The sequence below is a fragment of the Oncorhynchus clarkii genome, chromosome 16 (assembly GCF_045791955.1).
Source record: "Oncorhynchus clarkii lewisi isolate Uvic-CL-2024 chromosome 16, UVic_Ocla_1.0, whole genome shotgun sequence".
Classification (NCBI taxonomy): domain Eukaryota; kingdom Metazoa; phylum Chordata; class Actinopteri; order Salmoniformes; family Salmonidae; genus Oncorhynchus; species Oncorhynchus clarkii.
In genome coordinates this window covers 38,326,989-38,471,167 of record NC_092162.1, presented here as the reverse complement: position 1 = coordinate 38,471,167, position 144,179 = coordinate 38,326,989, and the positions used below count along the sequence as shown (strand labels likewise).

Genomic DNA, 144,179 nt, shown 5'->3' with positions numbered 1-144,179 from the left:
GAGGAGTGTGGGATAGGAGGAGGGAGAAGAGAGGGAGAAGGAGGAGGGGGAGAGGGGTGCGTCGCCCCCTACTGCCAACCTGCTGTCGCTGCGTGCGAGGCATTGCTCACTGTCCCATCAAAGTCCCACCTGCTCAACACACACAAAACGCACAGAGGGCAATCTGGACACACTCCTGCCGAGCGAGCGTGTGTATCAGCCTCTCTCTCTCTCTATCTCTCTGTCTCTCTCTCTCTCTGTTGTCACGCCCACTCTTCCTTTTCTTCTACCTGGTTTCCTTTTGCTTTCAGCCTCGCTCTCTTTTCTTTCTCTCTCTCTCTCTCGCTCAGGTCCACGCCCTCCTGCTGTCTTCGTCTGAAAGATAAAAGAAGAAGGGGGGAGCAGGGAGGGAGGAGAGGAGAGGAGAGGAGAGGGAGGGGCATGTGTCAGAATGAGAGACAAATTACCCTGCACCATGTGGTCAAAGACTAGAGAGAGCCAGGCAGAGAGCTAACACACACACACACACACACACACACACACACAATAAATAAATAGATGAGCGAGACCAAGCATATTCATTTCTATAAAGAGAACTAGCAGTAAAGAAGAAAAAAAAGCAAGCAAATTTGGGTAATTCCATTGGTTCTTCCATAAGGGACAGTGGTCAGCCAGAGAAACAGATGGAGTCGAACTACGAGGGCGAACTAACAGACAGTCCAAGAGACCATATGGAGCAGAGACAACAGAGGTAGATAGATGAAGCATCGCATCAGACAATAGACAGAAGACGGTTAGCGACCCGAAAAGGCATCTGCAAGTAGACAACGTTCGGGAGATCTCCTTCAAAAATGTGAAGAACTCAAGTGCCTAGGCCTCGTCTGTAGCTGTGCGGCCCACAAGCGTGTGGTACACAAGAAAACAGAAAACAGAACAGAACGACATGGCTAATTGACAACGATTTAGATTGAGTGGTTGAGCTCTATTGAAAGACTCAAGACTGCCCTCCCTGATTGTGATGGTGATAAGTAGCTGCTAAAGATGCGATCATCAGTCATGTTGTGGAGGCAAGGAGGCCACACAGTCTCTCCATCTGTACCCTCCTCAGCCCAGTAGGCCCACACGGAGCCACTAAGCGTGGCCTACTTTCCACTGGCACCACAGTCCACTGACTGATTGTTGAACCAGGCTCAATTGGAAGTACAATAGATGGTTGGATTGTTATTTGCTATAGTACAACAGTACATCATGACAACGGAAAGGCACTGAGAGACAGGAAGCAAAAGCTAGAGAATTATAGGGAGACATTGGCCTTGTTACCAAGCCAGGCAAAATCAATGGTGATAAGAGCAGCTGCCAATATTGAAGATGAGTTTTGGCTCTACACACAACAGTGTGTGTGTATGTGTGTGTGTGTGTGAGTTTTGGCACCTACACCCCACTGTTAGCTGGCAAAGCCAAACTAGAGTGATGGGCGACCTTGGGGAGATGTGGGGAAGGTTGGAGGGTGGTACAGAGAGAGGGGGCGAGAGGAAGTGAAGAAAGAGAGGAGACAGGGGGGAAGAGAGAAAGAGAGAGGGCAACCCTGCACGAGGGAGAGGAGAGAGGAGAGGGGGAAGATGGTGGGGGAAGGAAGAGAAACAAGGGATGCGAAGGAATAGTGATTAGTATTCTATTTTATCTTCTCCGGCAATGGCTGCTGGTCAGTCAGTCACATTGACGCAGACGACGGGCTCATTGTAACAGTGGTATTATTGGAACGGTATCAATCCAACACACAGAAACCATGTGTTTGATTCCGTTCCAGTCGTTACAATAAGCACCATTCTCAATGGACACCATTCAACAATATCTGGCAAAATAAGGAAAAAGACTAGGTAAAACATTTCCGGGGATTCCAAGCACTAAGAAAATAACAGAGAAAGAATGGACTCAACAATATCTGGAAAAGGTGGTAGGAGGAGTGAAAAGCATTTTAGCGATTCCAACTCCAAACTCTGAGAGAACACATCTAAATCAACTGAGAAAGACTACGTTTAAAATAAGAGAACAACCAATAGAAGTGAAACACACCCAATGAGCCAGTTTAAAACACACCCAATGAGCCAGGGGTAAATGGTCCATTAGAGAGTCACTTCACCTATCAGTCCTACAACGGCTAGGGAATGACAGAGTGGGTGGAGGAGAGGAGGGACAACCGGGGATGGGAGGAATGGAGGGGTCTGTTTGGGGAGGGAGTGATGGAAGGTGTGTGTGGTGGGGAGGGGTGCAGTGTGTGTGTGTGTGTGTGTGTGTGTGTGTGTGTGTGTGTGTGTGTGTATGTGTGAGAGTATTGGCTCTACACACCACTGTTAACTGGCAACGCCAAACTAGATAGATGGGTGACCTTGGGGAGAGTGGGGAGGTTGGAGGGTGGTACAGAGAGGGGGAGGAAGAGAGGCTAGAGAGAGAGGAGAGTGGGGAGTGCAGAGGTTGAAGGGTGGGAGGAAGAGAGGCTAGAGAGAGAGGAGAGTGGGGAGTGCAGAGGTTGAAGGGTGGGAGGAAGAGAGGCTAGAGAGAGAGGAGAGTGGGGAGTGCAGAGGTTGAAGGGTGGGAGGAAGAGAGGCTAGAGAGAGAGGAGAGTGGGGAGTGCAGAGGTTGAAGGGTGGGAGGAAGAGAGGCTAGAGAGAGAGGAGAGTGGGGAGTGCAGAGGTTGAAGGGTGGGAGGAAGAGAGGCTAGAGAGAGAGGAGAGTGGGGAGTGCAGAGGTTGAAGGGTGGGAGGAAGAGAGGCTAGAGAGAGAGGAATCGAAGGAAGAGAGGAGGAGAAGAGAGTAGAGAATGAGAGAGAGGGAAGGTTGTAGAGTGGTAAAGAGAAGGGGGAGAGGAAGAGAGAGGAAGAGAGGAGAAAGAGGAGAGGAGAGAGGGAAGGTTGTAGAGTGGTAAAGAGAAGCGGGAGAGGAAGAGAGAGGAAGAGAGGAGAAAGAGGAGAGGGAAGGTTGTAGAGTGGTAAAGAGAAGGGGGAGAGGAAGAGAGAGGAAGAGAGAGGAAGAGAGGAGAGAGGGCAACCCTGTTCATGAGGGAGAGGAGAAGGGGAAGATTATAGGGTGGTAAAAGAGGGGGTGAAGGAAGGGGGTGTGATGGAAGGTGACAGCTGTGACGGTAACCCCCCCCCCCCCCCCTCCACAAAATCACACACCAGGTCTCCCAATCAATGTGTGAACTCTCTCTGCTGTCATGCACACACACACACACACACACACACACACACCTCTCCTCTGTCAGGCTGTGTGATATTAGTACTGGCTGATCAGAGTGCCTCTCATAGGGGGGTTCGGGGGCCCAATTACCAGACGGGCTAGTCTGGGCTGGCCTTTAACAAATTCCATTAGCACAGGATGAATGGAACAGAGCAGAGCTGGAACTGCTGTGGGTATTAGTACAGACACACAGCCTCAGAGACACACAGTTAACGTGATAAGGTGTCGCTGAGAGGGTGCTGAGTGGAGCGCCCAACGATGAATGCCACCGACGAACTGCACGCGGCTGAGCCAGGGCACTTCATTGCCAAGTAAACCCTAACACACACACACACACACACACACATCTCTAAACCGAGAAAGACACACACACACACACACACACACACGGCTGACAACACAGATAAAGAGGCATGCTCCAGTGGGTCCCAGTCAGAAGGCAGGGCCCTAACAGTAGCGAGTACATAAAGGCAGTAAAGGGGAACACTATAATGGGTTAGGTGGGCAATTGGAGGGGGGCAGAGGGGAGGACAGGAGAGAAATAAGGGAGGCGTGTCATCTTCCCAAGTAATGAGACTGAACACTGGGAACTCCACCCAAACACCCTGCGATTCCACACAAAAGCACTCTCCTTCTCTTTGTCTCTCTCTCACTAGCGAGCGCACACACACACACACACACACACACACACACACACACACACACACACACACACACACACACACACACACACACACACACACACACACACACACACACACACACACACACACACACACACACACCCTGTCTAGGCTGTACGGTCACTTCCCTTATCACAGGGGTGATTGATTCTGAGTCAACAGACAGACGGCTGATTTCACCACCTCTGTCAATCCCAGTGTCTCTCAGTCCGACTTTCTGCAGCTGCAGCTGATCCAATCTCAGCCCTGTTACCTGCCTCGTTGGCTCAGGGCAGAGGTCAGCAGGCACAATAGAGACGACAGCTGGGAGGTCTGGGTAACCTTAGCCGTGTAAGGGCTGTTTGGAAATCTGTTATCGGGTCGGGTGTCATCCAACTTCATTTAATCTACAGTTGAAGGGAGGTGTCATGATATAAGGCTTGATGGTCAGCGGGGACAATATTATTCTCATTGTGCCATTCAGCCGATGCTTTTATACAAAACGACTTGCAGTCACGCGTGCATACATTTTACGTTTGGGTGGTACCGGGAATCGATCCCACAACCCTGGCGGGGCAAGCACCATGTTGTACCGACTGAGCCACACAGGACCACAATAGACAATAGAGCAACCACAGTCGGCTCGTGTTCCATGTAAGGGCTGTATGAAGAACTATTAACGCCATAGGAGTCTACAGACACGTCCAATGGTGTCATCATCGATCCAACTGTCATTCAATCTCTGAAAGGAGACGTCATGCTGTGATAGTCTTTCAGAAGAGAGACACAGAGAGAGAGAGAGACAGAGAGAGACAGAGAGAGAGACAGAGAGAGAGAGAGACAGAGAGAAAGAAAGATACAGAGAGAGAGAGAGACAGAGAGAAAGAGAGACAGAGAGAAAGAGAGAGAGAGAGAGAGAGAGAGAGAGAGAAAGAGAGACAGAGCGAGAGAGAGGCAGACGGGCGGACGGACAGACGGAGAGACGGACAGACAAACCAGACGATGAAGATGTACTATGTGAGGGAGTGGCGCAGCAACAGTCTTCTAGAGGCAAACTGGCCACAAGCTAGCTGTGAATCAAATAATGAGGCAACAATCCAGATCAACATAAATCAATTTAGTGTGACTTGCTAGCCTGATACATAATTGATGTGGCGCATTGAGGCATTTTGCTAGACGGGAGGGGACGACAATACAAAATCAAAATGCCAGAGCAAGGGAGAATGTAAAGGCTATGTGATATCTACATTTAGGTCATTTAGCAGACGCTAAAGAGTGACTTACAGCCAGCACATTCAACTAAGGTAGGCAAAGACAACCACATCACAGTCATTCAACTAAGGTAGGGCAAAGACAACAACACATCACAGTCATTGGAATCCTTGTTCAAAATAGTTGCTATCTGCAAAATATCTAAGACATTTATGGCCTGCCCTCCCACAAAAAAAGCAACACATAATGCATGCCAAAACAAGTGGCAATGTATTGGCCTATACGTATTATTTGATACAATACAATAATAATATATTGTACGCCTGTTTATTTGTAGCCCTGTCTCCGACTGCATCAAGCTCTTGTCTGTGTGTTCACTCTGTCATACATTATATCTGAAATGGCGCCTCTCTGCTGTAAAAGCCCGTGATTAACATTAGTAAGTAGCTGGCAGCTACAATCAGTGGAAGCCTGTTGGCCCTGCCAGCCTGTCAATGGGCTCTCTGGGTATTGAAGCAGTATTGACAGGACTGAAGCACGTTCAACCGCCCTCTTATCAAAGACAGGATGGATAGAGGAGGGAGAAAAGAGGGAGGGAGGGGCAGATTGGCATTTATTGGCATGAATCTTGCCCTGGAGGCAGAACTGAGCAATTTCAACTAGACGGGCCAGCTGCTATATCGTAAAAATTAATGAAAACAAAAATGTCCCTTTTGGTCTTAATTTTACGGTTATGGTCAGGCATGAGGGTTAGTAGTTTGGTTAAGGTTAGGGTTAGGTTTCAAATCTGACTTTGTGGCTGTGCCAGCTAGTGGCCACTCTGCAGAGCTGCCTCCAGGGCAAGATTCATGGCAATAAATGCCAATCTGCCCCTCCCTCCCTCTTTTCTCCCTCCTCTATCCATCCTGTCTTTGATAAGAGGGCGGGAGGGGAACACAGGATGGAGCCATTTGAGTCCATTCTGTGTATTACAGCAATAACACATAGTCTACAATACAACAGCTCAGCCCCCCCCCCCCCCAAAAAAAAAAAAACCATCACTGAGTGTTTAATAGTTAGGATAACATTTGTGTTAGCTCCACAATATTAATCTATTCATGCAAAAGTTATTCCCTGGTTTATTTGTTACACCCGAAAGCTGTTGCTGTGGTAATACAGTGCCAGATATCATGAATAAAGTCATTCTTAACTTCTTAAAATGTGAACGCCCTTAATACAGCTGACTCCCGTACCTGACTGTACTTTGTTATAGTATTCCACTTCTGTGTATGTGATGTGTGTGCCCCTGTGTCTACACATTTGGGTTGTGTGTCTGTGTGTATATGTGTGTGTGTGTATATGTGTGTGTGTTCGCAGGTCCTGTGTCCTGTCATGGCTTCTCTTTAAATATTTAACACCTCAAGCTGTGTGAAGATGTGTAGGGGGGAGGAAGGGAGGAGGGGGAACGAAAGAGGGGATGAAATAAATGAATACCTGCCCCCCTTTACCCCTCCTTGCCTCAGGGTCTGTCTGTCTGGAAAAATCAAGAGAGCGAAAGAGACAGAGAGAAGGTACAAAGTGTGAAGAAGGGATTTAGAATCAGAGAGAAATGGAGTGAGAGGATTAGACGATGGAGAGAAAGACGGACAGTGAACAGGTTTCACTCACCAGGCAGTGAGAGCAAAGAGAGACGGAGCGATTAGGGGGGTCAACCGACAGGACAAAATAGGAGAGGTGGGTTACGGACACGGAAAATGTTGTGGATTGGGTAGAGGAAGAGAGGAGAGAAGGAGGAGAGGAGGGGGGGGGGGGGGGGGGACACGGGACCACATGGGATGGGGGCAACAGTAATTCAGGGACCCCCTGTAGAGTAAATTATTTATCACCTTCTCCTTCCTGTCGCGTCAATTTGCCCCAAATTCACCCAAATTCATAATTCATACTCACCAGCGGGGGCGTTCGGTTCTCCATGTATTTGGTTTGGTCCCCAGACCCGGACCTGCACTGTACCTGCCTCCCGCTCTCTCCCAGTCTGTCTGGCAGGGGTACATTTGCCCCAAATTCATCCACATAAATAGTTCATATTCACCATATATTTGGTTTAGTGCTAGACCGATCGCCTGTACTGTACTTGCCACTCTCCTATCTGTTTCTCTCCCCCTCTCTCCCCCTCTCTCTCCCTCTCTCTCCCTCTCTCCCCCTCTCTCCCTCTCTCCCCCCCTCTCTCCCCCTCTCTCCGGCAGGGTCATGTTTAATACATGAGACGGTTGCAGTGAGGCTACTCTCAGAGCTCTCCGCCTGGTGAAATAATACTTGTATCACCTCTCTACCCGTTTCTACTCCTTCTGTGGCATGGCAGAAATGATGGTTACTACTCCTCTGTCATGTCTTACTGTGTGTGTGTGTCACAGGAGGCTGCTGAGGGGAGGACGGCTCATAATAATGGCCGGAATGGAGCGAATGGAATGGCATCAAAACACATGGAAACCACGGAAACCATGCGTCCGATGTATTTGATTCTATTCCCCGTATTCCACTCCAGCCTTTACCACGAGCCTGTCCTCCCCAATTAAGGTGCCACCAACCTCCTGTGGTGTGTGTGTGTGTATGGCACTAAAGAAAGATAACATTAAATGGATCAGATCTACTCCAAGGTTTTTGTATGAGGATTGTGGACCCAAATGGCACCCGATACCCTTAACAGTGCACTACTTTTGGCCAAGGCCCATGTGGCTCCGGTCAAAAGTAGTGCACTATGTGCTCGGGAATAGGGTGCCATTTGGGACAAACCCGATCTGTTCTTCGGGTCGAGCACTATAGTAGAGCCCGTCAAAGAGAGAGGAGTGCCGATTTCCTTGTCACCTTTTTTTTATCAACCTTCCTCTCCTCTTCCTCTTCTACCACTATCAACCCTCCAGATACACAACACCAGGCTTGAAAGCTTTTTATTTCCACCCCCCCCCCCCCCCCTTTGCTTTCACAATACAATTCTCACCCATCCACCCATCTCTCCATCCTCTGTCTACATTCAACTCTCTACTCTGACCCTTCCATCTCTCCATCTCTCCAATACACTCCTCTGACCAAATTGCCTTGGACAAAACGGATTCCTTCAATATCATCCAACTTTATTGGAAAGGGGGTTTCTTTACAACATGAAGGACCGACTCCAAAATCTCTTTAATATGCCTGTGCTTTCCTCTGCATTTAAAGGGCAATATATAACACATGGCTGAAGAAACTGCAGGGGTGACAGTTAAATGTAAATGAAAGGTCACAAGAAAAAAAGACCACACTCTAAACGACACATAGAGAAGCTTATCTACCTATAGAGCGACCAACAGTTGTGTAGATAAATAACACGGTTAGAAGCTCAACACACATTCAGTTGGCATTCCAGTTCCTGCTGTTGGATGTCATACAGTGTGATTATATACACACTCTCTCTCCTCTAACTATCTCCCTCCCCCCTCACTCATTTTCCCAATCCCTCTCTCCCCTCTAAAAGCCTGTCCCCCCCCCCCCCCCCCCCCCTCCCCGGCTTGTCAGGGTTAAGGGCTAATACAGGAGTGACAAAAAAGCTGGAGAAAATAAAGGTTGTCAGGTGGGACCCACTTCAGCCCACTCCACCCACTCCTTCCATGTTGTCATGACAACGGGGTCTGTCTCCACATAGCAACAGCATCCCCACCCCCCTCCTGACTACACATAGAAATTCAGTTATTCATACACACGTACGGACAACCAACGTGCTCCCTCCCGGTTAGCAGTTATCACTCATAGTCACATGTAAATGCAAGCAGACAAAGTCTCAGACACACACACACACACACACACACACACACTCTTTCAGTCTATTTTACCTCTCCCCAACTCGCTCCCAGACTTTTTATTTTGTTCTCTCTCTCGCTGTCTCTCACCCTCCATCCTATAGTCTATATACTGTCTGTCTTTACTGCAGAACAGGGGGAGCTACTGCCGGCTGGTTTGTTTACTTATTGATGCCCCCCCTCAAGACAATATAAGGGGAGCAGAGGAATGGAGAGAATAAAAGAAGGGATGAATAATTAAAGTGAAGGAGTGGACTCATTAAGAGAACAGTGGGCTTCAGAGAGGAGGAGAGGAGAGGAGGATGAAAGGAGGGTGGAGGAGAGAGGAAAGGAGAAGGGTAGAGGAGAGTGGGGCTGTACATGGGGATGGGGTGGACGAGGAGAGGAGGAGGAGAGGGGATACATGTTGAGCACGGCCTGATGGGAGAGAAGAAGAAAGGAAAGGAACAAGGGAAGAAAGAAAATAGAAAGAAATCATTTTAAAAAAAAAACATCTTGAAACAAGTCAATTAATCAAACAACCAAGAAATGTTGAAATAAAATAAAGAAAAATCCTAAATAAATCAAGTTTAAAAAGTCATCAGATTGCATAAAAGACCTGGGTGTCGGTCATGTTCCCTACATGCATATTTATGTACTAGCAAGTGTATCATGTCTCTCTGTGTCTTCATCATGTCTTCGTGTGTCTCTCTTCATCAGTGTCCTAAATATTGAGTCACACTCCCCCTTTGTTCTCAACTAGCCTACCTGGTTAAATAAAGGTGAAATACATGTTTTATTTTTTATTTAATCGTTGCAGCATGGACTCTACAAGGTGTCGAAAGCGTTCCACAGGGATGCTGGCCCATGTTGACTTCCCACAGTTGTGTCAAGTTGTCTGCTAGATGGTGGACCATTCTTGATACACACAGAAAACCCCAGCAGCATTGCAGTTGTTGACACTTCAAACAGGTGAGCCTGGCACCTGCTACCATACCAGGATCAAAGGCACTTCAATATTTTGTCTTGTCCATTCCCCCTCTGAATGGCACACATACACAATCCATGTCTCAAGGCTCCAAAATCCATCTTTAAACTATCCCCCTGTGACATCAATAAGGGATCATAGCTTTCCCCTGTATTCACCTGGCCAGTCGGTGTCGTGGATGTTTTGTACACTCGATGTATGTGTTATACTGTGTCGCGTGACTCCATGTAATATCGTGCATCTTAATCCCGAGACGTGTCTCTGTGTAGGCCTGGTGCGTATCAGAAGATCAGCTATCAACGTGTCAGTCAGCCAGTCACCAGGTCAGACGGTCCTCTGGTCAGATACTGGAGAGTCCTATAGATGGACACCGGCATCCTCTGATCTCTGGTAGCCCTGTTAGTCGTGCACTTTGGCTCAAATGGACTGGAATGTATTAGTAAGATGACCGGTCTGGGCTCTAGAGGGAGAGTTGATCACGCGACAGGCCAAAAGATGACATTTTGGCGGTAGTCGGAAGGATGAGGCGGTTAGAATAAGATCTTCAGTGATCTCCGAGGTTGCTATAACGTAGATCCGGAAACAGATTCAGTCACTAAGAAGGACTGTGTGTGTGTGTGTGGGAGGGGGGGGGGGGGGGCACGACACAGACAAATTGTTGTGCTTATAAAAACTGGGGAAGAGCTTAATAAACATGCATGGAAATACTGTGATTAAAATGCATGGGATGTGGAGGCAAAATGAAAAGCTGTCAAGGCATGGAACAAACCAGCCATTTCCAGCCGGTGGGTCTCGTTAGTGTCATCATCAGAGAGACACTCTGCCTGCGTCGCAAATGGCACCATATCCCCTAAATAGTGCACTTTTTTTTGACTAGCGCCCTACGGGCCCGGGTTAAGGGTGGCACCCCTGTGTAGGAAATAGGGTGCCATTTGGGATGTACACGCTGCCGTAGGACACGCTCCCTAATTGCAGACTGACACACCCTAGCTGCCATGGAGATGAGGCACAACACACACACGCGCGCACACACACACACACTCACACTCGCAGGTGCGCGCACACACTCTGCAAAACATGAATCCAGCAAGCACATCCAGACTAAATGGCTGATCACATGATGGCTGATCGTACCGGGAAACTAATCTACATGACCTGCACAACGAATGGGATAAATACAACGAGCCAAGTAGACTAGTACAGGACATACACAGTATTAAATAGAGAATATGTCAAGCTCCATACAACAGAGATAGTATGGCCCATAATAAGGTGTAGAGATGCATTATGTACTGTGGAGGCCATACGGAAACCCATAACGAGCAGTGGAGACAGGCCATTAATATGTACAGTCATAGGCCAGGAGGTACAGTACAGAGAGGTGGTGGCATACAGAACATCCAACCCATCCAGTAGCCAATAACAAGCCGTAATGAGACCTACAGATAGGCCAGGACCGAGGTGGGTGGCACACTGAACAAAACAGGCCTCATCCTAATGCCTGGGCCTTTGTCAACATTAGCCTGGGTAAATAGGAGCAATCATGACATTATGAAATTAAGCAGAAAACCCATTACCAGTGACCTTCTCTCTCTCTCTCTCTCATATCCATCCATCCCTCTCTCTCATCTCATCCATCCTCTACTCTCTTTCTGCCTCTCCATACCTCCCCCTCTCTTCCTCCCCGGGTCGGAGCAAACAACCTAGTTGTTTGTCTGGTTCAGATGGTAACTATGACCTTCAATTCTGTTCTTGATTCCGTTCTTTAAAAAAAGACACACACACACCCATTGTATGCTGACACACAGGGTTGGGGGGGGGGGGGGCGGGGGGTTGATCCCTGTGTGTCTCTGTCCAATCCCTCAGTCTCTCAGAGTGAGAGAACATGAAGAGATTGGAGGACTCACGAGAGGAGAGAAAAGGCTATGGGAGGAGAAGAACGAGGGAGGAGAGGATAGACGAGAAGAGCTAGGGAGGAGAGGACAGAGGAGAAGAGCGAGGGAGGAGAGGACAGAAAGAGAAAAGCGAGGGAGGAGAGGACAGAAAGAGAAGAGCGAGGGAGGAGAGGACAGAAGGAGAAGAGTGAAGGAGGAGAGGAGGAGAAGAGGGAGGGTTGAGAGGACAGAGGTAGAAGAGGGAGGGCTGAGAAGACGGAAGGAGAAGAGGGAGGGAGGAGAGGAGGAGAAGAGGGAGGGTTGAGAGGAGAGAGGTAGAAGAGGGAGGGCTGGGAGGAGAGAGGTAGAAGAGGGAGGGCTAAAGGTAGACTCAGTAGACAGAGTGTCTGTCAGAGTAGGCCAGGGAGAATAGCTGACATCGGCTTCACCGTATCTCACAGTGTTAGTACTAACATCAGCCGGACAGACAGCACAACAGTGGGAGAGAAGGAACAACACTAAAAACCTACCAACCAGACACCGAAACCATAAATAACACTGTCATTTACACCCCCATAACAACAGCCAAATGAAACAACAGCACTCAAGGTAACGTGGCTTGGCCTATTGGCATATTCACTAACACCGGTACGGCAGAAGCACATTGAAGAACAGCCATAAGGATAACACTATGTCATTGTAATGATGCATCTATTAAGACACCTAAAGCTGAGCTCTTGCATAGCATGACATGAATGCGTTATAGACATGCTATGGATATATTTCATTATCCTTTAATAATGTGGTTTGGACCTGGGATGATACGGTCATGAAATGCTTATAGGTGTGTAATGAATAGATGCGTCGCGGATATATAGTCAAGGTAAATTGTTACCGCACTCACACAGAATGCCATGGAAAACCTTAAAGACCCGAAGAACAGGAGCTGGAAGAGCAGTATAACTAACATTACCACGAGATGAAGGACCCGTTACCTATATTGAACTCATTTAGCTGAAAATTGGGGCTACAGCAATGAGCAGTGAGAACAGGCCGTGAGAACAACCGGCATTGTATGGTGTGAGTGTGTGTATGTGTAGGTTGCATGGTGTGTGTGTGTGTCCCCAGGGTTAGGTGATAAGTGGCCCGTGGCGTGGAACGGAACACACAGCTGCCACCGCCACCACCTGGTGTGACACGCAAGGCGCACGCACACACACACACACACACACACACACACACTTGTTTCCACAGGGACCACCGTCAAGCCAGACACGCCTTGAGGAGAGGACTAGGCAGTGTGACGGATGATGTCACCCCTTAAGACTGTGACCTGTAGCCTTTAACCCCTACACACAACAGGCCAGCCATCTGAGACTCTCTGAGGCACCAAGGTCACGTAAGGCCGCCCAGCGGCCCCGTAATCACATCACTCATATAGAGGCAGGCCAACTATCAGCAGAAACACTGGGGTGATGGGAGGGGGTTTTGTTTTCTCGAGGAATATCTGCAGGATTCTCTTGCAAATGATACCTAATCCCAGTGGGACTAAACCTTATAGTATAAAGGTTAAATAGAAAAATAATTGGATGTAATCATGCATTTTGATCTTTTTTTTCCTTTACCTTTAGAGAGTAAGACATTTTGGGGGGAGAATTTATTCCGTGTGAATGTTTGTTGTTGTTGTTGCTCTACTTCACACAGCTCATTGTCAAGCATACGCTTCCCCTCCAGCTTAACTCTTGGGCGTTCGTACGCTGGTAACATTTGCAAGGTCTAGCTAGATTAGACTTAATCGCAGTCAATTCCCCCTCAACCACCACATGGAAATTAGCTGTAGGCAGGACAAGGTCAGGAGGAGGAGAGCTTTTCTACAACATTTGCATGGAGGCTCAGTGGCCAAACTACCAGGAAAATGACATGCACGGACAGGCACGCACGGACACGCATGCTGTGCGGCGCATGGGCATGTGTCACGCCCTGACCTGAGAGAGCCTTTTTATGTCTCTATTTTGGTTTGGTCAGGGTGTGATTTGGGTGGGCATTCTATGTCTTGTTTTCTATGTTTCTTTATTTCTATATTTTGGCCGGGTATGGTTCTCAATCAGGGACAGCTGTCTATCGTTGTCTCTGATTGGAAATCATACTTAGGTAGCCCTTTTCCCCCTCCTTCAGTGTGGGTAGTTATCTTTGTTAGTGGCACTATAGCCTTGTTAAGCTTCAGGGTCGTGCCTTTGTTTTGTTGGCGACATTTTATGTCAATAAAAGAAAATGTACGCTCACAACGCTGCACCTTGGTCCACTTCTTTCGACGGCCATGACAGCATGCCTGTCTATCTGACACACATACGCATACTCGCGCGCACGGACGAATGCAGGCACACAGGAGACGATGCAACATAAATGATTGCACGATCACATGATTGCAATCCCTGTTTAAATACCTTGATAAATTGAGACACAAAATGGAAGGGATACTTATCAGGGCAGATTCATAGGACCAGAAAATCCCCCGCCCTTCCTTAAACTACAATTGAAAATGACACGTATTACAGTAGTTCCAGAAAAACTATTACCCTACATAATATGACCATTTCAAAGAACAAATCCCCATCCTGTCTTTAATCATCTCTAGAATGACATTAGCTAAAGTAATCCCAGAAAATGTACAACCACATCACATTAAGCCAATAAACCCTTTCCCATCATCCTACCTTTCAAAGGGTCTAGAATCGCATTTTTTTTTGTAGTTGCAGTCAGAAACCCTACAACCATATTCCATATGTACAAGTATATTTCCAGAAATCACATTAGACCAATAAACCCAATAGGAGGATATCTAGAAAAGCTGCTCTGGCTTGACTTTCATCATCACCACATAGCGATGAACCAGATCAGACAGACAGTACTTGTCCTCTGCTAGCCCCACTGACTTTGTTCAAAGTTGCACGAGCAGCACTTAGTGCCTCTGATCTAATCACACAGACACGCCTGGTGGGAATAGAGAGGAATGGAGGAGAGGGAATTGAGGGAGAGGAGATATCCCTACATTTACAGGTGTAGAAATCCGGATCAAATTAAGATCCTACGGCAGGGAATTTAATCCTGCGGCAAGAGGAAATATTCATTATTATGTGGATTATAATTCATTACGAGTTTTGTTTTGTAGGGTTTGATCTTTTTTTTTCTGAAGGGAAATTAAGTCTGAAATTTCAAAGTGGAAACGTCAAACTTCAGGTACAACTACACGACACGTTTGACATTTCCTGCAACAGGGCAATCAAATTTGGATCCTACATCTGTTCAGGCAGTCTACTGAGAGAAAGGCAGAGGGACGATGGGAGGGAGGGAGAGAGATGGGTGGAAAGTACAATGTGTGCGAGGGTATGCGTGCTTGTGTGTGTGTGACAGCTCAGAGGAGAACGCCCCACTAGAACTATTGCCTCTGCTCTCATTCATCTTCATCTGCACCACAGAATATTACACTAAAGCCTCCCGAGTGGCGCAGTGGTCTAAGGCACTGCATCACAGTGCTAGCTGTGCCACTAGAGATTCTGGGTTTCGAGTCCAGGCTCTGCCGGCCGCAACCGATAGACCCATGGGATGGCGCACAATTGGCCCAGCATCGTCCGGGTTAGGGGAGGGTTTGGCCGGCAGGGATGTCCCTGTCCCATCGCACACTAGTGACTACTGTGGCGGGCCGGGCGCTGTGCACGCTGACACGGTCGCCAGGTGTACGGTGTTTCCTCTGACACATTGGTGCGGCTGGCTTCCAGGTTAGGTGGGCATTGTGTCAAGTAGCAGTGCGGGCTTGGTTGGGTTGTGTTTCAGAGGACCCACGTCTCTCGACCTTTGCCTCTCCTGAGTCCGTACGGGAGTTGCAGCGATGAGACAAGACTGTAACTACCAATTGGATACGACAAAATTGGGGAGAAAACAGGGGTAAAAAAATATATATATATATATATATATATATATATATACAGTGCCTTGCGAAAGTATTCGGCCCCCTTGAACTTTGCAATCTTTTGCCACATTTCAGGCTTCAAACATAAAGATATAAAACTATATTTTTTTGTGAAGAATCAACAACAAGTGGGACACAATCATGAAGTGGAACGACATTTATTGGATATTTCAAACTTTTTTAACAAATCAAAAACTGGAAAATTGGGCGTGCAAAATTATTCAGCCCCCTTAAGTTAATACTTTGTAGCGCCACCTTTTGCTGCGATTACAGCTGTAAGTCGCTTGGGGTATGTCTCTATCAGTTTTGCACATCGAGAGACTGAAATTTTTTCCCATTCCTCCTTGCAAAACAGCTCGAGCTCAGTGAGGTTGGATGGAGAGCATTTGTGAACAGCAGTTTTCAGTTCTTTCCACAGATTCTCGATTGGATTCAGGTCTGGACTTTGACTTGGCCATTCTAACACCTGGATATGTTTATTTTTGAACCATTCCATTGTAGATTTTGCTTTATGTTTTGGATCATTGTCTTGTTGGAAGACAAATCTCCGTCCCAGTCTCAGGTCTTTTGCAGACTCCATCAGGTTTTCTTCCAGAATGGTCCTGTATTTGGCTCCATCCATCTTCCCATCAATTTTAACCATCTTCCCTGTCCCTGCTGAAGAAAAGCAGGCCCAAACCATGATGCTGCCACCACCATGTTTGACAGTGGAGATGGTGTGTTCAGGGTGATGAGCTGTGTTGCTTTTACGCCAAACATAACGTTTTGCATTGTTGCCAAAAAGTTCAATTTTGGTTTCATCTGACCAGAGCACCTTCTTCCACATGTTTGGTGTGTCTCCCAGGTGGCTTGTGGCAAACTTTAAACAACACTTTTTATGGATATCTTTAAGAAATGGCTTTCTTCTTGCCACTCTTCCATAAAGCCCAGATTTGTGCAATATACGACTGATTGTTGTCCTATGGACAGAGTCTCCCACCTCAGCTGTAGATCTCTGCAGTTCATCCAGAGTGATCATGGGCCTCTTGGCTGCATCTCTGATCAGTCTTCTCCTTGTATGAGCTGAAAGTTTAGAGGGACGGCCAGGTCTTGGTAGATTTGCAGTGGTCTGATACTCCTTCCATTTCAATATTATCGCTTGCACAGTGCTCCTTGGGATGTTTAAAGCTTGGGAAATCTTTTTGTATCCAAATCCGGCTTTAAACTTCTTCACAACAGTATCTCGGACCTGCCTGGTGTGTTCCTTGTTCTTCATGATGCTCTCTGCGCTTTTAACGGACCTCTGAGACTATCACAGTGCAGGTGCATATATACGGAGACTTGATTACACACAGGTGGATTGTATTTATCATTATTAGTCATTTAGGTCAACATTGGATCATTCAGAGATCCTCACTGAACTTCTGGAGAGAGTTTGCTGCACTGAAAGTAAAGGGGCTGAATAATTTTGCACGCCCAATTTTTCAGTTTTTGATTTGTTAAAAAAAGTTTGAAATATCCAATAAATGTCGTTCCACTTCATGATTGTGTCCCACTTGTTGTTGATTCTTCACAAAAAAATACAGTTTTATATCTTTATGTTTGAAGCCTGAAATGTGGCAAAAGGTCGCAAAGTTCAAGGAGGCTGAATACTTTCGCAAGGCACTGTATATATATATATATATATATATAGTTGAATTCTGAAGTTTACGTACACCTTAGCCAAATACATTTAAACTCAGTTTTTCACAATTCTTGACATTCAATCCCAGTACAAATTCCCTGTTTTAGGTCAGTTAGAATCACCACTTTATTTTAAGAATGTGAAATGTCAGAATAATAGTAAAGATAATTATTTATTTCAGCTTTTATTTCTTTCATCACATTCCCAGTGGGTCAGAAGTTTACATACACTCAATTAGTATTTGGTAGCATTGCCTTTAAATTGTTTAACTTGGGTCAAATGTTTCGGGTAGCCTTCCACAAGCTTCCCACAATAAGTTGGGTGAATTTTGGCCCATTCCTCCTGACAGAGCTGATGTAACTGAATCAGGTTTGTATGCCTCCTTGCTCGCACACATTTTTCAGTTCTGCCCACAAATTTTCTAATGGGATTGAGGTCAGGGCTTTGTGATGGCCACTCCAATTCCTTGACTTTGTTGTCCTTAAGCCATTTTGCCACAACTTTGGAAGTACGCTTGGGGTCATTGTCCATTTGGAAGACCCATTTGGAACCAAGCTTTAACTTCCTGACTGATGTCTTGAGATGTTGCTTCAATATATCCACATAATTGTCCTTCCTCATGATGCCATATATTTTGTGAAGTGCACCAGTCCCTCCTGCAGCAAAGTACCCCCACAACATGATGCTGCCACCCCCATGCTTCACGTTTGGGATTATGTTCTTTGGCTTGCAAGCCTCCCCCTTTTTTCCTGCAAACATCACGATGGCCATTATGGCCAAACAATTCCATTTTTCTTTCATCAGACCAGAGGACATTTCTCCAAAAAGTACGATCTTCACCGCCATGTGCAGTTGCAAACCGTAGTCTGGCTTTTTTTATGGCGGTTTTGGAGCAGTGGCTTCTTCCTTGCTGAGCGGCCTTTCAGGTTATGTCGATAAGGGACTTGTTTTACTGTGGATATAGATACTTTTGTACCCATTTCCTCCAGCATCTTCACAAGGTCCTTTGCTGTTCTGGGATTGATTTGCACTTTTCGCACCAAAGTGCGTTCATTTCTAGGAGACAGAATGCGTCTCCATCCTGAGCAGTTTGACGGGTGCGTGGTCCCATGGTGTTTATACTTGCAAACTATTGTTTGTACAGATGAACGTGGTACATTCCGTCATTTGGAAATTGCTCCCAAGGATGAACCAGACTTGTGGAGGTCTACAAAAAAAAATTCTGAGGTCTTGGCTGACTTCTTTTGATTTTCCCATGATGTCAAGCAAAGAGGCACTGAGTTTGAAGGTAGGCCTTGAAATACATCCACAGAGACACCTCCAATTGACTCAAATGATGTCAATTAGCCTATCAGAAGCTTCTAAAGCCATGACATCATTTTCAAGCTGTTTAAAGGCAAAGTCATAGTGTATGTAAACTTCTGACCCAGTGGAATTGTGATGCAAAAAGTGAAATAATCTGTCTGTAAACAATTGTTGGAAAAATGACTTGTGTCATGCCCATAGTTTGTTAACAAGAAATTTGTGGAGTGGTTGAAAAACGAGTTTTAATGACTCCAACCTAAGTGTACTGTATGTAAACTTCCGACATCAGCTGTATATATATATATATATATATATATATATATATATATATATATATATATATAACAATATCAGATTGCCTATGTTTTTTTCCCAGCACAAAATACAACCCCCCACATGCGCGCAAACACACACGCCACTAAACCGACATTAGATCATATGGTTTGAGATATTGTCTGACAACTGAAGTTGGTTTAAGGGGATTTGCCTGTCATTCAAATGCTTTTCAGAGAGAATAAAAGAGGAGGCAGGTAGTTTGCATGGCGGTGAACTGAACGAGCTAGGCTGCAGGGCTAGGATCAGGATGATGCTGTTAACTGGTTGGTAAGCATGGGAGTGTGTGTTGACTTAAAGGGCTGGTGGAGATCTGTAGCGCACCATCGCATGACTCATTCTGTTTGTTTTAGTGTGTGTGTGTGTGTGTGTGTGTGAGTGTGTGTGAGTGAGTGTGTGTGAAACTGTCAGTGTTCATTTCTGCACGATGTACCAATGCAAGGAATCAATACCGCCCTCCCCTTTTCCCACCCTGTCATCACCATGGCAACCCATTGACTCAAGCCACAGCATGCAGCAATATTTCACCCTTCCCCCCGATCCATCCCCCACTCCGAATCTCTCTCCGTTAACTCCCTCTCGCTCTACTTCTTCTTTCTACCTTCATCTCTCATCGCCTCCATCTCCCTCACTCTTCCTCTCCATCTCCTCCCGCTCCTCTCTAATATCGGTCTTCATGTTATCTGGAGTTGAGAGATCTTTTTCTCATATCAGACATTTTCCCCATCTGCTGTATATCTCCCATTTGCTCTCTGTCGCTCTCTCAGCATAATTTCCCCCTCTCACTCACTCCCTCCCTCACTGCAAAGCTCGCTTACTCCTTGCTTCAGCTCCTTACAGCGAGTCACTCCCTCTCTCCTTCTCTACGCCCCTCCCCCTATCTCTCTCCCCCTTCCTCCATCTCTTCTTGTCTATCGGGCCCGTGGAACAGCATGTGGTATTCTACGGTACATTACATCTTCATTAAAGACCAGAGAACAGCCGATTCAGAGCTTTAATCACAGGTAACATCATATTAACCCCAACCATCCACCCCTATCAAGCTTTTCTCACACCATCCATCCAGGCAATTACAGACAATTCATTTCCACAGCACACAGCAAATTTGTGATCGGAATTTTAACAACCACATGGTTAAATCTAACACTTTCTTTGAAATTATATGTGACCATTTCAAATAGTGTTAAACTAGAATTTTTCAGTGTTGATAAACTAACACCCCCAGAGTGTTGGGTCCCTAACACCGTGGGTGTTGCAAATTCCGACATAAATTAACACTTTATTAGAGCTGATGCTGTAACACTTTCTCAGCGTTAGGGAATAACATATGTAGTGTTAGCATAAAACCTTATTTGCATATTTCCCAGGGTGCCTTTCGAGTGAATGTTAGAGTAGCCCGTCCATGACTGTGTTTGTAAGTGACAGAGACGGGGGCTGCGTTTCAGACACACCCTCCTCCTCTTACCCTCGCCTTATGCCCTTAGGGGAAACCCCGCAACCATCTTTGTCGTTGGTCCAAATGATTAACCAAGCAAGGGAACGTGGCAACGTGAGACCCTCAGCCCCTCGTTTTTTGATTGGGTTTGCGAGTGTACAGTTATGTTCACTCCGGTCAGCTAAAACTTTGAACCAACATTAATATGGGGAAGTCAACATACAAGTGTAAGTACAAACTGATGTAAATCATTTAGAAATTGTGCTACTAATTACGTTTTGTTTGGTTAGCTTTTGGAATCATAACTTTCCCTGACACTTATACATTGTAATTTTCGATTTACCTGATATAAGTAGGATGGCTAACATTCGGTGTCTGCGGATGCGTTGTCTTCTAGCCAAGATATGAAATACAATCATAATTGACTGCGTATAAAGGCACGCGCAACAGTTCCACGATGACTGAAAGCACAACTGTGGTATGAACGAACGACACATTTCCGGGCAAGAGCGGGTACATTTAAAATGAAATCATTCTTCCCTCGCCCCCTCGCCCTGCAAGTGTCAACTCGTCAGGCGTCATGATACGTCATCAGAAGTGTCCACTTAATTTGAGGGGAGAGGGTGTGCCTTTTAAGTGTTTGGAATGCAGCCATGGCTGTTGCATTCATAAATGTTCAGTCCTGAAGCCTTCACCAATTGACTGCCGAAGTGAATGTGTTTGAATTAAAAAGCACAACCTTTATGACGTGCATTCTACATTTCATGAGGCCTTTAGTTATGATCTAGTCTTCCCCCAACATTGTGGTCTGAAAATCCTGGCTCGTGGGCCATATCAGACCAGCAAGTCACAATATGCTGGCTTGTGAAGTAATATTTACTATTGGAATCCGGCCATAACTTTTTATCACCCCACAATCTGCATCCAGAATAACTGCTATGGTGAAGAACTCATCAGACATCAAACCTCAACCATATCAACTGGAACAGCCATTTCAGTATTGGGTGCAATAATCAATCAATCGAATGTATTTATAAAGCCCTTTTTACATCAGCAGATGTCACAAAGTGCTGTACAGAAACCCAGCCTAAAACCCCAAACAGCAAGCGATGTAGAGGTTAGAAGCACAGATGAGTTTAGAATTGAATTAGTTTAGAATTTTGTATTTTATTTATCTTCGATCAAATAAATCAATGCATGCAGAAACATAGATATTAAAACAAACGGTTCAACAAAAAAAACAAAGCATGCTGGGAAATATAATAATGAGGACCCTCCCACGGAAATAAACTCAACACAGTTGAGTAACAACACCACCAAGCGGTGTTGATTCCACTGTGATTCAAATGACTCTTCATCGACTCACTGCAGGCGGCGTCAATTTCAATCCCACTGGTGTTGACCCCACTAGAATCAACACTCGGATATAACACAACACTTTTCACCTCAACACCGAAATGTTGGTGTGCATCAACAGCATAGCAGAGCATTCGATTGCTTCGTAGGTGGCCTCATGCATGCATGCGCGCGCGTACGTGTGTATATCTATGCATGCGCGCGTCTGTGTGTCGACACAACCTCCGCTCCAGCCTATATAACTCCCATAATATCTGTTATCGTTATCATCATCAACAACAGTACATGATGAGCGCAGCAGCAAATTCAATCATTACCAATAGAGACCGCTGAGGGGAATCTATCTGAGGCGAAGCAGTCTTGTCCTTTCCACAGTGTCCGACCGAGTCCCGAGTGGCCCCCTATTCCCTTCATAGTGATGGGCTCTGGTCAAAAGTAGTGAATAAGGGGGCCATTTGGAACGCAGGCTTAGATCGGGCCCCTCAAAGACACTGTTATCTTCACACAGCAGCACTGCCTTGGTCCAGGGAGGGCGGCGGGCAAATCCCTGTCCGCGTGTGTTCAAATCCCCCCTCTGTTCACCTCCATCACAACATTAGCTACAGCTCACATCACTGTTGTTGTGAGGATCAAGGACGTGACATTTCGCTTCTCTCACACCTATTTCAATAAAAGCCAGTCGGTAGAGCAGCGAGTGAAAGGCGGAAAACGGAATCAACAGACAAAACCTGTTCCACCATGTCCATCTGTCTGCAATTCTAGTTGTCCTGTGTGTGCGCTTGTGTGTGTGTGTCTTTTTTTAACTTTAGACAGACAGTGAAGGGATCTGGAGGGTATCTTTAGCCTGTCCCATGTGCATACAGTGAATGAGCAGAGTAGGGATTTCAGGCTCACTCTTTCAGCTGCTCTTATCATTTTCAGTGTGCGGTGTGTGGCTGCCTGGGCTAGTCTCTCTCTCTCTCTCTCTCTCTCTCTCTCTCTCTCTCTCTCTCTCTCTCTCTCTCTCTCTCTCTCTCTCTCTCTCTCTCTCTCTCTCTCTCTCTCTCTCTCTCTCTCTCTCTCTCTCTCTCTCTCTCTCTCTCTCTCTCTCTCTCTCTCTCTCTCTCTCTCTCTCTCTCTCTCTCTCTCTCTCTCTCTCTCTCTCTCTCTCTCTCTCTCTCTCTCTCTCTCTCTCTCTCTCTCAGAATCACGAGAGAGCAGACAGAATCACGAGAGAGAGAAGGCAGAGAGAAAGCGAGAGGAGAGAGTTTCCTGAGAGAGAGAGGACCGAGCGAGAGAACAGAGAGAAAGAGGGGGAGAAGAAAGAGAAAGAACGACAGAGAAAGACGGAGCGAAAATGAGAGAGAATCTGTGCTGACCTTTCACTGAGGCTAGAAGACTAGTTGATGAGCCTGAGATCATTAGTTCTGCCGACAAGGTCTGACACTGTTCACACACATACACACACACACACACACAGCAGGGTGAAGGGGCAGATGGGTAGAAAGCGTACCCCACCATAAAAGCTCTCTGTAATGGCTGCTAACTCAATTTAATATGTCCTGATTAGCTGAAATGTAGCTCTAACCATGTTAACCATGCTGGTTAGGAGGAGTGGAGTACAGGAGAAGGGGTCAGCAAGCACTACCAGGAAACAGCTATCACATGTCCAGTCATCACAATGTCAATAACAAGGGGCAGTGGTATAGGGCCAGGATTTGTTCCTGATCACGACTAGGGGCTTAGTTATACCCAATGACTCAGAGATATTTCCTGTTCAGGTTTAGAGTAAAGAAAAAGCTGACAAACTGTCTCCAGGCGTTACGACAATGGAGTACTTCTCCACCATGAAAGGAGAACTCCACCCTGTGCTCATCTGCTTGGTACTCGTTTCGTTAGTCCACTGTTGGTATAGTCCCAAAAATGTACTGCATGTCAGAAATCAAGTTTTGCATCATCTGATGCTGCGTTTTGCATCATACGGGCCAGATGTCTGTATTTTGAAAGTAGCATATCTTGAAAACTTGATTGCTGACATGGCAAAAATAAACTGGGGCCATATCAGCAATGGACTAATGAAACAAATGCAAAATATCGTTTTTGGATGGAGTCTTTTTTGCAGGTCGACAGATTTTTCACCTAGTCAGCTTGGGATTTGAACTAGTGACCCTTTGGTTACTGTACCAACGCTCTTAACTGCTAGGCTGCCTGCCGCCTGTTGTCTAGTGTACCGCAGGCTGATCAAAAACACCATTCACACTGTCCGTAAATAAAACACACAGTCACACTCTCTCTTAGCTAGGGAGGGAGGGAGGGAGGGAGGGAGGGAGGACAGACATGCAAAGAAAATCTAAATATTGATGTATCATTAGTTGAGTCACTACATTATGTTGTCTGTGTTTCTGCTGCTCAGTAATTAGTGTCAGAGTGTAATTGTGTATCCAGCCAGAACGGAAAGCAGGTGAGCTGAGAAGCATTAGGAGCTGTGTCTGTGTGTTTAGTTGCCAGGTGTGTCTCTGCCTTCCGCTCTGCCTCTCTGTGCTCTGTGACATTTCCATCGCTGCAGGCATCTCTCTCCCTCGACTCCCACCTGTCTGCTTTGTGTTCTCCCCCCCCCCCCCCCTTCTTTTCTCTGCATATCCCGCCACATCGACTCCCCATCTCTTCCCCCGCTCACCCTCCCACTCTGTATCCCACCAGCCACCACATTGTCTCCCCATCTCCAGCCCACGCACTTTTCTCTCTCTCTCTCTCTCTGTTTTGTCAGGCCCTGAGCGGATCACTTCCTAATAACACAGTCCACATTGCTAAAAGGTTACTGGGTAATGGAGTTTCCGTTCTTTAGTTCCTCTCCTCCACCCTCCTCTCCTCTCCCACTCCTTGCCCCACCCCAGCCATGGCTGAGTTAATTAACACAGCGACTCCTCTCCCCCTGTCTCCCCCTCCTCACCCCCACCGCCTGTAAACCCACCCCCAGCCCTGTAGTTAACACTCCAACCCCCTGTCTCCCCTCTCCATAACCCCGGCAGTCCTGTAGCCTGGGGGTCACCCGGTTACTTAACTCTGTAATTACCTCATTAGGCTCGTTAGTATTGGCCGGGGCCTCTGTCTATTCTCTCCTCCTCTGATGGCTTTGTCTACCCCTCCTCTCCCTCCTTTCCCTCATCATCTCCCATCTGCTCCCAAATTTTAGTCTCGTTGGCTTCCTCTCCCCTGCTCTCCCTGCTTTCCTCCACTGTCCTCTCCTCTGAAATGAAAATGTTCCCAGACCCCCTACAGTTTCCCCAGTTCCCTATATCCATGCCTTTCAATGTCATCCTACAGTTCTTGTTCCCAACATCTCCCTCTCCTCTCCCTCTCACTGCATTCCCTCCAGTATACAGTTAATTTTTCACCTTGCTACAGTTCAGGAGTGAGTGAGTGGACTACAAATCTAGACTCTGTCGCGCCACTTAAGTGAGACGGCATCATCCAGGCGTTACCCCAGCTCCTTGCTTCCTCGTAACGTTTTGTCAAACAAGAGTTACTTGTTAGCCAAAATGTTTGCACACAAATATGAAGTCCAGTTATCGTTCCTTCCCGCTGCATGATGAAGTTTGATGTTGATATAAACAGACAGTTTAATAGGTGACTACAAACACAGCAGTGGTGGCAAGGGTACAGGACCCCCCCCCCCCCCCCCCTCACACACACAGCTTCATAGGAGGATACACACTGCCTCATTATTTCAGCTTCTGCACTGTTCCTTACTTCTACATGCCCAATTGAACTCGCTCACATCCTTTAGTCTGAAGGCTCTGCAATGCACACACACACACAACCCCGCTAACCCCAGGTAGCAGTGCAGCCTGAGCTACTCTATAGTAGCTATCTGACCTCACTCTGTACAGTAAATTAAGCAGGAGAAGACGAGAGAGAAGCAATATAAACGACCCCTGTTAGAGTGGATTACATCAATTCAAATAGTGCACTTGCCTGGCATGTTATAGACGTAATGCACAGTGCTCATAGTGCTCAGTCGGCATGCTATAATTAACTGGATAATGCATGTCTATATCGCGGTGAACATGGCATGTTGGAGTGTCTTACATAAACTGTGCTTGGGATGCTGTGGACCTAATGCACAGTGGAAGAAGATTTCCAAAGATGGGTTGGTGACCCTTACGAAGAGGAGGAGGTTTAATAAGAGGGCTGTAGAGGAAGGTGGCGGTAGGATGGAGTTACACACACACACAGTGGTTGTAAAGGGAAGTGGAGGTAGGATAGTTGTTCATAGTTAAGGTGGGTGGTCCGACACGGCACACCGTTCACCGGCAGCCACTACCTATAGCATTAGAAATGAACCACTGTACCATGCATGTCAAACTATAATGGATTCAAAATATATTCAGCTGTCTCGGTCTCCGTCTCCAGAATGACAGCTGAAGATGCAGACTGACTAACTTACTGCAAGCTATCCATCTCCATCTCCACCTCTCCTCCCCCTCGCTCTTCCTCTCCTCTCCTCTCCTCTCCTCTCCTCTCCTCTCCTCTCCTCTCCTCTCCTCTCCTCTCCTCTCCTCTCTCAACTCAAGACAGCAGGCCAAGCACCAGAATGCACGAGCAGCCTTTCAGTCACAAAACAAAGAGAAACTGTACGACCTGTTGTATCAACGTCAAATAGAACAGACATGACGGTTGTCATTCTCTCCCCCTCTGCTCCCCTCTCTTTCGTCTCGTCATGCGCTACCCCCCCTGTGCGCTACCCCCCGTGCAGTATTTGGGGGGTGGGTGGGATAGATGTAAGAGCGTTTTTATCAACATGGGATTTTTAACAGTACTGTCAAATAGAATAGACGCCGAGGTTGCCATTCTCTGTCTCGCTCGCTCTTTCATCATTATCTCATATATATATATATATATATATCCCCTCGTCCTGTGTTGCCCCCCCCCTGCCGCCCTCTGTCTCCTCCTGGGTGGCTGGTATAATGGGACTGGCACAGTAGGTGGGATTAAATTAGCACCCGTGTATAGGGATTATGCACACTATACAACTGATCCCCTCCTCCGCCACCTAATCCAAGCCTAATGAATATATCATGGCTGACAAGTACACAGACAGACACTTGGAAGGAACATATCATGGCTCTCACACACACACACACTGACAGGAGCAAAGTGGCCCTCTTACCCTCCTCCTGTAGTCATAGGATACAGACAGAGGAAGAGCGAGAGACACTAGGATGTAGTGTGCATACTACAATCACAAGACTGGACGTTACTCGCTTATTTATGGAGTTAGATTTTTCTAATTCAATGAGAATGTGAGCTATATCCATTCCACTTGTTCCTACTTTTAGGTTCAATGGAATGTGAGACGAGAAAGTCTGGCAACGTGAGACTACAGTAGGTTCAATAAAACAAGAGACGACAAGCTACTTAACTTAAATTGAAATTCGTGATGATTCGACACCGTGGCGAACGAGAATAATTTGTGCCAGTCATTTCATAGGTCAGTCATTCAATGATTCTTTGAACGAGAATCATTTGTGCCAGTCATTTCATAGGTCAGTCATTCAATGATTCTTTGAACGAGAATCATTTGTGCCAGTCATTTCATAGGTCAGTCATTCAATGATTCTTTGAACGAGAATCATTTGTGCCAGTCATTTCATAGGTCAGTCATTCAATGCCAAGCAGTCATGTTCCATACATTACACTGTTCCCATCTCCCAGTGAGCTCCAGACAGCCAAGTCCCCTAGCTTGTCTCTCAGAGCCTCAGCACAACCCACAGATCTGGGATCAGTTTAGTATTTTACATTATAGTGAATACGAGGGGGTACCTGATCCTAGAACAGCTCTGCCACTGAAACTTTTACAACCCACTAGTGTACAATCAAACACATGTATTGATACAGCCCTATTTTACATCCGCAGAAGTCACAAAATGCTTATACGCTTCCCTTCTTCGTGCCACTTGAATCATCGACATGACAATAGGGACGTCCTTCGTCTCTGCCTGCCAGCAGTAATATATTCTGATAGTCAGTATTATGCATAGTACAGTATACTTGTGTAGAGTACAAGATGTGTAGGCGTCAGACAGACACAGTGAAGGATTGAGGAGTTGTGTAAATACCAATAAGACGGAAGTCATTTGTTACGTGCTGGCATGTAATGTAGTCATGAGACACACACACACACACACTTCTAAAACGTCTTTACTTTGACGATGTGACACACACACCCACTCTCTCTCACACGCATGCACAAACACAGACACACACTTCCTCTACAGTTAACAGACCTCGTCATCCACCCACAGTGCAGACTGTCCGGGACAGAGGGGCGATTTAGGCTAATTTTAGTCAGAGATGTGCCCATAAAGCCTCTTTGATTGGAGTGGTGTGTGGTGAAAGGGATAGGAGGAAGAGGGGAATTCTTACGATGACTCACAGACAAAGACATACTTTTCTCGGAGTGACAGAGCCAGAGAGAGAGGGATGAAGGGTCAGGGTCTCAGAAAGACAGAGAGAAGGGCAGACGGGGGAAGACAGTTTCTCTTCAGGTCTCCCCTCGTTTTATCGTTCTCGTCTCCACTTCTCTTCTGCCATCTGATCTCTTATCTCTGTGGTTCTCTCTCTCCGTTACGCATTCTGTCTGTTTCTTGTTTTCCTCTTTTTTTTTGTTCTGAAACCATTTCCTTTTCTAAGGCTACAGGATCTCTGTTTATGCGGAGACTCCAATTCTAATCTTGTTTTGGGTTGGTTTGAGCGTGTGTGTGTGTGTGTGTGTGTGTACAGTGCCTTCAGAAAGAATCCACACGCCTTGACTTTTTCCACATTTAGCTGTGTTTCAACATGAATCTAAAACGGATTACATTGAGATTGTGTCACTGGCCTATATATACACACACACACACACACACACCGTCAAAGTGGAATTATGTTTCATCTCTGTACCTCACACATACAATGATCTGTACGATCCCTCAGTCGAGCAGTGAATTTCAAGCGCAGATTCAACCACAAAGACCAGGGAGGTTTTCCAACGCCTTGCTAAAAAAAAAAAGCAGACATTGAATATCCCTTTGAGCCGCTCAGGGATTTCACCATGAGGCCAATGATGACTTAAAAACAGTTACAGAGTTGAATGGCTGTGATAGGAGAAAACTGAGGATGGATCAACAACATTGTAGTTACTCTACAGTACTAACCTAATTGACAGAGTGAATAGAGGAAAGCCTGTACAGAATACAAATATTGAAAACACATGCATCCTGTTTGCAATAAGGCACTAAAGTAAAACGTCAAAAAATGTGTTAAAGAAGTGAACTTTGTCCTGAATACAGTGTTAAGTTTGGGGCAAATCCAACACGACACATCACTGAGTACCACTCTTCATATTTTCAAGCATTTTGGTGGCTGCATCATGTTCTGGGTATGCTTGTCATCAGCAAGGACTGGGGAGTTTTTTTTTTAGATTCAAAATAAATGGAATAGAGCTAAGCCTAGGCAAAATCCTAGAGGAAAATCTGGCTCAGTCTGCTTTCCAACAGACACCGGGAAACAAATGAACCTTTCAGCAAGACAATAACCTAAAATACAAGGCCAAATATACACTGGAGTTGCTTACCAAGATGACATTGAAATGTTCCTGAGTGGCCTAGTTACAGATTTGAATAAAATAGGAATGAAGATTTATGCAAAGACAATGAAAATGTCTGTCTAGCAATGAGCAATAACCAACTTACCCTGATTAAGACAGCTTGTTTTGTCGAAACGATGGTTATTAGGTTATTAAATGATTGCCTCGGAGCTCCTAGAGTGTGCTGCTCTCCTGTTCCTTTTCAAGTGTTCTTCTCCGCTAGCCAGCACCTTTGCCTAAACAGGCGTGCATTTCTTTCGCCTCTAGATCAATAACCAACTCGACGTGGCTTGAAGAATTTTTAAAAGAATGTGCTAACATTGTACAATCCCAGTTGTGCAAAGCTCTTAGAGACTTACCCAGAAAGCTTCACGGCTGTAAATCACTGCCAAAAGGTGATTCTAACAATGAGATGTGACATTTACATGTTTTGACTTTGTCATTATGGGGTATTGTGTGCAGATGGGTCAGGAAAACAATCAACGGGATCAATTTTGAATTCAGGCTGTAACACAACAAAATGTGGAACAAGTCGAGGGGAATTGAATACTTTTTGAAGGTGCTGTATATGCAAATGACAATTACAGACGGAGACTCTGACTTCTGGTATGATCCTAGAAGGGTTGGATGGGAGCCATCTCTGTCTGGAGTTAGAACGTGTTCTGCAGAATAGGATAGAATTTCTCTGGGTCAGGGTTTAGGCACAGTCCAACAGTCTCGTTTCTGTGGGAAGCGAGAAGGTTGTCTTTGACGTCAAAGTTGGGGAGCGGAGTGAGAATAACAGAATGAGGTAGGTAGAACAGAGCCAGACAGCCCCTCATTTGCTCCATGCGCTGTGTATAAAGAACTGTGTAACTGTATCACAATGCTATTCAGCTGAAGCATCCAGTTGGGTGAATACATCTGGTTTGTGCTTTCCCTGTCTCCGCCTGGGTCTGCAGCTGAGAAGAACCTAACGATATAATTTGGTAGAATAAATACAGGATTCGTGCATTTCCCGGCTTCAATCGAACGCGAGGCTCTCTCATTGACACCCACTGTGCTCTGTAAATGACTTGATTGTTTGAAGTAAGGCATACTAGGCATTATTTTCTCTTATGACTTCAATTTAGTAGTCATAACGCTTGATGAGGTTCCTGTTGAATGGTTAAACGGGTCTTTCCTGTGTTTTTCAAGGGTTGTTACCCTCTTTCGCACACACACACACACGCACGCACTGACACATGCGAGCGAAAGGGGTGCCACTGACAGAGATTTAATAAAGTAATCCACTCAAATGAATGACATAAAATCTCCATATTTGCCAGCAGTGTTAATCTTGAACCCTATCTCTAAAATCAGTTTTCCAGATGGCACCCTATTCCCAATTTAGTGCACTACCTTTGAGCAAGGTCCTACCCTATGGACCCTGGTCAAAAGTAGTGCACTAAACAGGGAATAGGGTGCCATTTGGGACCTAGCCTACGGTTCAATTGTATAATTGGGTTCATTTTATTGGCCTTTGTGTCAGCGTTTCTGTAATGTCCAATAATAATCTCAAGTAGACATTATTCTGATTAAGGCCTGGAGTGGAAGGCTTTGGGTTGGTTGCTACCCGACTATGCATGAATACAGACATGACATGTGAAACCACACTTGGCGCAGAAACGAAGGGAGAAAGAGATGGAAGGAGGGAGGTGAGAAAATCCGGTAAGAGGGGAATGGATTCCAAATGTGTCAGGTCTCCTCTAGATGTGTCAGGTCTCCTCTAGATGTGTAAGGATATAGAACAGGGTTGGTAAGTGATGACTGGCGTTTGGTGGTGTTGTAGTAGAGGTGGTAGAGGCAGTAGTGGTAGAGGCAGTAGTGGTAGTGGTAGAGGTAGTAGTGACAGTAGTAGTGACAGTAGTTGTAGTAGAGGTAGTAGTGACAGTAGTAGTAGTTGTAGTAGTGACAGTAGTAGTTGTAGTAGTGACAGTAGTAGTTGTAGTAGTGACAGTAGTAGTAGTAGTCGTAGTAGTAGTGCTTCATAGAGTACGGGTCTAAACACAGACCTACAATCTCCACTGTCTTGTTTCATCACTGGGAACTGAACTGATGTTGACAACAGCCCCAGATCTCTCCCCTTCTTAAAACCACCTTTTTTTGTCCTTTATTATATATTCATGCATTATTATTTACATTTCTAAATAAAGTATCTATCGTGTGCTATTCTATTTCATTATAAAATGCCCCACTTCTCTCTATAGATTCAGGCGCCCTTTTCCCTTCCTTCTCCTCTCCTCTTCTCACTCCCTTCCACCTTCCCCTTCCCTCCCAGTAGGTTTCATAATCATGTCCCCTGCCTTTCAATCACTCCTTGTCTGACCCTTCACTCTTTAAATCATAGTAACATATTCTAGACTCCACCCCGACACATCTGCCTGATCCCCCACTTGACACACACCATGTCACTTAGTCTAGCTCCATCTGCAGAATCTAAATCACACAGGCTTCCTTCATCACACAGACACACACACCGCAGGGCAACCAGGGAGAAACCATCAACCCTTACGGCAGCCTCTCTTTAGCTCAGCAGTGTGCTAAAACGACAAACACAGAGGACCAGAGTCACTAAAAGTGAACCTGTCTGTGCATAGTTTACACCTGTAAGTCCCAGTGGGGAATACACTAAAAGACTAAGAAAAAAGCTGTACAATTAACAGAGAAGCTAAAATATGAAACAGAAATGGCTTCGTCACAAATGGCCCACTTTTCCTCATGGACACTGGTCAAAAGTGTGTTGTAGTGTGTTTAGTGTGTTGCAGTAAATAGGAATAGGGTAGCATTTGGGAGGCAGCCTTTATTTACACCTTACCTTGATCACTTTCCATCTCTTAACCCGTGTTGTATCTTTAATGTTGTATTCCCTTTGAAAATAGCAGGTAAAGACTTTGAGCAATGGTGACCCGTCATTCATTCAAGGCAGGTGGAGCTGACGGGTGTAGTCGTGTATTTGGACAGCTGGTGTGTGTAGTCGTGTATTTGGACAGCTGGTGTGTGTAGTCGTGTATTTGGGCCAGTTGATTTGTGTAGTTGTGTATTTGGGCCAGCTGATGTGTGTAGTCGTGTATTGGGGCAGCTGATGTGTGTAGTTGTGTATTGGGGCAGCTGATGTGTGTAGTTGTGTATTGGAGCAGCTGATGTGTGTAGTCGTGTATTGGGGCAGCTGATGTGTGTAGTCGTGTATTTGGGGCAGCTGATGTGTGTAGTCGTGTATTGGGGCAGCTGATGTGTGTAGTCGTGTATTGGGGCAGCTGATGTGTGTAGTCGTGTATTGGGGCAGCTGATGTGTGTAGTCGTGTATTTGGGGCAGCTGATGTGTGTAGTCGTGTATTTGGGGCAGCTGATGTGTGTAGTCGTGTATTTGGGGCAGCTGATGTGTGTAGTCGTGTATTTGGGGCAGCTGATGTGTGTAGTCGTGTATTTGGGGCAGCTGATGTGTGTAGTCGTGTATTTGGGGCAGCTGATGTGTGTAGTCGTGTATTTGGGGCAGCTGATGTGTGTAGTCGTGTATTTGGGGCAGCTGATGTGTGTAGTCGTGTATTTGGGGCAGCTGATGTGTGTAGTCGTGTATTTGGGGCAGCTGATGTGTGTAGTCGTGTATTTGGGGCAGCTGATGTGTGTAGTCGTGTATTTGGGGCAGCTGATGTGTGTAGTCGTGTATTTGGGGCAGCTGATGTGTGTAGTCGTGTATTTGGGGCAGCTGATGTGTGTAGTCGTGTATTTGGGGCAGCTGATGTGTGTAGTCGTGTATTTGGGGCAGCTGATGTGTGTAGTCGTGTATTTGGGGCAGCTGATGTGTGTAGCCGTGTATTTGGGGCAGCTGATGTGTGTAGTCGTGTATTTGGGTGGCTGCAGTGGCTGGCAGTAGGGCCTGAGGCAAAATAACAGGTGGCTTTGGAGCATCTAGCTAGGGTAAAACTGTAGAGCATTTAGCTAGCGTAAAAACACCAGTGTGGAGAATCTAAATTAGCTAGGATAACACTAACGCTGCACAACACTGCACTTCAATAGCTAGCATAAATAACACTGCTCTCCCCAGTGAGCTCTCCTGCTTGGCAGATTGTGAGCACACAGCCCACCTTCCCTAACACAATGACATCTCTCCGGTTTAACAAGAGAAGAGCATAGTTCAGTATCATGAATATGGCCAACACCATTGTCATTACAAAAAAACTGAATAGTGCACAGAAATATATGTAAACAAGACAAGAACGTGAACAAACGATGCTCCCGAGACTCGCCTCTCTAGTTCTCTAACATATTGATCTATACGTCATTGTGCATATCATCTGTTTTTCTATCCCTTTTTTTCCTATTTTTTCCTTGCTGCCATCTTTACAGCCAATCTTCCCTGTGACCTTGTTTCTCTCTCCTGTTGATCCCTCCTTCTCGCTCTCTTTTCTCTCTCTCGTCAAACAATCCCTCCCTCCCTCCCTCGCTCCATCCATCACCACCTCTCTCTTTCTCTTGCTCTCCCCCCTTCCCCCCCTCTATTTCTCCCTGCCCTCTCTTAAATCACTCTATCCATCCATCCCTCTGTTAGAACAGCTCAATTAAATGCTGGCTGGCATCAGAGAGAAGGAGATTACATTCTGCTCCGGTATAGCTAGCCCAGGGTAATCATACACTGTACTATACAGCTGTTTGTGTGTGTGTGTGTGTGTGTGTGACGGCTACGTGTGTGTGTTTGTGTTACTATATGAAAGAAAGTAAGTAAGAGCAACTCTGTTTCTCTCTGGCTGTTACAGCAGCTCGGTCTAGGATTGCCAAACAGCCGGCAGTAGCAATACACTGATTATTGCATTAAACAGTTTGAAAATACAACCAGTAGCTGCAGGAGCATGGAGCAGTCTCCTGAGCATTTCGCCTCAGAGAGCGCGCGCATACACACACACACACACACACACACACGCAAGCAATGACACACACACACACACGCAAGCAATGACACACACACCTCCCTGCCTATATCTTGATCCATATTGTGCGCTGTCCCGATGGTAACAAGTCATTGTCAGCCGCCGAGCAGTGTCCCCAGTACTGTCCTCATCTCATCTGGGACAGGCTGGAGGTTATTGAGGCATGGCGAGAGGGAGGGGGGTGGAGAGAGAGAGGGGTGAACGAAAGAGAGGGAAGAAGGGGAGAGGGAAGAGAGATGGAGGGGGGAGAGGAGGACAGGGGGAAGAGAGTGGAGGCAGAGATAGGGAGTGTTTCCTCACGACTCGACATGACAGCGCTCACACCCAGGAGACTAAAGAAGAGACAGCATTTAGTATAGACTGCCTGTTATGTGTTCTATGGCCTCTCATCTGCCTAATGGAGATGTGAGAGCTGGTTGCCATGTTTGGCACATCGCCAGATGTTTGCATCCGTTCACAGGCACACCTGTACAGTCTGTTGTATTGGGAGAGATGCCCGACTGCCACACCCATATTTTCCATTCCAATGTCTCTCTCTTTCTCTCTTCTCTCCTTCCCCTCCCTCTCTCTCTGTCCCATCAGACAGTACTGTAGTTCGTTAAAGGTAGCAAAAGGGAAGGATACAGGGGCTCCCCATAGGAGCACCAACCCAGATAACATCCTATTCCCAGAGAAAGAGAGTGAGGGAGAGGAGAGAGAGAGAGAGAGAGTCTCTGCAGTAGGACAGCCAGGACAGGAGAACCTGTATTCACAAGGCAGGCGTGCTGATTGACCAGGTCCTTCCTGTCCATATGATATTATTTATGGAAGTGCAAAACGGATCCTAGATCAGGAGAGCTACCTGCCACAGATTAGACCTCCATCCTCCCGACCACTAGCCTGGTCCCAGATCTATTTGTTCTGAATACCAACTCGTATGGTCATTGTCATGCCATGAACTAGACTGGTCCCAGATGTGTTAGTGCTGCATAGCCAACTCCCATAGGAACACACACAGATCTGGGACCAGCATGCTACCAGACGAGTGAAAATACCATTACAGCACAACGCAATCACAGCCATGCTTAACAACATCAAACCAGTGAGATATAGGAGAGGCTGGGGGAGGGGAGGACAACAGCGGGGGGATAGTGGGAAAATATGGCCAAAGTAGCAAGGTAGAGAAAGATCTAAGTCAAAAACAGAAAAAATAATAGGCTAAAAATACTAATTAATTAGAACAAATGTGTAGAGGTATGCACTGTCAAAAGTGCAGGACACAAGTGAAAATAACTGCTAAAATGGCTCACATAGCAAATACTGAGCAAAATAACCCACACTTATTTTCAATGTAAAAAAAAAAGAAAACGTGCAATCACTTATTTTTAATTTGTATCGTATCACACAATCCTCCAGATGTCAAATAAAATCTATATTTACGCAGGTTATCGAAGCATCCGACGACAATATGATTTCCTCCGAGGCTCTACAACAGCATTGCATTGAATTTGAATAGCTGAGCCAGACCCTGTTGCATGCTACATGCTATCTGAGTGTGTACCCAGCAAAATGTACTAATGACATGCAATAATACTCTTTCCCTATAACATCCATTCAAACTATTCAACGAGATGTCTTCTTCAATGCACTTTCATTTCGAATTCATTAAAAGTCAACCACAAAAAGGAGATGCTTCGGTACAAAACCTACAGCCACCTCTACTACAACATCGAGAGAAATTATGAGAAGCACATTTGCTCATTTTAACAATAATCTCAACAGAAATCTTGAAATATTCATAGTTTGATCGTTTTATCCAATGACATCACCACTAATATTGCCCTCCAGACACTACTAATATAGTCACAGCGACACATGACATGACTCTTCTAGAAATGTGACTCAAATTCATCTCTCCACCTCAGCCCCTTCAGACAGGCTAGTAAAGACTACCATCTTGTAAAATGTGGGATTGTAATTGCAGATGTGACCCAGGTGTGATGAAGACATCATCCGGCCACCTCTCCTCCACCCAGCCAGCGTTCTAATTAACCCCGCTCTCATCTTGTATTTTTGAACGGCTGTGTTCTTCTCTTACCTCCACAGGTTTAAACGACGGCCTGGGGAGTGTTGATCCTTCTTTTCCTCTGGCAACTCCTTGTCCTCCCTTTTTTCTTCCTAGTTCTTCCTTTTCTTCTTCTTCTATCAAATTGATTGTGCCCTCTCCTCTCGCTGTTCTGATGCTGCAGTGATTCAAAAACACACCCTCTCTCCCTCTCTCTCAGCCGCTCTCTCTGCCTCCCTCGCTCTCATTGGCTGCCTGCTAGAGGTGAGGTGACATCACCCTTCTTCTCCTCTGCCTCTCCCCTCATCCCTCCCTCTTCTTCTCCTGCCTCGCTCTATTCGCTCACTCTTGTTGGATTCTGACCATTTCTTTATTGTCTTCTTCCCCCCCATCGTTCCCTCCCTCCCTCTCTCCATTCCCTCCGTGCACCCCTCCTCCTCCCTACATCCATCCTCTCCTCCTTTCTCTTCTCCGCTGCTGGCCGTATGCATGCAGTCTTTCCAGCTGGATTAGTCTTGCCAGGTTCCAGCAGCCAGCCAATCTGCTCTGCTGCCAGATAGCAGCTCTCTCTCCTTTTCCTATACGCAGCCATGCAGATCAGCTCTAGCAGGCATAACAATACACTTATTAGCATAGTGGTATAGCCTATGGCCCTACCCACTCTGCTCTACATCTCATTCCTTGCTCATGTCCAGAATGGTACACTATTTCCTACATAGTGCCCTACTTTTGGCCATAGCCCATACGGAATAGGGTACCATTTGAGACGCATACTGTGCCTGTAGGATACGCTCCCTAATTGCAGACGGACACACCCATATGGCCCTGGTCAATAGTAGTCCACTACATAGGGAATAGTGTGTCATTTTGGACGCATCCTGCGTCTCTCTCTCTCTCTCTCTCTCTCTGTCTCGCTTCCTCACCATGCTCTGTCTAATAGCCCTATACATGTGCTTTAAAGGAACAGCCAAATGACCCTTGATATTAATAACGTCTAATGGATTCTGGCTTCTGTCGCTACTAAAAAGGCATCTATTGCAAACTCCTGGTTCAGGAGAATCATTCTACAGCGTGTAGGAAGTCTAGCTCAGACAGATCAATATGGATAATGTCTCTCTTATCTCTGCTCATTTCACTGATAAACAGAGTACTCTCTTCTTCCTACTGGACGTATGGCTGTAGATGTAATCAGGAAAGACCCCTCTCCGTCTCTCTTCCTCACCATGCTCTGTCTAATAGCCCTATGCAGGTGCTTTAATGGGACAGCCAAATGACCCTTTATGTTAATAACGTCTACCATGGTCAACTGAGCCCATGTTTCCCTTACAATTAACGGATTCTGAGACACCTACTGCTGCTAAGACACCTACTGCACACTATCTATTGGGTTTTCAATTGATAAAGCGATCAAAAGGAAACGGAGTCAGTGTCAGACAACGTTGTTGTGTTATGAAACGTAATTCTATGTGGAGAAAAATGTGTTGTCTGTGATCTGTGACTAGGAGGTGTGGCTGAGGGGCGGAGCTGGGAAATGCCATGTTTTTTTATTTATTTTTATTATCATTTATTTATTTATTACCTTTATTTAACTAGGCAAGTCAGTTAAGAACAAATTCTTATTTTCAATGATGGCCTAAGAACAGAATGTTGATTGGGGGATAATAACTCTGAGAACTGCTGATTGGGGGATAATGAGGAAGTGGCTCAGGAAGCCTATCTGTGTCGTGACATGATAACAGACAGGCAGAGGGGTGATAACAGTAATACAACCCCGGGGGAATATGGTACTCAATGTCTTAGGGTGGTCTGGTATGACTGTACATAACTGATCCTAATTCTCCATGATCCTGAAAACTGTGAAGGGAGAGAGCGAGTTGGCTGTATTCTCTGATAAGGGGTCTTTGTGACCAAAATCTAAGTTTATCTAAGTGGGCAAAGACGCATTTCTGTAGTTTCTTTGTGCAGCCGTCAGGAGATACCAGTGATACAACACCGGGAGACTTAAAGAGTGACTCTTGATACTTGCTGTGATCTGGAGTCTGGGCTGATCAGGACTGGGCAGAACAAACTGGCTTTCACTGATCCTCACACTTATCTTTTCTGATGGTCTTGTGAATTGTGTCTGCAACCTGAACTTTCTTTGAAGCACTGTCTACTCCTCTCCTTCATATTGGTCCTGAGAACTGTGGAGAGAGGTGGAGACAGAGAGCAAGAGAGAGAGAGAGACTGAGTGACAGAGACAGAGACGGAAAGAGATAATGCCATCAGTGTGCAATATTCATGTAACCACACAGAGATTTGAGGATGACGATATTGTCCAGTCCCATTGAGCTCCATGTTATTCCACTGTGGCACTGATGCCAGTCCAGTCTGAGTGCCAGGCTTCCCATCTGCCAATATACCCAGTCCCATAGGAAGTGGCAGACAAAGGAGGAAGAAGACAACGGACCCAGCGGAGGAGCATGGCAGAGGTGATTGATTACAGTGAGAACACAGATCATGTACGACAGAACCCCAGAGGTTACACAGCCATATTTAGAGATCTGAGGGGAGGCCGGGCTTATGAAAGCCTGGAGACACAGTAGGCCTGAGGCAAGACATGAGGATGGGACAAGGGCTAAGGCTGAAACCTTTGTAGAATTACAGAATACAAAATGCATTATCCGTCAATGGTTTCTGTTTTTTATTTCTAAAACCCCGGCAGATAGCTAGCTGCAGAGCAGGGGTGGAATTAAGTTTGTGATAGATTAGGCACTAAGGATATTGAGGGAAATGACCTAGCACTATTTGTTGGCACAAATGTGAAACTTCAAGTCAGCAGCGAGAGTTGCGATAAGAGTTTTTTTTTGTACAGTTCATTTACACAGACGTTTAATCTGAACATTCTCTGTTAAGACCCTGTTGTGAAAATACACAAATATGTAATAATGGAACGTTGGTAATGTTTAGAGAGGCAGCCCAGCGGTTCATTCAGTGGTTCAGGAGAATCATTCCACAGCGTGTAGGAAGTCTAGCTGAGACAGATCAATATGGATAATGTCTCTCTGCTCATTTCATTGATAAACAGAATACTTCTCTTCTTCCTCCTGGACGTATGGCTCTAGATTTAATCAGGAAAGACCCTTTGAGGTCCATTTCCAGCACAACTCGACCGATAGAGGGAGAGAGCTAATCGAGAAAACACCAAGAGTAATACCTTTTCGTTATCAGATTTTTACTTTGCCTTTTATCAAACTGTAGCCTACTTTCACAAGTTCTTATCTACACTGAACAAAAATATTGTAAAGTGTTGATCCCGTGTTTCATGAGCAGAAATAAATGATCCCAGAAATGTTCCATACGCACAAAAAACGTATCTCTCAAATGTTGTGCACAAATTTGTTTACATCCCTGTTAGTGAGCATTTCTCCTTTGCCAAGATAATCCATCATCCTGACAGGTGTGGCATATCAAGTGGCTGATTAAACAGCATGATCAATACACATGTGCACCTTGTGCTGGGGAAAATAAAAGGCCACTAAAATGTGCAGTTTTGTGACACAACAAAATGCCACAGATGTCTCAAGTTTTGAGGGAACGTGCAATTGGTGTGCTGACTGCTGGAATGTCCACCAGAGCTGTTGCCAGAGAATTTAATGCTCAGTTCTCTACCATAAGCCACCTCCAATGTCGTTTTAGAGAATTTGGCAGTACGTCCAACCAGCCTCACAACAGAAAGACCACTAACGATTTTCGTTGGTGGAAGGAGAGGACCAAAGTGCAGCGAATACACGAACAAAACAACAAAACGATAAACGAACAGTTCTGACAGGTGCAACAAACACTAACCAGAAAATAGTCACCCACCACTCAAAATGGGAAAACAGGCTACCTAAATATGGCTCTCAATCAGAGACACCAAAAAACAGCTGCCTCTGATTGAGAACCATACCAGGCCAAACACATAGAAAAAGAAAACCTAGACCTACAACATAGAATACCCACCCACATCACACCCTGACCAAACTAAAAATAGAAACCGTCAAAGCAATCTACCGTCAGGGCGTGACAACCACGCGTAACAATACCAGCCCAGGACCTTCAAATCCGGTTTCTTCACCTGCAGGATTGTCTGAGACCAGCCACTGCAACTGTGGGTTTGAACAACCGAAGGATTCCTGCTCAAACTGTCAGGAACCGTCTCATCTGCGCGCTCATTATCCACACCAGGGTCTTGACCTGACTGCAGTTCGGAGTCGTAACCGACTTCAGTAGGCAAATACTCACCTTCAATGTCCACTGACACGCTGGAGAAGTCTGCTCTTCACGGGTGAATGCCGGTTTCAACTGTACCTGTAGATGGCAGATGGCGTTGTGGGTCAAGCGGTTTGCTGATGTCAACGTTGTGAACAGAGTGCCCCATGGTGGTGGTGGCGTTATGGTATGGGCAGATAAGCTACGGACAATGAATACAATTGCATTTTATCAATGGCAATTTGAATGCACAGCAATACTGTGACGAGATCCTGAGGCCCATTGTCATGCCATTCATCCACAGCAATCACCTCATATTTCAGCATGATAATGCACGGTCCCATGTTGCAAGGATCCGTAGACAATTCCTGGAAGCTGAAAATGTCCCAGTTCTTCCGTGACCTACATACTCATGTCCCCCATTGAGCATGTTTGGGAAGCTCTGGATCGACATGTACGATAGCATGTTCCAGTTTCCGCTGATATCCAGCAACTTCGCACAGCCATTTGAAGAGGAGTAGGACAACATTCCACAGGCCACAATCAACAGCCTGATCAACTTTATGCGAAGGAGATGTGTCGAGCTACATGAGACAATTGGTCACACCAGATATTGACTGGTTTTCTGATCCACGCCCCTACCTTTTTTTTTAAAGGTATCTGTGACCGACAGAAGCACATCTGTATTCCCAGTCATTTGAAATCCTTAGATTAGGGCCTAATGAATTTATTTCAATTGACTGATTTCCTTATATGAATTGTAACCCAGTAAAACCGTTGAAATTGTTGCATGTGGTGTTAATATTTGTGTTCAGTGTACATAGCGCCTGTTATTCCACCTGGCTGTCACACAATGCCTCTCATGCTATTATGGTGAGCTAATTTTCTTCTGTTTTAATCCATTTATCTGATTATCTTCACCTGACCTCATTTACACCCCTTCTTTCCTACTCTCTTTCTTACCCTCCGTCTCTCTTCCTCCTGGAGAGTAAGGATGAGTCAGCTAGCAGAAGAAGGGAAATGTTGATGAAGGAAAGAGGAGAAGGGAGGAACGTAGGGAGAGAGGGAGAGAAGGAAAGAGGGAGTGGGGAAGCAGGATGAATGAACAACTTTCAGTCGAGGGTTGCATGAAAAAGGGACGCTGTCAGCAGAATAAGGAGAGAGAGAAAGAAAGCGAATTCCATCAGCTTAAAGAGCAAATGAGACCAACAAAGGTATTGACTAAAACAGAAAGGATACGTTGGCATTGAGAGACAGGAAGAGACAGTAAGAGACAGACAGGGAGTTTGATCGACAAAGTGATGGAGAAAAGGAGTAGAGGGAGAGTATTATGGAAAGTGTGATGGAGGGAGGGAGTGTGTGTGTGTGTGTGGTTTTAGAGAGACAGCAAGACTAGCCTAAATCGCAACTTTAGATGTTTGTACTTAACTCAATTCTAACTTCAGGTGTTGATGCTTAACTCTGACTTCCGTCGATCATGCACTGAGATCAATCAGAGATTTGAATGAAAAGCAGTTCAGCAAGTTAGGATTCCAGCCAGAGAAAAATAGAAAGAGTGTAAGAGTGCCATGAGGGAGAGAGGGGGGGTGAGAGAGAGGGAGTTGAGAGAGAGAGAGAAAGACAGTGTGTGCGTGTTATACTGATTTCACATAGGATTTACAGTATTTTGCCTGCAAATAGTACTGAGTAAAGGGTCTGAATACTTATGTAAATATGATTCTTTTTTTTTTTTTACACACATTTGCAAACATTTCTAAAAACCTGTTTTTGCTTTGTCATTATGGGGTATTGTTTGTAAATTGATGAGGGAAAAACCATTTGAATCCATTTTAGAATAAGGCTGTAACGTAACAAAATGTGTTAAAGGTCAAGGGGTCTGTATACTGTATACCAATAAACTGGTCTGCACCGCACCACCCCTAGTGATTCAGGGCTAATCTCTATCCCCATCCAGCTAATTACAAGCGACTGGCTAAACGAAAAGACAAAAGCTTTTACCTCTGAGATGTTAGTCCATTTCCCGGTGCTTGACATATAGGCTCAGTCAAGATAGCATGAAGTAAAAAGACTGCACCGTTTTCCAACCCGAATCTCCTCATTGCCCCCAGAAATATTAGGCTATTGTTTATATGTGTATTACACTCTATGTTGAGGTACAAATTGGAGTATAATGCTGTATGGATGTCAACCCCAATACATGTCCATGCCATAATTACCAATCAGCTGCATTACAGTTAAAAACTACTTTCCCTACCACCATCAATTTCTATATGCTAGCTATGCTACCAGCTTAAAAAAGACTGAATCTGACATCTGCAGTGGCCCTACGGCATTTACTGTGATCCGGCCTCGGTAGAACTCAGGACATGATTTCTTCTTGCACTTCGTGGAGCAGAGCAGAGCTGTTGTGAAGGAAGTGTGTTTATACAGGACCTCCCGTCCCCACCTATCGTCAACCAATCATGTCAATGCAGAGCATTACAGAGCCATCCGCATTGTTACACAATTTGGGAGGCACACGGCTGTCTGGTATGGTTGGGTATGGAGCTCCATTTAGCCTCTGCAAACCTTCGGACAGCATTGAAATCCCTACACAAGGTATCATAAATATATTATTTTTATTTGTGAACTTTCTCTGATAGACTTTCATCAAAATTCCCCATGTTTGTTATCAAGGAAGTGAGTTTGTGTCTATACAGGATGTACCGCCCCAACATACTGTCAACCAATTATGTCAATACGGAGCTATACTGAGCCCTCCGCATTGTTACAAAATTTGGGAGGTGCACGGCGATGTGGTACAGAGCTTGATTTGGCCTTCGCAAGCCTCTGGAGGCTCCGCAATTGCATCACACCCTCTGTATGGAGCCTCCGGAGCGCATTACCAAATCAAGCATAAATTGGCTTTAACAATGCAGAGGGCTCTGCATAGCTCTGCATTGACATGATTGGTTGCCCGGTGCAGACAAATGTATTGGATGCGTATGACAACTCCCTGAAGCACCAGAAGTATGAATGCTCTGACTTCTGCCGAGGCCGCATCACAGTCAATTCTGTACAGCCACTGCAGACATCGGATTGACCATGCAGAGCCTTTTAAAGCCATTGGCATCACTTTACTGAAATGATTGCCATGAGGAAGAAAAGGTATTTTGGCAGAAATATAAGATACCTCTGTAACGGCTTTCCTCCTCCTCTTCTGAGGAGGAGTAGCGAGAAGGATCGGAGGACCAAATCGGAGGACGTTCATTTACAGACATAAACTGAACACTACAAAACAATAAACGTGAAACGAACAAAACCGAAACAGTACCGTGTGGCAACAAACACACACGGAAAACAAACACCCACAACTCAAAAGTGAAACCCAGGCTACCTAAGTAACCTCTCTTTCGTATCGTCTGAGATCCCCAAAGATTGGAAAGCTGCCGCGGTCATCCCCCTCTTCAAAGGGGGTGACACTCTAGACCCAAACTGCTACAGACCTATATCTATCCTACCCTGTCTTTCTAAGGCCTTCGAAATAAAATTTAACAAACAGATTACTGACCATTTCGAATCTCACCATACCTTCTCAGCTATGCAATCTGGTTTCAGAGTGCACCTCAGCCACGCTCAAGGTTCTAAACAACATCATCATCGATAAGAGACATTACTGTGCAGCCGTATTCATCGACCTGGCCAAGGCTTTCGACTCTGTCAATCACAACATTCTTATTGGCAGACTCGACAGCCTTGGTTTCTCAAATGATTGCCTCGCCTGGTTCACCAACTACTTCTCTGATAGAGTTCAGTGTGTCAAATCGGAGGGCCTTGTTGTCTGGACCTCTGACAGTCTCTATGGGTGTGCCACAGGGTTCAATTCTCGGGCCGATTCTCTTTTCTGTATACATCAATGATGGTGCTCTTGCTGCTGGTGATTCTCTGATCCACCTCTACGCAGACGACACCATTCTGTATACTTCTGGCCCCTCCTTGGACACTGTGTTAACTAACCTCCAGACGAGCTTCAATGCCATACAACTCTCCTTCCGTGGCATCCAACTGCTCTTAAACGCAAGTAAAACTAAATGCATGCTTTTCGCACCTGCTCGCCCGTCTAGCATCACTACTCTGGACGGCTCTGACTTAGAATACGTGGACAACTACAAATACCTGGGTGTCTGGTTAGACTGTAAACTCTCCTTCCAGACTCACATTAAGCATCTCCAATCCAAAATTAAATCTAGAATCGGCTTCCTATATCGCAACAAAGCATCCTTCACTCATGCTGCCAAACACCCTCGTAAAACTGACCATCCTACCGATCCTCGACTTCGGTGATGTCATCTATAAAATAGCCTCCAACACTCTACTCAACAAACTGGATGCAGTCTATCACAGTGCCATCCGTTTTGTCACCAAAGCCCCATACACTACCCACCATTGCGACCTGTACGCTCTCGTTGGTTGGCCCCGTAGGTAAAGCCCCGCCTTATCTCAGCTCACTGGTCACCATAGCAGCATCCACTCGTAGCACGCGCTCCAGCAGGTATATCTCACTGGGCATCCCCAAAGCCAATTCCTCCTTTGGTCGTCTTTCCTTCCAGTTCTCTGCTGCCCATGACTGGAACGAATTGCAATCTCTGAAGCTGGAGACTCATACCTCCCTCACTAGCTTTAAGCACCAGCTGTCAGAGCATTTTACAGATCACTGCACCTATACTTAGCCTATCTGTAAACAGCCCATATATCTACCTACCTCATCCCCATACTGGTATTTATTTATTTATTTTGCACCTTTGCACCCCAGTATCTCTACTTGCACATTCATCTTCAGCCGATCTACCATTCCAGAGTTTTAATTGCTATATTGTAATTACTTCGCCACCATGGCCTATTTATTTCCTTAACACACCTCATTTGCACTCACTGTATATAGACTTTTTGTTTTCTTTTGTTGTACTGTATTATTGACTGTATGTTTTGTTTATTCCATGTGTAACTGTTGTTGTATGTGTCGAATTGCTACGCTTTATCTTGGCCAGGTCGCAGTTGCAAATGAGAACATGTTCTCAACTAGCCTACCTGGTTAAATAAAGGTGAAATAAAATAAAGAAAGAAGAGAAAGTGTTCAAGAGAGAAACTGAAAGTGCTACAGATGTAACACTCTTTCGAGGGTCAGACAGTTCCAAGAGAGGGGGTCTGAACTTAGCTGAGCTGTTTTTGCTGTTGTGTTCCTGCTGCTGTGGCTCAGTGCTCTCTCCATTGATCGGGTTAAGGTCATTATGTGGCTGTAAGGTCGCCCAGCTGTCTCTACCCGGCGTTAATCACTCACTAATCGAAGGGAAAGGACTCTGATTTAGTTCTCTCTCGCGGCCCAGAGTGCTACCCTGTCTGTCTGTCAGATATGAATGTCTACATTCCAAATGGCCCCCTAAACACTACATAGCGCGCTACTCTAGGGTAGTGCACAGGGCCGGATAAAGAAATTATAGGCCCCCGGGTCTTTGTTTAAAAAAAAAATATTGAACTCTAAATTCCATCAGCTAAATCATATAGGTATATTTTGGTATACACACTGTCAATCAATGCCATGGTCGCCAATGCCATGGTAGCCACTGCTAGACTGATAGCTGCCTTCAGCAGAGTAAACATGTTTGTTTGCTCGTTCTATCTTTGACTGACGTTAGCTAACGTTACCAAATAAAGAGTGTCTCAATTTGGTAGCCATCTATTCTCGCCCTTGTCTGGTAAACACTCCGTAACTAAAAACTAAATTGTCGATATACAGTAGGTAAATCACTCTGTGTGTAATGATGAATGTGTACAGGATAAATCATATAAATCATCTATGGTTGGTATAGCTAGCTTGCAATCTTGCTGGCTTTTTAGTGATGCTAGCTAGCTAACAACAAACTGATAATATTGAAATGTCCATGTTAGGTATGCATAGCTAGCCAGTCTAAAAGAGATCAATTCAATTAGTGGGGTGGTTCAATTGTGTATTGTTGTGTATTTTGTTGTAGCTGGTACAGAACCTGATTCTACCAATACGTGCTTCCAACCCCTAGCTCTGCACAAGGTGAAGGTAAATTGGCCAAAATATTTACAAGCTGAAGGCTAAGCTAGCTGAATTTACAGTAAGCATGGCATAAACATGAATTGGGTAGTGCTTGTATGGTTTATGTTATGGGGTTACAAGTGGTTAGAGGTACCCTTGGACAACAGATTACCTTCCAGACCATATAATCAATTACATCTACCCCTCTTCTCTTTTTAGCTTTTGTAAAACTCAGGTTATCTGGAGTCGTTCGACAGTGCTCTGCTGAGAAATACCCTGAAGCGGGGGTATTTTGGGTACACAAGCACGAGGGAGCGGACACACCTTTCTTTTATGGAGCACAACAAGATTGTGGGACAGAAACCATCCAGGGATACTGAACGGTATAAAATCAACACGACAACAGTAATGACACAACCACCTCATTATTCCCGAAACACAGTACAAAAACATGTCAAAACAATTCCCCTGCAAACGGCTACTATTGACAAGAATGACTGCTCAAAGTCATTGGTTGGTTGGTTGAAAATTCTCTGTGCTACACCAAACAGTACATATCCTGCAACTCCCAGTAATGGATACCAAAAATCTTTAGTTAAATCACATTATCTGGTGTAACAATGTGTAGATAAAAGAACTGGTGATCAGCAGATGGGAGAGGTGGTCATGATAAAATTGCAATTCCAAAAGAAACCTACAGTAAGTTCAGGGAATAATTGTAAAGCTGTGGGAGGAGTGTTGTCATGGTCAAACTGTCATTCAGCTCCCCATCTGCTTGAAATCCATCATGTCGTCTAATCCCTCGAGAGGGATACAGTTCTGCTACAATGATACAAGCAGGCAAAGGAATGATGTTTCTGTATCGAGAATCCACTCCAGGAAGAAGCCCAGGCATTAAACGTTATTGTCTGCAAGACAAAAAAAACACATATATACTCTATTGTACAGTTTGAACAACAGTTGAACCGTGCCAGCATAACATCAACATTAGGGTAGACTAGTTGTACATGTATACATGTGCACAGGTACAGAGATTACATTTACAACCATATCTAGCCAAATGGAAAGAAATATGGCATAACCCTCAACCTTTGCACAGCGACCAGACCGTACAAATGAGCCTAGGTAGGTAGGCAGAAATCTATTTTTTAGAGATTTACAACAATAAATTGTTGTATTATTGTTTCTCCTCATTGTTCGGTAGTAAACTTACAGTGCATTGGGAAAGTATTCAGACCCCTTGACTTTTTCCCACTTTGGCCCCCTCACCCATTACAGCCTTATTCTAAAATTGATTTTTTTTTTTAATCCCTAATCAATTTACACACAATAACAAAGCAAAAATTAATTTATAGAAATGTTTGCAAATTCATAAAAACAAACAGGAATATCACATTTACATAAGTATTCAGACCCTTTACTCAGCTCTTGTTCTTTATTAAACATTTTTATTAACTTATCGAAGTTAAGTTCCTGTTCAGAGGAAACCTTTTATTTTTTTTACAGCTTCTAGGCTACATATACACATTTGAAATGCATGGTACTTTTATATACAGCAAACGCATAACAATAAAACATTAAACAAACTATTTAATCCCACCCCCCAGCCACTCTCAGCCCATCCCACCTATCACCATAGACCACCCTCGTTTGGTTTCCATGTGACATATATTTTTCAGTTGTGCTGTGATCCTTTACATAGATTTTGAACCTTTTCTAATCATAATAGTATCCACAGATTGTGAGCTAAAGATGAAAACCTTTCCTAAGAATATTATATTATTTATTGACTGACTATGGTTTTCCAAATCACCCAACACTGCTGTAAGTGTCACGAATATTACCGAAGGTGACTCCCCTTCTTGTTCGGGTGGCACTCGGCGGTCGTCGTCGCCGGTCTACTAGCTGCCACCGATCTTTTGTTCTGTGCTCGTTTGGTTTTGTCTAATTGGTTTCACCTGTTTCTTGTTTGGTTATTAGGTTGGGGTTATTTAAGTTCGTTCAGCCCGCTTCTGTTTGTGCGGGCTTGTTCGTATGTATGTGCTAGAGTGGTTTGTGTTTGTATTTCGGGTTTCTCGCTGTCCTTTATTTTTTCACATTATTGTTTTCTATTTTGTTCCTGTGATTTATTCTGGACATTAAAGCGTGTTTTTCCCGCATCCTTTTGCTCTCTGCGCCTGACTCCACACCTATACACTCTTTGAGCGTTACAGTAAGGTTAATTTGAAGTGAATGTTGTAATTTTTTAACCATTCCTGAACCTGTGACCAGAAACAAGCTACATAGGGGCAATACCAGAATAAATGATCTAGTGATTCTGTCTCTTCACAGCAAAATCTACAGAGCTGAGATTGTTGTATGCCCCATATAGATAGCATTCTGATGGTGGCATGAATTTTGTATAATAATTTAAATAGAAAAAAAACTCAGTGTTGAATCAAGTGTCGTTTTTTGTACCAGTTCATAAACCATGTGCCATGGAATCGGTACATCGAAAATCTCATTTATTTTGCAACCTGTATGGTGCACCAGTCAACGTTTTTGTCCTCAAACAAAACTGGTATATTTTTCTACTTATGCCAATACCTTTCAGCCAATTTGCATCTTTAATATATGGCAGACAAACAAATTCCTTACCTCCTCTATTTTTGTGATTTGTTTGGATTGAGCAGACGTTCCCATATATTTTCGATAGCTGTATATGTGACAACTCCACCGTTTCTAATCATAATAAATATAATACAATAAAAAATACAATTTTATTTGTATTAAATCAGTATATTTTAACCATAATAGTTGTTGTAATATTTGTTCCATCTTTTCTGCAGGATAAGGATGAGCCTTTCTTAATCTACTGGAGACCATTTTGGGTTTAAGTATAATTTATGTATGAGTGAAGGTTTAAAGCTTTAATATTTAATAATTTTAGCACCCCTAACTCATATTTATTATATAAATAGGCACGTTTAATTTTGTCTGGCTTAGCATTCCAAAAAAATGATTTTTTTTTTGTTGCTCATATGATTTTTAAAAAATGAGTCGTCTGGAGTAGGCAGCGCCATTAGTAAGTAAGTAAACTGTGATCGGACCAAAGAGTTAATTAATGTGATTTTGCCATAAATAGACAAGTATTTACCTCTCCATGGTTGCAGAATCTTACCTATTTTTGCAAACTTAATATTGAAATTGATTGTGGCAAGTTCATTTATATTTTTGGAGATGTGAATACCAAGTATGTCTACTTCACCATCCGTCCATTTTATTGGTAAACTACGAGGTAGTGTAAACACAATTTAATGATACAATACGTAATATGGTACACTTGTCATAATTAGTTTATAGTCAAGATGCTAGAAAAGTGATCAAGACCTTCAAATGAGACTGTGCAGGGATCCAGATTGTGGACTTACGACAAAAATAGTCATCAGCATACATTGACATTTGTTTTTAACCCCTGGACTTCTAACCCCTTTATGTTCTTGTTGGATCTAATTTTAATAGTTAGCATTTCAAGGGCCATAATAAATAGATATGGAGACAATGGACAGCCTTGTTTCACTCCTCTTTAAAGCTCAATACTTTCTTAGAAGTAACCATTATTGACTATTTTACATCTGGGGCTGCTGTACATAAGAGTTTCATTGAAATTAAAGTAATCCAGGCATTTATATATAAATTCTAGTCGTACTTTATCAAACGCCTTTTCAAAATCTGCTATGAAGACCAGGCCTGGTATCTTTGATGTTTCATAATGTTCAGTACTTTGTTGAAGCACCTTTGGCATCCTCAAGTCTTCTTTGGTATGACTTGGCACACTTGGCACACCTGTATCTGAGGAGTTTCTCCCGTTCTTCTCTGCAGATCCTCTCAAGCTCTGTCAGGTTGGATGGAGCGCGTCACTGTACAGCTATTTTCAGGTTTCACCAGAGATGTTCAACCGGGTTCCAGTCTGGGCTCTTGCTGGGCCACTCAATGACATTCAGAGACTTGTCTCGAAGCCACTCCTGCGTTGTCTTGGCTGTGTGCTTGGGGTCGTTGTCCTGTTGGAAGGTGAACCTTCGCCCCAGTCTGAGGTACATAACGCTCTGGAGCAGGTTTTCATCAAGGATCTCTCTATACTTTGCTCCGTTCATTTTCCCCCTCAATCCTGACTAGTCTCCCAGTCCCTGAAAAACATTCCCCAAAGCATGATGCTGCCACCACCATGCTACACCATAGGGGTGGTGCCAGATTTCCTCCCGATGTGACGCTTGGCATTCAGGCCAAAGAGTTTAATTTTGGTTTCATTAGATCAGAGAATCTTGTTTCTCATGGTCTGAAAGTCCTTTTGGTAAACTCAGCCCAACAACGCCCAAGACAAGTTCTAGTTTTTCAGACAGGAAAAAATGTGTCTGCTTGTATATTTGCTAATGAATCCACCTATAGGAACATTGCTGAAAGAAGTCCAATGGCTCTATCGAATAAGGACAACCATATTTACACCCAAAAAACGCATAGTGTGATCAGTATAACATTGAGCCTTCGAAATGCCACAAAGCAGGACTAGGTGTATTTTTTTGATCTCCTGGGCAATTATGTGTGAAACACACCTCACTGTCCTAGAAATCCCTCAGACATTATGAAAACAAGTCCAGATTTCCCCAGGGTGAAATTCCCCTTTCACATGACAGGAGACATTAGCTGAATCTTCTTTTAATTCCACAATGACCAAAATGAGTTGCTACTCTGACAAACGGAGTCCTGACTTCAAACAAACAATAGTCCAGGCCAATGAAGCGACACAGGTTGTACAATATTAGGAAGAACTATATTTAGTATACACTACCGCTCAAAAGGTTTGGGGTCACTTAGAAATGTCCTTGTTTTTGAAAGAAAAGCACAATTTTGTCCATTAAAATAACATCAAATTGATCAGAAATACAGTGTAGACATTTAGTTGCAAGTGACTATTGTAGCTGGAAACGGCTGATTTTGAATGGAATATCTACATAGGCGTACCATCATTCCTGTGTTCCAATGGCTTGTTGTGTTAGTTAATCCAAGTTTATCATTTTAAAAAGGCTAATTGATCATTAGAAAACCCTTTTGCAATTGTTAGCACAGCTGAAAACTGTTGTTCTGATTAAAGAAGCAATAAAACTGGACTTTAGACTAGTTGAGTATCTGGAGCATCAGCATTTGTGGGTTCGATTACAGGCTCAAAATGGCCAGAAACAAATAACTTTCTTCTGAAACTCATCAGTCTATTCCTGTTCTGAGGAATGAAGGCTAATCTACGTGAGAAATTGCCAAGAAACTGAAGATCTGGGACAACGCTGTGTACTACTCCCTTCACAGAACAGCATAAACTGGCTCTAACCAGAACAGAAAGAGGAGTGGGAGGCCACAGTGCACAACTGAGCAAGAGGACAAGTACATTAGGGTGTAGTTTGAGAAACAGACGCCTCACAAGTCCTCAACTGGCACCTTCATTAAATAGTACCCGCAAAACAATAGTCTCAACGTCAACACTGAAGAGGCGACTCCGGGATGCTGGCCTTCTTGGCAGAGTTCCCCTGTCCAGTGTCTGTGTTATTTTGCCCATCTTAATCTTTTCTTTTTATTGGCCAGTTAGAGATATGGCTTTTCCTTTGCAACTCTGCTTAGAAGGCCAGCATCTCGGGGCTTGGCACACCTGTATTTCTCCCATTCTTCTCTGCAGATCCTCTCAAGATTTGTCAGGTTGGAGGATGGGGAGCGTCGCTGCACAGCTATTTTCAGGTCTCAAGAGATGTTCGAAGTTTGGGCTCTGGCTGGGCCACTCAATGACATTCAGAGACTTGTCCCGAAGCCACTCCTGCATTGTTTAGGTTGTGTGCTTAGGTTCGTTGTCCTGTTGGAAGGTGAACCTTAGCACTCTGGAGCTGGTTTTCATCAAGGATTTCTCTGTACTTTGCTCCGTTCATCTTTGCCTCAATCCTGACTAGTCTTCCAGTCCCTGCCGCTGAAAAATATCCCCAACGCATGATGCCGCCCCCACCATGCTTTACCGTAGGGATGGTGCCAGGTTTCCTCCAGAAAAGCTTGGTATTCAGGCCGAAGATTTCAGTGTTGGTTTCATCAGACAAGAGAATCTTGTTTCTCATGGTCTGAGTCCTTTAGATGCCTTTTGGCAAACTCCATGCTGGCTGTCATGTGCCTTTTAGTGAGGAGTAACTTCCATCTGGCCACTCTACCATGAAGGCCTGATTGGTGGAGTGCTGTAGAGATGGTTGTCCATCTGGAAGTTTCGCCCATCTCCACAGAGGAGCTCTGGAGTTCTGTCAGAGTGACCACCAGGTTCTTGGTCACCTCCCTGCTTCCTCTTGAGCCCCCCACAGGCCTGGGCCCAGGGGCTTCAGCCCCCGCATTAATCTGGCCCTGGTAGTGCACTATATAGGAAAAAGGGTACCATTTAGGAAGAAGCCCAACACTGCACTCAAACAGATTGATTTGATACCACATGCAAGTAGCAACAGCATTTTATTGATGCTGTCTGACATTTAATTGAGACCAATAAAGACAGATTATTATTGCAACCGTGACTCCCCCAGTTATGGGGGAGAGAATAGGAGACCTACATTAGGCCTATTAATTGAATGGGACTCATACTATGTCAGTGGTTAAGATAATGTAGGATCTTTGCATATCATTGATATGCAAAGCAGGGAGGTTTTGCATAGAATTTGTCATTGAACTTGGGGCCAATAGGGCAAACTTGGCTTCACAAATGAGCAGGTTCACAACCCACTGGGCAAAAACTGGTTGAATCAATGTTGTTTCCACGTCATTTCAACAACAGAATTGAATGTGATGACGTTGAATCAATGTTGAAAACTCACTGGATTTGCAAAAAGTAATCAACGCAAGTTAATTTCCTTTTTTTTAACCTAAATCTAATGACAGGGTGATATTTTTTTGTTGATTTCACATTGAATTCACGTTGACAACTCAACCAAACTAGACATTAAACTGACGTCTATGCCCAGTGGGAAGGCCTTTAAAAACACAGGAATGATCTGACGACTAAGAAATGATATAACCAGTGATTTAGGCAATTTCCTGTCAGAACACATTGACTTCAAGGGTCTCACTTTTACTAAGGGTTTGCTGTTGCACCTTTGAACATCTTGCACCTGTTCTTTTGAGACGTAAAACAAAGTATCTAAAACATGAAACTAACTTTATTCGGGCACATCTTTCAATATCTCATCTTTCTCTTAATCTATCTCTACTTTTATGTTGAATTCCCTCTGGGAAAATAACAGGTTGGAAAACATATCTTTCAAAAGGTTTACCATAGCCATTCAACAACCTTTCATAGCTTTCTGAAGAGCACAGAGAGAATACCTCTAGGGTATAAATGTTCCAAATTCACTGCAGGGCATGTGGCATAATGACGGTCCAAAGTATGAGGTTTGAAATGTGGTGGTTGCCACCTCGCTCACGTTCACTAGCTCCTTGGAGAGTAGAGACTGGATATTTGGCTTTCTGTGCCACCCAGTTTCCGGGCCAGGTCCCAGGCTGATGTGGTGTTGAGTCCCAGGTTGTGTAGGTTGTCTTCCAGCTGGTCAGACCATCTGGCACTAGGCCTTCCTTCCTCTTGGGCATGGTAAGTTAGGGGATGCCTTTAGAGGATGAGGACAGGCTCCAGAGGTGGGTTCAATCTGGCCAGGTGACCAAACAGTCAGAGTCAGTAGCCACCTGCCTTCTCTGAAATGCCACAGAGTGCTGGGTCAGGGGGGGTTAGGTGCCAGATGGAAGGAAGGGGAGAGAAAGACAGAAAGAGGCTGGGTTGAGAGGGCTAGGTGGTCTAGGGGACTATGGGTACAGTAGAGAGGTGGACAGCAGGGATGATGTCACAATGAGAAGGCATGGAGACTCAGGGTGCATCCCAAATGGCACCCTATTCCCTATATAGTGTACTACTTTTGACCAGGGCCCATCGAGAATAGGGTGTCATTTGGGATGCACTCAAACCTGAAAGGTGAAAGACTATTCAGCTTCAGACACATCCTGACCTTTATAGTAGACAGTGTCACTACCCTTCTTTGTCAGAAAAGTATGGTCCAACTGTGTCAGCCTGTATTTGTGTACTGTAACCAAAGGTCATCTCATGAACATCAGCTGAGCACAGTGAGTCCAGCGATCAAGACATCTACATCTCTACCTCCTGAGAAGAAAAACCCAACAGCATCCCAGTTCATATTGAATCACCGGGGAAGGAATATTTCAAGAACTGAATGTGGAGAGAGAATGGCTCCAGTAGGGCACACAGGATTTTTTTTTCTTCCAAAAACAAACATTTCTTATTGGACATACTATATATGAATTACATTCTATCTGGCAGGCCGCTCCTATCCGGGGGACGTAGAGAGGATCTGTGTCCACACAACAAACTCTCACTACTGGTGTCCCCCAGAGCTTGGTCCTAGGCCCTCTCCTCTTCTCTCTATACACCAAGTCACTCGGCTCTGTCATATCCTCACATGGTCTCTTCTATCATTACTATGTGGATGACACTCAACTACTTTTCGCCTTTCCCCTCCTGACACCCAGGTGGCGACACGCATCTCTGCGTGCCTGGCAGATATCGCAACTTGGATGTCAGCCCACCACCTCAAGCTCAACCAGCCGGAGCTGCTCTTCCTCCCGGGGAAGGCCTGCCCTTGTCACACCATGATGGGTTTCACGTGTCTTTGTGATTGTCTCCACGCACCTCCAGGTGTCACCTGTTTTCCTCATTAGTCCCTGGGTACTTATTCCTGTGTTCCCTCCCTGCTTGTCTGTTGTCAGTTCGTCTTGTTTGTCAAGTCAACCAGCATGTTTTTTTTCCATCTCTCTGTTTTGCTAGTCCTCCCAGTTGTGACCCTTGCCTGTCTGGATTCTGAACCCGCCTGCCTGACCATTCTGCCTGCCCTGACCGCGAGCTTGCCTGCCACTCTGTAGTAACCACTTTTTTGGTTACTACATGATTCCATATGTGTTATTTCATAGTTTTAACATCTTCACTATTATTCTACAATGTAGAAAATAGTAAAAACAAAAACCCTGGAATGAGTAGGTGTGTCCAAACTTTTGACGTGTACAGTATATATTGAAGTTATAAGGCACAAGTAGGTGTGGTATATGGCCAATATACCACGGCTAAGGGATGTTCTTAGGCACGAAGCATTGCATGTCTATTGGTCATATATAACAAATCCCCGAGGTGCCTTATTGCTATTATAAACTGGTTACCAAAGTAATTAGAGCAGTAAAATCAATGTTTTGTCATACCCTGATATACCACGGCTGTCAGCCAATCAGCATTTTTATATATATATATATATATATATATATTACATATAAACCCTTAGCTAAGGGCTTGTTTTCCCAGACCTAGATTAAGCCTTGTCTAAAAACTGCAATCAATGGAAAAATCTGTGTCTGGGCACCTAAATGTTGTATTAATAATTTCATGAGCTGTATTGTCTACTAATCTAAAAAAAAAAAAATGTTTTAAATGTCAGAATAGTTTCTCTACTCAGAGCTCCACAGGGATGACGCCATTAACAAATAAGTCTGGAACGTAACCATGAAATCCAAGATCAAGACAATTAATTAGGCAAAAATATGATTAATTAAGGAGAAAAAGTATACAACTGTCATGACTAGACTCAAGGGTAGTAAATAACGTCCATGTTAACTGGTCTCTGATGTACACAGATCAAATGTTTTAGAAAATGACTGAATAATCTATGTTTTTTCTCCTCTAATACCCACATACTTACTAAATAGTGTCTCTAGTGTTCCCCTCCCTTGAGTAGACCCTGTAAGTCCCAGGCCAATTTGTACCACTCGGTGCCAAAGGAAATGGTTAATCCCTGTCATCAATTCCCCAGCAGAAAAATACACTATAGCCCAATCTGCCATTAAGAAAAATATAGCCCAATTTGTCAATTAGGAACATTATACAAATTACAGTAATGAACTCACTGTGGCCCCCTTTCATTTAATTCTCAGCTTCCCTGCTTCCCCTGCTTTTATAATTTATCTGTGAGAGGGCAGTAATATTGTGATTTATGTGGGAGGACAGCAGCAGAACTGTATTAGTCAGAGCATTTTGGCTCAAACACACAGTTCTCTCTCTTTATTAATGAGCTGCTCTATAACAGTCATTTCCTCCCCCATTCATCTGTATTGTTCTAAAACCACCAAGAGAGAGAAGACAGTTGTAGGTGGCTTTACACTCTGTAGTAGCCTATTATCGAATGAGATCTTAAAATGCTTTCAGATTTGTCTATCTTCAGTGATTACTGGATACTGGGCTGTCAATACTTATAAGACAATAATATATTCCAATTCCTCAACCCTTGTTGAAACAGAACACAGAACACACAATTGTTCAGAATACATAGGAAGATTGAGTGACTTGGTTTGAAAAGCAGGGTTGGGTCAACTCTATTTCAATTCCAGTCGATTCAGAAAGTAAACTAAATTCCAATTTGAAAAGCATTAGAGGAATTTAACTGAAACCAAACACACTGAAATTGTGAAATTCCATACTTCCCTCAGTTCAACACCATGATCTACAGTAGATCAGGGGTTCCAAAACATTTTCACTCAGGTCAGCCCCAATCCAATGATCACCACCTACTGGAAACATTAATACAGTACAGCTCATGTCAATAGGCAGCTTCCTATTTACCCCATATCTACGGAAGAGTATTAGGGCCAAGTGAAGAGAAAAAACAACTAAAGAGTAATGAGTGGTGGTACTTGGAGGGGGGAACAAAATAAACAAATGGCCATCAATCGAATGGTCTAATAACTCAAAAGGCGTCACTGCACAGGCACACGCTACATTTCTACCTGGGAACTTCAGACTATACGGAGACATATACTCTTAACGGCCATGGTGAGTTATGAGCACAAACAAACCACTCTCTTGGCACTGTCACCAGCCCCAGCCACTGACTGCGAAGAGCTCTGGGGTTGAGTCCCTGCGGGTTTTCGCGACAACGTTCTGCCGCATAATTGCATCTATTAGCGACCTTATTCATGGTGCTTTACGAAAAGTAAGTAGTATGTGCCCCTTATAGCAACTATCCTTCCAATGAAGGCAGTTCTCTCGATGATCACTCCGTGACCCACACGCTGCAATGCTGTCGTTCAGACACTGGATTTGTCATCCCTACTTGCCATCCAATGGACTCAAGTTCTGACTGAGCTCAACTGTCACGAAACGCAAATACAGCGATGCGTTTCTCTCCATTGGTTTAATACATTTTCAGAAATAACAAGGAGCGCCCAAACTCGGTTTTGTGCAGGGAAGTGCTTAGTAATGAGTCTTTCTAAAAATGAACCAATTAAAACGACAGGTCCTGACCAAACATCCACGGCATGATGGTAAACCCAGGGAGATTTTTTCAGAACAGGGCAGAATGCTTCGGGAAACAGTGCCTCGAGAGTGGAAAAGTCAGCTAGCAAGCAGAAACAAGGGAGTACTCTCTCTTAGTAGTCGATGTGAGTTTCTCTTTCAAACGATCCCCTTGTACACAGCTAATAGCTAGCTAACGTTAGCTTGCTTTGGCTATCTAGTTACTAAAAGTACAGTTAAAGATTGTGGGGGGGGGGGGCTGTTGATGTTAAAATACAAGTAATTATTTTTATTCTGAACTGGAATACACTGATTGATGCAAGATGCTTTTTTGGGGCAAACACAGTTCTGGGTTGCTCATCTATAGCAGGAAGCGGTCTCCTGCCTGGCTGAGAAAGCAGTAGATGTTCTGAAAGGGTCTGAGCTGGTGTAACAGGGTTGGTTATGTTTCCACTTGCCTCTAAAGAAAGGTGTATTTAATGTTCAAGTATTCTTATTGGTTGGTTTAATTCAGATGACAATAAGGCATGTTGTTATTGGCCCCGCTTGGAAAGAGGGGGAGATCGCGAAAGTTAGGTCTCCCCAGTATGAAAATGTGATGCAAAGGTTAGGTCACATTCTGAATACTGTTTTCTATTTTAAAATGTGTACAAGTTTGCTGTACATTGCTGATTTATACATGTGTGGGTATATGGTACCTGTTAGGGATTGAGGGCTTTCTGGGATGTGCTTTGGAATAGGATTGCTGTATATACGTGTGTTAGCTAGCATGCACCGATGTAATGGTCACTTAAACCCACTGCTAACACAGTTGTTTTCATGCTACAGATTTTACCATCGACAGCCATCAACATCATTAACCACTGCACAACTAACGTGCAGTTTCCTATTTAACAACAGATAGTAAATAATGCTCAACTGGGACCACAGGCTGGGATGTTTTATTTGAACAAAACGCAAGGAGAGGACGATTAACATCTGTTACACTGGCAACCCTGAGGTAGCAAAATTACATCTGCGCATATAAACCCAGGGTCGTTCCACTACTCCCTCCTTTCAAAGAGCGCTTCCTCGCTTGCGATTCAGTTCACTGGCCAAGCACACGCACGTTCGTGGATGGAAGGTCCGATCACTTCTGACACCAATGTAATGAAACAAGCAGGGAGCAGGTCTCGAACCCTCAACCTTGTAGTGCGCTGGACTTCGGGCTATCAACTGTGCCCCAAAAGCATGTTCGAGTGGCAGAGTCAATATCCGCACTTATAAACCCAGGGTTGTTACAGTATTTTGTCTGACAGACGCTTACATGACAACCAGAATGCATTGTATGATGTCAACATACATGGCGCCACACAAATAGCTTAGCATTAGCTCATCATCAGTTCAACATAAAAATAAAAAACATTTTACACACGTGTCCATTACAATCTATGCAAGAATCTGAATGCATGATTTGTCACCAGTACTTGAAAACGTGAATAAAACAGTAAATACATTATAAACCATACATACATACGGTGTGCTACAGCAGAAAGGACAGCACGATATACAGAAAATATCCACATATTTTGATAGGAACGCACACATTGTCAAGGTCCAATTTGTAAGGAAAACAATCATGATGGCAATGCTGGTGTGTCGTGAAAATGTTTGTGCAAGGCATGTTTTGACTAGAGATGTGCAATGTCCTCATTACTTGGGAAACACTAAGGAAAGTGCTTGGGCTCAGAGAAGTTTGTCCGGATCAGTAAAGCCTCATACATAAATGGTCCGCAACAGTGAAATGGGCTACTTCTTATGTGAATTAATGAGGAGGAGGAACAGGCCTCAATTCAAACTGTTGTTAGAAAATACAACTTGTTAGAAAATAATTTGAATATGACAAGTTGAAACATTGCCTGCTAATTATCTATAGGCTACGTGCCTTGGTTTGAGGGCTGCATGGGTAACTGTCCTGTTCCTTAACAATCACATTTTGGAACAGTGAGAGAATTCCGACATCATGGACATGAAAGAACTCAGGCAGGGAAGGTGGTTGGTTACATTCTGACCCCTGACCAGAACGCACGCGTGTTGATTTTGTCCACCCACACCAGATGCAATCAGGACATGCAGGTTGAAATATCAAAAACTCTGAACCAACTATATTAATTTGGGACAGGTCAAACAACATTAAACATTTATGGCAATTTAGCTAGCTTGCTGTTGCTAGCAAATTTGTCCTGGGATATAAACATTGGGTTATTTTACCTGAAATGCGCAAAGTCCTCTACTCTGACATTTCATCCACAGATAATAGGGTAAACCGAGTTTGTTTCTAGTAATCTCTCCTCCTTCAGGCTTCTTGTTTTTTTGGACTTTATATTGTGCTTGGCAACCGATTTTAAGGTGCACTACCAACTGGACTGGAGTGTGGACCTCAGTTCATCTTTCACGTGGGTATATGCTCCTAAAAACCAATTAGGAGATGAGAGGCGGGACTTGCAGCAGGTCAAGCTCGTTGATGGGTGCGAGCACTGTGGGTGCACTGTGGATGCGAGCGGTGTGGTCAGCATGTTTTAACCTCATTCCTTGCATAACTTCAAATCCAAAGTACTGTAGTACAGAGCTAAAACAACAACACAAATGGTCAATGTCCAAATACCTTTAACATGTATTCACTTAGGGATGTGAATCCTCCCATCCTTGAAGGCATCACAGGTAGATGGATAGTAAAACGAGATTCTACGCAAGGCTACCAACCTGTCAGATCAGTGTTTGTTTCTTTATAGCCTATATAACCTATCATCATTGATCTAATAGGCCTATATTTACGTTGCCTTCAGAAAGTATTCATACCCCTTAACCTATTTCACATTTTGTTCTGTTACAGCCAGAATTGAATTGATAGAATTCAATTAGAATAGAATTGATTAAATATATATTTTTTTACACACAATACATATTGACAAACATGAAAATTAAAAGCTTTAATATCTTCAGTCAATAAGTATTCAACCTCTTTATGACAAGCGTAAATAAGTTCAGCTCCCCTGTGTATATATAATTGACTTTATTCTCAATTGTTGTTCTTTATTCTCTAAATATTGCTACTTTTATAAGTACTATACATGAGAAACAAATCATTAAAATACCACCACTATTTATTCTATTAACTTTGCCCTAATACTCTTCCAGACATACTATATCTATATTGTAAATAAGAATGTGAAGAAACAAGAAATAAACTACCACAACACATTAATAGACTGTCAGTACTGTGTGACAAAAAAAAAAGGCACATTCACTCATCTGCCTTAGCAACAATAACATTTAGGCATAAGAAATGTACAGGTAACTGCCAGAATAAAGGAAACACCAACATAAACTGTCTTAATAGTGGGGAAAAAGAGGAAGGGAAGCGCTGATAAGGTACACACTAGTAGGTTTTGGTAGACAGAAGTTGCTCTTTGGTAAAAGGGGTAAATTCGGAATCTAAAAGGAGGACCAAGGCACTCTTCATATAATTAATTAAATGCCTTTATTTGTATGTCATGTTTACTGGAAACAAAGTTTAAAAAATCTGACGCGTTTCGGCTGCATGGCCTGCTGACACCACCAGAAGCCGCCAGAACAGTCCTTGGCATATATTCTACAAGTGTCTTGAAAATGCTGTCTCAGGCTCCACTCCAGAATCTCCCATAAATTGGGTTGAGATTTGGTGACCAAGACACAAACCCCTTTAAATCCACTATGCTCCTTTGAGATCCCACTTTAAAAGTCACGGCGCTCTCTGCTTCTAGCCATGTTAGCCAAAATAATAGACAACTGGACATTTTTAAGCATGCTGGGATGTTAATTGTTTAATTAACTCAGGAACCACACTTGTGTGGAAGTACCTGCTTTCAATATACTTTGTATCCCTTTACTCAAGTGTTTCCTTTAGTTTGGCAGTTACCTCTATAACCACAATTGTTATCAACATGACACAAAATACATTCTGAAACTGGCAGCACAGTGCAATGGAAAAGGTATGTTTCCTCATCTGCCAGCTCAATCCCAGTATGAAGAGACTAATTATTTTCTACTTTAATTAGTGAAAATAAAACCCCAAGCTGCCACCACACCGTAGCTGATGCCTTCACTTAGTCTAAATAATATGTGGTCCAATACCCTGTGTGTGTGTTTGTGTGTGGCCAGCACTCCAGTACTAAATTGTGACTGGCCCAGGAGGACACCAGAACACGGTTGGTGGGTGACGGTAACTCATCTACAACCCAGGCTTAGTGTGGGGATCAAATCCCTGCATGATTGAGTGCCTAATTTCATTCACCATGCATGACAGAGCAAGCTTAGAGCACACAGGCAGACATGTGGGGACACACAAACACACAGGTCTGACTCCAACAAGCCAGCAGAGGATGATGGGCTGTATGGGGGGAATTCCCTAGAAGCGTACAAAGTACTATGGGAAATTTTCCACGCTAGGCCAGGTAACGGGAGAGAGGAAGAAGAGAAATGTGACAACACGACAGTGCCTTGGGGTAGGAAAAGGATGGGAGAGGGAGGTGGGGTGAGAGGAATGCCAGGAATGAGCTCAATTCCAATGTTCCCCCTTCTCCCCAAAGTGTGCACTCACACACTCAAGGATTTAGGGGCGAGTGCATTCATTGGATTGGTAAAGACTGAGTATCTGCAATATGTCTCACACCAGTCCAACGCTTTCAATCCCTTGAAGGGGAGTGTTTGAGTGAACAAGTGCACACTTCAGAAAGATGGGGGTGGTGGTGTAATTAGGCTACCCAAGAGATAACTGCTTCAATTTAGCAGGCTGACCATCCGTCCCTGTCCTGGCTTGATGTTGTTATTCCTGACAGCCTTGCCAACTGTAGCTAGGTCCAGGTCCAGACGGCTAGCGGTCTAGTCTCACACGCCAGACACTTCTTATGTGCTGTGTGCTATTTGCCTGTGGACCAGGTTACATTCAGTCGGACCACCAGACACCTCAGACCACATGACCAATCTCTTTCCTCTTCACTTGTTCTTCTGACCACGGGGCTGACGAGGAAAACGTCACAATCTCATCACTGAGTTGATGGGAAAATTATTAGGAACCAGCTCAAAATGTGACACCACACTGGAGATTGCATTTGTGGTTGTCCCTGTCAACTCCAGAGGACCGCATGATGAATCCTAGAGTGATGCTGCCAATCAATACCTTCATGGGTGAATGAATTAGAACGATATTACAAAATGCCCCGATCAAAATTCCACTCACTGTCACCTGGTCTGTCCAAGTGAATGGTCTAGACTCTTGGTCCTGTCAGTTCTCTCAGCAGTGAGTGTGGCGCTGAGATGAGGCCCAGACTGCAGATCAGTAGTACTGCAGGCATATAGTCACCGTCTGTGTGACATGATCAAGGGTAAAGACAACACAGCTGTGGCTGGAGGACTCTGTCATATCTAGTTGCACCAGCCCGTCTGAACAGGACAGAGCTAGCCTGGTTCCAGACCTGTTTGTGCTTTCTGGGCATCATCACGGCGTGACAATGCCCAAAGGAGTTGGGAAGACGGCACAAACAGATCTGGAACCAAGCCAGGAAAGGGCTGATGTGAGATGGTGACAGCTCCGGGCGAAGTCAGCCCACTGCTGTTCTCCCGCTGCCTGGTCTGTGCTGCTCCACTCTTTCCTTTCCACAGCCAACCTTCCTGCTCCACTAACACACAGCAAAGGCCAGACAGGACTGAGGAGCATGATAAATATACAACACAAAATACGTTTTTCCTCTTATGCCAATGAACCAGTTACAAAATGTGTAAAATTGCAATTTTTATCTGCTTGTGGAGTGTTGACTTCCGTGGCCTTGTGAGGATGGATTCCAACTGGTCCCACACCTCGACACATTCATGATCTTTAGAAAGGTTCACCATCACTGGTTCAATTTGATCTTCCAGGGAAATCTCAAAACACAATTCAAAGGATGGCCAATCTTCAGAAAGAGAGTCCACATAATGAAACAATCGTCTCCAATTTGCATCAGTGCAGTGACACACTAATAGAAGAGTAACTACCTTTATGATGATGGTATAGTATGATTGGCTATAGTTTGTTTCAGATGACGGCTGAGATAGGTTACATATAAGAATTGGTAAAAACCATGTTAAAAGAGACAAATGGGACTCAATTTTATGCATTTATTCATGTAGTTATTTCACTGATTCAAAGGCTCAAGGCTGGGTCAGCGATTTAATAGCCAAAAATACTCTAGATTTTGTGGTTAATTTCTTTATCATCTGCTTTCTTCACTTGTTCTCTTCATTTTTTTTGGACCATCCTTCCATAAAAATGCCACAACTTTGAAAAGTGCATTTCTTCAAAACTTCTTTTTTTCTCCTTCTTTTCCCATAAAAACATTTTCCCCCATCTTCAAGGCTTATGAGGTCACAAATTCGCAAACAAGAAACAACCAACATTTTCCCCCAAAGGTTTTATAACCATCCTGTTCAGACACACAAACAACCTTCTCCTTTTTACACAGCCAGAGAAGAACAAAAAAGATTAAACATAAACTCCTAAACCTTTTGTACAGAGAAATCAAACTAAACAGAGAAAATGTATTTTATATTAGTCCATGTTTTTATCCTCTGAATTCACTCCCTCTCAGGTTTCTGCCATTTTAATGTGGGAGGGGAGGGAGATTCACACATACCAGGTACAGGTCTGTGTGTCTATTGACATGAAGCTCTGTGTGTAGTAAGTAATAGTCAGTCAGTCAGTCCATCATACCACGCTGCTGGTCAGTCTGTTTCTTTATATGGATTAGGAACCAGTTGTATGTCTAGAGGCCATTTTCCCAACAAGTCACCCAGTAATGTCAATGATGGTGCGTCTGTGTGTCATCAGTTTCAATCTTTCAGAGTAGGCAAGATAAATCGTGTGTATATGTTAAGAGTCTCAGTGTGGGTAGGTCTAAGCCAGTCCGAATCCCTCTGAGCATTCCTGAATGGCCAGCAGCAGCATGTGTCTCAGTTTCTCGTAGCTCTCGTAGGCTGGGAGGTCCAGCTGGTTAAAGCTATATAGGAGAGAAGGAGAGGTTAGGCAGGAATCAACGACAACCAACAATAGATTGGATATTTTCACTCAATACATGAATGCATAGGGTGAATCTCCAGTGTATCTTCCCCTCAAAACATCAGGGGAAGATAACATAAGAGCACTTCCTTACTTCCCATTTTGAGGACATGAAGCCTAGACTAAGGACTTTTTGATGTTGTGTGTACACTTGTGTTATTTACCAGGTGTGAGCTGTGTGGGTGTATATTTCTTGACCGGGTGTGAGCTGTGTGGGTGTAAATTTCTTGACCGGGTGTGAGCTGTGTGGGTGTACATTTCTTTACCAGGTGTGAGCTGTGTGGGTGTACATTTCTTTACCAGGTGTGAGCTGTGGGGGTGTATATTTCTTTACCGGGTGTGAGCTGTGTGGGTGTAAATTTCTTTACCAGGTGTGAGCTGTGTGGGTGTATATTTCTTTACCAGGTGTGAGCTGTGTGGGTGTACATTTCTTTACCGGGTGTGAGCTGTGTGTGTGTATATTTCTTTACCAGGTGTGAGCTGTGTGAGTGTACATTTCTTTACCAGGTGTGAGCTGTGTGGGTGTATATTTCTTTACCAGGTGTGAGCTGTGTGGGTGTATATTTCTTTACCAGGTGTGAGCTGTGTGGGTGTATATTACTTTACCAGGTGTGAGCTGTGTGAGTGTACATTTCTTTACCAGGTGTGAGCTGTGTGAGTGTACATTTCTTTACCAGGTGTGAGCTGTGTGAGTGTACATTTCTTTACCAGGTGTGAGCTGTGTGAGTGTACATTTCTTTACCAGGTGTGAGCTGTGTGGGTGTATATTACTTTACCAGGTGTGAGCTGTGTGGGTGTACATTTCTTTACCAGGTGTGAGCTGTGTGGGTGTATATTACTTTACCAGGTGTGAGCTGACGGTAGACGGTCGGTGGAGCGGTCGTCGCGGTGGATCTGGAACTTCTGTATTCCGTTCATGCCCTCCAGCGCGGCGAAGCCCTGCAGAGGAACCTTGGACGTGCCCGTCACGAACTGCAGGAACTTGGCTCTGTCCGCCTGGTCGAAGGAACGCAGGGCCCGCCAGAACCACTGGATCTGAGGTGAGAAACGGTCAGGGTCAGACCTACACTACACAGACCAGTAGCACACAACCAATATTAATGCATAGTATATAATACAACCAATAGACCCATCTGGTATGTGTGACATCATTGGTACTGGGTTGTATTTACCAGGCACTAAACTACAGAAAACAGACTGCAAAAGGGAGGGACTACCTGGAACTTGTCCAATAAGATTGCGTTTTCTGTGGCTAAATTATACTACATTTTGCTCTTATGAATACGACCCTTGTGTCTATATGTCTCTGTATGCACTTGTATGGAGCTGGACTGGTACTTGTGGTACTCGGTGTGTGTCTCGACCTGTATGGAGCTGGACTGGTACTTGGTGTGTGTCTCGACCTGTATGGAGCTGGACTGGTACTTGTGGTACTCTGTGTGTGTGTCTCGACCTGTATGGAGCTGGACTGGTACTTGTGGTACTCGGTGTGTGTCTCTACCTGTATGGAGCTGGACTGGTACTTGTGGTACTCGGTGTTGGCCTTGAGGTCGTCTATATCTATAGTGGGCAGGCCAGATATGAGCAGCTCCAGCTCCTGCTCTGTGAAGATGGAGATCAGCCTCTTGGGGATGATCTCGTAGAAACCCTCCAGATAGGCTGACAGCTGCTTACGGATCGCACCTGCAGGAGGAGGAAGAGAGGGAGTGACCGTGTAGACTAACACACTTACAAAGCTACCATTTTACACAAGTAGTACTTCACTACAAGACTTTCAGCCGTGCAACATTTGACAACATATGGGCCTATTTTACAAGGTTAACTCTAATAAATGTATACCATGTATAAAATATGTATATTACTAATTTGGGTGCTTGACTGGATGTTCACAAATGTACTTTTAAATGCTGGGTATCTGTAAAGCACTTTGTGACGACTGCTGATGTAAAAAGGGCCTTCGAAAGTACATTAGATTGATAAATGTGTCAGGTTTCTATGTGTTGGTGTTGTCTCGGGTTCTCACCAGTCATCTTCATCTGACAGACTAGGTGGACGTACTCCTTTTTGTTCTCCTCGGTGACAATGATGTTGCCTCCGTTAGGCTTCAGGTCCCGCACCTCACACACACCAAACTCCTGGACCTGGAGGGGGGGGAGAAAGGGGGAGGGAAGGAGAGAGCGAGAGAGGATAGAGAGAGTTCAGCAGAGCCGCCACAGAATTAAATAGAATCTATGAGGGGTTCACTGGCGAAAGCGAAAATATATATATATTTTTAAAAAAGGTCATTTTTAGTCATGGCTGGCATCTGTTAAGTTATTAAAAATCTGAGACTTGCCTATCTTGAGGCACTCAGTCGCATAATTAGCAGTTTTGAGTTTTGATAAAGGGACATTTCCAGATGTTCAACTTCACATTCATCATGTCCGGCACTACCCCGACCCAACGCATGTGAAAATGGCGCGTTTCTATGTTTTGTATTAAAAAAACTTTTTTCCAATGGCATCTTGTGATTTCATCCAATTAGTTGGCAATGCCTACTCGTAATTGGTTGAAATCACATGATGCACACCAGATGATGCCATTGGGAAAACCTTTTAACACAAAACATAGAAAAGCCCAATTTTCACATGCGTTGGGTCGGGTTAGTGCCGGACATGATGAATGTGAAGTTGAGCTTCTGGAAATGTCCCTTTAGTATAAAAGAGACGAGCGCACACACACCGACACACACGAACGTACCTCAGTGCTAAACGTCAGCTCATAGCCCAGAGTGGAGACATCATTCTCCAGCAGGTAGACAAGGCCCTGGAAGAACGGGTAGTCCTCACTCTCCATGTCTGTGTACCTGAGAACAACATAACACCGGCAGCTAAATCAACTACTGAAACACTCCACAAATTAACAAAACATCTCTTGCTACGTACAAGTACATCTCAATGACCTGAACACCGTTTCCCTTAGTGGGACAAAATAAAAAGTGGTATTGAACTGAACAACAGTTCACAGATGAAGGGTTATACTGAGTACATGTCATTGTATCTGCAGCCGAGAGGTAAGGCGCAGGAACCGCGTGTGAAGTAGTGTGTGTGTCCACAGCCCCCCTACCTGACACTCTTGCCCAGGATGTGCTTGTAGAAGCTGCGTGTGAAGTAGCACTCCAGTAGTCGGTTGTCGTAGACAGCCTTGGCCACCACGCGACCTACGAACTTGAAGTAGCTGAGGTGGTTTGGGTTGCAGTGGGACGAGGGGTTAATGGTGTAGGTGACCCTGTCGCCGGGCGAGGTGCGGAACAGGGCGTACATGGCGTTAAACATCTCCCTGGAAATGATCATGTACCACTCTCTCAGCAGACCTCCGGCATCCTGACCCTCCTCCCCTTCAAACACTATGTACCTGGGAGGTGGGGGGGGGAATGTAGGTCAGTACACTTGACTGTCATTCTGTCATGTGGAGAAACAGGCAGAGAACAGAGAGAGAGAGAGAGAGAAAGAGAGGGACATGAAAAAAAGACAGAAACCATAAGAGACAGAGGAAATAAGAGTCCCCCGTTCCTTACAGTCTGTTCTTCATGTCCTCGGGGCTCTTGCGGTGCAGCTCTCTGTAAGAGTCTTCAAAGACGTGGTCCCTCCTGACGTGGACAGCCATGTCCTCCTTCCTCAGACCCTCGTCCAGACGCTCCAGCTCCTGACGGAAGTATCTGGAGGGAGGGAGTGAAATTAGTAAAGAAAGAACCTACAATGTTATCATGAGAGAGACACGTTCCTCCTAAAGGACCAGTGTTCGACCTGGAGCGATCAGGGTTGTGTTCATTAGGGCAAGCAACTGTATTGGAAGTGTTTTGCAACGGAATACAAAATTAGAGTTGTTTATTGGACAAGTCCAGGATGTCCCTCCCGGTTTCATTCTATTGTCTTCCATTAGGTGCCTAATTAACACTAAAGAAGCCTTCCTTACTTCCGCTTGACGTCAAAGTCGAGGATACGGATGTAGTCGACCAGCACAGCGAAGGGTCCGTCGGCCAGGTGGGTGGTGGACTGACGCAGAATCTGGTTAAGTACGGTGCGGTGAGTCTCTGTAGAGGCAATGAAGGAGGGAGGGAGACAAAGGGAGAGAGAAAGAAACATGTCAGTCGCATTTTAGGTCTTGAATGATTCAGGCTGAATCTCAACATTTTCCTTGACTCCTCACGTCTCATCGTCACCAAGGAAATCACTGAAGGAAAATATCTGCTTTCCTTTGACGTTTTGAGAGTCCGGGAAGGAGAGCGGATGCAAGGGAAATACATGAGTCACCCCCTGCTATACCCTCCCATCGCTGCTCTCCAGTCCCAAAACTCACCGGCAAAGCGGAGGAACTTCTGTGTGTCGGGAGGCAGGTTGGAGGAAATGTGCATGGAGGAGGGTTCCCTGGAGAAGAAGGGGTCCAGAGAAGAAGGGGTGGCGGGGGTGAGGGGCGCGGGGGACAGGGGGGGAGGCTCATCTTTGATGTGGGACAATTGGCTCTCCCTGGTGTCCCTGACGGGGGGCTTGCTCTCCCTCTCTGTGGCGTGGACCAGGAAGAAGGCCTCCACTGCCGGCTGAAGAACTGAGGGAGAGAGAGAAAGAGGAGGGTGAGTAGACTGCTGAATTCAAGTACCCAAACTCGTCCAATAACACTCATTTTCATTTTTAAAAGTCTTATTTTTACCATTTTGTGGCTATTAACAAAACCCAGTTCCAATGTTTCATTGCCTGAGTGTACAATCAATACCACTACTTCTTATACTTTAAGCACATTGGTTCAGGGAGAGGAACATATAGCACCCAGGAAGGTGTAGTAAAACAGTGGAGGTTTACTACGGTTAACACATACCCAGAACGGCGTGCTGATCATGTGACTCCTCCAGTTCCTTCAGGCACTCCCCGAGCATGTCCCACAGTTCGTCTAACAGAAGCTGCTCGCTTAGCAGGGGGAGGTCTGGGAGACGCTCCTCTGTCTCGGATTGGCCGTTGCCTTCTTCATCTGCATAAGAGAAGGAAATACAAAGCACACGTTAGACTAACAGAACCATGTCAAATTATACCCATGGTATTTACCTTATAGTTCGATTGGCTCTGGCTGCATTCCAGGTCCTATTTTTTTTATCATATGAACATGGGTCCTGAGACGTTAACATCTTCAGGTGTTATGAGATGTAATAATCTGTGCAGTGTGACTGCAATTGAAGACGTCCTGGAACGCACCCACTGTGTGTTGTGGTTAATGGCCCAATGCAGCCATTTTATATTGACATTAAGTACCTTACTGTAATACATTTCCATTCAAATGGGCAAAAATAGTTTTTTAGCATAAGAACTTTCTCAAGCAATAATTTCGCTAGGACTGTCTGGGAATGGTCTGAGCGGGAGGGGAAACCCAGCTGTTATTGGCAGAAAGGTCTAGAACTTTTTGTTATTGGCCAATTAACCAATTTACCGAATGGTGAGATCACCATAAAAAGACGAAAGTACCGCCCATGCAAACCTGCTGATCAGAAGATCCGGTGTAGATTTTCAACCAGCAACCATCAGGAAATAACACTGATCAAATGTTTTCACACTTTAACAGTGTTCGTTTCTTCAGCCGTTGTACAATATGATACAAAACACAGGAAAAACTTTACGTGATTAGTGTTGCCGTAGTTTAACGGCAGTCTTACCCAGGGGTGCAAGGTCCTGCTCCAGAGGGGATGGCTGGTCTACATCCATGGGAGACTCATCCCTCTGGGCTGCCTGGGGCTCCGACACTGACCCTACCTCCGACTGGAGAAGAAATGGTAGGGGGAGGGTAGGATGACAAAAGTAGGTGCAGAGAGAGGGAATATTTGGGCAGATGGGAAGAGCGAAAGAGACAGAAATGTGATCAATATAAAATGGCAGACAGTTTACTGGAAAAAAATGAGTGTACCATGCTGATGCATGATGACATTGACATCCTCATAAACCTGCAGACAGAGAGGGGGTGACTGGGAGGGGGGCTAGAAGCATGAAGCCATGACAGCTAGCCAATACAGACCTCATCACATCATACAGTAGAGAAAGCAGGCAGCACCTCCATTCCAGAGCTGGCTTCAAACACTATTTGAAACCTTCCAAATAATTTCAGCATCTGTTCTAGCCTGCCTGGTCATTCCAATACTGAATGCAGTGGATATTTGGCATATCTCCCATCTCAGTCTGTTTTCAGCTTTCATCATGTCAGCGGTATGGAGGTTGTCGGTGTGAGATTGCGGGCTGTACGATAGGCTGATTTCAAATGCACCGATGGTGTCAGTAGCAGTGTGTCGGTATCCGTGTTTGGAGGAAGATCAATATGCACGGAAATGTAATCGATAGTGTGAGCATATGGTGAGTATGAATGTAAATCAGACCTTGGTTAAAACAGTATTTGCTTTCTTTTAAATACTTCAGCTACACTTGAATGAGCGTGCCTGATAGAATGGAACCAGTGCAAAAAACACCCATCTGGGACTATTTGAACCCAGGTCTAATGAATAAGCATGTAGTCAGTATGCATCATTTAGTCAATAGCACACAAATGTGTGCTTGTGTGGATCAATAGGCATGTAGTCATGTTTGCTCAGAAGCAGCAGTAGTCGGTCAGTGCGTGCGTTGCGGCCCATCATGCTAACCGTTGCAGCGCTCGCCGTGCCGGGGGCAGGGGGGGCAGCGGCGGGGGCATGGGAGGCAGCCACGGAGGATCCGGCGACAGAGGCAGAAGGCGGGGGTGCCTGCTGGAGGCGGCGTGCCCGCTGCCCCTCTCTCACCATCTGGATGATGGCGTCAGCCTCAGCTTCAAGCTGACGTACCGCTGCCTGGATACTGCTGGCAGAGCCCAGACTGGTGGAGCCTGGACACACAGGAGACCAGTTACATAACACTGACCCAGAGCAGAGAAAATCTAGACTAGAGAAGCTGACATTCCTGATTAAAATCAGGAAAATAACCTTGCCAGAGAAAGCTGTCAACCAGTCGCGTCTTTTGTGTTTAAAAAAACAAACTTGTTCCTAATAAAAAAACAAACATTTTTCATATAATTTCTAAAATGAACAGACTGATGACTCTAGCCATTCCTATGAATGATTTTGCCGTGTGTATGTGGGAGTGTGTGTAGTAGTGTACGGTTGTCCTACCTAGTCGTCCGGTCTGCTTGGCCTTCTTGTTGGCGCGGCGCGTGTCCTCTCGGAGTTGGATGATGACCTGCAGAACCCGCAGGAAGAACTTCTGGGTGGATGTCTTCGAGGTCAGGGAGGACATGCAGGGCAGCTGCAGCTCCCGCCCGCCCAGCGTCCGCTTCTGGGCTGCCACGATCACCACGCTCTCCGAGCCGTCGAACCTGCGCCCCCGCCAGCACGCGAGGACGGGCAACAAGGCGAAGTACAGTCATTATACAGAAATAGACCAGTGGTAGAGTAGTAGGCAAAAGATGTGGCTTAAATGATCAGACAGACGGATTGTCGAGTAAACGAAACGTTACAATTGCCGCATTGCACTTCTTTCCGTTTCAAGCCTTGCTTTGTGGTTTTACTATTTCTCAACACCGTGTGGGTCTCTATTCTCCCACCTGAAAGTGTGTGTCGTATTTAACCAAAACTGAATAGGTCAAGTTGACACTAGGAGAGAACCAGTGATGACTATCCATTAACATGACATTGTAATCTCCAGAGAGCCGTGTCTTTATGGGAGCTAAATGTCAACTTAATCACAAAGCCACCTCTAAAAAGCTGCTCCAACAGGATACTGTCATTAATACTGTGCATTTAGCCTCAAGATACTGAAATCCTCTACAAGTAATCACTTCACAGTCTTCCTTGTCCTACTATGTAGCTACTTGAGTTAATAGACACTTAGCTTAATCTGTGTCTAGCAAACTGGCCTAACTGAAAACCCTACCTCAAATGTAAAGTGATGTTTAGTCTAGGAATTAGGACAATACCAGTATAGCAATATTTTTTCCAGGGCAAAAATTAAAACACGAAGCAGACCAAACTCTTAGATCGTTTAAAAACCTTCTGTATCTAAAATATTGTGTGCTATAACTTGAGGCTGTTTTCCTTAAGACGTTTTGTTCCCTTTACACGATAATAACGAGTATCACGATACTGGTATCACCCCGGCCCTACTAGGAGGGGGCTTAATCTGGGTCCAGAAATGCAGCTGGTACTATTTTCCTCCCCAGACCCCCTCTCTCTTCACCTGCTAGAGTTTACCCCTAACCCCTAGCTATCTCAGAACTTCTCTCTTCACCTGCTAGAGTTAACCCCTAACCCCTAACTATCTCAGAACTTCTCTCTTCGCCTACTAGAGTTTACCCCTAACTATCCCAGAACTTCTCTCTTCACCTGCTAGAAAGCTTGCCGGCCTTCAGCCTGGCAGAGAGGGAGGTGTCCTCGGCCGGGGCATCAGGTGACTGGGCGTCGGCCCGGGCTCTCCTCTGCTGCTCCAGGTTGTACTCACGCAGCTCAGCCAATAATGTGCCTAGAGGAGAGAGGGGAAGACCACCAGTGGTCACCAACCGGTCGACGACAAAGCCTTTGCGTACCAATTTTTTTTGTTTTTTTGTTTCGTGCTGTTGGCTGTAAGTGCAACTAATTCAGCAGCGCCGGGAAGGCAAAGTACTCCAATTTTAAACCATTTCCTCGACCCCCCCTCCTCCCAAAAAAGCTCATTATTATGCTCACTCAGCTGTGCCTCACAAGTAATACAACAAATGATCTATTACCAGTGGGCTCATATACCTACAATTTTGAAATATAATTTCAAAATGGTCTGAGAAGAACAACGTTGGCAGGGAAACTCAAGCATAGCCAATATGCACTGATAATGTATTGGGCCGATAGCCCACTGCACAAACCTCCTTGCTACAGAACTGTTTTTAATTGGTTAATGCTGCATAGGCATAAACTTAAAAACGGATTTTTGACTCTACTGGGCATTTAAGTAAAATATTAAAGTGACAATGAAACAAACGCACCCATTGGTAGTGTCAGCTATCTCAGGCTTTGAATAAAAACACCTTGAACGTGTATTGAGTAGTCTACTGACGCATCTGTTTGCAGTGTGTATCCCAGGTGTCTAGCCCATGAGGCTAGTAGACAGCACGGTGTGTGTGTGTGTGTGTTTGTACCAATCTGTTTGCAGAGTGTGTATCCCAGGTGTCTAGCCCCACTCAGCAGCAGACGGAGCACAGTGTCTCTGGTGGTTCCATCTCCTCTAGACAGCTGGAGCAGAATGTTGGCTGCATCCTCCAGACCCTCCTCTGAACACGAGTGACTGGTCAGCACCTGGGAAGGGGAAGTGTGTTATTCATTAGGTTCCAAACGGAAGAAAACTGTCTGAAACCGGGATGAACTTCCTAGGCTCTGGTCAAAAGGAGTGCACTGTAGGGGGAACATTTCAGACGCAGCAATGAATTGACCTTTGTGCCTGGGCACCTGAAAGTGACTTGGTGTAAGTTTCCCTAACTGTTACACCAACACATGCATCTAGCCACGTAGAGAGCGATTAGCTTCAGCAGTTAGGGAACCAGTGTTTGTTTTAGTGGTCATTCAGTACCTCGACAGAGAGCTGTAGTTGTTTCTCAGTGAGTCCAGTGGAGGCCAGCTTGGTGTCACTTTCAACACAGAGCACGGTCGCTCTATGCTTCCCTGTCGGGACAAAACACACGCATCAATACTCTCTTCCGCTATGGTGCGTTACCTTGTAGGGCGCACGTAGATAAACATTAACACACCCCTTAGTATTGCTCGATGGGTATTATTTGCTGTGTATTATGTGGGAGCAGCAGCGCTTGTAAGACTAAATTCCCATCTGGGACAATACAGTTGATGTTTTTACATCCCACTCAAATAGAAAGTGATGTCAGTGTACTGCTTGTGAAGATGCTAGTTGTTCTCACCTGTGGCGCTGGCTCCAGTAGTGGTGGGTATAGAGACTATAGCTGTAGAGGTCTGGCCTGTCCCTGAGGACGAGCCCTGCGCTGCAGCCACTACCGAGGCCCCCGACACCACCCCGACGCCTGAGACCACCCCTACAGTGTTCCCCTGAGCAGAGGCGGAGACAGAGCTTGCAGCGGCGACGGCTGCACCAACGGTGGTGGTCTGCGGTGTTGGGTGTCCGGCGGGGACTTCCGTAGCCTTATTATCAGGCAGGGCGATGGAGATGAGGGAGAGGAGACGCAGGAGCTTCTCGGTTAGCAGAGAGGAGCGTCGTATCACTGGGTGGGACAGCATATTCATCAGCTGGCCCAGAGGAGAAGCCTCTAGGCTGAACTGAGCCCCGTCTGCCTCCCCTCCCGCCCCCAGGGGAAGAGTCTTCATGGAGGCCTTGCCTTTCCTCGACACATTCATGTTGTCCAGCTTCACCAGCAGGTCCCAGAAGTCGGTAGAGATGCCAAGGGACTGGGGGGTGATGGCCGCGCCACAGGCGCCCCCACCCAAGGAGTTCTGGGCTGAGGAGGGGGTGTTGGAGGAGGTCTGGGTGGATCTAGAGCCTCCTCCTGCTGTTCCGGTGACGATAGAGGCAGCAGCACACAGACGGGAGTCAAGTTCAGATGTGGAGGAGGAGAGCAGGTCCTTACAGCGCTGCTGGGTGAAGTGACTGGGGAACACCTGGAGATAGATAGGAGAGACAACATTAGGTTAATGACCTGGACTAACCAAGAGACACACACATTACATTGACAATTCACAATTTCCCTGACATTTTCAAACAAAAGCTCTGGTCAACTGGCAGTTATCCATCAAACACACCATTCATAAATCAGCACAGAGTTTTTGGACCCCCAAGATGAATGACTGACAGACGTGAGCAGGGACGTGTTCACCACCCATCCAGAGTACGAAACAGTCTCCTACCTTGGCCAGTTGGATAAGAGTATCCAGTACGTGTCGACAGACCACAGGGGCGGCCTGGGGGTGGATGTGTACGGTCGACCCTCCTCCCCCTGCACACGTCATCCCCGCCGCACCCCCCTGTACCCCTCCTCCCAGGGTCCCCCCGGGCCCTCCTGATGTCCCCCCCGCAGAGTGCCGGTCGGCATGCTTCCGTCCCGACGCCCGCTGGATCTGGAAAATGTTTGTACGGCATCCTAGCGCTGCGTCCATGGAAACGGACAGCCAAGAGAGCTGGGAGGAGCTACGAGACTCCACCCGGTTGAGAAGCTCCAGAGAGGAGGAAGAGAGGGAGGCGGAAGCGGTTGCTGCGGTCGTAGACCCTTTACTCCCTCCGTAACCTCCCTGACCGCCGGCAGTCCGCTTGCCTCTGGCGTCTTCCAGGCGGGTGGTCTCGACACAAACCTCACTCTCGCTGCTGCGCTGCAGGATGGAGAGGAGACTGCGGATGACCCAGCCACGCGTCTGGGAGTGGTAGCACAGGTTGCGAAGCACGCGGTGCAGACGGCTGGTGTTGAGTTTGGGTTCGTCTACGAAGAGGAGGACTAGGAGACAGGACAATGCCTCATGGTCCAGGAGCAGACGACCCCGCAGACGCAGCAGAGAGTCCACACTGGAACTGGACGGTCTGGGGAGAGGACAGAGGACAGGTTAGATGGGAGGTTGTCATAAGATGTCATACACACACACTTTAAACAGACTCATCTCTCACAGACTTTATCCCCACACCAGTCCTCGCCCTCTCACCTGCTCTGGTTGGCCCCTCCTCCCATTTGGAAGGTCCCGCCTCTCTGCACAGCAAGGCGGGTGTACTGTACCCCTCGGTTGCCCCCCAGGCGGCTGGTAAACGCAGGTGACCTCAAAATGGCCGACAGGGCCGAGCTGGAACTATGGCCGAACAGCCTCTCGTGCATCAGCTGTCTCTGACGAGCCTGGTGATGTCATAAAATGACTCCATTAATATCCCAGTATATTATGTAGCCGGAACAGAACTTGATCATTTTTCTAATTGTATTTTTTGAAGTTATTCTATGCAAGTTCACTTTTGTTACTTGGTGCTAGTGTGAAGTAAAACGTTTGAATCTTACACTCACCTCCTGCTCCCGGCGCAGCGCGGCTGCCTCGGCGGCGATGTCCGGGGGCATGACAGCCAGCACGCTGTCCTCCATGTCTTCTAGGACAGAGCGCCGCAGCTCCGAGGGGAGGGTCTGGATGAAGGTGACGGGGTCCAGGGGAGTGTCGCCCTGCGTGGGCTGCTGGGACAGCTCTCTACGCTGCTGTTCAGCACGTTGTTGGGCCAGGACCTGGGGAGAGGAGAGACCAATGAGAGTTCTTTAACTAATGATCCCAATTTTGAAAAACCGTATTAAGGCTTTAAAGCATTCATTAAGTCTTCCTAAGGCCATACATAGAGGCTTCAACAGCTTGAGTATAATGGAAATGTTAGGTGTTAGACCAAGATCACTAAATCTTCCCCTCTCTACACTACTCATAAACATGTACACTACATGGCTCAAAGTATTGGGACATCTCATTCCAAAACCATGGGCATTATTACGGAGTTGGTCCCCCCTTTGCTGCTTTAACAGCCTCCACTCTTCTGGGAAGGTTTTCCACTAGATGTTGGAACATTGCTGCGGGGACTTGCTTCCATTCAGCCACAAGAGCATTGAGGTCAGGCACTGATGTTGGGAGATGAGGCCTGGCTTGCGGTCGGCGTTCCAATTCATCCCAAAGGTGTACGATGTGGTTGAGGTCAGGGCTCTGTGCAGGCCAGGCAAGTTCTTCCACACCGATCTTGACAAACAATTTCTGTATGGACATTGCTTTGTGCACGGGGGCATTGTCATGCTGAAACAGGAAAGGGCCTTCTCCCAAACGGTTGCCAAAGTTAGAAGCACAGAATCGTCTAGAATGTCATATGCTATAGCATTAAGATTTCCCTTCACTGGAAGTAAGGGGCCTAGCCCGAACCATGAAAAACAGCATCCACCAAACTTTACAGTTGGCACTATGCATTGGGGCAGGTAGTGGGTCTCCTGGCATACCCAAACCCAGATTAGTCCGTCGGACTGCCAGATGGTGAAGCGTGATTTATCACTCCAGAGAACGTGTTTCCACTGCTCCAGAGTTCAATAGCGGTTAGCTTTACACCACTCCAGCCGAAGCTTAGCATTGCGCATGATGATCTTAGGCTTGCTCCTAGACATTGAAAGTCACTGAGCTCTTCAGTACGGTCCATTCTACTGCCAAAGTTTGTCTATGGAGATTCCATGGCTGTGTGCTTGATTTTATACATCTGTCAGCAATGGATGTGGCTGAAATAGACGAATCCACAAATTTGAAAGGTGTCCACATACTTTTGACCAAGGAGTGTATTTAAGTAAAATTTTAAGCCCCACATAGATCATTTACAAGACAAGTCATAATACATAAAAGGATGATTATAAGGGTGATGTATTTTCGTTCCTCACCTCCTCCTGTATGGCGGGTGGCAGGGCAGCCAGGAACTCAGGGCTGACTTCTGTGACGCCAGGTCCTCCTCCCAGTACGGGGGCAGTGGTGGAGGGGAGGGTGGCGGCGGCAGGGGGGCGTGCTGGGGGTCGGATACCCAGCTGGTTCTGGAGCACCTCACGACGGATATCCTCTGGAAGAGCTGCCAGGAAGGATGGGTCTACACCCTCTGGTAGACTGATGCCTGGAGGAGGAGGGGGGGGTGAGTGTAGGGCTCTACTGTGCATGACGTAACACAAGGGTGGCCAACTCTCCCTCTGGAGATCTACGGTGTATGCATGCTTTTGCTCTAACAATCGAGGTCCAATTAAGGTCCTGATGAGCAATAGGTGATTAGAAGAACCATGTGTTAGCATCGGATTGGAAAAAAATGTGCTTTCTCCAGGAGGAATGCCTACCACTGAGGTAGAGGGGCCAGAGAAACCAGCCAATGAGACTCTTCTTACCTGCCAGTGGGTCCTCATCCTCATTGCTGGTGGATGGGAAGGGCTCTTCCTGGATGGCCTGGGATTGGCTGTCTGCGCTGTCACTCCGGGGCATGGTCTCTCCAGGGAAGGAGACAGAGGTGGAGCTACAGAGGGGCAAAGTATGAGCAAGGGAGACAGAGAGAGCTCATCTTCCCCTCAGAGTTCCTGCCTAGATCACATTGGTATAAGTAATATGCTACAGTAGTAGCTCCATCTCGCCCTCTGATAGGTTAGGTATAATTTTGTTCATGTTTGATATACACCTATCCAAATATTTTAGGAGCTAGGGTTTGAATTTGGAACGTATCGTTAGTATTGTCCGCCAAGACCCTCACCCTGACTCCCCGTCTGTCTGCCTGGCCGTCAGTCCGCCGTCTCCACTCCCCGACAGCTCCTGTGGCAGATGGACAGCCTGGGTGGGGTTGGGGACGGGCTCTTCCTGCGTGGCAGAAATGGGGCTACTGGTATCCATGGGAGACCCTTCCAGTAGTGACAAGCCCACCGCTGCAGGCTCAGCGGTCTCCACGATGTCTGGACTCAGGGAGGCTGGGCGGAGAAGATTGGGGAGAGGAGAAGAATGAGTGAAAGAAGTGGGAAGGAAAATATGGGAGAAGAGGGGAAGAGAGAAAAGAAAAATGGTCAGTTAATACACTAAACAACTATGCATAGTCTGACGGCAACAAAGTGGTTGCATGAACACATATGCTCCGTTGCAAAATCTACACTAGCACGACACTTTGAAGCAATGTGTCGTTAGCCATGATTAGGGCTTTGGCAGTCATGACATTTTGTCTGCCGGTGATTGTCAAGCAAATAACTGCCTGTCTTACAATAATTGACCATCAATTAACAATCCCATTTACCATCTCCTGGCTTCCATGCATAGCCTACAGGTCACAAATGCAAACCTGTGGAACATCTACATTTGATAAAGTCTAATAAATCCATGTAATATAGCCTACACCGTCACAATAAATCAATTATCTATTTTAGACGGGTCTAAAGAAGCATGATATGAAGAAAACGTAGTCCATTTCAGAAGAACAGAATAGCATACACTGAGTTGTCCTTATGTTAGGCCCTGATCTGGCTGTGCCAAATGGCTGTGGGCTACACTAGTTCATTTAGCAGACAAGATTTGCTTCGAATTCTGTGGCATTTTATAGTATGAAGAACACAACTGAATAAAATAGAAAGTATATTTTCTCCAAACGATGAAGAAGTGGGCACATGCAGCTATTCTGCATTGAGCTGTTAAAATTAACAAAGAAACAGCTTCTCCTATATGCTTAATTTAGAGTTAATTATGCAACTTTGGTTGTGATACAAACATTGGGCTGTGTGTTTTGATTTTTAATCCATTCTCAGGCTTCATGATCCGACTAATGATGATTATTATTTTTACCCCTTTTTCTCCCCAATTTCGTGGTATCCAATTGTTTAGTAGCTACTATCTTGTCTCATCGCTACAACTCCCGTACGGGCTCGGGAGAGACAAAGGTTGAAAGTCATGCGTCCTCCGATACACGACCCAACCAAGCCGCACTGCTTCTTAACACAGTGCCATCCAACCGGAAGCCAGCCGCACCAATGTGTCGGAGGAAACACCGTGCACCTGGCAACCTTGGTTAGCGCAAACTGTGCCCGGCCCGCCACAGGAGTCGCTGGTGCGCGATGAGACAAGGATTTCCCTACCGGCCAAACCCTCCCTAACCCGGACGACGCTAGGCCAATTGTGCGTCTCCCCACGGACCTCCCGGTCGCGGCCGGTTACGAGAGAGCACGGGCGCGAACCCAGAGTCTCTGGTGGCACAGCTGCAGTACAGCGCCACCCGGGAGGCCCCAAATGATTATTTATTAAAGAAATGAAAGGCATGAGCTCTGCTTAGTATTTTGCTTAGGCTGCACACACTTCTCCAGTCTCATTCACAATTTGACAAGCACTTGAGATAATGCCTCAAATTTCCCAGCGGCATCCCCTTTGTGTGGCCGTAATGCCCTCTAAAAAAATCCATGCCTTTTGCTGCCAGTGGCCATTGGGCAGAATTAAGATAATAATTATAATTCCCCTCTCCCGGCTGCGTGCCCTGAAGCACTGCTCACTCACATGGCTCAATTATCATTAGCCAATGTCCGTCACGTGATCCGGTCTTTCTCACAGGCTACAAGTGAAGACAGACATCGTGGACGCAACTGCGTGTGTCCTTCTCCAATTCCGTGGTGCATATTGAAAGAACTGTCCACATTTACTTTTCGTCAGCCAACAAGATGAATACGCCTAACAAACAGAAAAAGCACTAGCCTATGTCAATCTACTACTGTAGATCTACTACTGTCTACTACTGTTCTATTCTGTGAGAAATAAACATTCCAAAAAGTTATACGCTAATATTGTCGCCCATCAGACTATTCTTGATTAACCTTGTCTTTACATATTATAAATAATATAAGTGTGAAATTTGAATGGACCATTATTATGCACCCGTCTTGAAACTAGCAGAGGGAAAAAAATACATATGCACTTAAAGGGATGGAAGACTCTTTTCCCGTGGTTTATTTTAGGCTATACTCCTGTTGTAAAGAGAAGCAATGTGCTTAATATCAGTAAAGTTGGGAAATAAATATAGTATGGCTAGCCTATAGAAAGCTGATGGGATTCTCTTTTTAAAAGAGGCCATCACTCTGTTTTTTCACACAATTGCATAGCCTATAGAAATGTTGTACAACATGAGCTTGTGGGCTCTCATGAAGTGTTTGATTAGATTTTCCATTTAATTTGCATTCATGTCAGAGTGATTAGAGGGACAATAGAGTGCTGAGTACCAGGCAGTTATCAAGTTTGGTAGGCTAATAATGACCATCAGCAGCATCAGAGCTTGGAGAAGCCTAATTACTGTGACTAACTGGTCACTTGGAATTTGACTGCAGTCATAACTCGTGACCGCCGGTGTGGCGGTAATACGGTCACTGTAACAACGCTAGCCATTATGGCTATATTTAAAAGGAGACCGCTTAGTCTACAGCATCACTGCAGATACATGTGTGCCCTTACTGCTCATCAGTCACTCTGTGAAAGAGGGTGCATTCGTTTAGCTACCCTGGTGCCCTGGATGGATGAGACCAACGGAATGGTCTCAAATGTGTAAACTCCACCAACCGGTGCGCTGGGAAAGCTAAAACGAACACACTTCTTACAGTTTCAAAGTTAGTCTACCTTCCCTGCCTCCATCCATCGCTCCTCCTCTCTCACCAATAGTGGGCACCGGGGACATTTCCATCTGTGACGCCTCCACTTCGCAGGTCGGCCTATCGGATGCCGCCGCAAGGGCAGGAAGACCGGCCCCTGCCAGGGCGGCCAGTGAATTGGCATGCGACTCGGCCAGGAGCAGGTCTGCGATTGGCTGGTGGACCTGCTGGCTGATGGCAGTCTCCAGGGAAACCAGGGCCTGTTCGTGGGGGGTGGGGGTTGTGGGGGTGACCTCTCCTGAGGGGGGAGCAGTGAGGAAACCATCCGAGACCCGAGGGGGGTCCAGACACGACACACCACTGCCCTGGGCCTCACCTTCTGAGTCAGGGGGGAGACAGAACAGAGAGAAGTTAGACAGAGTTCGGGAGTCCTAGGTTCACTTGACCTCCCTCTGATGGAACAACACACAGGAGGGATGAGTCAAACTAACTCAATAGTGAGCTATAGGTTCACCACTACAGTAGTTACATATAAAGTACAGAAACAGGTCCTACAGGTGTGCTAGTATCGGAATAGATTAAATAAGGGAAACTGGCTGGGGGAACCAAGGAGAGGTTTGGGGAGCACCGAGTTTGAGGGGTACAATGCTATCAATCCAAAGCTTATTTTTTCCTGGGTGAGATTGCTGAGAGTTGGGCAGCACTGAGGAAGGCAGTAAGTTGTATAGTTATCTCCCGTACGGGGCGCACTATCCTGATCCCCAACAACAACACAACTTACTACCTCACCACAGCACAGCCACAGAAGGGTATGGGTTCCACATCCGTATAACACACGCACCAGAAGCACATTAGGTTGCATAGCAACATCATGGTGTAGCTCACTTGGTAGAGTAAGGCACTTGCAACGCCAGTGTTGTGGGTTCGAATCCTACGGGGGACCAGTATGAAAATGTATGCACTCACTACTGTAAGTAGCTCTGGATAAGAGCGTCTGCTAAATTACTAAAATGTAAATGTAACTACATTCTCAGTAACCTTTTTTCCCCCCAAGTATTAGTTGCAGAGTAAGTGTCCAAGCCAAGATGTCAGTCCCGTGGTTTCCATGGTAATAGGGTCGTCTTGGCGTTGCCGTGGGAAAGACAGTAGACTGTATAGTTATCTCCCAGATCTGGTGTGATCCTAAAACTATACAAACTACTACCTCAACCCACAGCACGCTACGCTGTGTCCGTCTGTCTGTCTGCTGGCTTCAAGAGGGTCCAGACAGAGGACACTTAGTGGACCAGAGTCCATTAAAACATGCACAGAAAAAAAGACAGAAAAAGTGAACAGGAAGTTATCTGGAAAGAAAGGATTCACTTTCGCAAAAGGGTTAAAAGTTCGCCACAATCCGGTAAAAGCACTTGCACTCTTACAAAGAAATTATACTTAGTATAGTGTTCGCATTTAAAAACAAGGTGCCAGTACCAGCAGTGGTCTCTCCAGCCGCACCATTGACCGTCCCCAGTCCCGAGCCCTGTAGACTCTGCTCCCTGGCCTCCTCTCCTCCTGTCCTTCTGTCGTTCTGCTTAGCCTCCTCCTCCTCCGCCAGCTGGCGTCTTTTCTTCTCCCTCCTCTCCTCCAGCTCCTCATCTCTCAGGGTCTCCAAGTGTTGCAGGATAGGAACCTTCACCACTGGGAATGAGAGAGATGGGGTTAGAGGGATGGGCTGGGGTGTACAGTGTGTGTGTGCGTGCATCTATAAGTCTTCATGAGTAACTGTATGAATCAGCAACAATGTGAGAATCACAGAAAATCATTTTCTCAGTAGTCCAACAGCAGACTTGTAGAATACTGTCGTACCTGCTACACAGTCGTGCATGCTCTCAGCGTCCAGTACTTTACACTCATCAGTCCATCGGGTTAAGGCAGTGGGGATACTGGACAGAGTGCCTGGAAAGATACATATTTGAGATGAATTCAACATAATTCAATCAAAGCTTGGGCTCCCAGCACAGACTAAGCACCTAGGGACAGTTTCCAATAGATTCAGCCTTGTTCTGGACTCCTACTCCAATGACAGTATTTCTTAGTCCAGAACTAGAGCTAACTTGGGTCTGGTAAAGAGGCCCATATAGTAGACTGGACTGGTGGACAGCGATTGTCATACCTGCTTGTCCTCCGGTGCTGCTCTGCTCGTGGAAGAAGTCGTCGAGCAGCTCGTCGTCGGAGCGGGCGATGATGTGCACGTCCTCGTTGCCCACAAGGAGACGTGCGCGGCCGCGGGACTGCAGGGGCAGAGAGCTGGACAGCTGCAGGATGTCTGCTGCAGCACTGGGACCTAGCAGTCTGGAGGGGAGGAGAGAGAAGGCACATACACATTTAATATACAGCAGTTGATCGTCTTACAACACTGATGCATACACATTTAATATACAGCAGTTGATCGTCTTACACCACTGATACATAAACACTCACACACTTAAATCATACTCTCTTCTAACGCACCGACATGAACAAACACTTTCAGAACCTATGACCGTAGAAATGTATACACGAGTACAGCAACTATAATCAATACTTTGTTTTTGAGGTGCGATTGATTTAGCATTTGGGGGACTATTCCATTGGTTCCTTTGTACGTACAAAATCAAAAGCTGCTTAAAATGTTTGATAGAATCTGACCTATGACCTAGGAAAAGTCCCATTCATTCATTGTAGCATCTCCATCTCACCTCTGCAGGATGAGTGGAGGGTTGGGCTGTCTGTTCCCGGGGTAGTGGACGTGTATCGTGTGGCCCGTGTTGGCGGTGAGCTGGCGTAGCGTTCTCTGGCTACGACCCATGCCCTGCGCCAGGCGGTTGTTGGTGCCAGCTCCGCCCAGCGTTAGGGAGCCGTGGTCGGCGTGACGCACCATCAGGGGGTGAGAGCTGGGAATGTTGCCTGGGGAGGGAGGGATGTCAGCTGATGGGAACACGATAAACAGAGAGAACAGTTGCAGACATTAGGGGGAAACGTAGTGACACAACCCCGTCATTCTACATACTGCTATATGGCTATTATAATATAGGCTACGTAGCTACTCGTAAATCTATGTCTTTAGTGTTAGTTGTTCATTAGGATTTTTTTTTAAAAGAGACAACCTACTTTGAGAAATCAGGGCCCGTATTGATAAAGCGTCTTAGAGTAGGGGTGCCAATCCGGGATCAGTTTGGTCTTTTAGATTATGAATATATGGACAGGGGGAGCTGATCCTAAATCAGCACTCCTACCCTTGAGACGCTTTATAAATATATGGGCCCAGTTCAATAACATAGAAGCTGCCTTCTAAATCTATCCATACATTCAAAACAAAGACTATGAAAAACAAAGGAATAAAAACACCAATATGACTCACCGGTGGTGGAGAACATGTTGTCAAACTCTATGATGAGGTCATCGTCGCGGTCAAACCTCTCGAAGCGGATGTGTGGCGCCGCGTTGATGTCTGGGAAATCTTCATCCAGCTCCATCTCCGAACCTTCATCGTCGTCATCCTCATCTCCTTCTTCATCGTCCTGAGAAACAGAACATGGCATATTTAGACTATTTCTTCTTTCTTTACACTTTGTTATTTTTTCCATTACAAAACTCATTCTAGTTAGTAAATGGATACCATTCGAATGTGACCAAGCCGGTTCGAACCCAGGTGTCCTGTATAATAGCCCGCTAAGCCGGAGCCAATGCAAATCCTCACGACTCAGACAAGGTAACTGAACACAAAAAAAAAACTCCTTCCAGAGTCTTCAAACTCTTCACCTGATCCTCCTCCTCTTCCTCTTCTTCCTCCTCCTCTTCGTCCTGGCTGTCTTCTTCATCGTTGCTGCCACTGGAGTCCTCCTCCTGCGTGTGCTCCTCATCCTCAGGCTCCAGGATGTTCATAGAGTCTACGGTAGGAGAAGACGGAGAGGGGACAGTGAGCGAGACCAAACCACCCAACACACTTGAACTCTTTTCACCCTAATAACCTTATTTAACTAAATAAAACGAATTAAATAGATATTTCATGTATTTTTTACGACAGAGCCACGCCAAGCTGTACTGTGCTGGCTAGGTTACGCATACACCATAATTGTCAGAACCATGTTGGAGAGGACAATGTGAAAATAAAATATCAGAACCAGCACTTACCTTCTCGGTTGGCCTGTAGAGTAGAAGCCTGACTGATATTGGAGGGTGCCTCATCCATCAACACGTCCTCTTGTGATTCATCCTCACCACTGCCACGTCCCACTGAGTTACAGAGCAAACAACCAATCAGAAACAAGATGATGTACTGCATGTGCCCGCCCCTTTCTTCTACACCATCCCATTTCACTCTGATGAGTCCAGTGGTGTATTCAGACAGGTGAAACATTAAAGTAACATTTGTTTTCAAAGTTTATATTCTGTTAACTCGTACCCAAACATTTTTATTGACTCCTATACTCATGTGGCCAAAGCGTAAATCCGAGAAAAAAACACCAACAAAACCCAACTCAAACTTCTCTCAAATGATTGCCATTTCCCCCTAGAGGATGAGATCATCCTCCTGGGGATAATGAGCTGGCCGGTCAGTGGTCTACAAGAACTCATTTTTTAGAAATGAATCAAATCGGTCACATTTAATAGAAATCTGGAAAAACATTTCCTTTTAGAATGTTGCAGATAGAGATTTAATAGAGGTGAAATGAGACCCCAATTCTGTTCTAGAAAATGCTTTTCTAATTGAACGGTTTGTAACGTTTCACCCTTTTCAAAAGACGCCTGGATTCCAGACGCCCTGCTTACCGATAATGGAGCTATTGACGGCGCCAGCGTCTCTCTCCAACAGCTCGTCTATCAGATCCACCAGCTCGTTCTCCACCTGCATGGCCGTTGTGCTGAGCACCTCCGGCTGACCAGCGATGACTGCCGTGTCTCCCTCCGTCTCTCCGTCCATCAGGTCACTGTCTGTCCCCTGGACCCTGTGACTGCCCTCCACCAGAGTCCCCTCAGCCTCACCAGAGTCACCTGCAAAGAAAATGGATTCAGTGAGATGAACAGTAAGCCAAGAACAGTCTAAATGTGAGTTTCTGGGGAGCATGTGGGTGTCTGTGTAGTGTGTACATATTTGTTACTACATGTGTGTATGTCTACTATGTGTATGTGTTTGAGTGCAAACGTGTGTGTGTGTGTGTGCGTGCATCACCTGTGGTACCTTGTGTGTTGCTATTGGAGTCCCTGGCGGCTCCCACAGTGTCGTGCTCAGCCTTGTTCTTGCTGGATCCCCCCTTCCCTCCAAACAGGCTGCTGGGCTGGTTGACGATGCGGGACAGAGTCTCTAAGGGCTTCAGAGCTGCATTCACTGTGTTTGCCATGTTGGGACTGAGATAACAAGTCAATGGTGAGAAAAACATTTCCATTTTATATATTTTACCCCTTTTTTCTCCCCAATTTCGTGGTATCCAATTGGTAGTAGTTACAGTCTTGTCTCATCGCTGCAACTCCCACACGGACTCGGGAGAGGTGAAGGTCGAGAGCCATGCGTCCTCTGAAACACAACCCAACCAAGCTGCACTGCTTCTTGACACAATGCACATCCAACCCGGAAGCCAGCCGCACCAATGTGTCGGTGGAAACACCGTACACCTGGCGACCTGGTCAGCGTGCACTGCGCCCGGCCCGCCACAGGAGTCGCTAGTGCGCGATGAGACAAGGATATCCCTACCGGCGAAATCCTCTCTAACCCAGACGACGCTGGGCCAATTGTGCGCCGCCCCATGGGCCTCCCGGATGCGGCCGGCTGCGACTGAGCCTGGGCTCAAACCCAGAATCTCTGGTGGCACAGCTAGCCTTAGACCACCCGGGAAACCGAGAAAAACATTCTCAATGGAAGGAAGAAATAAGGAGACATTAAGCGATTTGACCACAAGATAGTTGAGAAAATATGAGATCTATGCAAATTTAAGCAATGCGACGTCACAATAACCAATTGGGGGGGGGAGCTCTTAAGCCAGCTTTGGCACCGTGCAAGACAAGCTACCAGTCAACGTGCTGTTTTGAATGCTGTTTGGAAGAAACACCCACAGGGGAAGATTTCCCTGATGCCTTACTATAAAGTAGTAAGCAATGTGAATCCTCTAAGAGGGTGAGTAAGGGGTTTGAGAGGATCAGTGGTGTGTGTGTGTGTACCTGGACAGATCGAGGCTGTGCGGTACTCTAGCCAGGTCGTTGACCAGTCCTTTCTTGAGGAAGAGGCGTATGATGTTGTTCATGCCGTTGTGCTGCGTCTTGGCTGCTGACGTGCTGTAGAAGCTAGAGGTGGACGGACACGACTCCATGATGGTGCTGATGATGCACATCACCGCCTGGAGCCTGGGGGGAGAGAGAGAAAAATGGGGAGTTTTCAGTGAAGCCTAGGCACACAGGGACAGATAAAAGGCATAACGAATGCACTATGAATCTGTCCATTAGTCAAATACATTACCAATTTCAACTTTTGACACACATCAAAGTGACAAATAACGGATGGTAAATAATAAACTCAGCAAAAAAAGAAACGTCCCCTTTTCAGGACCCTGTCTTTTAAGGATAATTCGTAAAAATCCAAATAACTTCACAGACCTTCATTATAAAAGGGTTTAAACACTGTTTCCAATGCTTGTTCAATGAACCATAAACAATTCATGAACATGCACCTGTGGAACGGTCGATAAGACACTAACAGGTTACAGACGGTAGGCAATTAAGGTAACAGTTATGAAAACTAGATGCCTTTCTACTGACTATGAAAAACACCAAAGGAAAGATGCCCATGGGCCCTGCTCATCTGCGTGGAGGGATGAGGACTGCAGATGTGGCCAGGGCAATAAATTGCAATGTCAGTACTGTGAGACGCCTAAGACAGCAAGCACTACAGGGAGACAGGGCGGACAGTGGCAGACCACGTGTAACACCTGCACAGGAGCGGTACATCCGAACATCACACCTGCGGGACAGGTACAGAATGGCAACAACAACTGACCGAGTTACACCAGGAACGCACAACCCCTACATCAGTGCCCAGACTGTCGGCAATAGGCTGAGAGAGGCTGAACTGAGGGCTTGTAGGCCTGTTGTAAGGCAGGTCCACGCCAGACATCACCGGCAACAATGTCGCCTATGGGCACAAACCCACCGTCGCTGGACCAGACAAGACTGGCAAAAAGTGCTTTTCACTGACGAGTCGCTGTTTTGTCTCACCAGGGGTGACGGTCGGATTCGCGTTTATAGTCGAAGGAATGAGCGTTACACCGAGGCCTGGAGCGGGATCGAGTATGAGGTGGAGGGCCCGTCATGGCCTGGGGCGTTGTGTCACAGCACCATCGGACTGAGCTTGTTGTCATTGCAGGCAATCTCAACACTATGCGTTACAGGGAAGACATTCTCCTCCCTCATTTGGTACCCTTCCTGCAGGCTCATCCTGACATGACCCTCCAGCATGACAATGCCACCAGCCATACTGCTTGTTCTGTGCGTGATTTCCTGCAAGACAGGAATGTCAGTGTTCTGCCATGGCCAGCGAAGAGCCCGGATCTCAATCCCATTGAGCACGCCTGGGACCTGTTGGATCGGAGGGTGAGGGCTAGGGCCATTCCCCCCAGAAATGTCCAGGAAATTGCACGTGCCTTGGTGGAAGAGTGGGGTAACATCTCACAGCAAGAACAGGCAAATCTGGTGCAGTCCATGAGGAGGAGATTTAATGCAGCTGGTGGCCACACCAGACACTGACTGTTACTTGTGATTTTAACCCCTCCCCCGCTTTGTTCAGGGACACCTTATTCCATTTCTGTTAGCCACATGTCTGTGAAACTTGTTCAGTTTATGTCTCAGTTGTTGAATCTTGTCATGTTCATACATGCTGAAAATAAACGCAGTTGAAAGGGAGAGGACGTTTCTTTTTTTGCCGAGTTTATGAGCCCCATGGAAAAAAACTTTGGCTTAATTGTTTTGAGACAATTATGATATCTCTGCCCTGCCCAGCCCACTCCCTCACCTGGCGTGTTTCTCCGTGCCCTCTGCCATGGCCAGCGCCCGGCTGAGTGCGGCCTTCACCTCATTGACCAGGGCCACCTGTGCATCGGTGCCTGTGCCAGCAGCTGCCAGGCTGGCCAGGAAGAGGCGTGCCAGGGCTGGGGTGTCCTTGTCCTCAGAGCTCTGGGTGTGGGGCAACAGGTGGTCCAGCACAAAGGCTAATACACTGCAGTCCTGCAGGGGGAGAGAGACAGAGAGAGCAAGAAGGGAGTCAGGACGACAAGTCTTATACTCAACATATTACAAATATAGAGCAGTACAGTCATGTAGCAGAGGAAGAGATGGACTCTTGGGTGAGGAGAGGACTGGCACAATGTATTGTACATACCTCTACAGAAATGAAATACATATACAGCACACAGAGAGAGGACTAGAGTCAGGTCAAATAGAAACACAGGATATATTCCACATTTTCTCTAATGAGGTTGGAGTAGTGGCTATGGCAATACAGGGAGGGGAAGAGAAAAACAGGAGTTTGTCAACATCGTGTTTAAACTCCTCAAATCCTTCGAGCCCTTGAGGCAATTTGTGCCAAATGTATTACAGTAGTAAAACTCTACATAGATTGTGAAAGCTGGACGTTTTGCCCAGTCCAGGTAGAACACCCCTACCTCCTTGATGAGCTCAGACTGTCCGGCCGTATAGCAGTAGGATGCTATGAGGGTGGCAATGCCCACGTAGGACCTGACCAGCTCTGCCAGGAGACGTAGGATGGTGGAGGTGGGCATCAGGGGCTTGGAGGCCTTAGCCTTGGCCCCCTTACCCTCCTCTGAGCTGGCTCCCTTCTCCCCCTCCACCTCCTTCTTCTCCTCACGCATCTCCTCTGGAGTAGAGGCTGAGGTGGTGGGGAGAGAGGGTGGGAGATGGAGGGAGTGGAAAAGAGAGAGAAGAGAGTTAGGATCGAGCAGGGGGAGAGAGGTGTCTAGGAATGTTACAACACTGATGGGGCAATTGTGACAAATCGATTTTTGTTCATTCATTTGGTTTAAATACACTATATTGTATATTAGCATCATACAAATTGACCAAACTAAGGAAAGAAGTGTATTGTAAAAGTACCAGTGGAGGCTGGAGGTGAGGAGGAGGGAGGGAGGGTCTCACCTTCTCCCTGGGGTGTTCCAGACTGAGAGGAATCAGCTACCGCTCCATCTGCAGAAAACACCTGGGGCTGAGAGACAGGAGGGGGAGAAAATATGACCTACAATATATCTAGACCAATACAGCAGCTTTCAAAACATACATATCAATGTTTTGATTCAAGACACTCGCACTCCTGGGTCCGGTTCAAGAAGACAAACATTTTGAAATGGAGAGGTTTCACCTGAACTTGTCCAACAAGAACAGTCCTGCATCGGACCGGACACCACCCGTGACCCCCTCCAAAAAAATCAGCTTGTGGGTGGAATGAAAACATTTCTCGCGGTTCAAAACAATTATATTGCGGGTCAGAAACATTTCAAAAATAATATATTTCTTCAAAACCAGCAACTTGAATTGTGTTGCGAAGAGAGTGGAGCAGGGAATTGTCCATTAGTAGGCCCATTTGTGTGGTGCTGAAACACTCCTAATTTGTCAGAGTGCAGAGATTACGTTGTTATCTTCCGCCACATAACAATACGTTGCCAAGTTCATTTTCCCCGAGTCCATATAGCGCACGTGAAAATGCTTTCCTTTTTTTGGGGGCGGGAGATGCACTTGATTCAGCAGCCCTAGCGCAGAGAAGGCAAAGCGGTTGCATTTTTAACCATTTCATGTGTCTGAAGGCAGAACTCCACCTACCCAGCAGGCCCAGAGAGCAAATCAAGTGCACCTATAGGCCTACCGCTGGCCTATCAGAAAGCTCAGATCACCGTGTCTGCACAGTTTCCCAGAACCATAGAGTAAAAGGAAGCCTTGAACACGCAGCAGAGTTTGTATTGAGAGATGTCAAAACTTCTAAAACCATGACTAGACTCAACAAATACAGCAAAGAGCTGCTGTTTTGATGTGTAGCCTAAGTTTGTGTTTATGTTGTTATTCAGCACTGTCAACACTTTGTTCAACAGTTTTATAAGCCATAAAATGCACCTTCGCTCCTTCCAGTCACACTACAACCAGCACTGCAGCTGCAATAACAAGTACAGCAAAGATTGTCAATAAACTTGCGTTGTTTTTATTAGCGGCTTGTGTCTTTTTAAATATCGAGGAATATTTCACTTACTCTGATCATAGGAGTAACAACATGAATTGGTGCATGAGTTTCATTATTAACTGGAAGACTGTGTCCCCTTTTCTCAGTGGAGAGAGGGGGATGGTGAGTCTGGGGAGATGCAGCCTCACCACTGTTCCCTCCTTCCCCTCAGACTGACCATCAGATGCAGGACATCAGTCCAGTAAAAAAAAAAAAAGTTCTCACTTAGCTGTGCCTAACTATTAACAGTGTGATCATATATATATTTTTTTAAATATAATATCAAAACGGTCTGAGAAGAACAACGTTGGCAGGGAAACTCAAGCATAGCCAATGCTATGCTGTGATAACGTACAAACCTCTTTGCTACAGAACTTTTTTTATTTAGTTAATGTTGCATAGGCCTATGTTTTTGAAATTATGTTAAAAAATAAATAAATCTGAGCAGTAGATCTCGGCTTGCATTTTGACTCAGTGATATGGACTCAAAGTTGTGATTAGTCCAGTTAGTCAAAGGTTGAGTTGCCTACTAAATAAAAGAAGGCTCCCGGGTGGCGCAGCAGTCTAAGGCACTGCATCTCAGTGCTAGAGGAGTCACGACAGACCCTGGTTCGAATCCAGGCTGTATCACCACCGGCCGTGATTGGGAGTCCATAGGGCAGCGCACAGTTGGCCCAGCGTAAATAAGAATGTGTTCTAAACTGACTTGCCTAGTTAAATAAAAGGTTAAATGAAACAAATACAGATATTTTAGCAACCTATAGCCTATTTGAGTCAGGGAATAATTTATTTAAGTTTCAATAAAACGGCCCATATCTTTTGTTGTCCCGACGCAAAATGTTTTTGCTACCGTGTGCCCTACTGAAACAGGACCATGGCCAGAATGACTCTTACAAACAGCCAGCCAGACATGACACTTACGTTGATATGGAAAGCGGACTGCGAGTCGAAGTCACTGCCCTGTCTGGTGAGTCTGTACTGCTGGTAAACGTCGTCGCCCACATCCTGGAGGATCTGACACAGGTCCTGCCCCCCGGGCACCGCCACCGCACGCTCCTCTGGACGCTCCGCTACAGGGGAGACTTCACACAGTAAGCTAGACTTCACACAGTGAGCTAGACAGTAAGCTAGACTTCACACAGTAAGCTAGACTTCACACAGGTGTAGCTACAAGGCAACATTGATGTTAAGATCATGTGACTCCATGACTCAAGAGAAGACAGGATGAGAGGACTCACGGGAAAGACTAATCGGGATAGAGTGTTTGTGTGAGGGTCTTACCCTCTTCAGGGGCGTGGTAGGCGGCCAGGGCATTTAGCATGTCATAGATGACCTCTTTGATGGTGTCAGGGATGGGGGGCAGCGGAGACATTTTGAGGGGGGTGGTCTTCACTAGCTGCACCGCGTTGGGCCCCTTGATACGCAGATTCTCAAACTCATCATCTGAGGCTGAGCAGAGGAAGGGAGAGAAACACTTCGAGCAACCATGTACACGTTTAATCACTCAGTCACATTGTTACGTTACACTGTAAAATAGGGAACTAGCCGAGAGCTATAGGTGCAAGAGGATAGTTGAATGGCCACAGGTCTGTCCGAGATGTATACAAAAGTGGTTTAATAAAGATTTGGTCACCACACTACGCTGCTTTGCATGGTTCTTCCAGCTAGATAGGCCTGTGGCCATTTAACTATCCACTTGTATAAAATATGGATTTTTCCCATGAGAGTATTTTAACGTACCCGTACCAGCTCCGCGAGGTGCGGGCAGGGCGATGCGGACGCAGCTGTTGGCTGTGTCAGCGAAGCAGTCCGGGTTCCGGCAGGCGGCAGGGCCCAGAACACGCAGAATGTAGTTGATCTCTCTGGAGCCCAGGGAGCCTGATACCACACCTGACGTGGTGCTGCCCGCCCCGCTGGTCACTGCTGACCGTACCACCTAGAGAGGGTAGACAGGGGGCACTGTCACTCAGTGCAAAACCCTAATGGCTATATTGTACTACATTTTAACACTGACTGGGAGTGTCTCAACAGTCTAAAATGGGTTCCTATTTCCACTGATCAGGAAATAGTAAAAATAGCAATGGTGTTGGAGCTTTCTAGGAGAGGACTGTTGATATGCATGCTGGGTAGGTATTAGCGAGGGAGGGGTTTAATATCCAGTACCTTCTCCATGGTGTGTCGTAGCGTGGCGGGGTCCTCTATGATGTGTCTGAACAGCAGGGTGACGAGGGGCGTGAAGCCGTTGAACCCTGACCCCTGTGTCAGCCCCAGGATCATCCTGGTACTCTTCAGCTCAGCAAACATCATGGCGTAATGGTGGGTCCTCGTCAGGCGTAGGCATAGCCTGAAAGAGAAGAAAACACTTTAGTTGTAGAGGGCTTTTCGTCACACTAACAAAATATTCCAGAAGTACATTTTAGTCATGTAGCAGACGCCCTTTTCCAGACAGAGCGACTCAGTCAGTATATCCAACTGATGTTAGGCAGGCAAAAACAAACACAAGAGTCATTGCAAGTAAACCTTCCTACAAGATAGCCACTGTCAGCTAAATGGTCTAGAGCTTTTCATAACACTCAAGACAACTTTTAATAACAAAAAAAAGATTCAAGAAGAAAACAAGAACCATATAGAAGTAAAACAGGAACCTTAGTGTGGCGTGGAGGGTGTCTGGGTCCACAGGGACACTGATCATGGAGACACAGGCTCTGATGAGCACTGTGGTCATATCCTCCGTCAGGCCCTGCACCACGATGGCTCCTCCTGTCCCGGTGCGTTCCGATGTGGGGTCCAGGGGGGCTGTGGGAGGGGGGGCGGGGGGAGCAGAGGGACCGGAGGAGGACTCTTTTAGTTGGGGGGTAGCATTGTCCTCTTTTGGAGCACTCATCTCCACGGCTACTGGGGCAGAGTCTGAAAGAATCAGAGAGGGGGATGTTACTACGGTACACAACTATAGAAACGGTATAACTGGTCTAATGACATACATACACACACGCTACCGTATCAGAAGTTTGGGGCCACTTAGAAATTCTTGTTTTAGAAAGGCCATTTTTTTGTCCATTAAAAAATATCAAATTGATCAGAAACAGTGTAGACAGTGTTATTGTGGTAAATTACTATTGTATTGTAGGAAACAGCTGATTTATGGATATCTACATAGGCCCATTATCAGCAACCATCACTCCTGTGTTCCAATGGCACATTGTGTTAGCTAATCCAAGTTGATCATTTTAAAAGGATAATTGATCATTAGAAAACCCTTCAGCAATTATGTTAGCACAGTTGAAAACTGTTGTTCTGATTAAAGCAATAAAACTGGCCTTCTTTAGACTAGTTGAGTATCTGGAGCATCAGCATTTGTGGGTTCAATTACAGGCTCAAAATTGCCAGAAACAAATAACTTTCTTCTGAAACTCGTCAGTCTGTTCTTGTCTTGAGAAATTAAGGCTATTCCATGTGTGAAATTGCTAAGAAACTGAAGATCAATTACAACAATATGTACTACTCCCATCAAAGAACAGCACAAACTCGCTCTAACCAGAATAGAAAGAGTGGGAGGCCCAGGTGCACAAACTGAGCAAGAGGACAAGTACATCAGTGTCTAGTTTGAGAAACAGACTTCTCACAAGTCCTCAACTGGCAGCTTCATTAAATAGTACCCGCGAAACACCAGTCTCAACGTCAACAGTGAAGAGGCGACTCCGGGATGCTGGCCTTCTAGGCAGAGTTGTAAAAAAAAGTAATATCTCAGACTGGCCAATAAACAGTGAGAGTGCAGTTTGTGGCTCCAGCAATGGCTAACAAAAGGTCAAGAACATCTGCACACATCACCTTTAGCTGAAAATGTGCTTTAATCTACCATATCTGCTTATAAAACACTGGGGTTGTGCATATCACTAAAACAGTGTCTCCCATCTAGAAGGCCATTACATGAGTGTCTGTGTGTCTCCTCTGCCTTGCCCCAGTCTCCCTTCTCCCTCTCATAAACCAGTTTGAGGCTATACTGGAACGATAGCTCCTCCCATCTAGTAGTAGTCGGTCTAGTCATCACCTGGGTCTGTCTGGGTCTCCTCTGCCTTGCCCCGGTCTCCCTCCTCTCTCTCAGAGTCCGTCATGCTGCCCGTCTTGGCCGGCTTAGGAACGCGAGGCACTCTCTGGACCGTGAGCATCACCGGACGACGGTTACCCGTCTCCTCATTCACCTGGAATAGAAACATTAGAAGAAATCTGAGAAAGGAAATGGTTTACCGGACCCAAATTTAACCCATTACTGAACTGAAAAGCACTTTCAATGAATACTCTCCTTTGAGCATGCTTTTAAAGACCAGGATTTTTAAAAAAGTAAATAAAATAAAATAAATATGTTTCACTGTTTGTCGACTCAGTTATTTTGTTTGAGTTGGAGTGGCATGTATAAGAGAGGCTATGAGGAAGAGTTCCTACCTGGACCATGGTGTTGAACTGTACGGTGTATCGCCTGCGTCCCGCGGTGAATCGGACGCTGCTTTCTCCAGCCCTCCAGGCTGAGTCTATAGTGCTGTTGTTAGAGGCAGAGTAGCTGCACCAGCGGCCGGACCGGTCATCAAACCAACGCCAGTTATTACCATTGGGCTGCAGGTACTGGAGAGAGGGGAGGAAGAGAGAGGGAAGAAAATTATTTTATTGTCCATGGGAAACAAGAAAATGTGTATTTTCAGTGAGAGAAGGGTCAGGAAAAGACCAGCTATGGCAACACGATGGTAATCATATGCATATTCTATAGAGTCGGTTCATCTTTATGCGACACTCGGAGGACATCATTCTTACCTTGTTCATCTGCGCTCTGCGTTTGGATGAGACGGCCATTTTCTCATAGAAGTCAATGATCAGCAACACTGGAGTGATCCACCTATAGAGAGTCACAGACAACGTGCAGCCGTATTGAACATCGCAATTTGTCTGGGAGGAGCCAGGCTTATACATTTACTTCACCTGAAGTAATTCTCTCTAGTAAGGCATTGGAAAAAAGGAAAGAGATCGTTTATGCTGTTATTTCTAGCAGGACACTATGACACTATTTTTGAAGGGCAATCCTGCAGGTGTGCCAGCTAGCTAATCTCGAGCGGTCAGTTTCGTCAGTTTTCTGTGACAGATCCAGAGGACGGGGTGGTACTGACTTGGGTGTCTGGATGTCCTTCTGCTCCTTGGCAGCCTGCAGACAGGGCTGCACCACCTCCAGCAGCTTGATGAGCACATTGAGGATCCCACTGTTCTCCACCACCCTGGCACACGACAGCTTCAACTCCTTAAGGAAAACAGGACAGCGTGGATCAGCATACAGGGCCAGTGAGTGAGTGTGAGTGAAAGGAATTGCTGTGCTTCTCTTTCTCTGCCATTACCTCAAACAAATATTTTGAGCAGTAGGATGTTTTTCTGTGTGTGTCTGTTTTTCCGTACCTCAAAGAGCAGTGTGAGCAGCAGGATGCGTGTTGCCAGGTTGGAGGCTTGGGGCAGGGTGGCCATCTGTCTGGTCCACTCGGACACCGTTTTGGTGTCGCTGGTGGTCAGGGGTACTGCTGCCTTGATCAGCACGTCTGCTGCCTCCCACACCTACACATCAGAAACATGACAGAGAGGCTGGTATACTGATACTAAAGTCTATAAACACATTTGACTGCACCTATCCGGTGTATGTGAAATAATTTATATATATATTTTTTTTTAACTCGGGCATATCATACCTAACTACACACACGTTACTCACCTGGTTGACAACCTGTCGTAGGATGAGGTCCCTGTACTCGGGGCCGCTCCTCTTGATGGCGGTCATGAGCAAGTCACAGAGGCGGTAGACTGTGTCTGGCAGCTCGTCCAGCAGGTGGAAGCAGCCGGGGAGCATGGAGTCAGTGAAGGCATGGAGCTCCGTAATGTCCAGGGGCTCGGCCTCCAGAAACCTCTCCAGGCAGCGAGCCTCCTCCTCCTCCGTACGCTCCCTGGCTCTCCTGTCATCCTCCTCACGACGACGCGCCGCCTCCTGAGAGAGGGAAAGATGGAGGTGGGGAACATGAGCGGATGTGGTGGTGAAGTGGCGGTCCAGAAACAACCCCTTTTCACAGAACAAATCTGAGAGCACTGTATAGACAGAAGCAATGTGGCTATTATTCTAATGAGCCCATCAACTGAAAAGACGACGGTGCAAACATAGAAATAGAACTCTAGATCTGTGGCTACAACAGTATTGCTTACATCTATCCAATACTTCCAGATGTACACATACCTAGGGTGTAGACTCTACAGCTTGTTTCTGGGCTGGGCCCTGGTTATTCATTTATGAGCCTTCGTCTATTCACGTTTGAATTAATTCACCAATGTGTTCCCTCCGTATGTCTAAGTGTGCGTGTGTGGCGGCAAACCTCGGGCGAATCAGAGCGCTGCTCCATGCTGACCTCTTGTCCCAGAGACATGGCGATGGCTCTCATCATCTGGTCTTCTTCTGACATGGTCATGTCCTACAGACAGAGGGACATACAAGTACACTTAATATACACTATGGGAGGGGGGGACTGTAATCTGTAATCTCTCTCTGTGTGTGTGTGTGCGCGGTCGCACCCTGACGGCTCCGCTGAGTAGAGGAGGAGGGTGTGTGAGCAGGTACTCTGTGGCCTGCTCCATGGTGCTGGTGTTCACCAGGGCCTCCATGGCATGCTCTCTGGAGAAACCCATGTCCATCAGCTAGATAGAGGAGAGAACAAGGGTTACATAAGGTTAGAGGGAGAAAGAGGGGCGAGGCCAGAGTCACAGGACAGGGTTAGAGCAGAGTTCCTTCTAGGACGTTTCTCCTAGCCACTGTGCTTCTGCCTCTGCATTGCTTGTTCTTGGGGTTTTAGGTAGGGTTTCTGTAGAGCACTTTGTGGCAACTGCTGGTGTAAAAATGTTATAAAATACATTTGATTGATAGATGGAGGGTGGAAGGGAGGAGAGAGCCACAGAGAGACCGGGGAGAATGAAAAAGAGAGCACAGAACAGAGAGCGAGCCAGAGAGCACATAAAATAGATTGGGACAGAGAGAGAGAGAAAAGGAGCAGACAGTGGCAGTGTGATCAGAAATCCTCACATACTTTCTTTCATTGTTCATCCTTCCAGAATGACCTATCCATCCTTCCTAACCTCTACATAGCATGATTTCCTACCCTCTACCCAGTTCTCATGCCTCAATGTTTTGAAATTCATCCCATTTGATTTAAAGCAAGGCTCTTCTCACATATATCCTCCAAAACATGCCTCTGTCCACACACTCTCTCTCCCTCCCAAGTGGCGCAGCGGTCTAAGACACTGCATCTCGGTGCATAAGGCGTCACTAGTCCCTGGTTCGATTCCAAGCTGTACTACATCCGGCCATGATTGGGAGTCCCATAGGGCGGCGCACAGCATCATCCAGGTTCAGATGTCATTGTAAATGAGAATTTGTTCTCAAGACTTGCCTAGTTAAGTAAAATAAACGTTAAATCCCTCCTTAACCGTGACCCCAATTACAAGCACAAGAGAACAGTATAAATTCAATAAAATGTGCCCACGCGCCAGTTCGCATCGAAAATAATGTGTAAGTTCAGCACAGTGTAGGAGAAAGCATGCACAGCTCAGGTCAAGTATAAATGGACTTTCAGATTCACACTGGCTGTGGAGCCAGCTAGCTGTATACCTGCTGTAGCTGCTGCTGGTTGACGTTTGGCTGCCTCTCCCTGCCTCCTCCCTGCCCCTGTCATAACAAGACAAAGTGGAGCAGGCCACGCCAGGGTGAGGGTTCAAGAGGACAATAGGTTGACAACAAAACAGTCCAATTTCATCTTATTACAACATGACCACCTTATTAGTTAACAAGACAGTGAATGTGCAACAGAGGCTATCAAATTGAAGCTTTCAAATCGTATCTTGCAATGCAAGCAATCATATCTACCAAAGCTGTCAAATGTCTAATGCCAATCTGTCTATGAGAAAAGCAATCCACCAAAAATACATTTCTATGAAGAAACAGTCCCAAAGTTAATGAAATCCCAAAACGCAAACTGATCAACACCCACACACTCCCCAACTCCCCTTGGCACCCCAACTTCCCTCCTGTCCCCTTACCTGCTGTAGCGGAACCTGGTTAACCTGTGGTTCTCTCCTGGGAGTAGAGTTACTAGAGTCCTCTGCTGCTTCACCTGGTGCAGGTGGTGCTGAACTGCCTCCGGTAGCCGGTCCTGACCCGGAACCTGCTGGCACCTCTGCTGCAGTCACTGCTGCTCCAGGGGTTCCTACAGCTCCAACTCCACCTATGTTAAATTCATGCATTTGAAATGAGTGTCCTTGGACAGTTCTTGTATGTTAATTTAATCCTTAATGTGGATAAACATTGTAAATTGTGTCAAATAATTCAGCTTTCACTGCTATTAATATCATTAAAACACAAAAAATGTAAGTGATAAGTAGGCATTGGTCTGAAACCAAAAAATAAATGAAATTCCAATGAGCACCACAACTAATTCACCCATAGTCTACCAAGGTTTTCCAGCACACATTCATGCTCTACAGTAGCTATTATATCCACGGGGCAGGTGGGTTTAGGGTCATGAAACAATGTGTGGATGAAGGGTGAGTGGGTGGCAGGCAGGTTGAACAAATAACATTTGTTTGTTTTTCTTTTTTTTTATAAATCATAAATGTATCATTCTTACGCAATTTATATTTCTAGGAAACATTGACGGTTGTTTTTCATTATTTTTAAGGCATCAGCGTTTGTGCATATATTATGATGACATTCTGACGTTGTTTGTTTGTTTTGTACTACGGAAGGGTTTTTTCGGCAGTTAGGGCACACTTTTTTCTTGAGGCCAGCCGAAGTTTTGGAGCTGAAGTTGAAGACCCTTTGCCCGAAATTGGTCAACTGTAGGGATTCTTCTATAAAGTCTTTGTAGTCATTCAACGAGAACTAATTTTCATGAACATTTTTCCAATGAGAAATACAGCACCAAGTATCTTAGATAAAATTGAGCGACTAAGATCTCCGCGGGAAAAAAAACAAAATTAATGACAGATTTCTTGAGTCATCTTAGATCAATTCTGACTCTTTTGAGGAAGTGTATATTGGCTCCGGTGTCTCAAAATGGACAAAGTTTATTTATTTTTCAAGCGGGTGATCTTTTATGGGAGTATGCTAGCTCACTTGTTTGGTTTGCCTAGCCGCCAGCCGAACTGATGCATGCTGACGCCTTTAGGCATTAGTGCGTAAGCCTAAACTTTAGGGCGTGAATTTAGGACTGTAGTCGAGATACATTTTAAAACATTTAATCATGAGTCATTTCCAAAATGATTTGGCTGCGCTACCCAGGGAGCTGATTTATCTAGAGGATGATTTAAACCACGCTAGAGAATGTTTTACTGATTTGCTCACTGAGGTAATGGACCATCATGCCCCAGTAACTTAAGAGCACAGTTGGGGCTCATCCATCTCCATAGATTGATGAACTGGGTGATTTTCTCAAAGAAATATGGCAAAAGCCCTAGCAGACCAATCTAAACTAGAAATTGATGAAAATAATGTAATTAGGCAGGTAAATTAAATCGCAATCTAAAAAAAATTTTTTAACAAAAATGCTTTTGTTAATTATTAAAATGATTGTAAAAAGGTATGGAATACAGTTAAGAGCTTACTTGGCACATCTATTTCATCATGCCCATCTAGTGTGGAGGTTGACGGGAAAACAATAACAAAACCAGATGATATTGCCAATCATTTTGCAGATTTTTTTTACAAAGAAAATCTATTTACTGAGCGATAATGTAAACACCCAATCTTCCAAACAAGCTATTGTCCAATGGATTGATGACCATATTATGAGCAAAAAAACCTGCTCTTTTATTCTACAAATGGTGTCAGTAGAGGAGGTGTTGAACCTATTGAAGTCATTACCTGATGGTAAATCTACAGGTAATGTGATCTTATGGAATATTTTTTACTTCGCTATGCTGCTCCCCAGATCACAGCGCCACTGTAAGACATATTTAATTGGTCACTGGAAAAAGGGACATTTGCAAATGTTTGGAAGCATGCTAAAATGTGCCCAATCCCGAAAGACAGCAAAGAACCCACCCATTACTCCTGCCAATAGTCAACCAATTAATCTACTCCCTTCACTCAGTAAGATTATTGCTTGGCTAGAACTGCCCCGGTCAACTGTAAGTGCTGTTATTGTGAAGTGGAAACACCTAGGCGCAACAACGGCTCAGCCACGAAATGGAGGGCACACAAGCTCACAGAACTGCAACGCCTAGTGCTAAAGCGCATAAAAATAGTCTGTCCTCGGTTGCAATTACAGAGTTCCAAACTGACTCTGGAAGCAACGTCAGCATAATAACCTGAGCAGCCATGGAAGTGCATAATAACACCATGCGCAATGCCAAGCGTAGTGTGGAGTGGTGTAAAGCTCGCAGTCATTGGACTCCGGAAACGCGTTGTCTGGAGTGATGAATCACGCTTCACCATCTGGCAGTCCAACGGACGTATCTGGTGTGGCGGATGCCAGGAAAACACTACCTGCCCCAATGTATAGCGCCAAATGTAAAGTTTGGTGGGTGAGGAATAATGGTCGGGGGCTGTTTTTCCATGGTTCGGGCTAGGGCCCTTATTTCCGGTGAAGGGAAATCTTAATGCTACAGCATACAATGAAATACTAGACGATGCAGTGCTTCCAACTTTGAGGCAACAGTTTGAGGAAGGCCCTTTTCCGTTTCAGCATGACAATGGCCCCCGTGCACAAGGCGAGGTCCATACAGAAAGGGTTTGTTGAGATCGGTGTGGAAGAACTTGCCTGGCCTGCACAGAGGTCTGACCTCAACCCCATCAAACGCCTTTGAGATTAAAGTGTGTTGAGTACCTCCAGTCAAGTTGATTTGCAATTCAAATCTTCTGTCGCTGAAACATTTGAGCATCAACCAATCCCTAATAAATGTTGCCTTAGTAAAACGTAAGCTCACCTCCAGCTCCAGAGCTGGGGCCTACAGGCACCGTGGTGGCCCCTGGGCCCCCCTCCTCCTCTGGCCGGGCCGTGCCCTCCCTCTCCTTGGCCAGCCGCTCCTGGATGACTGGTTCACCACGAAGGATGTGACAGAGTATGGCCAACATGGACTCAGCCATGCGGCCCCCGTACACTTTGAGGGGTTTCCTGTTCCACAGGCTTCGGATGCAGTTAAACGCCGCCTGAAAACAGTGAGTGGGTTAGTATTACATAGAAGTGTGTATTTTGACATAGTCTTTGGTTACAACATGATTCCATGTGTGTTATGTCATAGTTTTGATGTCTTCACAATGTAGAAAATTATAAAAAATAAAGACAAACCCTTGAATGAGTAGGGGTGTGTGTGTGTATATATATATATATATTTTGCGACCTTTTGCCACATTTCAGGCTTCAAACATAAAGATATAAAACTGTATTTTTTTGTGAAGAATCAACAACAAGTGGGACACAATCATGAAGTGGAACGACATTTATTGGATATTTCAAACTTTTTTAACAAATCAAAAACTGAAAAATTGGGCGTGCAAAATTATTCAGCCCCCTTAAGTTAATACTTTGTAGCGCCACCTTTTGCTGCGATTACAGTGGAAGTCGCTTGGGGTATGTCTCTATCAGTTTTGCACATCGAGAGACTGAAATGTTTTCCCATTCCTCCTTGCAAAACAGCTCGAGCTCAGTGAGGTTGGATGGAGAGCATTTGTGAACAGCAGTGTTTGACAGTGGGGATGGTGTGTTCAGGGTGATGAGCTGTGTTGCTTTTACACCAAACATAATGTTTTGCATTGTTGCCAAAAAGTTCAATTTTGGTTTCATCTGACCAGAGCACCTTCTTCCACATTTGGTGTGTCTCCCAGGTGGCTTGTGGCAAACTTTAAACAACACTTTTTATGGATATCTTTAAGAAATGGCTTTCTTCTTGCCACTCTTCCATAAAGGCCAGATTTGTGCAATATACGATTGATTGTTGTCCTATGGACAGAGTCTCCCACCTCAGCTGTAGATCTCTGCAGTTCATCCAGAGTGATCATGGGCCTCTTGGCTGCTCTGATCAGTCTTCTCCTTGTATGAGCTGAAAGTTTAGAGGGACGGCCAGGTCTTGGTAGATTTGCAGTGGTCTGATACTCCTTCCATTTCAATATTATCGCTTGCACAGTGCTCCTTGGGATGTTTAAAGCTTGGGAAATCTTTTTGTATCCAAATCCGGCTTTAAACTTCTTCACAACAGTATCTCGGACCTGCCTGGTGTGTTCCTTGTTCTTCATGATACTCTGCGCTTTTAACGGACCTCTGAGACTATCACAGTGCAGGTGCATTTATACGGAGACTTGATTACACACAGGTGGATTGTATTTATCATCATTAGTCATTTAGGTCAACATTGGATCATTCAAAGATCCTCACTGAACTTCTGGAGAGAGTTTGCTGCACTGAAAGTAAAGGGGCTGAATAATTTTGCACGCCCAATTTTTCAGTTTTTGATTTGTTAAAAAAGTTTGAAATATCCAATAAATGTCGTTCCACTTCATGATTGTGTCCCACTTGTTGTTGATTCTTCACAAAAAAATACAGTTTTATATCTTTATGTTTGAAGCCTGAAATGTGGCAAAAGGTCACAAAGTTCAAGGGGGCCGAATACTTTCGCAAGGCACTGTGTATATGTATATATATATATATATATATATATATATATATATATATATATATATATATATATATATATATATATATATATATATATATATATATATATAAAACCTTTTTTTTTTTTTTTTTTAAGAAAAGCACTTTTTTTGTCCGTTAAAATATAACATTTATCAGAAATACACCGATTTTTTATGGAATATCTACATAGATGTACAGAGGCCCATTATCAGCAACCATCACTCCTGTGTTCCAATGGCACAAGGTATTTGTTAATCCAACTTTAAAAACTGTTGTGTTGGTTAAAGAAGCAAGACAACTGGCCTTCTTTAGTCTAGTTGAGTATCGGGAACATCAGCATTTGTGGGTTTGATTACAGGTGCAAAATGTCCAGAAACAAAGAACTTTCTTATGAAACTCTATTCTTGTTCTGAGGAATGAAGGCTATTCCATGCGAGAAATTGCCAAGAAACTGAAGATCTCGTACAACGGTGTGTACTACTCCCTTCACAGAACAGCGCAAACTGGCCCTAACCAGAATAGAAAGAGTGGGAGGCCACGGTGCACAACTGAGCAAGAGGGCAAGTACATTAGTGTTTAGTTTGAGAAACAGACAAGTCCTCAACTGGCAGCTTCATTAAATAGCACCCGCAAAACAACAGTCTCAACGTCAACAGTGAAGAGGCGACTCGGGGATGCTGGCCTTTATGTGTATGTATTTATTTGCTTTAACCTTTATTTAACTATGCAAGTCACTTAAGAACACATTTTAATATACAATGACGGCCCATACAAAATGACCTTGAGCGCAAACTCAAACATCGCAGATGCCAATCAAGCAACCAAGAAACCACGTAACACACACACACCCTCTACCTTCTGAGTGACGATGAGGAACCGCAGGGCGCTGAATTGGGGGGTGGTGGGGGTAACCCCAGGGACCTTGACGGGCAGGCTGTGGGGTGAGTCCAGCACGGTACTGGGATTCACCATCTTCTCCACCAGCATCAGCCAGGCATCCAGAAACTCCCCTGTCCCGTCAGGAAGCTCAGTGTGCTCCAAGCCCTCAGAGACAGGCACCTTACCACCCATAGTAAGAGCCCAGTTAAATGTCCTAGGGAGAGAGAGGGGAAGGAGAAATGTGTCAGTGCTGCTGGGCAGAGAAACACATCATTATTGCCCATAGTTGTCCTGGTCAACTCACATGATCAGGTAAAACAAGGCCATACTCGTAATGATTGTATTGACAATGCTGACAAAAGTAGTGCCAAAAGTCAATACGTATGTACAGTCAGGTAGTCAGCAACAGTAGTAGGGTTGGTTGTAGCTACAGGGCGTCGACAAATTCCATGTAAAGAAGTACCAACAACGCAAGTCTGTCAGATATTAACAGAGCTAAGCAAGGGTGCTCCACTCACTCGAAGAGCGCGTCATGTCCTCCGGAGCAGAAGAACTTCTGCAGCATGAGGTGGTAGGGGTACTTCCTCTCATCGAACAGCATGGGGGACGTGAAGCCCACCGAGCAGATGAAGAACGTCAGCCTGGAGAGACAAGTGATAGTGTTAAAATTGACACTGGGAGCATTAAATCAGCCAATCGATAGATGCAGTTGGAATCGTTCTGACAAGCGTAAAGCCTTGTAACCAAACTAACCTCTTGCCCCTCCTACATGTTACATTTTTAACCTTTATTTAACTGGGCAAGTCAGTTAAGAACACATTCTTATTTACAATGACGGCCAAACCCCAACAACGCTGGGACAATTGTGCACCGCGCTATGGGACTCCCAAGCACAACCGGTTGTGATACAGCCCGGAATCGAACTAGGAGTCTGTAGTGACACCTCTAGCACTGAGATGCAGTGCCTTAGACTGCTGCGCCACTCGGGAGCCTCGAGTGATGATCTATGTACACAAGCAAACAGCCCTCTGGGCTTATCAGAAACAAGACAAAAGTATTACCAAATCTTATCCACCCTCTGAGAACTATAGAAGAGGTTAGCTTGTATGGGCTGATGGGATGATTTTCTTTAAGATTGGGTGTGACAGGGTAGATACTGACTGACTAGCGTACCTGAAGCGAGGGGTGGGGGTGTAGGGCGGGGGCTGCCAGCTGAGGCCCTTGGTAAGCAGCTTGGTGAGGGAGGAGGCGGTGGCCCTGGCGGCGGGGGTGGGGGCAGTGCCCGTGCTGGTGGCGTGGTGAGAACGGCGCTGGCGGACTGGAGATCCCACACACAGCTTCACCAGTAGACCAAAGAGTTCAGCCAGAGCCCGGCCCAGGCGAGACGATGCTGGAGGTGAGAGGGGAGAGTTACACACCTGTAGGAAAAAGACAGCTAGCGCTCCCAAATAAAGAATCGGTAGACATAGCGGAGGTGTTCCGACCTTCATCAGAGAGTTAGACACACTTCTCACTAACGCAGAGATTCTGACCGTACATCTCTCCATTTGGTGGGGATGCCATTCTACACTTCAATTATGCCAACTACCCGACTACAAATAAACAAAAATAACTCGAAAATAAAGAGAAAAACCTAGGATTTCCTCACCGGAGAGCAGTGGTTTGATCTGTTTGATGCGTGTGGCCATGGCGGGAGTCAGTTTAGACTTGGTCTTGGGGTCAGCGGTGCCGGCGGTCGGCTCGTCAGTCTCCATGGGGGCTAGTGTGTCCCCGTCCAACCCCATCCCCTCCAGGAGACCCGTGGCAGGGGGGTCCAAAGCAACAGTGTCAGAATCAGCTAGGGAGAGAGAGAGAGAGAGGCCTAGTGGTTAGAGCTAGTGGTGGCTGGGATGGGAGAGAAAGTTTGGCTAAAAGATCCTTCAGTTCTTTCTTTGCACGTTGCTCAAACGATGCCCGACTAACATTCCGAAGTTGGCAGTTTTTTTCAGAATGTAAAGCACACTGCCAAACATTGCCCAACAAAATGTCCTATTGCATACTTAATGAATTAACATTCATAAATATTTGATAATAACATTTTCTTTTGGTTGTTTTTCCAGTAGGAGGTTGTCTTCATTACCAGCTCTCCTGGATCCTGAGGCGGTGGCTGTGGTGCTGCCAGATGGCTTGTCCTCCTTGGGAACAAGCTTCTGCATGTCAGCCTGGCCAAACTCACAGCCTGGGGGGAGACTGGAGGAGGAGAGGAGAGAAAGAGAAGGTTACTGTGTGTTGCTGGCTGAGGAAGAGAAAGCCAGAGAGAGAGAAAGAGAGAAAAGGGGAGAACCAGAGAGAGAAACCCAAGGTCAAAATAGATGGATAAAGCAAGAGGGGGATAAAGAGCCAGTAGGAGAGAAAGAGTCAGCTTAGTGTACCTGTTGGGTGTGCAGAGTGATAGCAGCACAGTGCTCTCCCAGACCAGAGAGCAGTAGAGCTGGCTCAGCTTATTGAGAACACTCAGACCTAGCTGGGAGCCCCATTGGTTCACACTGATGGCCCTGATCTCACTCTGTACAACACAAACAGGAAAAGAGACGGGACGGTTAATGCACCCACCACTATTACGCAACAACAAAACATCCCAAAAATTACATAAAAACCACAGACATGGTTATTTTGAAATCCACAGACAAAGCTGCAATATGTCGACAGTTGGTTGGATATATATGGCTGACATCTTCAAATACTAATTAAGTGTATGTAAAATTCTGACATCAACTGTATGTATGTATGTATGTATGCATGTGTGCACGTGTGTGTATGTGTGTGAGAGCATTGCTGATTGGTTCACAGGCTTCTTACCTGTCCTACCCTGCAGGTGTGCACGAACATCAGGATATAGGCGTGCGCAGCGGTGAGCGCGTGTAGCAGGGGCGTGGCGCGGGCCGACAGCGTGGCGTCGGTCACGTGACCGGCGGTGGCGAGCTCTCGGAGGAGCACAGAGCCCCCGGGGACCTCGATGGGGCGGTGGAGCGGCTCGAGGGCCGACAGGATGCTGTCCAGCTGACACAGCCCTTCCTGGAGCACCTTGGGCTCATGGGACAGGGTCTGGGGACCACGGGACAACACACGGCGCTTCAGTATCAATACAGCACAGTCACAGGGATCAGAGACTGAAGTTGGTTACATTTAATAGGTCACTCTGGAGTTTAGTCACAAAACAGCAGCACCACACACAGGGGTCAGAGATTGAAGACCAGCACAGGTCTGGGATGCCCCAAGGAGCCTGGACTGTGGTCACAATATAGCAGTGTCAAAGGGAACCTAAGGAACATAGGACCTTAATCACAATGAAAGATCAATGTAACATGTAAGTTCATATTCTCTTTTCACAAGTGTCTATAGTTGTTGAGCTCTGCTTGAGCTCAGTCATTAACAAATTCAATGAAATCATATCCCCACATCTCCCCATGCTCCCAGTCACACCAGTGTGGACTCTCAGACCCTGGCAGGGCTCATACCCCCATATCTAGTGCCAATTGTTTTGGTAGAGTTTTATTTATTTTTTTAAATACTGCTATTTCCAGCATTATCCACTAAGTTTGCTGGAGGTTAAAAAAAATTCCTTAGGAATGTTACTTAAATTGACACAAGCTGTCTGCAATCTATCAATCAATGTCTGGTTGTTAATTGTACAAAGCCTATTTGGCAGGGAATACTATCTGTAGATCAGTGATTCGACACCTCACTTTGCTGAAGCTGATCTTCTCCAACGGACTCAGTTTAATCATTGACATATGTGGTAGCAAACTTGGGGTGTAGCCCTGACCGGGACTCAAACCCGGGTCCAGCAACTGTTTAGCCAACAACTTCACCATTACGCAAGAGGTCCGAACCTCTTGGCCAACACTTTAAAAGGGCAATTCTACCACTTTTCAACCTCTTTTGGTTTTGATTGGAGTCAATTAATTGACACACAATTGGAGCTTGTGTTAATTAAATAACATTTCCTAGGATTTTCTACCTTCAGCAAACATAGCTGGTAATACCGGTCAAATAAAAAAATGTAGAAGACAACAACCAACTAAAACAACAACCCATGTCATATCCCCATAACCTGTGTCAGGTCTCACCAGTATGGACTTGCAGACCCCGGCTACAGCCTGGCAGGCAGCTGATGTTGGGAAGTCTATGGGCAGGTTGGGTAGACCCAGGATGGAGACCAGGGGCAGGAGACCCTTCTGGTTGACAAACTCCTGACAGTGGTCGTCGGTCGTGTTGTTACTCAGGATGGACTCCACAAACTTCATCTAAGAGGGGAAACCAGGGAAGACTCATGGTATTGTACAGTATGTGAACAAAAAGTGCTTGATTAGACAATAGTAGAAAACAAGAGTCTACACACTAGTATAAAAACTAATAATAAATATGCTCCCAAAAGTGATTATTTTGTTTCAAACCTAGTACCAATGTGCAGATTTATTTTTTACACTCACAAGGGAAACAATCTCATAATATGATTTGAGAGACTAGAATTGCTTCATTGACAAGTTTTGTTTAGTGGAAAAGGGACTTGATTTAAGTGTGCTTTTTAGTTGTAGGTGAAAGAATGGGAAAGAACTTCGACACCACATACCACATTGAGAATGTAATCCATCAGAGGAATGGGTATCCTCTCTTCGGTGCCAACAACCCTATAGGAAAAACACCATCAGCATTCCAACTCCCCAACGCAAACACATGTAACAAAATGAGAAATGTAAAACATTATTGAATATAGAGGAAAAAATTAAATGTCAGAGGAGCAATAAATCCTGAATTGATCAGGAGAAATCACATCTCTGATTTAGTATGTCATACAGTTCAACTGGCACTGACTGTCTGTTGCTCTCTGGCTCCCCCTGCTGCTGGGTGAAGGTATGGAGCGCCTCCTCCTCCTCCTCGTCTTCGCTGGAGGCCTCCTCGGCGGCGTGGGAAGAGCGTGCCGGGGGCGCGGTCACGGTGCCATCAGTCTTCTGGATAGAGGGCTTCTGACAGATGTACTCCGGGGCTCGGCCCAGGTTACAGATCTCCTCCAGTAACTGGGAGAAGACAAGCAGGTGTTCATTTACTATACAGCGAAAAACTCTAGGGCCTAATAATGAATTGTTCCTGTTCAGATCACACTGATCCAGGTTAGTTTACTATGCAGTTAACATGGTCAATCTGAATGATCGGGGTCCTAGGTTTATTCGTGACCTGAAACTGTTAAACTCTGGGCCCTAGTTAAAAGCTGCAACAAGAGTTCAGTTTTTCCTGATGAAGTCATATTGTGAGGTAAAACTAGTCTAGACATGATCAATGGTAGAGTAGGACATTTAAGGGTTTCTGTGTCGGAGTATCCACGAAAATCATTTTGAGAACTTGAGTACCGTGAAATGGGGCTGAAGGTAAAAAAAGTGAGCGGTATGCCAACAGTTCTGGTCATGAACCCATTTTCATTGCACTTGACATACAATAAACATCAGAGTTTGAAAGTCTGTCGGTACTTAAGCTCAAATTGAGTACTCGCGCCCATCCCTGATCAATGCTGCTGATCATTTCAGATTGTGAACCCACCTTGATGATGGCAGTAGTGGCGTCAGTCTTCAGAGTGGGTTGGTGTCTCATCAGTTCATCCACAGCACTGCCCAGGTTGGATGCCGTGTCTCCTGTAGAAACACACACATTAGAACGGTTACATACAGACAGACAATCTCATCTGAATCAACAGTGTAATGTGTCACCATACAACATAACTTGAACACACACACACCTGTTTTTTCAACAGTGAATAGTGTTCCTTTAAGTTCACAGAGTCCTCTCAAAAAGTCTCACCATACTAGATTCCTAAAACACACCCACATCCCCTACACTCACCTAGAGGGTCAGAGCTGCGGCGTCGTCTCATGGCAGGCAGGTAGTCAGGTGACAGAAGCACCTTGAAGAGGCGCTCAAAAGGCTGGCATTGGACGAAGGAGTGCAGGCCTCGCGCGTTCAGGCACAGGGCACTGAACACGTTAGGGAGAGAACCAAGCACCTCCCGGGTGGCCGGGACCTGCAGAGAGAGAGACTGTGAGAGAGAGAAAAGGGAGAAAGAGAGAGAAAAAGAAGGGGAGGGAGAGAGTGAGAGACAGAGTGGCGAGGGGTAGGGAACAACTAGGAGGAGAGGGACTGGGAAGGAGGGTAGGGGGAGGCGCAGGGAATCAAAACATAAAGGCAATCAGGAGTGGGGGGAGAACAGGAGGAAAGAGTGAGGGAGGAGAGGAGGTGAAACCAATGAGGGAGAATGACCGTTTCATGTAATGCTGTGTGGCAGAAAGGAGGAGGAGATGAGGAATGAGTGAAGTTGGAGAGGGAGGGAGGGCTATGTGAAGAAAAGTCTATCGCCTTATCCCGCTAGAATGAACGATATTCATCTTCTAGTGATCTATTGATAGGACAGGTGCCCGTCAGTCACAAAGCGACAGACAGGGAAACACTGCGGGTTTGTCAGTCTACTGTCTGTCCTGCCTCTCTACACGTGTTATTTTTGTGCGCTGTGGTTGGCTGCGGTTGAATGTCTTTTCACGGAGGGAGAGCATGATGAGTCTCCTGAGTGAATTTACACACCCCATGTAATGTACAGTGCCTTCAGAAACTATTCATAGCCCTTGACTTAATGTGCATTGTGGTTTTACAGACTTAATTCCAAATGGATTTTTAAAAAATCCTCTCACACATTTACACACAACACCCCAAAAACAGGGTAAGACATTTTTGAAAATCTATTGATGAAGAAATATCTCATTTACATTATTAGGTATTCACAACCCTGAGTCAACACGTTAGAATCTCATTTGGCAGTGACTACAGATGTGAGTCTTTATGGGTAAGTCCATAAGAGCTCCGCTTTGCGTCGCGCTGAAGAACAGCCCTTAGCCGTGGTATATTGGCCATATACTTATACACTTATTGATTAATTAGGTTATTGTCCTGCTGAAAGGTGAATTTGTCTTCCAGTGACTGTTGGAAAGCAGATGACCAGGTTTTCCTCTAGGTTTTTGACTGTGCTTAGCTCTATTCCGTTTCTTTTTATAAAATAAAAAAAACCTAGTCCTTGCCGATGACAAGCATACCCATAACATGATGCAGCCACCACCATGATTGAAAACATATATAGTGGTACTCAGTGACCTGTTGTTTGTGCCCCAAACATAACACTTTGTATTCAGGATAAAGCACATTTCCCTGTCACATGTTTTTTTTTTTTTAACAGTGCTTTGATTCAAACAGGATGCATGTTTTGGAAAAAATGTATTCTGTACAGGCCTACTTTTCATTCTGTCATTTAGGTTAGTATTGTGGAGTAACTACAATGTTGATCCATCCTCAATTCTCCCATAACATCAATTAAACTAAATGTTTTAAAGTCAACATTGGGCTCATTTCCTTCCACTTGAGCAACTGGAAGGACGTCTGTATCTTTGGAGTGACAGTGTAATTAATAAATGCACCATGCTCAAGGGGATATTCAATGTCTGCTTTAAAAAATAAAAAAAAATAGATCTGCCAATCGGTGTCCTTTGTAAGGCATTGGAAAACCTTCCTGGTCTTTGTGGTTGAAATGTATTGCTCAACTGAGGGACCTTAAGGATCATTGTACATGTGAGGTACAGAGGTAGTCATTCAGAAATCATGTTCAACACTATTATTGCACACAGAGTGAGTCCATGCAAGTTATTACATGACTTAGGCACACTTTTACTACAGAACTGATTTAGGCTAAACAAATGGGTTGAATACTTGACAAGACATTAATTAGCCTTTCATTTTTTATTAATATGTATTTCTTGTTTTTAACAATTCCGTTTTGACATTATGGGGTATTGTGTGCAAGCCAGTATCACAAAATCTAAATGTAATCCATTTTAAATTCAGTCAAGGGGTGTGAATACTTTCTTAAAAAGGCACTAAGTGTTAACAATGAGGTGAAATCCACTTAGGCCCAATTATTGTTTGGTTGCGCATTCTATTATTTTCTTTCACATGTTTCATAGGCCTAAATAGCCAGCCATGGAATACAGGTTCATAGGCTATTTACTGTGCTTTGATTGACGACCGAACAGCGCGCTGACAGGTTTAAAAAAGATGTCGAACTGACAGAATAAAGTCTATCTCCTATATCCCTTTGCTATTCATAAATACAATGTAGTTATGCTTCCACGGCATTGAATCGGGACAAGTAAATTCAAGATCTCATTTGTATTTTCCTAGGATTTGAAGTAGAGGAATGGCCGATTAATTAGGGGCCGATTTCAAGTTTTCATAACAATTGGAAATCGGTATTTTTGGACACCAAAAATGAAGATCAATGCCTTTCTTAAAATCAATACACAGAAGTATGTATTTTTAAACCTGCATATTTAGCTAAAAGAAATCCAGGTTAGCAGGCAATATTAACCAGGTGAAAATGTGTCACTTCTCTTGTGTTCAGAGTCAGTGTATATGCAACAGTTTGGGCCGCCTAATTTGCCAGAATTTTACGTAATTATGACATAACATTGAAAGTTGTGCAATGTAACAGGAATATTTAGACTAATGGATGCCACCCCTTAGATAAAATACGAAACGGTTCCGTATTTCACTGAAAGAATAAACGTCTTGTTTTCGAGATGGTATTTTCCAGATTCGACCAGATTAATGACCTAAGGCTCGTATTTGTGTGTGTTATGTTATAACTAAGTCTATGATTTGATAGAGCAGTCTGAGCGGTGGTAGGCAGCAGCAGGCTCGTAAGCATTCATTCAAACAGCACTTTCGTGCGTTTTGCCAGCAGCTCTTCATTGTGCGTCAAGCATTGCGCCGTTTATGACTTCAAGCCTATCAACTCCCGAGATTAGGCTCGTGTAACCGATGTGAAATGGCTAGCTAGTTAGCCAGGTGCGCGCTAATAGCGTTTCAAACGTCACTCGCTCTGAGACTTGGAGTGGTTGTTCCCCTTGCTCTGCTTGGGTAACGCTGCTTCGAGGTTGGCTGTTGTCGTTGTGTTCCTGGTTCAAGCCCAGGGAGGAGCGAGGAGAGGGACGGAAGCTATACTGTTACACTGGCAATACTAAAGTGCCTATAAGAACATCCAATAGTCAAAGGTTAATGAAATACAAATGGTATAGAGGGAAATAGTCCTATAATTCCTATAATAACTACAACCTAAAACTTCTTACCTGGCAATATTGAAGACTCATGTTAAAAGGAACCACCAGCTTTCATATGTTCTCATGTTCTGAGCAAGGAACTCAAACATTAGCTTTCTTACATAGCACATATTGCACTTTTACTTTCTTCTCCAACACTTTGTTTTTGCATTATTTAAACCAAATTGAACATGTTTCATTATTTATTGATGTATTATATTAAGTTAGAATAAGTGTTCATTCAGTATTGTTGTAAATGTCATTACAAATAAATGTAAAAAAATATGTTAAAATTTTTTTTTGTCCTCCAATAACGGTGTTATTGTTTTTTGTCCTCCAGTATCGGTGTTGAAAAATCATAATCGGCCGACCTCTAATTTGAAGCACATGTCGAAACTTGACAGGGACCGCTCAAGTGACTCGTCAGTGTAGCCTACTGATGGGTTGGGTTGTTTGCAAACAAACAGCTCTTTTTGAAAATAACCGAATCGCATTGGTGAGAGCCGTTCATTTGGCTCCCTAAATTTGCATACTGGTGGGCTACTATTGCTTATTGGCGATTATCTGCAGATAATTTAGGAAAACATTCAATGAAGATCATCACTGCAGGCTAGGTACTGGAGACAGAGCCTCATTCCATAATATAAATTAAAAAAGATTGAAAGTTATAAAATATTGGTATTAAATACGGTATTAAATATTGATAAAAACCTACTGATTTGATTAAAATGTAGACAATGGAGTAGTCAACTGCTTCCTTCTGTGTAGCAAAGCCCATATTTAACACCTGCCTCATTATATCCGTCACCCTCCCCTGACAATCACACCCACAACGACTGATTGACAGTGAAAACTGTTAAAGGGACAGTTCACCCAAATTACAAAATTACATTGATTTCCTTATTTAATTAGGCAAGTCAGTTAAGAACAAATTTTTATTTACAATGACGGCCTAGGAACAATGGGTTAACTGCCTTGTTCGGGGGCAGAACGACAGATTTTTACCTTGTCAGCTCTGGGAATCCATCTAGCAACCTTTCGGTTACTGGCTCAACGCTCTAACCACTAGGCTACCTGATGCCCCTTACCCTAAGTGTCCACAGCAGCAGAGCCAATAAAATACAGAATTTGAAGAACAAACAATTGTGGCAATTCATATCTTGCAGTAAAACTGTAAATATGATTTGAATTTGAAGACCGGTTTAATGTTAAAAAAAGATTATCGTACTTAGAAAATAGACCTGATCATATAGGCCAATAATACACTGAATTCATACATTTTCAGTCATTTTAATTGCAAAGTCACATCTTCCTACTCAATACCACAACTAATTTTACCAATCTGGGAGGTAAAGCCGTTAAGAGTATTCAATAATTTAGCTGTGTATTTTGGATGGAATCAATACATTAGAATGTACCAGAGGCCACCAGAATAGAGCTAGTTCATCAAACCCCCGGACCGGAATTCCCTGGCTGGCTACTCCATGTACTTACAGACAACACTGAAGACTAGCTAATGTAGGCGCACTGGCTGGACTGCTGTTAATGCATGACCCTGCTCTAAAAGAAAATGTGACATTTAAACATGTGTAGAAGAAGAGAGGGGTGGACAGGAAGGAGCAATGAGAGGAAATGGGGGGGGGGGGGGGGATCCGGTGCGCAATCAAAATGAGGGAGAGAGAGGAGAGAGAGTGACCCCGCATTCAGACACTAGCGGCAAAAAAAACTCTCCCCGCAATTATCAACGCGAACCTGCATTGAAGACCATGGAGAGTGGACGTTGCTATTCCGTTTTGAGTTCCTTTTCTGCACTGCTCTATTTTCTACACTCCTGTTGACATGTTCCACTTTCATCCAGCCAACCAGAAAAATGTTGGACAGTGATCTGTTTAGATTGGTTTAAATTCTTCCAAATACAGGAGGGGGAGAAACATTATATTAACACCTTCACTTGCAGAAAGGGTTTTTGCCACTAGTGTCTGAAAGCGGGGTGAGCCGAGAGGGGTTGGAGTGCTGTGCGACTCACGTCTTTGATGAGCAGGGCATGCAGCATGACATCAGTCAGACCGTTATCCTGCAGGGAGGAGAGCAGAGACGGCTCCTGGAACACAAACACTGTCACCACCTCCGTTGCTGTGGAGGAGAGAGGAGACGGAGGGAGAGCGTTTTAAAATCAGACCAAAAACTGAGACAATTTACACCATTCCTTTTCGCTTAACATCAAAATCAACATCTAATAAATCTAAAACAAAGTAGAGGTCGACCAATTATGATTTTTCAACGCCGATACCGATTACTGGAGGACCAAAAAAGCAGATACCGATTAAATCGGCCGATTTTATTTATATATGTAATAATGATAATTACAACAATACTGAATGAACATTTTTATTTTAACTTAATATAATACATAAATAAAATCAACTTAGTCTCAAATGCATCATGAAACATGTTCAATTTGGTTTAAATAATGCAAAAACCGTGTTGGAGAAGAAAGTAAAAGTGCAATATGTGCCATGTAAAAAAAAAAAAGCTAACGTTTAAGTTCCTTGCTCAGAACATATGAAATCTGGTGGTTCCTTTTAACATGAGTCTTCAATATTCCCAAGTAAGAAGTTTTAGCTTGTAGTTAAAGGAATAATATGACAATTTCTCTCTTATACCATTTGTATTTCATATACCTTTGACTATTGGATGTTCTTATAGGCACTTTAGTAATGCAAGCCTAATCTCGGGAGTTGATAGGCTTGAAGTCATAAACAGCGCTGTGCTTCAAGCATGGCTAAGAGCTGCTCGCAAATGCAGTAAAGTGCTGTTTGAATGAATGCTTACGAGCATGCTGCTGCTTACCACTGCTCAGTCAGACCGCTCTATCAAATATCAAAATCAGACTTAATTATAATAAACACACAGAAATACGAGCCTTTGGTCATTAATATGGTCAAATCCGGAAACAAAACGTTTATTCTTTCAGTGAAATACGAAACCGTTCCGTATTTTATTGAACGGGTGGCAACCCTAAGTCTAAATATTGCTGTTACATTGCACAACCTTCAATGTTATGTCATAATTATGTAAAATTCTGGCAAATTAATTACGGTCTTTGTTAGGAAGAAATTATCTTCACACAGTTCGCAACGAGCCAGGCGGCCCAAACTGCTGCATATACCCTGACTCTGCTTGCACAGAACGCAAGAGAAGTGACACAATTTCCCTGGTTAATATTGCCTGCTAACATGAATCTCTTAACTAAATATGCAGGTTTTAAAAAAATATACTTGTGCACACTCCTTCAAAACTTGTATTGATTTTAAGAAAAGGCATTGATGTTTATGGTTAGGTACATTTGTGCAGCGATTGCGCTTTTTTCACAAATGCACTTTTGTTAAATCATCCCCAGTTTGGCAAAGTAGGCTGTGATTTGATGATAAATTAACAGGCACCACATTGATTATATGCAATGCAGGACAAGCTAGTTAAACTAGTAATATAAACCATGTGCAGTTAACTAGTGATTGTTTAGATTGATTGTTTTTTAAATATAAGTTTAATGCTAGCTAGCAACTTACCTTGGCTCCTTGCTACACTCATGAAACAGGTGGTCAGCCTGCCATGCAGTCTCCTCATGGAGTGCAATGTAATCGACGATAATCAGCGTCCAAAAATGACGATTACCGATTGTTATGAAAATTTGAAAATCGGCCCGAATTAAAAAATGGGCCATGCCGATTAAAATCGGTAGACCTCTAAACCGAATATCACTGAAGAACGTGTGAACTGAGTACTCACCCAGTAGGAAGAGAGAAGGTCCATAGTACTCGGCATTACTGATGATGTGCTTGAGTGAGGTAGGCAAGGACCCGTCCATGACTGGAGAATAGAGGCCATACAAAGACAGGACGGTTAGTCAGGCTATGTCCAGGGGGTATTCATACAATCATACATCATGGAATATATAGTGCCTTCAGAAAGTGTTCACACCAGTTGACTTTTTCCATATTTTGCTGTGTTACAGCCTGAATTAAAAATTTATTAAAATGAGATTGTGTCATTGACCTACACACAATACCCAATGTCAATGTGGAATTTTGATTTTTAGAAATGATAAGAAATTACTTAAAAATGAAAGCAGAAATGTCTTGAGTCAATCCCTTTGTTATGGCAAGCCTAATTAAGCTTAAGCGTAAAAATCACATAAGTTGCATGGACTCATTCTGTGTTCAATAACATGTTTTAAAAAATTAACACCCCATCTCTGTACCCCACAAACAAAATTATCTTTAAGGTCTCTTAATCGAATAGTGAAATTCAAGCACAGATTCAACCACAAAAACCAGGGAGGATTTCCAATGGCTTCCAAAGAAGGGTACCGATTGATAGATATGCAAAAAACAAAAAAAGCAGACACTGAATATCCCTTTGAGTGTGGTGAAGTTATTAAATTAGGCTTCGGATGTTATATATATACACAAGTCACGACAAAGATACAGGCATCCTTCCCAACTCGGTTGCCGGAGAGGAAGGAAACTGCTCAGGGATTTCACCATGACGCCAATGGGGATTTAAAAAACAGTTAATGGCTGTGATAGTTCTCCTAAGGAAGGATCAACAACCCTGTAGTTACTCCAAAATACTAACCTAAAAGAGAGTAAAAAGAAGGAAACCGGTACAGAAAAAAATATTCCAAAACACACATCCTGTTCGCAACAAGGCACTGCAAAAAATGTGTCAAAGAAATAAACTTTTTGTCCTGAATACAAAGCATTGTTTGGGGCAAATCAAACAGCACATCACATCACTGACTACCACTTTATATTTTCAAGCATGGTGGCTGAATCATGTTATGCTTGTCAACGGCAAGGAAACTTTTTTGTTGTTGAAAAACCCCCAGAAACAATACAGATAAGCACAAGAAAAATCCTTTGACGAAAACCTTGTTTAGTCTGCTTCCAACAGACACTGGGAGACAAACTCCCCTTTCAGCAGGACAATAACCTAAAACACAAGGCCAAATCTACACGAGTTGCTTAAAAAAAAAGACATAATTGAATGTTCCCAAGAGGCCTCGTTACAGTTTTGACTGAAATGGGCTTGTAAATATGACAAGACATGAAAATGGCTGTCTATCATTGATCAACAAAGAACTTGACAGGGTTTGAAGAAATATTTTTATATATATATATATATATATATATATATTCTACCATACAGGTGTAGCAAGGTAGCAGCTACTCTTCCTGGGGTGCAAACAAGATTAAGGCAATTATACTGAACAAAATATAAAAACGCAACAATTTCAAAGATTTTACTGAGTTACAGTTCATACAAGGAAATCAGTCAATTGAAATAAGGCCTTAATCTATGGTTTTCAGATTACTTGGCAGGGGTGCAGCCATGGGTGGGCCAGACCCACCCACTGGGGAGCTTGGCCCAGCCAATCAGAAAGAGTTTCTCCCCACAAAAGGGCTTTATTACAGATATAAATACTCATTGCTCTGGTGGACATTCCTGCAGTCAGCATGCCAACTACACACCCCTTCAAAATTTGAGACATCTGTGGCATTGTGTTGTATGACAAAAGTGCACATTTTAGGGTGGCCTTTTATTGTCCCGAGCACAAGGTGCACCTGTATACTTACACTGCTGTTTAATCAGCTTGTTGATGTGCCACACCTGTCAGGTGGATGGATTATAATGGCTAAGGAGTAATGCTCACTAACGGATGTAAACAAATTTGTGCACATTTGTGCAAAATCAGCTTTGAATAGAACATTTCTGGGATTTTTTATTTCAGCTCATGAAACATGGGACCAACACTTTACATGTTGCGTTTATATTAATTCAGTGTACATCACAACAACAAAAAAACAGCACATTGTACAACACATTTTTACACCACTCTAATCTACAAAAAAACATTTGTAAGACCACAAAATGATGTGTTTGTGTGTCTCTCTTCAGTCCACGGTGTTCCATAAGATGTTTTTACTGCTTGCATGAGTTATTTGATGTGGAATAGAGTTCCGTGCAGTCCTGTGCGTTTCCCCAGTCTCTGTTCTGGACTGTTCTGGGAACGATGAAGAGACCCCTGGTGGCATGCCTCGTGGTGCATGTATGGTTGTCTGAGCTGTGTGCAAGTTGTTTGAACAGACAGCTCAGTGCTTCAACATGTCAACACAGTAGTGACGCAGTCAATCTCTCCTCTACTTTGAGCCAGGAGAGACTGACATGCATGTTATTGATGTTAGCACTCATTGTATAGTTAATGGCCAGCCGTTCTGCTCTGGGCCCACTGTAATTTACCCATGTCCCTCTCTGTGGCACTTGACCATAGGACTGGGCAGTCATCCAGATGCGAGAAAACAAGGGCCAGACGGACCATTTTTGCTGATAGCGATGTCAAGAAAGCAGAGCAGAGCTTTATTACAGACAGACCTATCCTTATCTTAGCTACCTTTGCATCAATATGTTTTACAATTCAGAGTTACAGCAAGCAGCTTAGGGACCTCAACTTCCACAGTATTCATTACAAGATTTATTTGAGGTTTAGGGTTTTGTGAAAAAGTCCCAAATAAAATGCTTTTCGTTTTTGAAATATTTCAGACGAGCTTATTACTTGCAACCCATTCTAACACTGACTGCAGCTCTTTTTTTAAGCGTCACAGTGATTTCACTTGTTGTTGTAGCTGACGTGTATTATGCTGAATCATTAGCAAACATAGACAAAGGCTTTACTCAGTGCCAGGTCATTAGTAAAGTAAGAGGCCTAGACAGCTGCCGTGGGGAATGCCCGACTACCTGGATTATGTTGGAGATACTTCCATTAAAGAACACCCACTGTTCTGCTAGACAGGTCATTCTCGATCACGATATAGCAGATGTCATAATTTTTTTCAGCAGCAGATCAATAATCTCACAAATTTAACTGAACTATAACAAAACCACTCCCAATCTTCTTAATATCAATTTATTTCAGCCAATTATCAGTCATTTGTGTAAGTGACGCACATGTTTAGTGCCCTTCCCTATAAGCATACTGAAAGTCAGTTAATTAGTTTACTGTGAAAAAGTAAATTTTTTCCAAAAATGTATAAAGAGTTGGCTGAGCTCTTAGAGACTTAACCCAAAAGATTCATAGCTGTAATCATTGCCAATGGTTTTTCGAAAATGTTTTGACTCAGGGGTGCAAATATTTATCTAATCAAGATAAGTTTATAAAAAAAAAAGTAAAAAATAAAACTAATTATTTATTTCTCTAAAATCAATCAATTTTAATCCCACTTTCTGAAAGCACTGTATTCAGATATGGCCTTCATGGTTATGAATAGTCTTCCACTTCAATTTGTTGAAGCACCATTTCCTACTATCAGTATTAGAACCCCTTAACCCTTAAGGGTGGCAGGTAGCCTAGCGTTTAAGAGTGTTGAGCCAGTAACCCGGTCGCTGGTTCAAAACCCCAAGCTGAAAAATCTGTCAATGTGCCCTTGACCATGGCACTGAACCCTAATTGCTCCTGTAAATTACTCTGGATAAGAGTGTATGGTAAAAGACTTACAATGATCATATAGGGCCAGTTACCCCAGATAGCTTAAAGTAGCTGGCCAGAGTTCCAGAAATATGACCTATAATTGACTACAATATGAATGAAATACATTTCCTTCCAAAAAAAAAAGAAAAGATAATTAAGGATGTTAAGGGGATTATGTTCCCCTGCTAGGCCTGTCAGGAAACAGAATGGTGTGGGCGTATACCAGTCAACAGCTGATTTGCCAGCTCAGCCAATGGAATCTGCTCACACTTGGATATTCAAATTAGCTACTAACTCCACTTGGGGCTAGTAGGCTATCTGGGTTTTACACATGTGGCATCTTAACCAAGTTAAATAGTGTGGATGGATTAAGGATTTGGAAAAGCATTACGGAACTACTAGAGTACTTTACTATAAACAGCAATTAATGCGGACTGATTATTTCACAAACGTGAGTGGTTTGTCACTATTCCTGATATTTTTGTTGTTAGTTACCTCGACTATCAGTCAACAAAAGCTAGCTAGGTTTCCTCGATATCAATACAAACCACAGGACTTGAAATAGAAGTGACTGGTGAGGTAGTTGTATAGGCTTTGTCCGCTTTGCTAACACCAGCTGTGGATTGATTAGCTTGCTAGCTAGATTCTGTGTAGTGTGCACTCCTGAGCCCATGGGAGATTCTCAACAGATTTAGCCCACTCCTCTGTCCTCCCTACTTTTGAAAAAGGTCAAAGGTAATCGAGGAGAGGAGGCGGAAATACGGAAAACAAATGCGCTTGTATGAAATGAGACTCGTTGTCCATGAGCGCGTCGTCGGGCAAATGGCTTTTGCAGAGGAAACCTAAAATGTGTAACGTTTTTCACTTGTGGTAGACCATTTATAGATAAAATGATAAGTATCATATGGACCTTTGCTCTTTTGTTCTCTATTGAGTCTCAAGCAAGGGGGAGGCCGATGACATCACTGATTTCCATCAGACCAACTCCTTGAAGTTTGTTGTTGTCAAAAGAACATTATTTTGCTCAAACCATTATGTTTTGTACCCTTTAGTGTGTACTTCACTGTATTTATACTTGGGATATCGCTTTTCAAAAGTTTAATAATAGCTGCAGGATGCCTAAGTCTAGAGAATCTCCATTGATCATGCATTTTATAGAGTGTGGTTATCATAGATCACTCACCGTGGCGGATGCCATCAGAGAAGGCAGGGTCCTGGATTGCTTTCTTTAAAAAGTTTAACATTGACTTCAACAGAGCGGCCCTCTGGGGAATACACTGGACGCCTGTAAGGAGAAAAGCCATTGGAGATGGTCAAAGTGGGAGACGGTCAACATGGAGTGTGTGCATGCCTTGCCTTCCCCAGTACGTGCTTGAGTGTGCGTGCGATAGCCTAAGCTGAGGGATTGTGTTTGTGCGAGTGTTGCATGCGTGTTCCTCGGCGTGTGTCTGTGTACCTGTACGGGGCGTGCTGGAAGTGTTGCTGAGTCCTCTGGGATCGGTCTCAGGTCTGGAGCCAGAGGAAGTTGAGGGACCAGGGCTGCTCTCCATCCTCTCTTCTGACACTGTTAGGAATACACAGTGTTAGCAGCCACAACACAAAGCTAACAGCCATGACACATCGCCAACTCTGGACCTATATTAGCAACCATAATGCAGACATGGAAGAAGTGGGTAAATTGAGGCCATTTAACTTTTAATTTAGGGAGCTCATTAAAGTCGTGGCAACCATAACACTACAACGTGTAGCACATGACAGCCCGCTTGGAGTTTGCCAAAAGGCACAGAAAGGAGTCTGACCATGAGAAACATGCATCACGCCTGGAGGAAACCGAGGGTGAAGAATGGTGGCAGCAGCATCATGCTGTGGGGATGTTTTTTAGCGGCAGGGACTAGTTGACTAGTCAGGATCGAGGGAAAGATGAACTGAGCAAAGTACAGTCGTGGCCAAAAGTTTTGAGACAAAAATATTAGTTTCCACAAAGTTAGCAGCTTCAGTGTCTATAGATATTTTTTGTCAGATGTTACTATGGAATACGGAAGTATAATTACAAGCATTTCATAAGTGTTAAAGGCTTTTATTGACAATTACATGAAGTTGATGCAGAGTCAATATTTGCAGTGTTGACCCTTCTTTTTCAAGACCTCTGCAATCCACCCTGGCATGCTGTCAATTAACTTCTGGGCCACATCCTGACTGATGGCTGCCCATTCTTGCATAATCAATGCTTGGAGTGTCAGAATTTGTGGGGTTTTGCTTGTCCACCCGCCTCTTGAGGATTGACCACAAGTTCTCAATGGGATTAAGGTCTGGGGAGTTTCCTGGCCATGGACCCAAAATATTGATGTTTTGTTCCCCGAGCCACTAAGTTAACACTTTTGCCTTATGGCAAGGTGCTCCATCATGCTGGAAAAGGCATTGTTTGTCACCAAACTGTTCCTGGATGGTTGGGAGAAGTTGCTCTCGGAGGATGTGTTGGGACCATTCTTTATTCATGGCTGTGTTCTTAGGCAAAATTGTGAGTGAGCCCACTCCCTTGGCTGAGAAGCAACCCCACATGAATGGTCTCAGGATGCTTTACTTTTGGCATGACACAGGACTGATGGTAGCGCCCACCTTGTCTTCCGCGAACAAGCTTTTTTCCAGATGCCCCAAACAATCGGAAAGGGGATTCATCAAAGAAAATGACTTTACCCCAGTCCTCAGCAGTCCAATCCCTGTACCTTCTGCAGAATATCAGTCTGTCCCTGATGTTTTTTTCTGGAGAGAAGTGGATTCTTTGCTGCCCTTCTTGACACAAGGCCATCCTCCAAAAGTCTTTGCCTCACTGTGCGTGCAGATCCACTCACACCTGCCTGCTGCCATTCCTGAGCAAGCTCTCACTCACCCATCGGTGGTGCACCGATCCTGCAGCTGAATCAACTTTAGGAGGCGGTCCTGGCGCATGTTAGACTGTCTTGGGCACCCTGAAGCCTTCTTCACAACAATTGAACCCCTCTCCTTGAAGTTCTTGATGATCCGATAAATGGTTGATTTAGGTGCAATCTTACTGGCAGCAATATCCTTGCCTGTGAAGCCCTTTTTGTGCAAAGCAATGATGACGGCACGTGTTTCCTTGCAGGTAACCATGGATGACAGAGGAAGAACAATGATTCCAAGCTCCAACCTCCTTTCGAAGCTTTCAGTCTGTTATTCGAACTCAATCAGCATGACAGAGTGATCTCCAGCCTTGTCCTCATCAACATTCACACCTGTGTTAACGAGAGTATCACTGACATGATGTCAGCTGATCCTTTTGTGGCAGGGCTGAAATGCAGTGGAAATGTTTTTGGGGGATTCAACTCATTTGCATGGCAAAGAGGGACTTTGCAATTAATTGCAATTCATCTGATCACTCTTCATAACATTCTGGAGTATATGCAAATTGACATCATACAAACCGAGGCAGCAGACTGTAAAAATTTATATTTATGTCATTCCCAAAACATTTGGCCACCACTGTAAAGAGATCCTTGATGAAAACCTGCTCCAGAGCACTCAGGACTTCAGACCGGGCCGAAGGTTCACCTCCCAACAGGACAACGACCCTAAGCACACTGTCAAGACAACACAGGAGTGGCTTCGGGACAAGTCTCAATGTCCTTGAGTGGCCCAGCCAGAGCCCGGACTTGAAACCAATCGAACATCTCTGGAGAGACTTGAAAATAGCTGTGCAGCAACCCTCCCCATCCAACCTAACAGAGCGAGAGAATGGGAGAGAATGGGAGAAACTCCCCAAATAGAGGTGTGCCAACCTTGTAGCATCATACCCAAGAAGACTTGAGGCTGTAATCACTGCCAAAGGTGCATCAATAAAGTACTGAGTAAAAGGTCTGAATACTTATGTAAATGTGATTTCAGTTTAGTTTTTGTGCAAAAATTTCTAAAAACCTGTTTTTGCATTGTCATTATGGGGTATTGTGTGTAGATTGATGAGGGGGGAAAAACGATTTAATCAATTTTAGAATAAGGCTGTAAGTAACAAAATGTAGAAAAAGTCAAGGAGTCTGAATACTTTCTGAATGCACTATATTGTGTAATGTGACAAAACTGCACATTTTAGAGTGGCCTTTTATTTACCCCAACACAAGGTGCACCAGTGTAATGATCATGATGTTTAATCAGCTTCTTGATTTGCCATACCTCTCAGGTGTATGGATTATCTTGGCAAAGGAGAAATGTTCCATAACTGGGGATGTAAACAAATTTGTGCACAATTTGAGAGAAATAAGCTTTTTTGTAAGTATGGAACATTTCTAGGATCTTTTATTCCAGCTCACGAAACATGGGACCAACACTTTACATTGTGTGTTTATATTTTTGTTCAGTGTAGTCAATGTGAAACATTCTTACGAGAGTTAAAACATCTTATATGGCCGCGTTTTCACAAATGTTATTATATAATCGTCAAGCCCATTCAAAAGATAAGGGGACAGGACCTTGATATACAGCGGAAGGGGCAGTTACTTTCACAGGGTTTCATAGCCATGTTGATCCCTTATTATAATCTGAACAAATGTAGGCCTACACCCAAAAATAAAAACAGTTTATTGACAACAATAGAAAAAAAAAAAAAGAGCTTACTGCTTTCTGACTGGCCGTCCATGTCCGTGTCCATGTCCTCAGATTCTACGGTGGAGTTGGGTCTCTGGATCTTTGGCTTGATGACAAAAGGACACTCTTTCCTAGACAGGTCTACCTCATGCTGCAGAGAGAGAGAATGATTGGGGAAAAAAGGGGGTGAGAGGGAAGGAGAAAGAGGGAGAGAGAGAGAGCAAGGGAGTAAGTGAGTACAGGAGTTTGGCACATGTTTGTTTTCAGCAGTGACTTTGAGCTGAGTAGCCAGACCCCAGTGCTGCATCAGGGACCCGGGAAGTGAGGTGCATCACCCACTCAGTATTTCCCAGGTTATTTATATAACATAATTATTATTCCCCGGGTGGGGCACAAAGGCCCCAGATGCACCTTCCAAGCCCCTCTGGCAACATGTCAATTGAAAATAAGTGTTTTTTGCTGGGGGCAACAGATAGGCATAGGAGCATGCCCTGCCTTGTATACATGTCCCTACGTCCCCTGCTGATAAAGATGTTAAGGCCGGTGTGTGTTTGGGATGGGTATAGTCGACGCAATGCACCCCATAAAATGACATACCGTATTCCTTCACAGGTTCATGCCTTTGTTATTGTCAGCCAATCAAAGTGACAGCAGACAGTTGCTCTACGTGCAGCAAGCAACATAGAAGACCTCTAACCAAGGCAAAATGAAATTTAAAATGACAGAATTAAGTCAGCTAAAAGAGAAGGAGTAGGGTACAACAAGCAACCATCAGGTAGGCTGTTTAATCAGAAAGGCGTTGCTGTAGACAAGGGCAAGAAGCACAGCAAAATAGCTGGCTATCTCAGCTAGCTTCTTTACATCGATTTGATGCAGTCAAGACCGGCTCTACCAGATGGGATGATAGATAGACAAACGTGTAGATGCCGTAGGTTAGCTAGCGCGAGTCTGTATGGCTACCCTCACTCTCCCCCTCCTGTGTCAAACACACCGGTCCCTGCCCATCCCCGCACTGCTGCAAGCAAGCAGAGCGGCACCTCTCTCAAGTCACGCACCAATCCAGTCAAAGTTTTAAAAAAATATATATATATATATATATATATATATATATATTTTTTTTTAAAAACATGTATTTCAACTATCTGAAAATCAAGAAATATCTCAGGATATTATTTCAATAGTGAAATTATTTCAAAATGCCCATCCCTAGTGTGTGTTACCCTACCTCCAGCCTGCTGATGAAGATGGTAAGGCCAGTGTGTGACTGGAAGGCTGCCATGTCCAGATTGGTGATGAGGTCCACCACTCGGACCGCACGCGTCACAAACGTGATCTGGTCCTGCTCGTCCCCCAGGAACTTGATCACCTAAGGAAGAAGTAGGCAGTAGATAAGACTGTACTGCATACAAACAGTACGGGGCAGATTCCCAGACCCAGATTAAGCCCATTCTGGTTTTAGAAAACAATTCAGCTCCTCTACTTCTGCACTAAAAGGCGTGCTAAATGTGATCTTAATTGGGGTCCCTATGGCACATAAGGACGGAAAAATGTAGGGCTGCTCAGCCTTTTTGCAGAGTGAGTCATTCAGAATGCTGGACCGGACATAGATTCGGTGCCAATCAATAGATCTTCAAAATGTCACACACCTGCACAGAATGTGTGCCCATCAAACATACTTGGTGAAACCAGGCCAGCTCAGCAGAATGATATGTATAGTTTGCTTGGTGAGTAAACGGCAGACTATTTGCATTGCCCCCCCCCCCCTCTTTTACACTGCTGCTACTGTTATTATCTATGCATTATCTAAACATATCACTTTAATAACTCTACATACATGTGCATATTACCTCAACTAACTGGTGCCCCCACACATTGACTCTGTACCCCCTGTATATAGCCTCGCTATTGTTATTTTACTCCTGCTGTTTAATTATTTGTAACTTTTGGTTAACTTAAGTCTACCCCTTCCTTTTTCGAACATTCTGTTAAAAATGGCGCAACTTTTCAGCGTCCTGCTACTCATGCCAGGAATATAGTATATGCATATGATTAGTATGTGTGGATAGAAAACACTCTGAAGTTTCTAAAACTGGTTAAATCACGGCTGTGACTATAACAGATCGTGTGTTTCATTGAAAAACGCAAGAAAAACTGCTCTCTGAAAGCTAAAAATAATTTCCATAAGTCACTTTCATGGGTTGTTAAAACCTCTTACTTCTACCCCCTCCTTTTTCGAAAATTCTGTTAAAAATCGCGCAACTTTTCAGCGTCCTGCTACTCATGCCAGGAATATAGTATATGCATATGATTAGTATGTGTGGATAGAAAACACTCTGAAGTTTATAAAACTGGTTAAATCACGGCTGTGACTATAACAGATCGTGTGTTTCATTGAAAAACGCAAGAAAAACTGCTCTCTGAAAGCTAAAAATAATTTCCATAAGTCACTTCCACCAGTTGTTAAAAGAGAACAGAATTTAATGGCGATCTGCCTGAAATTCATACAAATTCTGCACGATGGCGCCATTGTCCTGATTTTCAATTGAATTAATTGTTGGAAAATCCTTCTATCTGACCTCCAGTTTCCCAGTCTTCACCCGGATGCAGTTGAGGAAGATATTAGAAGCCATTGTTTTTGCAAGTGAAGACCTATTGAAAAGACATCGCCCTGTAATCATTTTGATAGATTATAAACGTTTACTAATACCTAAAGTTGGATTACAAAAGGATTTCGAAGTGTTTTGTGAAAGTTTATCGTCAACTTTTTTAATTTTAAAAAATTACGCAGCGTTTAAAAACGATGATTTTTTTCTGAATGACACAGCTCCCATACAAAGCTATTTTGGGTATATATGGACCGATTTAAACGAAAAAAAGACCCAATAGTGATGTTTATGGGGCATATAGGAGTGCCAAGAAAGAAGCTCGTCAAAGGTAATGAATGTTTTATATTTTATTTCTGCGTTTTGGGTAGCGCCGGCTACCGCAAAATCTGTTGTTTACGTGTCGTGCTGGCATTTTGGGGGGTGCATGCTATCAGATAATAGCTTCTCATGCTTTCGCCGAAAAGCATTTTAAAAATCTGACTTGCTGGGTAGGTTCACAACGAGTGTAGCTTTAATTCAATACCCTGCTTGTGAATTTTGATCAAAGATTGAGTTGTAACGAGTACATTTAGCATTTAGCGTAGCGCATTTGCATTTCCAGGGGCATACTTGAGACGTCTGCGTCTCAAGTATGCTCAAGAAGTTAAGGGGACAAAATGTAATATCGACCTGCATGCAATTCATACAAATTCCACACGATGTCGCCATTGTCGTCATTTTCAATGGAATTTTTTGTTGGAAAATCCAACTGTCTCCACCAGGATGTTTTCAATGTGCACATTGGCAGCCATTGATTTGCAGACGAGGAGCTATTGAATATACATCGCCCTGTAATCATTTTGATAGATTATAAACGTTTACTAATACCTAAAGTTGGATTACAAAAGTATTTCGAAGTGTTTTGTGAAAGTTTATCGTCGACTTTTTTAATTTTAAAAAATGACGCAGCGTTTAAAAACGACGTTTTTTTCTGAATGACACAGCTTCCATAGAAAGCTATTTTGGGTATATATGGACCGATTTAAACGAAAAAAAGACCCAATAGTGATGTTTATGGGGCATATAGGAGTGCCAAGAAAGAAGCTCGTCAAAGGTAATGAATGTTTTATATTTTATTTCTGCGTTTTGTGCAGCGCCGGATAAGCAAAGTCTTTGTTTACGTCGCATTCAGGCATTTTGAGGTGTTGCATGCTATCAGATAATAGCTTCTCATGCTTTCGCCGAAAAGCATTTTAAAAATCTGACTTGTTGGCTAGGTTCACAACGAGTGTAGCTTTAATTCAATACCCTGCTTGTGAATTTTGATCAAGGTTTGAGTTTTAACGAGTACATTTAGCATTTAGCGTAGCGCATTTGCATTTCCAGGTGCCTAGTTGAGACATCTGCGTCTCAAGTAGGATCAAGAAGTTAAGGGCTTGTAAGTAAGCATTTCAATGTAAGGTCTACCTACACCTGTTGTATTGGGCGCATATGTTGTATATGTGACAAATATATATTTTTACCTTGAGCAGGGCTTCCATCATCCCACAGGAGACCAGGGCCTCCCCCCCAGCATCGTAACTAGCCAGGTGGTAGAGGAAGGAGAACAGCGCCGTGGCAAATTGGTGCGGGTACGGCTCCATCAGAGGGTCTGAGGAGACAACCACAACAACAGGTTACAGAGGGGACTTGCATCCACCTGAACAGTGAAGCCAAGAATAGGAGCAGGGTGAAACTCCCAAACACACGTCACCTAAATTGGCTAAGGATAGAATCCCACCCTACCTATGACCTTAATTCTACATCTCCTCTAGAACTGTATTGGCATCTCCTTTCAGAACGGTCTAGAAAAAACTAAAGTAGACATTTCACAGTATGTCTGTGACTCACCGATCATGGCCTGTATGCAGTTGCGCACCAGTACAGGCAGGAAGCCGTGGTAAGAGGCTGTGCCGGTGCAGTCGATGATGTTGGACAGCTTGGGTGTCCTCTCAAGGTGCACAATGGACGTTAAGGTGCGTAAAGACGCTGCCTTTATGTCCTGTTGAGAGACAGGAGGACTCATGAAAGACTACTACATTCAGTGGGGTAAAGTATTTAGTCAGCCACCAATTGTGCAAGTTCTCCCACTTAAAAAGATGAGAGGCCTGTAATTTTCATCATAGGTACACTTCAACTATGACAGACAAAACGAGGGGGAAAAAAATCCAGAAAATCACATTGTAGAATTTTTTATGAATTTATTTGCAAATTATGGTGGAAAATAAGTATTTGGTCAATAACAAAAGTTTCTCAATACTTTGTTGTATACCCTTTGTTGGCAATGACAGAGGTCAAACGTTTTCTGTAAGTCTTCACAAGGTTTTCACACACGGTTGCTGGTATTTTGGCCCATTCCTCCATGCAGATCTCCTCTAGAGCAGTGATGTTTTGGGGCTGTTGCTGGGCAACACGGACTTTCAACTCCCTCCAAAGATTTTCTATGGGGTTGAGATCTGGAGACTGACTAGGCCACTCCAGGACCTTGAAATGCTTCTTACGAAGCCACTCCTTCGTTGCCCGGGCGGTGTGTTTGGAATCATTGTCATGCTGACAGACCCAGCCACATTTCATCTTCAATGCCCTTGCTGATGGAAGGAGGTTTTCACTCAAAATGTCACGATACATGGCCCCATTCATTCTTTCCTTTACACGGATCAGTCGTCCTGGTCCCTTTGCAGAAAAACAGCCCCAAAGCATGATGTTTCCACCCCCATGCTTCACAGTAGGTATGGTGTTCTTTGGATGCAACTCAGCATCCTTTGTCCTTCAAACACGACGAGTTGAGTTTTTACCAAAAAGTTATATTTTGGTTTCATCTGACCATATGACATTCTCCCAATCTTCTTCTGCATCATCCAATGCTCTCTAGCAAGCTTCAGACAGGCCTGGACATGTACTGGCTTAAGCAGGGGGACATGTCTGGCACTGCAGGATTTGAGTCCCTGGCGGCGTAGTGTGTTACTGATGGTAGGCTTTGTTACTTTGGTCCCAGCTCTCTGCAGGTCATTCACTAGGTCCCCCCCGTGTGGTTCTGGGATTTTTGCTCACCGTTCTTGTGATCATTTTGACCCCACGGGTGAGATCTTGCGTGGAGCCCCAGATCGAGGGAGATTATCAGTGGTCTTGTATGTCTTCCATTTCCTAATAATTGCTCCCACAGTTGATTTCTTCAAACCAAGCTGCTTACCTATTGCAGATTCAGTCTTCCCAGCCTGGTGCAGGTCTACAATTTTGTTTCTGGTGTCCTTTGACAGCTCTTTGGTCTTGGCCATAGTGGAGTTTGGAGTGTGACTGTTTGAGGTTGTGGACAGGTGTCTTTTATACTGATAACAAGTTCAAACAGGTGCCATTAATACAGGTAACGAGTGGAGGACAGAGGAGCCTCTTAAAGAAGAAGTTACAGGTCTGTGAGAGCCAGAAATCTTGCTTGTTTGTAGGTGACCAAATACTTATTTTCCACCATAATTTGCAAATAAATTCATTAAAAATCCTACAATGTGATTTTTTTTATTTTTCCCCCTCAATTTGTCTGTCATAGTTGAAGTGTACATATGATGAAAATTACAGGTCTCTCTCATCTGTCTAAGTGGGAGAACTTGCACAATTTGTGGCTGACTAAATACTTTTTCCCCCCACTGTATACCATTCAGGGCTCCCACTCAAATCACATTTACTCTGTTTTATGACTGGGGAAACTCTTCAGGGACGTATACAACGCCGAGACAATAGTGATGGTATTATAACATTTCATTCAAAATCATTGGCCAAAAATGTACTACACATTATAGTACAACTATAAACATCATATTGTTAATTGTAAACATCACAATCTTCTATAAATTACATAAATACTGAACCAACAACATCGACCAGTCATGGTAACATCGTACACACGCGACATGATTGCAGTCACAATATCGGGCTCCAATTTCACACCTACTACGGTATTGTGACAGTAGTACAGCGGACACAAGGGGAGAGAGAGAAGGGGAGCGAGAGAGACAAAAAGGTGCATCTTACCACAAGCTGTTTGTCTGTAATCTGTAGCACGTCCACCAGCTCCTCTATCAAGCCGTTGTAGAGAATACTGTTGGCAGACTCCTGGAGTGCATTGGAGTACACTGGGGAAAACGAAACCGCCATAACAATTAAGTTAGCGAAGATATTTCAAAGGAATCATTGACATGAAATGCATGATGAAAAGTATTGGCTTCATTGATCCGCAGCTACAACACAGACACCAGCAAACATCAGGAACACTCAGACACGAGTACTGACGGGCCTATTTGGCACTGAACAAGGTGGTGGAAACTGTTGAATTATATTGAGCCGGTAACTCAATAACGGGACTGCAGATGAGAATTGGCCATGTAGCTCCAATCTGGTACATTGTACGTGATCCGGGTGAAATAAACACGCTTACCCAGGATAGAGATGGCGTGGAGCCTGGCCTGTACAGCTTGTAGTCTCTTCTTGTGGTTGGAGAAGCCGTGGGCCAGTCTGATGTGCGTGAACAGCAGGGTCTGCTTGTCTTTAGGGATGTTGTACATCACCGTCAGAGACTCCATGATCTCACTGGGACTCTCAGAGATCTGGAAACACCACAGGGAGGTTGGGTGAGCAGGACAAGATAGAAAATCAGAAATCCAAATTTTTGCTGGGGTAATAGGTCAGTTTCAATGATATGAATGTACAATAAATCTCAGAAAAGCAGGAATTCATAATCAGGAATAAACACATTCCTGGTGGACTTAGTCCCAAAACAATTAAAAGGGTACAATAGACTAGTCCTCGCAATCTTTGGTTAAATTCATTAAATGCTCTGAGAAAATAGACAACATTTGTCCCTTACCTTGTCGAGCTGTTCGATGTGAATGTAGTGTAGTGTGTTACTACTGGTCTGTTGCCGGGAGAGAAAGTTCACAAATGGTCAATCAATCCACTCATAACAAGACATAGCCTAACAAGACCAGGGACACATATTAGTTGCACACTAATATTTTTTTTCTGGTTAGGAAAGGTGTCCGTCTTTACCTTCCTCTCCACTTTGACCTCGAGGCCAGGTTCAGCATAGAACTCAAAGTGCAGTGTGGTGGCACTGGGAGGGTACTTCTGCTCAGAGTGATGCCAAGAGAGAGGAGAGGGGTGAGGTTGGGGGTAGGGATTACAAGTCAAAGAAAAATGTAATCACTACAAAGCAAATTAGCCAATTGTGTGGAGACAGCAAGCTTTTATAGATTGTGACAATGACAAAGTGTGACGCTCACCGTCATAGCCAGGTCCCTGCAGCACTCTGCCAGACCGAAGCCATTCTCTTTTCCTCCCCAGCTCTACACAGGGAACATCACAGACATCAGAACAGCAACTCATACAACTTTATAGTCTACATATCAAGGCAGGGCACATACATTGGTAGTTGGTTTTTAAATAGAACATAGGCTATGGCTGGCAACAGTAAAACTGAACGCAAACTAGAAAAGGCTAAGGCACTCCTTCAATCCAATTTAAAAAGCCTTAAAACACACATTGACAATGGCCTACCCACAACACCCATAGAGTACCATCAGCCCGTCAGGCTAAAAGAGATCCTAATAAACATGTTTGTTTAATTCTGACACCCGTACCTCAGCCAGATGTTGTAGGCGTGCCAGCAGAGGGGTCCTCTTGTCAGAGCCCAGTCTGGTGATGTAGTTGGAGCGTTTACTGAACACGTAGAGGAGGTTCAGCACAGACAGAACAACCTGCATGTCACATGATGCTAACAGGGTGGTCAAGTGCTGAGAGGGAGAGCGAGATCAAGAGCGAAAGAAAGAGCAAAAAAGAGCAAGGGGGGCGAGCGAGCGAGGGGGGGAGAAACAGAGAGTTAATAAGGTGAGAGGCTGATTGGCTCATTCCATTGTGGTTTGTGACAGGTGCATCACCCAGAGAGGAGAATTTATTCACTTAACCTTTATTTACTGAGGATAAGTTATTGCAATGAGTCTTCTATATCATTTTCCAAAGGCACTAAAAGCAACATCTAGAGTAGACCCTCAAGCAAAAAAAAATTTTTTTTAAACTGTCAAACTCTTAGGCAGGGGGATCCCAACAGAGCTAGGCAGGGAGGTCTACTTTACCCATACAGTGGGAGAGGAAACAGTGCGTAGTCAAGGGAGGTAGCCCTAAACTATCTGAACTTGTCAAATAAGAAGTTGTCTACAGTTTACATTTCAGCATGCCCTACTGAACATGACCCTGGTCGTGTTAACTGGAGAGTGGTTCTACCTCTATGGAGCTGTAGAGGTGCCTGGAGAAGCTGTACTCAATGAGCAGGGCTGTGAAGTTGAGCACGGCCAGCAGTAAGGCTTTGAGCTGCCCGTTGTCCGGCCGGTCACAGACCAGCAACCACGACATGTTCTCCACCGTCTGGCCCGCATCACACAGGATCCCATCAAAACGGTCCAGCAGGTCAACCCAATGGTAAAGCTCACACTGAAGGGTTGGGAAGACAAGAGAGGCCGTTAAGGACTTTGGGGGTCACTTTAGATAGAGGCCACGTTCTGCTGATAGAGCGTTAAACACCAAGGCCACGTTCCGCAGACAAATGTTGTGGAACGCTGCTGATAGAATTGTTATGAATATAGTGGACTTAATTCCTTATTTTACATTAGAGGAAATGTTGTACTACATCATATATTCACATTGGAAAATCACAATATTGTGCCCTGCTGTGCGCAGCCCAGGTGAATAATAGGTCCCTGGTGACCCCAAAATCTGGGAAATGTCGGTTAACCTTCTTGGGATACGGGGCAGCATTTTCACTTTTGGATGAATAGCTTGCCCAGAGTGAACTGCCTGCTACTCTGTCCCAGATGCTAATATATGCATATTATTATTAGATCGAAAACACTCAAGTTTATAAAACTGTTTGAATGATGTCTGTGAGTATAACAGAACTCATATGGCAGGCGAAAACCTGAGAGAAATCCAACCAGGAAGTGGGACATCTAAGGTTTGTAGTTTTTCAAAGCTTGGCCTACCGAATACACATTGAGATATGGATAAAGTTGCACTTCCTACGGCTTCCACTAGATGTCAACCGTCTTTAGAAACTTGAATGAGGATTCTACTATAAAGGAGGGGCTCATGAGACCTCTGAGTCAGTGGTCTGGCAGAGTGCCTTGGTCTCATGACGCGCGCTCCCGACAGAGTTACCTCTCGTTCCAGTGCTTTTCTGAAGACAAAGGAATTCTCCGGTTGGAATATTATTGACGTTTTATGTTAAAAACATCCTAAAGATTGATTTCATACATTGTTTGACATGTTTCTAAAGGACTGTAACGGAACTTTAAGTTTTTGTCTGGATGAAGTGCCTGCGCCTCATGAAGATGGATTACTGGGCTGAACACGCTAACAACAAGTGGCTATTTGGACATCAATGACGGACTTCATGGAACAAATCAGTCATTTATTGTCGACCTGGGATTCCTGGGAGTGCTTTCTGATGAAGATCATCAAAGATAAGTGAATATTTATGGTGTTGTTTCTAACTTTGTTGACTCCAAAATGGCGGATATTCCTCTGGTTGTTTTGGGTTCTAAGTGCCATTCTCAGATTATGCTTTTTCCGTAAAAAATAAATAAATAAATGACACAGCGGTTGCATTAAGGAGAAGTCTCTTTAATTCTGTGAATAACAGTTGTATATTTTATCAATTTTTATTATGAGTATTTCTGCAAAATCACTGAATGTTTTGGAACCAAAACATTACTGCACGTAAGGCGCCAATGTAAACTGATATTTTTGGATATAAATATCCACATTATGGAACAAAACATACACAATACATGTAACATGATGTCCTATGAGTTTCATCTGATGAAGATCATCAAAGGTTATCTTTGGCTGGAAAAATGGCTGTGTTTTTCGACTTGGCTATGACCTAACATAATCATATGTGGTGCTTCCGCTGTAAAGCATTTATTTTTTTATTTTTTTTTAATTAAAAATCGGACACGATGGGTAGATTAACAAGATATTTATCTTTGCCTCTATGATAATGTGATCTAATACAAAGATAATAAACGTCACCCAGAGGACATTAAATAATTGACTAAGTTTCTCTTCCTCCCACAGATATTTCCCTCCTGCTCACCTTGCCAATATTCCAGGTCTTGATGTGCTGCAGCTCCAGCAGTAGTTGCTCGTCGCTGCATCCCTTGAGCTTCTCTATGAGCGTCCTGCAGTCCGCAGGCTGTGAGAAAGGGAGAGAGAAGGTTGGAGGGTGGTAGAGAGAGTGCGCGAGAGAGGGGGGGATTAGAGAGTGGTGTAGGGAGGGGGCGGATAGTGGAGGGAAGATTGGAGGGTGGTGGGGGAGAGAGAGCGAAAAAGAAGGCGAGAAGGCTGTTCAGGACATGTACAGTGGGGGGGTCAAAGAGGAATTACAGACAGTCTGAGCCAACATTATTACGCATACTCACAGCTTCTGTTGGGGTTTTCTTTAACTTGCTTCTGTCGACCTTCATTGTCGCTAGTTTCTATCTGATGCTCCTGTTGGGAACAGTAGGATAGATTAGCATGCAGCCTGTAAGGAAACAATTAATGTGTATGTATGGAATCTGCTGCTTGCCGCACAGTTAGGCTACATCAAGTACAGTAACAAAATTAGCAGGGACATAGTTTGCATGCTGGATTTTAGACTGAAATGGAACTTGTGAATTATAATCAAATATATGCAATGTGTGTTCAAGAGAAATGTAAAAGTCACACTTACAGTAAGTAATTTGGCAATGCCCACTTAACATCATGTTTCATTCACAATTCCTGAAATTAGAAAATAGTCATTAACGTTACGTAAACATGAATAGTGAGAATAGTTTCAAACACTTGTCAAAATGTGTTAGTTATGGTTAGACAATAAGAAATCATTCCTGCGATGAAAAAGGGTCTCTCGTCCAACACAATTCAAAAAAAGAATAGCCACAGAGGGTCTAACTAGACAAAATCAGTTTGCTCAGTGGTGCAGACTCCAATCGGGTAGCCTATACCCAATTAGGTAACAGTCCAAATACAGCTTTGACAAAGAAAGCTAAATGTGGGTTCAAACGTATAGGCCAAAAAGGTGAGGTGACAGTTACCCAAGCAGATCCAATCAATAGAATATTGAGGAAAATTGTATATGTCCAATACTTCACTGAGCAACATATCAAACAGGAGTCATTTTCACACTCTCTCTAAGGGTGTTTGTTGGTCCCTTTCAGCAAATTTCTGTTAACTCAGTAAGGTTCGCTTAATTTTTTTGTGCAGTGTGAACACTCCAAAAGGAACGCCGACCCCTCAAAAGAGCACCAGGAGCGAACCTAGACCATCTCGAGAGGTGGTCATAGTTCGGTTCGCTTGAAGTCTAGGGTCCGGTTCCCTTTTTGGGGCAAATGTGAAGACAAAACTCCCCAGGTTTGCTTGTCATTATTCCCAGACCACATACTAGACTACTGCAACACTATTTCCCTTACCATATCCCCTCATATTTGTGCCACAAAAGAGAGAAGATGAGATGCAGGTTTGCAGAAGAAAAAAACTTTTGGGATATTGATTAGCTATTGTCATGCATGCACAAACATTTCTAAACGTGTAGAGTTCTTGGTTCAGATTTCATTTAAATACGTGAGCTATAGGCTAAGAGCTTCATAAGCCTTTTTATTCCATTGTGGGGTTTGAATGGTGTGAGAAGAAAACATATTTGGTGTGAATAATAAACATAAGGTACAAAATCAATACTAGCTCTTAAAAAGGGGCTGTAGCCTAAATTGGGTGTACAATTTTCAATTACAGCATTATTTAATCTGAAGTTACTCTGCCATTTATTATTTTACATGTTAATATTATCTTCTGATTACAATGTCGTCTCATTCTTTAACTAAATGCCATCTATTCGTTTCCAAAATGTAAGTAGGTACATCTAGTTGTCCGATAACACATTCTGATGGAATGGCTTGTCCTGCACTTTCTAAAAATGCACTCTGGGTTGAGTTTATCTTGGAAAAAGATCTTGGTTCCTTTCAAAACTTAGCAATGTGAATGCAAAGGACTTGGACCACAAAATAGGTGAAGTGTACTGGCAAAAGAGTTGAGACCCATTCAAAGACAAGGGCTGTGTGAATACAAATAATTTAGTTCTTTTTTTAACCTCCAGAGTTCACCTTGAGGACTGAGATAGGTTATTTTAAAAGAGGACTGTGTGAAAACGCTAGTGAAGCGAACCAAACCGTTTAGGGTGTTATCAGAGCACAACAAACCCCAGACAATCAGAAAGACTATGGCTGTCTGCTACTGTGCAATTGACTGGATTTCAGGTGCCTTATTCAGCTGGTTCAAAACATTTGAAAACTTTACTGATAATGCTGTTACATTATTTTGATGAACAAGAGTGTATTAGCTATATTAATTTACATTACAATATAACTACATAGCTGAAAGATTCCAACACAGAACGAGTCAAAAATATGTTCCAGTTTAATGTACTGAACCTGTCAGGGAAAGTGTTTCAAAAGCATGAAAATGTTTGCATTGAAATGGTAGCTAATGAATGTCCACCATGCTAAGGGTCAGACTCAACGTAACAAAATTAGCTAGCAATCTAGAATCTAGCCGAACATCAGACAAACATGATTGCTATTTCAAACCAAATTGACGATAGCAAATAAACATACAAAGTAAAACAGTAGAATCAACCGAATGCTAGTGAGGCAACTGTTAGCTAGCTAACGTTACTGCGGTAAGGAAATAACATAACGTTAACTACTTGGTGTATAGTAACGTTAGCAATTTAGTTAGCTGACGTTTGTTGACTAGCTAAAAAAAACGGGAGTTCCCTAGCTAACGCGGCTAATGAGAAGAACACACAATTTCGCTGACAAGTTAGGTACTTAGCTAAACTTTAGTCCTACATATGTATTTCATACCTCATCGAAAGAAAACAAGTAAATTCTCGGTAAACCAAAATGTCCGGTTGGGAGGTTCGCTAGCAGCTAGTTAGCCACTTGGCCCAAGCACCTAATTTTAGCCAGCTAGCTGTCCGACAGGGATAACTGGCTAACGTTAGCTAGCTAGTTCAACCAATATAGCTTTTTATGATGTCAAAACAAAACAGTCAATGATTAGAGGCAATATAAAACAATAGACGTATCTTACGAAGTGCGTGGTAAACTTACAAACTAAAATAGCTATACGTTGGCTAGCCTGGTAAAGACAAGAGATTCAACCACCACTACCGCGAGTATTTTCCCCATTCCTCAAACGGTTGAACACGCTGTTGTCAAATCTAGTGCCCAGCTGCAGGCCTCACCAGAAGCCCTTACTATCCTCCCCTGCATCCTTACCAATTCGCAAATGTACACATTCCGTAAACACAACACGCTAGCTGGCAACAGTCAGACCCGACCAGCCGCGAAGTAATCTGTTTTATTCAAAGATTAATGCGATCATTATAGTCTACTATACCTCGTCCAATATGCGTGAGGCGTATAAAAAGATGCTCGCACTTTACCGCACACGCGCTGGCTAGCCTCTTGGTTAGCTAGCCGAAACGTATATCTCGCTGAATCATTCCCCCCATACGGGCCTAACGTGACAGAGCGAGTTCGTGGTGTATTTCAGAGTTTTCGTTGGGCAAATTTACGTAGCTACCTGTGATAGAAGAGGGGCGTTCATTTCTCCCTCCCGCTGAAATATGTTCATATTTCTGTGTAAAAGTCGGCTGTATTTTGATTAAATTGTATCGTCACTACAGAAACTGTCAGGATTCGAAACCTGTGTGTAACTCAGTATAAATATGTCATGGGGTGGAGATTATTATTTTTAATAGATCCATTTAGATTTTCCAGAGGAAGTTACTGTCATGCACCTTTTATCTAGCTCCTATCAGCAACTGGAAGATCTCAACAACCAAAATGTCAAATTATTATCAAGTCACCATTCGTTCATCCTATCATACATCCACCCTATAACTACTAGTACTAGGGTAATGTTAGCTTCTGAATAAGCTGAAGCTACAAAACATCAGCAGGTGAGCAAACTTACTTTTGGCATTTTGACAGGAAATACCATCTGTATGTATACATCTACAATTTAGATTAATACAATTAACTATTTTTTCTCTCTTCTATTTACCTATGCAATTACATCATTAGAACCCATCTCAGAAACCCTGCAGCAAAAAGGATAACCACATTATTTGACGGGAGGATTTCAGAAGACAAACGTTGGTCTCTAGAACAGTGTTCCACATAGACGTCAATCAGACAACATTGCTTTTCAATGTCTTTCTGACACCCAAACCAAAAGGCTTTTAGTTACAATCCATAGTCAAGTGAAACATGTAAGAATATGAATGCTCTCAAGGGACACTAATTCTTAGTGTTAAATAAATATGATAATAATACAATTATAACAATCGTCAGAAGAGTTTAATAATAATTGTAAATGGTAGTAGTTCACAATACTACTAGTTTGTAAATACCAGAAACTGCTTCGGTTCACTAGCTCCATTTCCTCCTCCTCAGCATAGTTTTGTGTGGTCTCCTAAAACAATCTGAAAGCATAAAAACAAGCACATCTAAAATGGAGGATTGGACAGCTGGGGTCCTGGGGGGGACATTCCAAACCTATAGATGAACAAAAAATAACTAAGATTGAATGGTAGGCCTATTGATTCAATGAGGATGAATGGTATGAGATTACATTCATAGGTTGCAAATGGAATATTGGGCAGATTGTGAAATTGGATTAATATAAATCTAAAGTCTCATGAGGAAAAAAAAAACTGGGCATATTAATAAAACATGGACAATTCAAAATGATACTGATTAGTCACACAATGTCAACAATACATAATTTTACTTCACAATGAGAAGATTTGGCCTAAATCAATTAACTCCTCGTAATAAATTCGCGTGGGCTCGCTGTTCCGCTCATGAAACAAACGACCTCTCGCGCACAGTCAAAGGACCTGCCAATCAAAGTACCGGCAAGTCATGTCCAGAACTAGCAGCTGGTCTCTTTTCACATGGGTGTGGGTTTCTTGGTAAACTTTCATCCGCAATCTCGACGAGCTCAATGTCATTTTCAAAGCAAAGGGAATCTGCCTCTTTGCAAATGCCTTTACCCCATACAGCAGAAAATTCAGGAAACATGTAGCTAGCTTTTCACAGAACGCAAGCTGCAGGGTGTGTGTGTGTGTGTGTGCCGGTATGCGTTTCGCGCGTGCACAGCACACCACAATGCTCTTTCAGTCCGTGGTTAAATTAAAAATGGCGGTTCACACAGCAGAATGTCCGTACTTTATCCTAAAACGACGCGCAATTCAGACCCCTGCTTAGCACTATCAAATACATCAACACTATCACTAAACTCCTCATTTAAACAATTCATCATGCTTTTGCTCAATGTTAACGCAAATGTGCATAGAGTTGCTTACCGAGATGCGTGTACATTTCATTTCTCCATCTTGCACTAGCGTCCAGCGAGCTGGGTGGATTTGAATCTCGCGATAACGGTGCTTCCTATGTCAGCCTTCTGGCGAGTCACTCCCCGTGCCCGTCAAATGAAGCTGCTGGAAAATATTATTTGGATTTTTTTTTGAATGGACATTTCAGTATGCAAACATTGAACGGGATCAAGCAAGCAGTGATAGAAAACCCACATTTTCTTGGCTCTTCCTTCTTTCAATACAAACACTACAAAATGATCTCTATGCATGTTCAGTGCATTCCACATAATACTGTATGTGGGAGATTACTCTGATGGTCATAGCTGATGTAGTATATCAAACTATTGAATAATCTTGAATAGCTCTTTGGAATAGAATATATAATTGAACAGTTACTTTATTGCCCATCTTGACTCACACACTTTGAGGCAGTCACAAAGCAGCACCTCTGGATGCAGAGCAGTTTAGGGATTAAGAGCCTTGATCAAGGGCACAATGGCAGGGATGTGTACCTTGGGAGTGCTGTTATAGGATCAGTTTTGCATTTTAGATAATGAATAAGATTATATAGACAGGGGGACCTAAATAAACACGTTTTGTGAATATGAGCTCAGCCGCCCTCCGGTTGCTAGCTTGACACCTGTCTTTAGAAACAGTTTCTCAATAATTATGACATGAGTCAGACAATCATATTGAAACATACAAGACTGAGCTTATTCTTTAATTCAGCTTAACATGAAAATCCATTCAAGGCAAAGAATAAAC

The 144,179-nt window shown here is 44.5% G+C and overlaps 2 protein-coding genes across 21 annotated transcripts in view; both read right to left on the bottom strand.

Annotated features, from left to right (window-relative positions):
- LOC139368401 (neural cell adhesion molecule L1-like) overlaps window positions 1–36,542 on the bottom strand; it is an 80,612-nt gene extending 44,070 nt beyond the window's left edge. Inside the window, exons 1-2 of the mRNA XM_071107239.1 lie at window positions 36,426–36,542; window positions 1–354 (exon numbers count right to left, since the gene is read on the bottom strand). The exon at window positions 1–354 is cut by the window's left edge and continues 36 nt beyond it. Of these exons, the coding sequence (XP_070963340.1) occupies window positions 1–103 (103 nt within the window). The 5' untranslated portion in view covers window positions 104–354; window positions 36,426–36,542. The remainder of the gene's footprint in view (window positions 355–36,425) is intronic.
- Window positions 36,543–64,208: 27,666 nt separating this feature from the next.
- LOC139368399 (HECT, UBA and WWE domain containing E3 ubiquitin protein ligase 1) lies at window positions 64,209–143,455 on the bottom strand. 20 transcript variants are annotated; one of them, XM_071107218.1, is made up of 85 exons: window positions 143,403–143,455; window positions 142,446–142,517; window positions 138,702–138,751; window positions 138,409–138,478; window positions 138,084–138,182; window positions 136,214–136,420; window positions 135,574–135,726; window positions 135,217–135,279; window positions 134,984–135,061; window positions 134,802–134,849; window positions 134,373–134,541; window positions 133,970–134,070; window positions 131,798–131,948; window positions 131,431–131,558; window positions 128,548–128,688; window positions 127,353–127,473; window positions 124,186–124,293; window positions 123,913–124,014; window positions 118,991–119,071; window positions 117,228–117,334; window positions 111,909–112,101; window positions 111,609–111,700; window positions 110,871–111,091; window positions 110,647–110,704; window positions 110,144–110,320; window positions 108,873–109,118; window positions 108,446–108,579; window positions 108,154–108,263; window positions 107,683–107,871; window positions 107,208–107,424; window positions 106,553–106,675; window positions 106,011–106,248; window positions 103,450–103,672; window positions 100,564–100,748; window positions 100,136–100,192; window positions 99,046–99,168; window positions 98,850–98,945; window positions 98,201–98,470; window positions 97,894–98,046; window positions 97,614–97,741; window positions 97,264–97,345; window positions 96,901–97,077; window positions 96,509–96,659; window positions 95,106–95,367; window positions 94,624–94,804; window positions 94,201–94,396; window positions 93,742–93,909; window positions 93,382–93,530; window positions 91,350–91,458; window positions 90,902–91,125; window positions 90,253–90,464; window positions 88,410–88,592; window positions 87,427–87,602; window positions 87,027–87,248; window positions 86,388–86,489; window positions 86,016–86,143; window positions 85,615–85,774; window positions 84,953–85,181; window positions 84,388–84,566; window positions 84,081–84,170; window positions 83,706–83,912; window positions 82,300–82,614; window positions 79,385–79,595; window positions 79,029–79,153; window positions 78,543–78,766; window positions 77,157–77,372; window positions 76,816–77,000; window positions 76,033–76,696; window positions 75,075–75,786; window positions 74,732–74,823; window positions 74,304–74,460; window positions 73,519–73,654; window positions 72,310–72,512; window positions 71,809–72,026; window positions 70,837–70,939; window positions 70,011–70,160; window positions 69,498–69,743; window positions 69,114–69,231; window positions 68,716–68,856; window positions 68,265–68,552; window positions 67,899–68,004; window positions 67,183–67,300; window positions 66,661–66,842; window positions 66,004–66,194; window positions 64,209–65,100 (listed from the first exon to the last, which is right to left on the bottom strand). In XM_071107218.1, the coding sequence occupies exons 4-85, from the start codon at window positions 138,451–138,453 to the stop codon at window positions 64,998–65,000; spliced, it is 13,926 nt and encodes a 4,641-aa protein (XP_070963319.1). In that variant the 5' UTR covers window positions 138,454–138,478; window positions 138,702–138,751; window positions 142,446–142,517; window positions 143,403–143,455; the 3' UTR covers window positions 64,209–64,997. The 20 variants fall into 20 exon arrangements, with proteins under 20 accessions (XP_070963319.1, XP_070963318.1, XP_070963332.1 ...); XM_071107217.1 differs by lacking the exons at window positions 142,446–142,517; window positions 143,403–143,455 and adding an exon at window positions 141,428–141,591; XM_071107231.1 differs by lacking the exons at window positions 142,446–142,517; window positions 143,403–143,455 and adding an exon at window positions 141,428–141,591 and having other exon boundaries at window positions 71,944–72,026.
- Window positions 143,456–144,179: the final 724 nt, after the last annotated feature.

Coding starts and splice junctions, on each gene's coding strand:
- LOC139368399 (XM_071107218.1), bottom strand. CDS start 138,453: ATGAAGGTCGACAGAAGCAAGTTAAAGAAAACCCCAACAGAAGCT. Junction 107,425..107,682: donor GATCAAACCACTGCTCTCCG/GTGAGGAAATCC, acceptor TCTCACCTCCAG/CATCGTCTCGCCTGGGCCGG. Junction 96,660..96,900: donor AGTTCAACACCATGGTCCAG/GTAGGAACTCTT, acceptor TTTCTATTCCAG/GTGAATGAGGAGACGGGTAA.